This window comes from Mixophyes fleayi, chromosome 4 (assembly GCF_038048845.1).
Source record: "Mixophyes fleayi isolate aMixFle1 chromosome 4, aMixFle1.hap1, whole genome shotgun sequence".
In the NCBI taxonomy this organism is placed as follows: domain Eukaryota; kingdom Metazoa; phylum Chordata; class Amphibia; order Anura; family Limnodynastidae; genus Mixophyes; species Mixophyes fleayi.
In genome coordinates, this window is record NC_134405.1 from 20655552 (window position 1) to 20799730 (window position 144179).

The 144179-nt window shown below is 42.3% G+C and overlaps 5 protein-coding genes across 6 annotated transcripts in view; 2 read left to right on the plus strand and 3 right to left on the minus strand.

Annotated features, from left to right (window-relative positions):
- The window catches only part of LOC142151111 (protein mono-ADP-ribosyltransferase TIPARP-like), a 17580-nt gene extending 8580 nt beyond the window's left edge, over nt 1–9000 (plus strand). The window contains exons 3-5 of the mRNA XM_075206442.1: nt 383–552; nt 3119–3382; nt 8330–9000. Coding sequence (XP_075062543.1) covers nt 383–552; nt 3119–3382; nt 8330–8777 — 882 coding nt within the window. The 3' untranslated portion in view covers nt 8778–9000. The remainder of the gene's footprint in view (nt 1–382; nt 553–3118; nt 3383–8329) is intronic.
- A 9764-nt stretch (nt 9001–18764) lies between these two features.
- Nucleotides 18765–53296, plus strand: LOC142151109 (protein mono-ADP-ribosyltransferase TIPARP-like). 2 transcript variants are annotated; one of them, XM_075206440.1, is made up of 7 exons: nt 18765–18857; nt 39296–39363; nt 42197–42645; nt 42780–42945; nt 44874–45061; nt 49616–49861; nt 50961–53296. In XM_075206440.1, the coding sequence occupies exons 3-7, from the start codon at nt 42200–42202 to the stop codon at nt 51409–51411; spliced, it is 1497 nt and encodes a 498-aa protein (XP_075062541.1). In that variant the 5' UTR covers nt 18765–18857; nt 39296–39363; nt 42197–42199; the 3' UTR covers nt 51412–53296. The 2 variants fall into 2 exon arrangements, with proteins under 2 accessions (XP_075062541.1, XP_075062540.1); XM_075206439.1 differs by lacking the exon at nt 18765–18857 and adding an exon at nt 19659–19947.
- Nucleotides 53297–60256: 6960 nt separating this feature from the next.
- LOC142149704 (1-phosphatidylinositol phosphodiesterase-like) lies at nt 60257–61512 on the minus strand. Its single transcript, XM_075205010.1, has 2 exons — nt 61409–61512; nt 60257–61230 (listed from the first exon to the last, which is right to left on the minus strand). Exons 1-2 carry the CDS (start codon nt 61442–61444, stop codon nt 60373–60375), a joined length of 894 nt encoding a protein of 297 aa, XP_075061111.1. The 5' UTR covers nt 61445–61512; the 3' UTR covers nt 60257–60372.
- A 7347-nt stretch (nt 61513–68859) lies between these two features.
- On the minus strand, nt 68860–75601 carry LOC142149705 (extracellular calcium-sensing receptor-like). Its single transcript, XM_075205011.1, has 4 exons — nt 75319–75601; nt 72449–73768; nt 72218–72341; nt 68860–70253 (listed from the first exon to the last, which is right to left on the minus strand). The coding sequence occupies exons 1-2, from the start codon at nt 75505–75507 to the stop codon at nt 72749–72751; spliced, it is 1209 nt and encodes a 402-aa protein (XP_075061112.1). The 5' UTR covers nt 75508–75601; the 3' UTR covers nt 68860–70253; nt 72218–72341; nt 72449–72748.
- Nucleotides 75602–122781: 47180 nt separating this feature from the next.
- Nucleotides 122782–132426, minus strand: LOC142150525 (extracellular calcium-sensing receptor-like). Its single transcript, XM_075205721.1, has 6 exons — nt 132175–132426; nt 131362–131637; nt 129204–130010; nt 127498–127725; nt 125036–125159; nt 122782–123698 (listed from the first exon to the last, which is right to left on the minus strand). Exons 1-6 carry the CDS (start codon nt 132424–132426, stop codon nt 122782–122784), a joined length of 2604 nt encoding a protein of 867 aa, XP_075061822.1.
- Nucleotides 132427–144179: the final 11753 nt, after the last annotated feature.

Genomic DNA, 144179 nt, shown 5'->3' on the forward strand with positions numbered 1-144179 from the left:
TCCTTTATTCCTCCTCTTACACCATTGGAAACGTGCGTCACTGGGACCCAGGAGAAAAAATACTAACCTCTCTACCTATTACTAAATACAGGAAAGACATAGGGGAAGAGGGGAAGCTGATGTATATACCATCCGGGGTGGCATTTTCTTTACCGGTTTCTACTTAAACTGGAAAAGGAATCTTCCATTGTAGTGCCTGCTATTGATGACTGAAGAAAGAAAACATTTTGCAGAGATTAGTGAAATTACATAAAGAGGCAGAGGTCACAAATTTATGAGCCCCTCTCCGCACAGACATTTCCACTCCCCTCTGAGCTGGTGTACATCAAGTCTTGTTCTATACTTTCAATGGGACTTATCTTTTCCTATCTGTCTCATGCAGCTATTTACGAAGTGTATAGAAGATGGCCTGAGGAACAATTGTGAAGAGGTGTTCTGTAAGAGGTTAGGTGTCACATATTCTCTACATCTGACGAACATGGAACAAATGAACCTTAAAGCTGGAACCAAGAGGAGGATGAGGAAACGACCGGTCTTCAGATCTCTGTCCTGGTGAGAGGGTGGTGGGGTGGTGGGGATTTTAGGTACAGATGTGTTTACAAATATTCAAGCAATGGAAATTCCAATAACGTAAGGCCATGTCATTAAAATCAAGTGCGTCATTACATGTAAGCGAAGATATTTTTGGAGGACACCACATTTATCTGGCTCTGTGACTTGTCCATTATTCAACATTAAAATACACAAGTGATATTTATATGTAACATTTCTGTAAATAATATCTGAGTGAGTTAAGAATACTTGTGTATTATAAGAAATAATGCACTCCATATGTTATGGATAAAAGTCCTCAGCATAGATCTACTGCTCCTGCAGCTCTGGGCTTTTATATGGCCACGGAACTCTGTGAATTCTTACTGTAAATTCTATGGATATTAGGAGTCATTAAGCCATATATAAACAGGAAACCGCTAAAAAGTAAAGTTTATTGTACTAATGCAACAGTTTAAACCACTGCACTGAATATTTATGCTTTGTATACAATAAGGGTCATTTACGAACCGCAAGTACGGACCTGCAGTGCTCCTCCTTTAAGAGTAAGTGTCACAAGTGACAAGTGATACTTACTGCCAAGTGGATTTCTAGGTGCCCACTTCCCAGACTTTGGAATCGTGCCATAAAGGCAATCTGCATCTAGATTTGCAGATAGGCGGATGCTCCAGAAAGTATACATCACATCAATGTCCAACCTGCTTCCAATTCACAACCACTCCTTCTATTAATTTAAATATTTTCAGTTGTTTCCTAAAATACTGTTTGATTTTCAGTTGTTTCCTAAAATACTGTTTGATTTAGTTTAATTTATGTCTTAAATGAATTATTGGGGCATACAATACTGTCTTTATGACATGTGACATTTTTGTGTATTTGAATGTTTTTATTACATTTGTTTAAAGTCTGCTTACTCCTATAAATTTACCTTTATCTTCAATAAATGATTTCTGCTGCAGAATAAAATCTCAATTTTCCTCTTCAGTGCAAAACTAAGTAAACTCATGCACCTACCATTGAATGCCCCAATTGGCCCAACTCCTCCCATTAGCTCGTGCAAACTTTTGCACATCCAAAAATGCAGCCATCTTTTCCTGCACATACACGTGCTTTCCGTAAGCCCAAGTGCGCTAAATGACTCCAGAAAAGAGCATTTCCACTGTGGTTTTACAGTTTAGTGGCTCGTAAATGGTCCTGAATCTGTTTTGTTGTTACATGAGGGTCCATTCACAGCAAGAGCCTAGTTCCCTTTTGTCTTAAGATCTTGGAAAAAGAAGAATAGCCTCACTCTAGGACTGAACATTACTTTATGTCCCTTCATTGGCCCCTATAACATGTTAAATCCTAGGAAACATAGGGGAAAATGATTTCAATGTCCATTACAGTTCAGTAGCATAGCTAAAGCCATTTCAGGGGCCCAGAGGTGAGGTGAGACCTATATCTAATGTAGTTCTCTTAGTTCCCAAAGCCTTCCCCCTCTGCTAGCCTGCACCAACCATCATCTCAGAGCAAGTGCAGTGACGCTGAAACAGAGCAGAGCCCGCGTGAGGACTATCACGAGTTGCCACTCCTCTCTCCTCTAGTGTAGCGCATCCCAGCTGGTGCCTGACAGCCGGTACTTCCTTCCATGCGTCCTGTCTGTCACAAGGGCAACAGCTGGGACGCTCCTGTCAATCACCGCCACGACCGGCTAATTTGACAGTCAGCCATGTGCGCGCATATTCCATTACTGTAATTAGCATCCTCCTAAGGCTGATTGCAACCCCTGTGGCTCCTTTCTCCTCATTGGCTTCCATGTGTTTATAAGGCAGGGCTATGCCTCCCTGCCATTTATAGCGCTCTGTGTGCTGAACATTACCTGCTCTGATCCTATGTATACTTTACTACTTGACCTGATTCTCTGTTGTTCTCTTTCTGTCTGTTCTCTGTGGCTTTTGTTTTCGGACCCTGCTTACACTCTGTTTGCCCTGACCCTTGGCTGTTTTATTTGAAATCCCTGTTCGCTGCTAGCCCTGACCCTTTAACCTGTTCCTGACTACTCTGCTTGCTACGCAGCCCTGACCCCGGCCTGCTTCTGACCACCCGCTCCAGTCTTGGCTACAGCCTCCTATTCCAGCTGTGCTACGGCCGCCATAGATAAACGTTTACTACGCTTAAGACCTGGGGGCATCCAAGTAGCTGCGTGCACATATAGCTCTACAGGAAAGGCGGCTGCTAAAGGTGTGGACCTCTATACAATCTCTTGTAAAAGTTTATCTTGGTAGCCGTTAGCCCTAACAAGTACAGATGGCATCGCTGTACCACCCCAAATTTTTACTACGAGTCTAGCGATGTAGTGTTCCTGCCGTGTTCCTGCCGTGCCAAAGTCTGTCTCAGCCGCTTTCTGTCTTTCCTGTAGATGGAGGAAGTTCTATATTGCCATTTATTTTTCAATGTGTATTTAGACCATACTATAGACATGTAGACATTTTGTTTAGCGGTAAAATGCCCCTGAAATTACTTACAAATGCTAGTGACTATACCTGACAGCAACTGTGATTTAGTGGCTTCTTTTTGGCTGTTTTAGGCATCTCTACAATTGCCTGGCCTCTGTCTGCTCGCCAAACTCAACTGCACGGTCTAACAGGCACAACACTGCTGGAAGTGTGTACCCCGAGACCTGGCTAATAACTGACACCTCACTCATTTATGAGGACAAACCATTGATATGTGTGGACAGTGAGTACTCTCAAGTATACATTCACTTTCACAAGACAATGCCAGAACTTCATTTTACCATTGAGAAGATTTCCAGAGTCCAGAACTATTTCCAGTGGGAGAAATACTACAGGTGAGAATATAAAGGTTAAATGAGATCATCTAGATCAGTGATGGGCAAACTACGGCCCGCGGGCCAGATCTGGCCCACTTAGAGGTTCCCCTCAGCCCGCCAATATTTTAAAAAATTTCATTAAAATATGCATAAAATTATTAGGGCCGACCCTGTGTGTCAGAACCTTCATTTTTATGCCTTCCCAGCTATTTCCTCCATTACACTTCATCCTCCTTCCTAAAAGGACACTTTGTATGTCAATCACTCAAACACCTGCCCGCCCCCTAATGGCTGAAAGTCATGTGAGAAGAGATGGGCTGGGCCATATACTAAGGCGGATTTCGATTGGCTGCTGTGTTGTCAGTTAGTGGCTCACCAGAAAGACGGACCTGCAACAACCTGCTGAAATAAGTGATGTGTCTGTACGATCACTGCACTTATAGAGGTAACACTGCTATATAACACCCTCCCATCCCATTCAAAAAATTTGTATTATATATTTCAATATTTGAGTTTTTTAATAAATTATACTGGCCCGCCTAAAGTTTTTCTTTTTTATTTGGCCCGCTCCTGAAAAATTTTGCCCATCACTGATCTAGATAATGACCCGTGAATGTGGTGGCCCGTTATCTTCCTGTGTGTGCTTTCATCATATGATTGCATTTCCTAACACGCTCCATAATGATCAGCCGTAATTGGCTGCAAAGCCAATGTGTGAGTGGCTAGTACAAAAAAGCCAATACACAGACTGGATATGTTGTTATAAGTTGAGGTAATACACAGACTGGATATGTTGTTATACAGGACCCCATATAAAACAGTTGAGTAGGGGGCCAGTAATACCACTAAAGATTCCTGGTCTGTCCCCACTCTGCTCTGCCAGTTAATGCTCCCAGACCTAAGGGTACCAGGTTTCAGTCCTTACATTCCACTGGTAAAGCAAGGAGTCAACTTTCCAGGGGACTGGAAAGTGAAAGTGAAATACAACAGAGATGGAAAAAGTCTTGGCCAGTTAAGTGACCAGCTTCCAAGCCCTTAGTAAAAGGGTGACATAACTGGCAATCTGCCTACCTGCGAACAACTGTGTTGAGAGCCTATCAACTTCTCTTCTGGAGACTTTCCATCTCAGATGCCTGGGCGAGAGGAATCGTAAATCAAGGATATTTCATAGAACTACTTAAGTTCCTACCCAGATGGATTTTCACCACCAGTCTTTCCAGAGACAAAACAAGACTGTTTGCCTTGCAGGATGCCATTCAGTCTTTAAATTCTTCAGGAGTAGTCATTATAGTCCGGAAAGAACAGGAGGGACTGGGATTCTAATGAAATCTCTTCTTGAACTTTTCAGCCCATTTGAACCTAAAGTCATTAAACACCAAACTTTGAATGGACAGGTTCAAGATGGAGACCATGAGGCCTGTCATAAATAGCATGGACCTGTTGACCAAGGCAGGATCCCCAATCTTGCTTCAGGCCCATGTGCAAGAGATGGCCCAGGCCTTACAATCCCATGAGTAGATCATACACAACCAAAAATTATTATTATCCTTTATTTGTTAGGCACCACAAGAGTTCTGCAGCGCCGTACAATGCACAGACAATAGACAGTACAGGGTAAAACATTACTGAGCAGTAATCAAAAATACCAACAGTTCAGAAGCTCCAAGCAGGCTAATGCAGAAAAGACGGAGCAGAAGAGTAGGTAAGGACACAGGAGAGAAGAGGGCCCTGCTCAAATGAGCTTACATCCTAAGGGAGGGTGAACAAAACCCAGGTACAAAAGGGGCCAGTTGATGTAAAGGAGAGACGAGAGGACGGGAGGAGGGAGGGGAGAGTGGGTTAGGTGGAAGGATGGTAGGCTTTGAGAAAAATACAACCTAATACCTGCCAAGTGGATTGTTTTCCTAGGGCTGATGATTGACGCTCAACAGCAGATAGTGTTATTGCCGGAAGACAAAATTCTTTTTTTTTTACAGGGACTAGTAAAGTCTCTGTTTGCTCACAGACAGATGTCCATTCTTTTTTGCATGAAGGTCTTAGGGAACATGGTCTCGACCATTGGACAGTTCCACTTGAGCAAGTTCCAGGTCAAGCCATTATCAAAATGGAACAAGTCACTCCATCAATTTTTCAGACTGTCTCCAAAGGTGTCAGTCCCTGTTCATCGCTGTTGAGGCTGAAGGTGGTCATTGCAGTGGCCCAGAGGTGAGGTGAGACCTGTAGCTACTGAAGGTCTCTTAGTATCCAAAGCCCCCCCGGGCACTGTTGCCCCCCTCCCGATTGCCCCTTCACCTTTTGGGATTGAACAATCGTGACAATAGACACCAGACTTTCGGGCTGGGGGCTGTAACTCTTTAGTGCCATTTTCAGGGTCTTTGGACTGTGGAGGCATCAAATCTCCAGATAAATGTGCTGAAACAGAGGACAGTGGTAAATGATGTAATCAGAGGACACCATCTGTTTGGAGGAAAGGCCATAAAAATTCAGTCAGAGAATGCCGCGGGAGTGGCATACCTCAACCATCCAACCATCAGGGAGGCACCAAGAGCTCCCTTGCCATGAGGGAAACCAGGAAAATAAAATGCCCTGGGTGGAACGAAATGTTGCAACTTTCTTGGCTGTGTTCATACTAGAGGTGAAAAACTGATATGCAGATTTTTTCAGCATGCATGCTCTACTTCCATCCTTCCAGAACTTTTTCAACAGATTGTGGAAAACGGGCTCAGCCAGATGTCGACATGAAGGTATCTCTGTTGAAACACAAGGTGGAGCGCTTCTGCAACAATAGACAATGACCAAAGATTTTTATGGTAGACATCATTTTGGTCCCTTGAATTTTCCTGTTCCCTCCTAGAGCAATTCTTCCTCGGGATCTAAAGAAGATAGTGAGGGTGTTCAAGTAATTGTAGTTGTACCAGACTGGCCAAGAAGATCATAGTCCAAAGACTTTCTCAACATGACAGCAGGCCATGCATGGTGTCTTCCTTTAAGACTACACCTGTCTCTGTCGTTTGTCTTTCAGAAAAGCTGGCACTTTTACCAGCAGTGCACATAGTCTGTCAAAGTAAAGTGAGAGGTAATACACAGAGTGAATATGTTGTGAACATAGAGAACTTGTAGTTATTTATAAGGGTTAACTCATCACATAATTGTAGGGAATAAGGCCTAAATCATAACTGCAATGTAAATATGGTATATCAAATGAATCCATTGATAAATTGAGCTACTAAAGTGTAAAATGTGAGGTCAGAATGTCTTTGTGTGTATTCGGTGACTCTGCATATCCCAGTGTTAGAAGATAGCATTATCACCTGTAGCAGCTTCAAAAGCCCCTGCGGTGAACTATATCCTGACACAAGTTATTTTTTTGCCCACCTGAATAGACTTGGTGGGGCCGTTCACAGCTTGACATCCTATCAGACAAAGGCAACATTTAAAGGCTGCCTATATAGGTATTTAGAAATATGAACTTCAAGGAAAATGTCTTCATATTTCATATTTTGGGAAATCTGTGTGTCACTCCATACTGAGGAGCAGAAATTACACCAGAGGTGTGAATAACAGGTACTAGCGGTATCAGGGAACAGCTATAATCACGTCTTTGGGAAAGGTATGTCACATTGTCATAATTCCATCATGTTCGGTATTTAAATGTGCATGAGATTATGAGCGGTTTATTGAAGGGGGAGTTATGTCTCTGGAATATATCTGTAAGAGCTGCCAAAGGTGAAAACTTTTGGAATATTTGTGAGCAAACTATAGTGACACCCAGTGGACTTCCTTGCCCCCTTATTAGCATTAACACTGCCCCTGTGAAGGCCGATTCATTTCAATTTGATTAAAAAACCTGTGTTGAGTAGGGGCCAATTGTCAGTATTTTGGGAAAATCAATCCACATTGATAAGCTGTCCATATTCCAAGCCAATTTCCCTTGGCATAGATTATACAACTCATGTAAGTTTTACTCTGAATTTGATCCCTTTTATTTTAAACTGTTTTGCTTGTGTATGTTAAGTCAATTTTTATTAATTCTTTTTTATATCAAAAGGCCCTGTACCTTTGTATATTAAATCTATAAATTTAACACGTGGCGTCCTTAATACCCTAATGAATCTAGTAGCCTGTGAAGAATAACATAGCTCAACCAAGTTAACACTTTGAATGCCGGTGTGGGCTTTGTTAACCTGTGGGTAGCCAGAAGCCTTGTGTGTCAGTGTGGGACAGTATATCGGAGTCCTATTGCCGTATTCAATAGGTTGTGGCAAACCTGAAGTGTGTGGGGGTGTGCGACGATTCAGCAGATCTACAACCTGTGTGATAGGTAGAGGGAGACTGAATACTGGAATCGTGTGTAACTTTATACAGTAAACACCCAAAGTCACGGAAGCTGGGAGCGTGTTCATGATAGGATATGTTGCTGTTATATGGAGAGGAAATACACAGACTAGATATGTTGTTATTATAGTGAGACATAACACAATGACTGGATATGCTATTATGGGGAGAGGTAATACAGAGATCGGAGTTGTTATGGACAGGTAATACACAGACTGCGTATGTTATTATAGGGAGAGGTAATAAGCAGGCTGGCTATGTTATTACATAGAGAGGTAATACACAGACTGTGCATTACTCCTCCCTTTAATAAAATATCCACGCTGGAGTTCTTATTATAGAGAGAGGTAATACAGACTGGAGATTATATTATAATAACTAACAAAGAAGGGTTGTTAACAATGAAGAATTATTAAGAGCATGTAATACGGAGTCTGGAGCTTCTATTAGAAGAGGCAAATTGAACAATTTGAAAGTTGAGAGAAAAATATTTTAACAATGATGTTATTGAATGAAATGTAACAGAATAGTAGAATCCAAATTAGGGTTTACATGTGTTTTTGAATTACGTTTCTACTGGAGGTCATATTGCTGTGTTTAATTAGTGCCATTTACGGTTATGTCTTACAGGAAGAGGGCTTACATGGCTGCAAGTAATAGTAACATAGATAAAGGATGCTTGGAACGATATCTTTTCCATGGCACAGATGCCACCTTAATAGAAGCCATTTGTAAACAGAACTTTGATCCACGTGTGTCCGGTAAACATGGGACGGTCTACGGTAAAGGTTGCTACTTCACTAAAGATGCCAGCTATGCTCATGGATACTCTCCTGCCACCTCCGATGGTTACCGCTTCATGTTTCTCGCCAAGGTGCTGGTAGGACGTCCATCATTGGGCAAATACTCTTATGTCCGTCCTCCAGCTATAAATCCCGAGGACCCTGCAAGCCTCCTCTATGACTCTTGTGTGAACGAATCCGAAAACCCCGACATATTTATTGTGTTTGATAATGACCAGTTCTACCCGTACTTTCTCATCAAATATCGGAAGATACCGGATGAGGTTATACTCTAATAGCAAACCAACACATTTCACCCATTACGGGAATTCTCTCCACATAAATGCCCATTGGCAGCATTTATACTATGCAACACAGGGCAGAGAAGATAATATATTTGAAATATTGCCCAGTTCAGTACCTGTATCCTTACCCGCAAACCCCTTCCACCCCTCCACTGTTTGAGAAAGCCAAAGAAGAAATATTTGTTGTTACTATATGTTTACTGTTAGTATGTTTACATAAATTTATTCAATAAACAAAGTTTATAAAAACCCACTTGTTTTTTGCAAGAAAATTAGATTTATCAATTTTTAGGACTTGGTGAGGATTATGTCTTGATATGTAAATACATTGATTTGAAAGAGTGTGTGCTTTCTTTTCACGTGGTTTTTACACAAATATATTTGGCAAAATATGGGGACCTTTGGTTGGAAACTCGATCACTGGAGCCCCCCAAGATCTGAGCATGTAATCCCGGAATGTGATTGGGGCTGTTCGGAAATTCTGGCATTATAATTTACTGACTGTGGCCTGCTAGGATTGGTGTGGGGTCAGTAGAGTTTTGTCTGTTATAATGTTACCATCAAGACAATGGGCTAAATTTACTAAGCTGCGGGTTTGAAAAAGTGGGGATGTTGCTATAGCAACCAATCAGATTCTAGCTTTCATTTTGTAGAAGGTACTAAATAAATGAAAGCTAGAATCTGATTGGTTGCTATAGGCAACATCCCCACTTTTTCAAACCCGCAGCTTAGTAAATCTAGCCCAATGTCTACACCTTTTTCCTCCCCCTGCCTATTCTACTGTCCTGACATTGTTAAATTTCCCCCCTCTATTTGACTTACTACAAAAATGCAATAAAAAAAAATGGCTTGACAAAATTAAGAGCAGGACATCATGAAAGAGAGTAATGGTTCTGCCGACAGATTTCCCATCTTTCAGAAACGACCCCCAATGACCATTATGTCCCCTGTGTTTGATATGGACACCTGGACTGGGGATAAACATGACGTGTGTAATTCGAAAGAAAAGTTATGGGGTAACAAGCTGTAAATAATTTCCACCTAGAGACATAAACATTCTATTCATATAATTACACAAAAGTTTCTTCATTAATATGTACATTTTATTTACATAAAACAATAAATGAATAATAATAATAATAATAAGTATATAATTGCAGGGTCTGGCATAGTTGTAGGAGGACCCGGAAGTAGCTTCAAACATACACCGTTGGATATTCGCCAATCAGGGAGGTGTAGTCACCCTTGTGTCTAAGACGGCCTTCTCTAAAATAGTAGGGGGCCCATATATTATCAAATTTAGCTTGTTTATCATGGAGGTAGTATGCATGCAATGTGCCAGATGAAATTTTTGTGGTCAGAGATAGAGGGTGTCCCTGTTGCTTCCAACTTTTAGATTGATTGTCCATATTTTGTTGGGGACGAGAGGGAAAAATATATGCAGGAGTCTTTGGTTTTTGGCTGTTCTGATAGTGATTTAAAAATGGAGTGAACTTATCCAGAAATGTATAATCATCATCAACATCAACACGATAAATTCCGTAGTGCTTTACAATTGGGGACAAACACAGTAATAAAACAATATTGGGCAACACAATCAAAGCGGTAAGAAGGCCCTGCTCGCAAGCTTACAATCTATGGGACAATGGGAGTTGGATATATGAGGTTAAGTCTACATAATACATTTCGGTCCAGCCAGAGTGTAAAGGTAAAAAGAGATTCATATACTATATGATCCAGTCACACAATGTTGGTCAGAGGTCAGGGGGTTGTTATCTTGTGTGATTTGTATAAAGGGAGGTAATAGGTTAACCTAGTGAGGTTAAGAGTGCAGTTGAGGATTATTATAAGCTTGCCTGAAGAGGTGGGTTTTCAGAGAATGCTTGAAGGTTTGTAAACCAGAGGAAAGTCTAATTGTGTGAGGGAGAGAATTACATAGAGTGGATTGAGCTCAAAAAAAGTTCTGTAAACGGGAATGGGAGCAGGTAATGTGAGTGGATGAGACACGCAGATCTTACGCAGAATGGAGTTGTAGAGTTGGAGATATTTTGAGAGTGAGGAGAAGTGTTTTATAATGGATTCAGTAAAAAACAGGCAACCAATGTAGAGACTGGCAGAGTGGTTCAGCAGAGGAAGAACGCTTTCAAGGAGTCTCAATCTAGCCGCTGTGTGCACAATAGATTGTTGGGGTAAGAGTCTGATTTGGGGAAGAACAGTAAGGAGGGAATTGCAATAGTCAGTGTGGGAGATGATGAGAATTGAGCTTGAATTAGAGTTTTTGCAGTGTCTTGTGTAAGATTTTTGCGTATTCTGGAAACGGTTATTAAATGTATGCAACATGATATAAATATAGAGTCGATGTGCGGAAGAAAGGATAGTTTTGAGCCAAGGATCACACGTAGGCAGCGAGCTTGCGGTGTGGGATTTATGGTAATATTGTCAACAGAAATAGAAATGTCAGGTATGTACAGGGCCGCCAAGAGGCCCTCTCTGCCGCCGTTTTTTTTACTTAATTTTTTTAATCTGTTTTCTTTTTTCTTTTTTTGCGCGAGGGGAAGGGGGGAGGGGCACCAGTGCCGCGATCATGTGAGTATACAAATACTCAAATTACATTATTAGTTTTCGTAGAGAAGCGGTATAGATAGAGAACAGCAGATGACCTAGTACTGAGCCTTGTGGTACTCCAACTGATAAAGGAAATGGAGCAGAGGTGGATCCAGAGAAATAAATAAAAAAGTGGTCAACAGTGTCAAATGCAGCAGAGAGATCCAGGAGAATTAGAAGGAAGTAATGGCCTTTAGTTTTAGCAATGTTTAAATCATTGACAACCTTAGTGAACGCAATCTCTGTGGACTGTTGAGAACGAAACCCTGACTGAAGAGGATCTAATAGCTTGTTTGCGGAAAGGAAGCGTGTGAGGCGAGTGTAGGCAAGTCGCTCTAGAAGCTTGGAGGGGCATGTGAGCTGAGAGATGGGACGCTAATTTGAGAGAGAGTTTGGGTCAGAGTTTTGTTTTTTCTGAATAGGAGTAAACGCTGCATGCTTGTATAATGTTGTGAAATTACTAGTAGAGAGAGAGATTTTAGTTAGAGGAGGAATGAGCACAGGAGACGGGATCTACCGAATTGTGAGGGTATAGGATCAAGAGGACAGGAGGTAGAGTAGGAATATAAGAAGAGATTAGATACTTCGAGCCTGAGTCAATAAAGAAAGCAAAACATAATGAAGGAGTAACTTTGCACCTGGGCAAAACCATGTTGAGGTTCATCAAGGCTCTGTTTTTCTGGGTGTCCGATTTGCTGATGGAGGGGGTCACATGTGACGATCTGTCTAATTTACTGCAAGTAGTCATGTTAAAATCCTCGGCCATAATAACCTCTCATTTCTGTACCTTCAAAAGGATGGAGTTTATTTTGTTAATAACTTGGGGCCTGATTCATTAAGGATCTCAAATGAAGAGGATACTCATTTCAGTCTCCTGGACAAAACCATGTTACAATGGAAGGGGTGCAAATAAGTGTTCTGTTTTGCACACAAGTTAAATACTGCCTATTTTTTCATGTAACACACAAATATTTGATAGCTTATTTGTACACTGAAATTTAAAGTTGATATTTGTGTGTTACATGAAAAAATAGGCAGTATTTAACTTATGTGTAAAACAGAACACTTATTTGCACCCCTTCCATTGTAACATGGTTTTGTCCAGGAGACTGAAATGAGAATCCTCTTCATTTAAGAACCTTAATGAATCAGGCCCCTGATGCTGATTTTGATTTGGACCATACGTGTTTACAAGTGTACATGAAAAATTGTTTAATTTGCCTACATGTGTCAGGAATCGCCCTTCCTTATCTGCATGGTATTCTAAAAATCCAACTGTGATGTGAGAGGCAGTCAGGATTGCCACTGTACTTTTCGTCTACCTGACATCACATGGATGAAATATGTTCGAATATGATCTAGATTTTTGTTTGGAATATAATTGCTGTGTGAAATGTGTTTCTTGTATGAAAACGAAATCCCCCTTGTGATGTTTAATTGCTGCAAAGAGAATAGTCCTTTTCTGGTGACTGCTCAGTTTCTTTACATTATGTGATAATATTCTGAAAGTCATACTTGAGTTTTAAGTTAGCTGTTTCGGGTCCCTCAACATAAGTCGCAAGACCTGCAAGTAAAGCTGAGCAAAAAAGAATATTGTTAGTAATATAAAACAGTTCATATATACATAGTATAACTGGTAAGTGGGGGGGAACAGGTGCATCGGGGACAAAGGGTTGGGAGTTAGGACAATACCAGAGTTTCTGACTATTTCTGGTCTAATGCGCTGGCCATGGGAAGGCAGGAATGTCAGTTATGGGTGAAACATGAATTGGGGGGCATGGACTTTCTAGAAGTTAAATATGAAGGAAGAGGAGTCATCTTTCCTACACGGATCCAAGTAAATTTTAACCAGATTAAAGTTGAAAAGAGAAGGTGCAATAATATGGGAGGGGGGGGGGGGGGGTAATTTCCTTCTATAGTTACTATACTTAAATTTAAAGTGAGGAGTCTTGGTAGACAAATCTTTGAAGATATTCGTACAGAAAGGAAAACTGTCCCCTAGAATATGTATTAATATACTACAAATATCAAAAGATAACTAAAAAGCCAGTTAAACAACAATAATAAAAACTGTGCAAATGGGTTTACTTATAAATAAGGATAAAACAACTGAGTCTTTAAAGGCTAAAAGTTAGGTATATGATCTCAAATTGTCGGATGACAAGAGATTCTTCCATTAGGCGAGTTAAGACTGCACTTGTTTCAAGTTGCAGGTGTAGCCGGGGTACCTTTTGTGTTTCTAGATATGGAAGTCAATTCTTTTGCAGGAGGTTGTTGGTGTATAGGAATTAGGGCTGTAGATTGACCCTTGAAGGTTGATGAGGTGGGGTCAGCAGGAAGATCTGGTAGTGAAAGGCCCGATTTAAGAAGGAGTAATAGGGCCTCCTCTTAATATTTGAAAGAGCACATCCTGTTTTGATGCCAACCTAGAACCCAGAAGGGGAAGCTCCTACTATATCTAATGCTGTTTTTCCAGAGTAGAATGGAAAGGCCCTAAATGTCCCACCTTTTAAGAAGAGTCTCTTGTACAAGGTCCTGGAAGAATTGTAGGAATGCAGCTTTACACTGGATGTGCTGCTGTTTCATAGTTCTGTGTAAGTATAGTAATGGTATTACAGGATTACATCTCGGGGCCGTAAGGTGTTCTGGGATCTTGGCCTAAGAGTTTGGTGTGCTCTATCTAAAAGGAGTTGATCTTCAGGGGGTTTTGGGAGATAAAGGGGAGATAAAAGCAAATAAGTTCTTCATATATTGCTCCAAGGATGAGGACTCTATCTCCTCTGGGATGCCCTTTATGCATAAATTATTCTACCCTGCCCTATTCTCTTGTTCTTCCTGCTGTTCTTGAAGATGGTACATGTCTTGCTTAGTTCTTGGATCATTTCCTCTGTGGCTTGCTGGGAGGTGATTACCTTATCCATTTTGGTTTCAAGATCTGTTCTATTGACTAGGTCATTATTCTCAGATTTGAGAGAATTGATAATTGTATGGACTTGTGCTTGGAGAGCCTGGACAGATACTCTCTTTAGTTTCCGTAAATAGGGGTTGGAGGCCTTTGTGTGACAGTGGAGTGTGGTTCTACTCCTCTGATTCATAGTCATCCTGTGTCTGAGGAGATTTGTTTCTGTCCAGTCCAGAATCAGAGTAAGCAAGTAAGACTCTTTGCACACTCAGCCACAATTCTCACTCTTTGCATTTTCTGTCTACTAGTCCATTGAGACAGCTCTAATTTGGGCTGAGTAGGGATACTTTAGTCAATTTTTTTACATTGTTTGTTTTTTTATTTTTTGAGTGAGTTGTATGACTCTCTTTAATATCGCACTTGCACTTTTTATACTTAAGACCTTATAGGACCTATGACATACGCCCCTTTTTGTAATTGATTGATTCCGGCGGTATATTGATATTAATATTACAATCCAACCTTAAGGGTTTTGTGCCTCAGACTATTACAGTTGGGGCTGTTTCATACATTATTGTTTTGATTTTCCTCTAACTTTACAACTATTCATTTTTAATATTTCTGGGCGATCGGCAGTTATACTCGGTTATAGTACGCTGGATTTAGTGCTTTGGGGAATGTAATTTTATAGGTATTTTGGAGTATATTCTCCCCGGAGTAGAACTTACCTTATTGCTGTCCAGTTGAAAACTTAGGGCTAGGTGCCTGACCGAATCCATTGATTTCAGGATCTTTGTATCTTTCGTGTATAAGAAATGGTTGCCCCCCAAACGTTGCTAAGTGTGACGTGGATAAGGGGGCGGTCTTATTATTATACATGACCAATAGGAGGACCGCATCGGTTTGCCTTGATAAAGACTTTAGAGAAACGTGTGGCGGCGATACACGCTCGCCACCTACTCCACTTTATATAATGAGATTATTAGACAAGGATTGACCATCTAATAGAATGAATACTATTATTGTTTCCTAACATATACTCTATGTGGCATAAGACACTGGTGATATATGTGATATAAGATGCTGAAGACTATCATAGTGGCGTATATACAAAACACTGTGGATGTCTGTGAGACAAATACTGTGGCACTAGTGTCTTTGCAAATTAGTTGGAGCACAATAATAACACATATCCACAGGGAATACTATTATAAGGTGATATGTGGGGATGGGAGTATCTTATATTGACTCAAACCCGAGACCTTACTAAATTCCCTCTTTGTTATGTACTTGCCCTTAGATTTGCCCTCATTCAAGATAGCTGTGATTGCTTCATGAAGTTTCCATCTTGGATCTCTGTTATGAACTTGCCCTTACAATAGCCCTTATCCAAGATGGCCGGGACTGTCTCATGAAGATTCCATCTTGGATTCCATTTCCTGTTTGGGCCTAGAAAAGTCACTTCCTGTTATGAAGCCTTTGCACGAGTATTGTGTTTGTATCTGAACCAAATGCTTCCACAGAACCTTGTTTCCTTGTGATTTGGACTACAAGTACTTGATACTTCCACCAGACCTTTATCCTCTTGTGACTTTGGACTTTATTTGTTGGACACTGGAGATTTATTTATATACCAAAATAAATCCTGTTGGATTCAGTAATACCTGGCTATTGGGTTCCATTTGTGATACCAGAAGTGTGACACTCTTACTGTCAATTGAAACAACCACCATATCATTAACGTATCATACTCCAACTCATAATTATATCATTAGGTAGGGATTGACAACTTAATAGGACTAAAACTGTTTTGTTTAATATATAATTTATGCGGTATAGAACGCTGGAAATCCATGTGATATAAGACGCTGAAAACCACTATAGTGGCGAGTATATGAAACACCCACTGCGGGTGCCCGCTAAACAAATATTGTAGTACCGGCGTCTTGGTACATTGGCAACACATGCTCACAGGAAATATCAATATAAGGTGCTTTGCGTGGATATAAGTCATACTTGCCAACTTTTCCTCATTGGCTTCAGGGAGTTAACGTGGGGAGGTGGGCATGCGGGGGCGGGGCTTCAGGAATCACATTATTTTGGTCCCGCCCCTAAACGATTGTCACAATTTTAACCAATTACAGCAGGAGGCGGGGATAAGATGATGCAATATTTGCGTCAATAAGCCCCACCCCCACCACTTATCTATTGCGGGGGTGAGAACCAGGAGGTTGCCCTGCTCTCCCGGGAGTCCAGGAGGTCTCCAAAAAATGCGGGATTCTCCCGGACATTCCGGGAGAGTAGGCAACTATGCGTTAATGAAAGCAGCTAAAGAACCTCTAGAGACTGAATTGTCTTTTACATTTCTGTCTCCATTACAGAAGTCATATTGTCTTACCTGTCAGTCTTTGATTAAATCTTGGTCTCCATGAAAATGGCCACTTCTATAGGCATCAATACATGGACATAGGACCCAATTTCTGAACTGTGTCATCATGCCACAGATGGCGAAGCCAACCACGTCTTGTACTGGCTCTGCATCAGGGAGAATGCCAGACTCTTCAGGGAGTGAGGGAGATCACCCCTATTTCAGGGAGTCTCCCTGACATTCAGGGAGAGTTGGCAAGTATGATATAAGTACCATCTATTTGGTCAACCTCTAAACTTTAAAAATCCCTCCTTACTACTAATTGAGACATCTAGCATTTTACTAGTGTTTTATATGATTAGGATTATAAGGAGTAATGGGGAGATTTCTAATTCAGTAGGAATCTAGGTGGTTTGCGTTAGCAGCTATTTGCTGCTATCTTAACAGTTAATTTGTACCAATCATTAATCTTTATTAATATTTATTTATTTTACCATTTCACTAAGTGTTTTAATATCATCATTTGTACAATGGACATGATTTTAATGTATATCAATAAAGCTAATAGCATTTTTTATGAAAAACATTAAATAAAACCTTTGAGTGCCCCGTTAGTTACATTTTCTCTCTCTCTCTCCTACAAGATTACGAAATAATTTTGTCAAAGCCATCTACCAACCTGGTGCAACATCCATTGCACCAGGAAGTATGCCACAGTATTAGGCCAGGACATCCTCCAAACCTTGTCCGCAGTGAACCTGTCTGGACCACTAACACAGGCCCGGTCACGGATCAATACAAAGTATAGTTCAGGAGCCAGGAATGAGGTGAAAACACACAATGTTTATTGCTGGAATTACAACCTGATGGTGTAATACTGAGCATACAGGAAAATGCAGGAATAAATACCAGGTAGATGGCTGATGCAGGTAAGTGGTGATATGGAGAGATCCCAGGTAGCAGGTAAGCAGTGATATGGAGAGATCCCAGGCAGCATGAAACCCACAGCAGAAGGCAGGAACAACAGAATGTGACAACAATAACCAGCAATGTATGCTGGGAGTGTCAGGTATAAATGAGAACACACCCAGGTGCAAGGAATAATTGGTGAGCAGGTTAACCCCTAATGCAAACAATAAGGCACAATACCAGCACCTCTGGTGAATGGAGGTACTGCCGATACAAATACAATAATAAGGACAAAAATGCAAGAGCTGTCAGGCAAAGCAGCATATAATGCATAAGCTTGCAGGCAGATCCTGACAAGCCCATGTTTGAACTAAATAAGGGGGCTTTATCCACTGACATCAGCCAACTGGGTGCAATATCCCTGCAAACCTGGTGTAATCAGGAATCCAGAAAGAAGGACCAATCAAAACAAAATGTAGAATATATAGTGTGTATTGCTTCCACAAAATTATCAAGATTAAAAATACAAATTATGCCCTCACCCTTTTAGGGTGATTAATGTATCACATACTTACCTACTTTCTTCAGCTCTCTTCCGGGAGCCTTGCAGTGGAGGTGGGCGTGAGGGGGCGGGGCGGCCAAAATCGTGTCGTTTTGGCCCCGCCCTCTGTGACGGAATGATGCAAATTGCGTCATTTGACAGCGGGGGGCGGGGTCAAATGCCGCGATTCACCGGGAATCGCGGCGTTTGGGATCTAATTCTGCCCACTTCACTAGGAAGTGGGGCACTTCCTAGTGAAGTGGGCAGAATTCGGGAGATTGCCACACTCACCCGGGAGTCCAGGATACTCTCGCAAAATGCGGGAGTCTCCCGGACATTCCGGGAGAGTTGACAAGTATGATGTATCATGTAGTGACACTTGATATATCTCAGTGTTCAATGTTTGTAATGATGTCCAAGTTCATGTCAAACACCATTATAATTGTCTATCTAAAGGTCTCTGGTACATTGTACAGTAATACAACATAATCAAATAATAATACTCTGTGTAATCACAGTGTGATTCCACCTACTCATTCACACACTCATTCTACTAATATGTCCATTCCAGTTCCCGGTGCCCTGTAAACGTGTTGCTCTGCAGTTTAGAAAAAGTCCCTATCAAAACATGAATCATATGTCAATTATGAATCATTTACATAATCTGCTGAAAGAGAAAGGAAAGAGAAAGGAAACCAAAATAAAGTACTCCTCAGCACAGCATCTCCATGCTCCTGTCCACGACAAGTGAGTTTTCACTTCTTAAGATTTCTTTTTTTATTGCGATTATTCAACAGTTTCTCTTGTGGTTGTTTAAAGCAACTTTCTTGTTCCTTAAATCTTTGTTTACTGGAAAACGACGCAATCTATGTGGCACTTTCCTTATAAAGCATGTGGATCATATTATACAGCTATGTTCACTGAACAAGACCCAGTCTATGGTATTTTTCAATGTACGTCGTCTATACCCACATTTTCCACTCATTGTTTTCCTGTTTTCTAAGACATGAAGTTCTGTTTGTAACGTTATTTTCTGCAGGTTGTCACATATCATTTATAGAAAAAATATCACTGTATTTAGATTCAGCAAGTAGTACAAACATGCAATTTTCAATGCTGCTTTTCGTATACGTTGTAACTGTGCTAGTAAGATTGTTTAACCTTATTAATGATCCTATCTTTGTACGGTTATCTTATACATCTCATTTTCTTACTAACACCAAAGGGAAAATCACTCTCAACAACATAATATCTGGAAACAAGTAAGAATGGTCCAGTCTGCCCATTGTATGCTAACTTCACTGAATTTTAATCTAAATCTCTGAAATTACCAAATATTCTGTGAGGGTCATTTATTGCCATCTATATATACACTATCACCAGTAAGTGAGTGAGAAAATATAGCACATACTGGGTGAGTCATAGTTATACTTGCAGACGCTTCTTTACTTCCTCATTGCGAAACATTTCTGGGAATCTTGGGTTGAAAGGTGAAGGGGAGGGCGAGTGTTAAACAGGAATTGAAGAAATGCTTTTCTTGTTTTAAAGAGTCTGAAACATCCTGTTATTTTCAGTCTTTGTTGTGTTGCACAGAACATTGTCTGATACTGTATACAGTGATTCGTTGTTTAGTGTTTGAAGCAGCGGGCAGTACATTATGCTGTTGCTCCTGAGGATGCTGTTTATTCAGTCATTTATAGAGCTTCAAAACTGTGGCCCCCACAGTGCCTTTAATACAGGTGTGCACACGGCTTATCGTGACAAGATGGCAGTAACTGCGTGGGTATAAAATGTTACTCCTTTTGAAGATTGTCTGCAATTTGACACATGAAATAAGGTCAGTCCCAATGTCCCTCAGTCTCATGATTAAGGCATAAATGGTAGTTCAAAGTGTTTGAATGGTTTTGTAATGTTTTTTATTATGTCGTCAAATGTCAATGAAATGCGTTGCGCTTCTGTATACCTCTACGGTTAGTAGTTGAGCCTTAATGCGATTTCAGAAGTTACCAGGGACAATACTAGAGCCTGGCAATATAGAAAAGTAGGGATTGGAGGACAGTTTTGGGGAAGTGGCGCAGATAAGGTTTATATCATTAGGCAGGGTAAGGGTATCAATTGGTGGGACACAGAAGGGAATAAGGGGGTGATCAGAAAGGGATCAGGCAAACGGTGGACAGGCAAATAAAAAAATAAAAAGATTGATAAAAAGAGGAAAATGGATAAAAACTAGAGCACGATAATTTAAGCAAACGGTGGGTGTAAGGGTTCAAAGACAGTGAAAAAGAAACTTGTAGCTGTTTCTTTGTTTTATTACATTTATGTACATAAGTAGAAAGAGGTATACAGTATCTTTTCTAAAAAACCCTACAAGTACGTTACCTCTCCGAGTTATCTCTCTCTGAGGTAGAAATAAGCAAAATTGGAGCCACATTTCGTGTGAATTGAATTATGCGGAGGAACAACCATTTCAGAGTTCCAGTGATACAATGTCTGCACTCTGTTTGTAAACACGCATTTCACAGAATTCATAGTCTATAAGTATAAAGAAGGGATGAGGGCGGCCAGTTAATTCTGCCGTGTGGTGTGGCTGGGGGTAGTTACTGGGAACACAAAGACACATCTTGCAGAAGGTTTATAAACTTTGCCTGTTGCAGAAACTGATTAATTTCCAAATAAAGAGGGTAAGCGAGAGAGAGAGAGAGAGAGAGAGAGAGAGAGAGAGAGAGAGAGAGAGAGAGAGAGACAAACATTTAAGTATTATTGGTGATGTTTCTAAGAGGAAATAAGTGAATTATATGTGTAAGTGCGAATTTTCTGTTATCTAAGTTATTTCTCTATTATGAAAAAGAAAGTGTGTTTAAAGAAAAGAAACAAACACAGCTTTAAATAGAGAATTAATGCGTTTTATATGAATAACTGAGATTTGGAAATGGATTCTAAGGAAATTAAAAATAATTTAAACTACCTTTACATCAAGATTAAAATTTTAAGACCTAGTATATTGCATACTTGCCAACATTTAATTTTTTTTTCCCGGGAGCTGCTAGTAGGAGGTAGGCGTGTAGGGGGTGGGGCCCCGAAAATCGTGTAATTTTAGCCCTGCCCCCGTTACCTAATGACGCAAATCGCGTCATTTTACAGTGGGGGCGGGGCCAAACACCGCGATTCCCGGTGAATCGCGGCGTTTGAACCGTATTCTGCCCACTTCTGGGCAGATCAGGGAGATTGCCTCACTCTCTCGGGAGTCCGGGAGACTCACGCAAAATGCGGGAGTCTCCTGGACGTTCCGGGAGAGTTGGCAAGCATGGTATATTGTGTGTGGGCACATAGCTGGTATATTATGTGTGGATAAACAGGCCTAGTATATTGTGTGTGGGCACATAGTTGGTATATTATGTGTGGATAAACAGGCCTAGTATATAGTGTGTGGGCACATAGCTGGTATATTATGTGTGGAGACACAGGCCTAGTATATTGTGTGTGGGCACATAGCTGGTATATTATATGTGGAAACACAGACCTAGTATATAGTGTGTGGGCATATAGCTGCTATATTATGTGTGGAGACACAGACCTAGTACATTGTGTATGGGCACATATCTGGTGTATTATGTGTGTAGACACAGACCTAGTATATTGTGTGTGGGCACATAGCTGGTATATTATGTGTGGATAAACAGGCCTAGTATATTGTGTGTGGGCACATAGCTGGTATATTATGTGTGGAGACACAGGCCTAGTATATAGTGTGTGGGTACATAGCTGGTATATTATGTGTGGAGACACAGTATTAGTATATTGTGTGTGGGCACATAGCTGGTATATTATGTGTGGAGACACAGGCCTAGTATATTGTGTGTGGGCACATAGCTGGTATATTATGTGTGGAGACACAGGCCTAGTATATAGTGTGTGGGTACATAGCTGGTATATTATGTGTGGAGACACAGGCCTAGTATATTGTGTGTGGGCACATAGCTGGTATATTATGTGTGTAGACACAGGCCTAGTATATAGTGTGTGGGCACATAGCTGGTATATTATGTGTGTAGACACAGATCTAGTATATAGTGTGTGGGCACATAGCTGGTATATTATGTGTGGAGACACAGGCCTAGTATATAGCATACTTGCCAACTCTCCCGGAATGTCCGGGAGACTCCCGCATTTTGTGAGAGTCTCCCGGACTCCCGGGCGAGTGTGGCAATCTCCCGAATTCTGCCCACTTCACTAGGAAGTGCCCCACTTCCTAGTGAAGTGGGCAGAATTAGATCCCAAACGCCGCGATTCCCGGTGAATCGCGGCGTTTGGCCCCGCCCCCGCTGTCAAATGACGCAATTTGCGTCATGACGTCACAGGGGGCGGGTCCGAAATGACGCGATTTCGGCCACCCCGCCCCTTCACGCCCCCCTCCACTGGCTGGCTCCCGGAAGGGAGCTGAAGAAAGTAGGTAAGTATGGTATATAGTGTGTGGGCACATAGCTGGTATATTATGTGTGGAGACACAGATCTAGTATATAGTGTGTGGGCACATAGCTGGTATATTATGTGTGGAGACACAGGCCTAGTATATTGTGTGTGGGCACATAGCTGGTATATTATGTGTGGAGACACAGATCTAGTATATAGTGTGTGGGCACATAGCTGGTATATTATGTGTGGAGACACAGGCCTAGTATATAGTGTGTGGACACATAGCTGGTATATTATGTGTGGAGACACAGGCCTAGTATATAGTGTGTGGGTACATAGCTGGTATATTATGTGTGGAGACACAGGCCTAGTATATTGTGTGTGGGCACATAGCTGGTATATTATGTGTGGAGACACAGGCCTAGTATATAGTGTGTGGGCACATAGCTGGTATATTATGTGTGGAGACACAGGCCTAGTATATAGTGTGTGGACACATAGCTGGTATATTATGTGTGGAGACACAGGCCTAGTATATTGTGTGTGGGTACATAGCTGGTATATTATGTGTGGAGACACAGGCCTAGTATATTGTGTGTGGGCACATATCTGGTGTATTATGTGTGTAGACACAGGCCTAGTATATTGTGTGTGGGCACATAGCTGGTATATTATGTGTGGAGACACAGATCTAGTATATAGTGTGTGGGCACATAACTGGTATATTATGTGTGGAGACACAGGCCTAGTATATAGTGTGTGGGCACATAGCTGGTATATTATGTGTGGAGACACAGGCCTAGTATATAGTGTGTGGGTACATAGCTGGTATATTATGTGTGGAGACACAGGCCTAGTATATTGTGTGTGGGCACATAGCTGGTATATTATGTGTGGAGACACAGATCTAGTATATAGTGTATGGGCACATAGCTGGTATATTATGTGTGGAGACACAGGCCTAGTATATTGTGTGTGGGCACATAGCTGGTATATTATGTGTGGAGACACAGATCTAGTATATAGTGTGTGGGCACATAGCTGGTATATTATGTGTGGAGACACAGGCCTAGTATATAGTGTGTGGACACATAGCTGGTATATTATGTGTGGAGACACAGGCCTAGTATATAGTGTGTGGGCACATAGCTGGTATATTATGTGTGTAGTAGAGATGGGCGGGTCCGGTTCTCCGAGAACCGAACCCACCCGAACTTTGGGTATCCGAGTACCGAGCTGAGCAGCTCGGTACTCTCCCGCCCATTCCGAATCCAAATCGAGGCCGAACGTCATTGTGACGTCGTCGGATCTCGGGGCTCGGTTCTCGCGATACTTCAACTTTATAAATACACGCCTCCACAGCAATCCATCGCCATTTGACAGAGGGAGAGAGCAGGGTGTAGTCATAGGCTAATTAGAGCAGGGACAGAGAATACAATATTGTTCTCGCAATTGCTCTAACCAAAATCGCTAGTGCAGAGAGGAGGATAGAGGTTTATTATTTTTTCTTCATATTTGGCACTCCCCAGCGCTTTTGGGGTGTCCCCCATAATTGTGCATAAATATTTCTGGCTGTCAAAAGTCATATCTGTCAGCAGTATCTACTAAATAATTTTTAGCACTCCTCAGTGCATTTGGGGTGTCCTCCCTAATTGTGCATTAATATTTCTGGCTGTCAAAAGTCATATCTGTCAGCAGTATCTACTAAATAATTTTTAGCACTCCTCAGTGCTTTTGGGGTGTCCTCCCTAATTGTGCATTAATATTTCTGGCTGTCGAAAGTCATATCTGTCAGCAGTGTCTACTAAATAATTTTTAGCACACCTCAGTGCTTTTGGGGTGTCCTCCCTAATTGTGCATTAATATTTCTGGCTGTCAAAAGTCATATCTGTCAGCAGTATCTACTAAATAATTTTTAGCACTCCTCAGTGCTTTTGGGGTGTCCTCCCTAATTGTGCATTAATATTTCTGGCTGTCAAAAGTCATATCTGTCAGCAGTATCTACTAAATAATTTTTAGCACTCCTCAGTGCATTTGGGGTGTCCTCCCTAATTGTGCATTAATATTTCTGGCTGTCAAAAGTCATATCTGTCAGCAGTATCTACTAAATAATTTTTAGCACTCCTCAGTGCTTTTGGGGTGTCCTCCCTAATTGTGCATTAATATTTCTGGCTGTCAAAAGTCATATCTGTCAGCAGTATCTACTAAATAATTTTTAGCACACCTCAGTGCTTTTGGGGTGTCCTCCCTAATTGTGCATTAATATTTCTGGCTGTCAAAAGTCATATCTGTCAGCAGTATCTACTAAATAATTTTTAGCACTCCTAAGTGCTTTTGGGGTGTCCTCCCTAATTGTGCATTAATATTTCTGGCTGTCAAAAGTCATATCTGTCAGCAGTATCTACTAAATAATTTTTAGCACTCCTCAGTGCTTTTGGGGTATCCTCCCTAATTGTGCATTAATATTTCTGGCTGTCAAAAGTCATTTCTGTCAGCAGTATCTACGAAATAATTTTTAGCACACCTCAGTGCTTTTGGGGTGTCCTCCCTAATTGTGCATTAATATTTCTGGCTGTCAAAAGTCATATCTGTCAGCAGTATCTACTAAATAATTTTTAGCACTCCTCTGTTTTTTTGGGGTGTCCTCCCTAATTGTGCATTAATATTTCTGGCTGTCAAAAGTCATATCTGTCAGCAGTATCTACTAAATAATTTTTAGCACTCCTCAGTGCTTTTGGGGTGTCCTCCCTAATTGTGCATTAATATTTCTGGCTGTCAAAAGTCATATCTGTCAGCAGTATCTGCTAAATAATTTTTAGCACTCCTCAGTGCTTTTGGGGTGTCCTCCCTAATTGTGCATTAATATTTCTGGTTGTCAAAAGTCATTTCTGTCAGCAGTATCTACTAAATAATTTTTAGCACTCCCCAGTGGTTTGCGCTCAGAATGGATTCAAAGCAGTCCACATATGATCTGAATGAGCAACCAGGTTCTGTCACCAGTCCTGATGTTAGTGTTCCCAGTACGTCATCTGGCCAAGGCGATGTCAAACAACAGAGTGTTTTCAAATTAGTGCAAAAAACAAAAACCAAAAAAAAATTTACTGTATTGAAGCGAAAAAGAAGTGTAACTGAGCAAAAGTTAAGTGACGATAAAAAAAAAATTGCAAGCTTGCCATTCTACACACGCAGTGGCAAAGAGAGAATGAGGCCTTCACCTTTGGCTATTAGTGGCAGATCCCAAAAAGTTACCCAGCCTACAATTGGTGCACAACTACTGTTACGCGTCAAAGCCGAGCTGCAAGATAACAGTGAGGCATTACAGGAGAATATTTGCTCTGATTCACAAATGACAACAATCCCTGTGGAGAGTCCATCCAACAGTGGGATGTCTAATCGTGAGCATTCTGCTGATGTGTGCCTTAATAGCCCGAGTGTAGCCGGTGATACCCAAATTGAGGATGCCACTTTGGAATTAGAAGAGGATGAGGGGGAGATTTGTGTAGGCGACGAGGGCGCTAATGAGGATGTTGATGAGGATGAGGTTGTTTGTGTAAGTCCTGCACCAGTGGCAGCAGTTCTGGCACGTGACAAGAAAAAGGCCATTGTCATGCCTGGGCATAAAACAAAAAAATCCACTTCTTATGTGTGGAATTATTTCTACCCAAATCCAGACAACAATTGTATAGCCATTTGTAGTGTACGTGAAGCCACAGTCAGTCGAGGGAGGGACCTTAACCACCTTGGAACCTCGTCTATGTTACGCCATTTAACGAGAGTTCATGGCAAAGTGTTGGGAAAAGCTGAAAGTTCTTCCCAAAAGAATACAAGCACTCCCTCATCAGCTAAGACCCTCCGCTCACCGACATACCGACGGCTACAAAATACACCCACCACACCATCCTCATCAATATCCTCAGTAGCGCTCGGAGTTAGCCCGGCATCCCACTTAAGGCTGGATGACTCCGGCACTATTATTGATTCCTCTGAAGAAAGCGTTAGTCCTGCTGCTGCTGTTGCTGCTGCTGGGGGTGAATCGTCATCCCAGAGGCAGGTTAATAAAATGAGCAGTCCTACATTTCAGCAATTAACTGTGAAACAATCATTTGCGAGGGGAAGCAAATATGACAGCAGTCACCCAGTCGCCAAGCGAATCACAGACGCCATGGCTGCAATGTTAGTGTTAGATCTGCGTCCAATCTCCACAATAAACGCAGCTGGTTTTTCACAGTTAATTGAGGTTTTGTGTCCGCGTTACAGAATTCCATCGCGACACCATTTCTCCCGTAAAGCTATTCCACAACTATACCAAAAAGTGTGTAAAAATGTAGAGATTGCGCTGAAAAATGCCAATCTGCCCACTGTTCACTTAACCACAGATATGTGGACAAGTGGAAGTGGCCAAACCAAAGACTATATGACTGTGGCAGCCCACTGGGTTGGTCATTCACCTTCACCAGCAGGAACAGCAGCAGCATGTACACCACTACGTAACATTTGTCACAGGCAGGCCACTCTTTGTATCACCGGCTTCACTAACAGGCATACGGCTGACAATTTGTTACGCAAACTGAGAGATGTGATTGATGCATGGCTTATACCACTCGGACTCTCCCCAGGGTATGTCATTTCAGATAACGCCAACAATATAGTGCGAGCACTACAGCTGGGTGATTTCCAACATATTCCCTGTTTTGCTCACACCATCAACTTGGTGGTGCAGAGCTTCCTACGAAATAACCGTGAGCTGCAGGAGATGCTTTCGGTGGCCCGTAAAATTTCAGGCCATTTCAGGCATTCAGCCACAGCATGTAGGAGATTACAGCAGCTCCAAGAGCAGTTTAACTTGCCCTGCCACCAACTTAAGCAAGAGGTGGTAACTCGGTGGAATTCCACCCTGTACATGCTTCAGAGGATGGAGGAACAGCGCAAAGCCATCCAAGCATATTGCACAAGTCATGACATTGGGAAAGGAGGGGGGATGTATTTCACTCTTGCACAGTGGGGAATCCTTTCAGTGCTGTGCAAGGTGCTGAAACCATTTGAAGTTGTGACATGTGAGGTCAGTGCAGACTCTGCTAGTTTGAGCCAAGTCATTCCTTTAATTAGACTATTGGAAAAGCAGCTTGAGAAAATGAAGGAGGAGCTGAAAGCAAGCAATTCAGCAAAGTATGTTGGCCTTGTCGATCAAGTACTTTATTCGCTTCACAATGATCCTCGAGTTATTAAGATCTTGAACTCGGATCAGTATGTTTTGGCCACTGTGCTTGATCCAAGGTTTAAAACCTACATTGAGTCTTTACTTGTAAATGAGCGAGATGTGAACTTTTGCAAGGAGCTATTGCTCAGCAAGTTGGCCGCTGAACTGGGCCTCGGCTTGACGACGTGTCCTCCTTCACTTTCTCAAGCTGTTGCTCGTAAAAAATTAAATTTCCAAAAAAGAAGCAGGGAAGACACAGGGGGCAGACCAGAACAATTTAACATCTGGGCTGGTTTGAAGGATTTTTCAAAAAAATGTGTCACTTTGCCCATAACTCCATCCAATATGAGTATAAACATGCAAAGGATGGTGGAGGATTACTTTCAAGAGGTAGTTGATATGGAAATGTCAGACAGTCCCTTTCCTTACTGGGAAGAAAAGCAGGCCATTTGGAAACCCATGTACAAACTTGCTTTGCAATACCTAAGCTGCCCACCCTCCAGTGTGTACTCTGAACGAGTGTTCACCACAGCAGGGAACTTAGTCAGTGATCGCCGTAGAAGGTTACTTCCCAAAAATGTGGAGAAAATGATGTTTATAAAAATGAACTACATCTTCCACGAGGAAGGCCTTCACCATCCAAGACATCCAAGCACTGATTGTTCTCTAATGGCGGATTCAAGCGGCGATGAATTGATAGTCTGTGATGATGACGTACACACTGATGAGGGTGAGGATTAAGCTGAAGATGATGCCGATAACATCTTTTTAAAACTTTCTATGTAAGTGTAGGGTGCAATCTACCCCCAAAGAGGAAAGGGACTTGTGGCATTTCCATATCACATACCATCTTGAAAGGCTGCTGTTAGGGCAATTTATCCTTAAGGGTAGGGTGTCATAGACAGAGTGACCCTAAACTGGCTTTGTCCATTTTTCATAATATTGTACAGTCTATAATGGCTGAATTTTTGGGTATTTTATACAAGTGGAGGGGGGCCTAGAGAGACAGAAACCAAACTGGCTTTTTCCATGTCAATTAATATTGTACAGTCTATAATGGCTGAATTTTTTGGTATTTTATACAAGTGGAGGGGGCCTAGAGAGACAGAGTGACCCCAAACTGTCTTTCTCCATGTCAATTAATATTGTACAGTCTATAATGGCTGAATTTTTTAGTGCATTTGACACCGTTGACCACTCTCTTCTCATACAAACGCTGCAATCCCTAGGTCTTCAAGACACAGTTCTATCCTGGTTCTCATCTTACCTCTCTAATCGCTCTTTCACTGTTAATTTCTCTGGAGCCACATCTGCTCCGCTTCCCCTATCAGTTGGAGTACCACAAGGCTCGGTGCTAGGTCCTCTGCTGTTCTCTATCTATACCGCTTCTCTTGGAAATCTAATAAGTTCCTTTGGCTTTCAGTATCATCTCTATGCGGATGATACCCAAATCTATCTATCCTCTCCTGATATCTCGACATCTGTGTTGTCCCGTGTAACTGACTGTCTTTCTGCCATTTCATCTTGGATGTCCTCTCGTCAACTCAAACTTAATCTTTCTAAAACAGAGTTAATAATATTCCCACCCGCCAACAAGAGCATACCTGACATTTCTATCTCTGTTGATAACATGACCATAAATCCCACCCCACAAGCTCGCTGCCTAGGTGTAATCCTTGATTCACGCCTATCCTTTGTTCCCCACATTGACTCTATATCTAAATCATGTTACATACATCTAAAGAACATTTCCAGAATCCGCACATATCTCACACAAGACACTGCTAAAACCTTAATTCATGCACTAATCATCTCCCGCATTGACTATTGCAATTCCCTCCTTACTGGTCTTCCCAAAAACAGACTCAAACCCCTAAAATCTATTTTGCATGCTTCGGCAAGACTGATTTTCCTTGCAAATAGCTATTCCTCTGTTGAATCACTCTGTATGTCTCTACACTGGCTGCCTGTCTTCTACCGAATCCAATATAAAATACTTTTACTAACCTACAAGGCCATCAACAAAGCTGCACCAACATACATCTCCTCTCTTGTCTCAAAATATCTCCCAACTCGGCAACTCCGTTCTGCAAAAGATCTGCGTCTCTCATCCACCCTCATTACATCCTCCCATTCCCGGTTACAGGACTTTTTTCGGGCTGCACCCACTCTATGGAACTCTCTCCCTCGCACAATAAGACTCTCCTCTGTTCTACAAACTTTCAAGCGTTCTCTGAAAACCTACCTATTCAGACAAGCTTATAATATTCCTCAACCACCATCTTAACCTCACTACCTTTAGCCTGTTACACAATTTCACACAAGACAACTACCCCCGGACCAACATTGTTGTGTGACAGGATCATTTAGCTTATGAGTCACCCTACCTTTGCAGTCTGGCTGGGCCAAGATGCAAAATGTATACTTAACCTCATGTGTCAATCTCCCATTGTCCCATAGATTGTAAGCTTGCGAGCAGGGCCTTCTCACCTCTTTGTCTGTTTTACCCAGTTTGTTTATTAGTTTATTACGTTTGTCCCCAATTGTAAAGCGCTACGTAATATGTTGGCGCTATATAAATAAATGATGATGATGATGATGATGAAGTGGAGGGGGGCCTAGAGAGACAGAAACCAAACTGGCTTTCTCCATGTCAATTAATATTGTACAGTCTATAATGGCTGAATTTTTTGGTATTTTATACAAGTGGAGGGGGGCCTTGAGAGACAGAAACCAAACTGGCTTTTTCCATTTCTTTACATATTTAACTATAAGTGTAGGGTGTAATATACATTCAAAGACGATGGCTGCATTGCCAATATGCATAGATGGAGAGGAAGACAATCTGTTTTGTGTGTAGAATAGGCCTACCAACGAAGAATTAAACTGTTTTTTTGGATGATTTATTACCTCAACAATTAGATTACTTGTCTCTAAAACAGTTGGAGCACTAAATTGGGTTAATTTAGGCCCAAAAACATGGATTTTCCAAAAAAATAGCAAAACAAAACCAAACAAAACCAAAACCAAAACCAAAACACGCAATGGCGGTTTTGCAAAACCAAAACCAAAACCAAAACACGACGGTAATCCAGATCCAAAACCGAATCCAAAACCAAAACACGGGGGTCAGTGACAATCTCTAGTGTGAAGACACAGGCCTAGTATATAGTGTGTGGGCACATAGCTGGTATATTATGTGTAGAGACACAGGCCTAGTATATAGTGTGTGGGCACATAGCTGGTATATTATGTGTGGAGACACAGGCCTAGTATATAGTGTGTGGGCACATAGCTGGTATATTATGTGTGTAGACACAGGCCTAGTATATTGTGTGTGGGCACATAGCTGGTATATTATGTGTGGAGACACAGACCTAGTATATTGTGTGTGGGCACATAGCTGGTATATTATGTGTGGAGACACAGGCCTAGTATATTGTGTGTGGGCACATAGCTGGTATATTATGTGTGGAGACACAGGCCTAGTATATTGTGTGTGGGCACATAGCTGGTATATTATGTGTGGAGATACAGGCCTAGTATATAGTGTGTGGGCACATAGCTGGTATATTATGTGTGGAGACACAGGCCTAGTATATAGTGTGTGGGCACATAGCTGGTATATTATGTGTGGAGACACAGGCCTAGTATATTGTGTGTGGGCACATAGCTGGTATATTATGTGTGGAGACACAGGCCTAGTATATAGTGTGTGGGCACATAGCTGGTATATTATGTGTGGAGACACAGGCCTAGTATATAGTGTGTGGACACATAGCTGGTATATTATGTGTGGAGACACAGGCCTAGTATATAGTGTGTGGGCACATAGCTGGTATATTATGTGTGGAGACACAGGCCTAGTATATTGTGTGTGGGCACATAGCTGGTATATTATGTGTGGAGACACAGGCCTAGTATATAGTGTGTGGGCACATAGCTGGTATATTATGTGTGTAGACACAGATCTAGTATATAGTGTGTGGGCACATAGCTGGTATATTATGTGTGGAGACACAGGCCTAGTATATAGTGTGTGGGCACATAGCTGGTATATTATGTGTGGAGACACAGGCCTAGTATATAGTGTGTGGGCACATAGCTGGTATATTATGTGTGGAGACACAGGCCTAGTATATAGTGTGTGGGCACATAGCTGGTATATTATGTGTTGAAACACAGGCCTAGTATATAGTGTGTGGGCACATAGCTGGTATATTATGTGTGGAGACACAGACCTAGTATATAGTGTGTGGGTACATAGCTGGTATATTATGTGTAGAGACACAGGCCTAGTATATAGTGTGTGGGCACATAGCTGGTATATTATGTGTGGAGACACAGATCTAGTATATAGTGTGTGGGCACATAGCTGGTATATTATGTGTGGAGACACAGACCTAGTATATAGTGTGTGGGTACATAGCTGGTATATTATGTGTAGAGACACAGGCCTAGTATATAGTGTGTGGGCACATAGCTGGTATATTATGTGTGTAGACACAGATCTAGTATATAGTGTGTGGGCACATAGCTGGTATATTATGTGTTGAAACACAGGCCTAGTATATAGTGTGTGGGCACATAGCTGGTATATTATGTGTGGAGACACAGGCCTAGTATATAGTGTGTGGGCACATAGCTGGTATATTATGTGTGGAGACACAGTCCTAATATATAGTGTGTTGGCACATAGCTGGTATATTATGTGTGGAGATACAGGCCTAGTATATAGTGTGTGGGTACATAGCTGGTATATTATGTGTAGAGACACAGGCCTAGTATATTGTGTGTGGGCACATAGCTGGTATATTATGTGTGGAGACACAGTCCTAATATATAGTGTGTTGGCACATAGCTGGTATATTATGTGTGGAGATACAGGCCTAGTATATAGTGTGTGGGTACATAGCTGGTATATTATGTGTAGAGACACAGGCCTAGTATATTGTGTGTGGGCACATAGCTGGTATATTATGTGTAGAGACACAGGCCTAGTATATTGTGTGTGGGCACATAGATGGTATATTATGTGTGGAGACACAGGCCTAGTATATAGTGTGTGGACACATAGCTGGTATATTATGTGTAGAGACACAGGCCTAGTATATTGTGTGTGGGCACATAGCTAGTAAATTTTGTGTGGAGACACAGGCCTAGTATATTGTGTGTGGGCACATAGCTGGTATATTATGTGTGGAGACACAGGCCTAGTATATAGTGTGTGGGTACATAGCTGGTATATTATGTGTGGAGACACAGACCTAATATATAGTGTGTGGGCACATAGCTGGTATATTATGTGTGGAGACACAGGCGTAGTATATAGTGTGTGGGTACATAGCTGGTATATTATGTGTGGAGACACAGACCTAATATATAGTATGTGGGTACATAGCTGGTATATTATGTGTGGAGACACAGACCTAATATATAGTGTGTGGGCACATAGCTGGTATATTATGTGTGGAGACACAGGCCTAGTATATAGTGTGTGGGCACATAGCTGGTATATTATGTGTGGAGACACAGGCCTAGTATATAGTGTGTGGGCACATAGCTGGTATATTATGTGTGGAGACACAGGCCTAGTATATTGTGTGTGGGCACATAGCTGGTATATTATGTGTGGAGACACAGGCCTAGTATATAGTGTGTGGGCACATAGCTGGTATATTATGTGTGGAGACACAGGCCTAGTATATAGTGTGTGGACACATAGCTGGTATATTATGTGTGGAGACACAGGCCTAGTATATAGTGTGTGGGCACATAGCTGGTATATTATGTGTGGAGACACAGGCCTAGTATATTGTGTGTGGGCACATAGCTGGTATATTATGTGTGGAGACACAGGCCTAGTATATAGTGTGTGGGCACATAGCTGGTATATTATGTGTGTAGACACAGATCTAGTATATAGTGTGTGGGCACATAGCTGGTATATTATGTGTGGAGACACAGGCCTAGTATATAGTGTGTGGGCACATAGCTGGTATATTATGTGTGGAGACACAGGCCTAGTATATAGTGTGTGGGCACATAGCTGGTATATTATGTGTGGAGACACAGGCCTAGTATATAGTGTGTGGGCACATAGCTGGTATATTATGTGTTGAAACACAGGCCTAGTATATAGTGTGTGGGCACATAGCTGGTATATTATGTGTGGAGACACAGACCTAGTATATAGTGTGTGGGTACATAGCTGGTATATTATGTGTAGAGACACAGGCCTAGTATATAGTGTGTGGGCACATAGCTGGTATATTATGTGTGGAGACACAGATCTAGTATATAGTGTGTGGGCACATAGCTGGTATATTATGTGTGGAGACACAGACCTAGTATATAGTGTGTGGGTACATAGCTGGTATATTATGTGTAGAGACACAGGCCTAGTATATAGTGTGTGGGCACATAGCTGGTATATTATGTGTGTAGACACAGATCTAGTATATAGTGTGTGGGCACATAGCTGGTATATTATGTGTTGAAACACAGGCCTAGTATATAGTGTGTGGGCACATAGCTGGTATATTATGTGTGGAGACACAGGCCTAGTATATAGTGTGTGGGCACATAGCTGGTATATTATGTGTGGAGACACAGTCCTAATATATAGTGTGTTGGCACATAGCTGGTATATTATGTGTGGAGATACAGGCCTAGTATATAGTGTGTGGGTACATAGCTGGTATATTATGTGTAGAGACACAGGCCTAGTATATTGTGTGTGGGCACATAGCTGGTATATTATGTGTGGAGATACAGGCCTAGTATATAGTGTGTGGACACATAGCTGGTATATTATGTGTAGAGACACAGGCCTAGTATATTGTGTGTGGGCACATAGCTAGTAAATTTTGTGTGGAGACACAGGCCTAGTATATTGTGTGTGGGCACATAGCTGGTATATTATGTGTGGAGACACAGGCCTAGTATATAGTGTGTGGGCACATAGCTGGTATATTATGTGTGGAGACACAGGCCTAGTATATAGTGTGTGGGTACATAGCTGGTATATTATGTGTGGAGACACAGACCTAATATATAGTGTGTGGGCACATAGCTGGTATATTATGGGTGGAGACACAGGCGTAGTATATAGTGTGTGGGTACATAGCTGGTATATTATGTGTGGAGACACAGACCTAATATATAGTATGTGGGTACATAGCTGGTATATTATGTGTGGAGACACAGACCTAATATATAGTGTGTGGGCACATAGCTGGTATATTATGTGTGGAGACACAGGCCTAGTATATAGTGTGTGGGTACATAGCTGGTATATTATGTGTGGAGACACAGACCTAATATATAGTATGTGGGCACATAGCTGGTATATTATGTGTGGAGACACAGGCCTAGTATATAGTGTGTGGGCACATAGCTGGTATATTATGTGTGGAGACACAGGCCTAGTATATTGTGTGTGGGCACATAGCTGGTATATTATGTGTGGAGACACAGGCCTAGTATATAGTGTGTGGGCACATAGCTGGTATATTATGTGTGTAGACACAGGCCTAGTATATAGTGTGTGGGCACATAGCTGGTATATTATGTGTAGAGACACAGACCAAGTATAGAGTGTGTGGGCACATAGCTGGTATATTATGTGTGGAGACACAGACCTAATATATAGTGTGTGGGCACATAGCTGGTATATTATGTGTGGAGACACAGACCTAATATATAGTGTGTGGGTACATAGCTGGTATATTATGTGTGGAGACACAGACCTAATATATAGTGTGTGGGCACATAGCTGGTATATTATGTGTGGAGACACAGGCCTAGTATATAGTGTGTGGGTACATAGCTGGTATATTATGTGTGGAGACACAGACCTAATATATAGTGTGTGGGCACATAGCTGGTATATTATGTGTGGAGACACAGGCCTAGTATATAGTGTGTGGGTACATAGCTGGTATATTATGTGTGGAGACACAGACCTAATATATAGTATGTGGGCACATAGCTGGTATATTATGTGTGGAGACACAGGCCTAGTATATAGTGTGTGGGCACATAGCTGGTATATTATGTGTGGAGACATAGGCCTAGTATATTGTGTGTGGGCACATAGCTGGTATATTATGTGTGGAGACACAGGCCTAGTATATAGTGTGTGGGCACATAGCTGGTATATTATGTGTGTAGACACAGGCCTAGTATATAGTGTGTGGGCACATAGCTGTTATATTATGTGTAGAGACACAGACCTAGTATAGAGTGTGTGGGCACATAGCTGGTATATTATGTGTGGAGACACAGACCTAATATATAGTGTGTGGGTACATAGCTGGTATATTATGTGTGGAGACACAGACCTAATATATAGTGTGTGGGCACATAGCTGGTATATTATGTGTGTAGACACAGGCCTAGTATATAGTGTGTGGGCACATAGCTGGTATATTATGTGTGTAGACACAGGCCTAGTATATAGTGTGTGGGCACATAGCTGGTATATTATGTGTGGAGACACAGACCTAATATATAGTGTGTGGGCACATAGCTGGTATATTATGTGTGGAGACACAGGCCTAGTATATTGTGTGTGGGCACATAGCTAGTAAATTTTGTGTGGAGATACAGGCCTAGTATATAGTGTGTGGGCACATAGCTGGTATATTATGTGTGGAGACACAGGCCTAGTATATAGTGTGTGGGCACATAGCTGGTATATTATGTGTGGAGACACAGGCCTAGTATATTGTGTGTGGGCACATAGCTGGTATATTATGTGTGGAGATACAGGCCTAGTATATAGTGTGTGGACACATAGCTGGTATATTATGTGTGTAGACACAGACCTAGTATATAGTGTGTAGGTACATAGCTGGTATATTATGTGTGGAGACACAGACCTAATATATAGTGTGTAGGTACATAGCTGGTATATTATGTGTGGAGACACAGACCTAATATATAGTGTGTGGGCACATAGCTGGTATATTATGTGTGGAGACACAGGCCTAGTATATAGTGTGTGGGCACATAGCTGGTATATTATGTGTGTAGACACAGGCCTAGTATATAGTGTGTGGGCACATAGCTGGTATATTATGTGTGTAGACACAGGCCTAGTATATAGTGTGTTGGCACATAGCTGGTATATTATGTGTAGAGACACAGACCTAGTATATAGTGTGTGGGCACATAGCTGGTATATTATGTGTGTAGACACAGGCCTAGTATATAGTGTGTGGGCACATAGCTGGTATATTATGTGTGGAGATAATATATCATATGGAGGACACAGAATGGCAAATGATGGTAAATAATGCAGAGGAGCTCATTGCTGGTTTATGACATAAAGGAATAGCTGGTCTAATATGATGTTCATCTTAATTATTGGCACATGCTGCTGTGCACATACCACAGTTTTTTTTCTTGTCAAATGTGTGTCACATTTTACTTTATAAAGTTGGTGTCTCCTTCTGTTTGGATTAATTTGTCCAGGCATGCTCTAGCCCATGTGGGACAAATATAATGTGTAGATTTTTGTGGTTATTGGAAGATGCATTATATAGAAAGAAGGGGGCGTAGTGTAAACCTTTTCTCCATCGCACTGATCCCATCACCAGCCACAAGAGGCATCCGTGAGGGGTGCGGCCAATTTTAGCAGCTGGGTGATAAGGGAGTAGGACTTGATGTGGATCCCATTACAGGAATGGCTTAGCTAGTCTTTTACTTGCTTTGGGTATTAGAGGGGGATACAGTAGGAGAAAGGATGCATATGAGCAGGAAAGTGTGCAAAGTGGAGAACCATGTATGTGTGTACATGTGTGGTGTGTATGTATGTGTGGCCATATGTGTATTTGTGACGAGATGGGCTCACAGCTAAAATGAGTCTAAGGACTTGTCACTCTTCCAAACAATCTATGAGGATGATGAATCTGGAGCTGTGACCCATCTCCCCTTTCTGGAAATCAAACGGGTTAATATGAACAGCCTTATTCATCTATGGAGCCAGGTGGATTTCTTGTACCTATAGGGGCTTTGATTGGATGCCATCCTCGTTTACTTGGATCACTGTTCCCTCCCATATTGGAAATAGGAAGCTGACAACAGATGGAATCTCTTTCACATCACAAATTAATGGAATGGTTTAACACTGGCAGGCTCTATTGATCAAGGAAGCCAAAACTCTTCATCATCATAATGAAATGATTAAACTAGACTAGCCGGCACCAACTCAGCAGGGGGGAGACCCAACCCCTCATACTGCAGGAGTTGGGTTAACCTTGCAGGGTCAAGCTCCACTTGTTGGAATTTTGAACTGGTCTCTGGAGTGTTCATGAATTGAAAAAGACTTGCTGTTGGAGTTCTTTCTCCTTCCAAATATAAATCATGCTTGATACTCTGTTCCAGTGATCCTGTACTCCATCCTGTACTCCATCGGGAGGTTTGAGGATCTGTCTGCCTTCTGTGTCTACTGGATTAGGGAGACTTGGTAAAAATTTGGTAAAAATGAACCTCCAGTCTGTGACGCTCCTCTCAAATACATTCTTCAAAAATTTGATTTGTATAAAGTAATCTTTACACTGCGTGCTACACTACATTTGCACTCTACATGAGATTTACTTAATCCTTTAAGATTGAAATGGGAAATTAATATAGGTTTGGTATCGGGAGAAGAGTGGGAATTCATGTTGAGATGTATAACTGTGGCAATTACTTGTGTCAAATTCCAACAAATTAAGTTTTGCATAATTCAAAGAGTATATTTTGCTCCTCTTTTTAATTTGAAAATGAGAAATAATTCATTGTTCCCAAAATGGAGATAAAGAAGGTTTGTTCTGGCATTCGAAGTGGGAATGACCCAAGCTGCAAAAGATCTGGGGCTAGATTTACTAAGCTGCGGGTTTGAAAAAGTGGGGATGTTGCCTATAGCAGCCAATCAGATTCTAGCTTTCATTTATTTAGTACCTTCTACAAAATGACAGCTAGAATCTGATTGGTTGCTATAGGCAACATCCCCACGTTTTCAGAACCCGCAGCTTAGGAAATCTAGCCCCTGGACTTCAGTTGTAGGCGCTATTCGAAGAACAGGGGTGAACATTCCTAAGTTAACCCCAATAATGGGTCTCTGTGTCATCTCGATTTTAAATCATTGCAGCAATAGTTAATTTCAATATGTCTTTAACATAATAACTCTTCCTAAAGTTATTATTGCTAGAACCTAGATGGAAAACTACTCTACTTGTATTTTTTAAGTGGGATAATCTGGATAATGAATTGGTAGGCCATGTGCAATTCACCTATACTAGCAGGAACTATTTTCAAACATTTGAAACAATTTGGGGGTATTTTTACTAAACTGCGGTTTCCGACGAACTGACGATTCTCATTGCTTTCCCGTCATTTCTTTAAATGGAAATTTAGTAAATATACCACTTGGTCTTTTCAAATCCAGTCATACTTTACATTGCATTCCCAAGGAGAAAGCATGAAGGGCATCTTCCAGAGTGCCTAGCTATTGTATATATTTCAGTATCTTGAGTACTTGTACTATTAGACTGCAGTTTGATGTGTATTTATTTTGCCTTTTCAGGTGATATTACTTACTTGCTGCTGGGCCCACTTACCTGACTGGAGACATTGTGCCGAGGGTCCAAGTTGGTGAGATTTGAGAGGTGTTTTTTCCCTTTATAGATAATGAAGATCAGTCTGTACACAAGTACAGAAAGAAATTTTGACGAGATTTGTGACTGTTGTAAACATGATCCTAAAATAACATGAACACAGGGTAAACATGTTTTGGTCAGTGCTAATTACAAGAGCATTTAACAAAAAAGCTAATCTAATGTGAAGACTGGCATAGTACGCCTATGTACACTAAATGGACAAAAGTATTTGGTCACACTTGTTAATTATTGAACTGAGGTGTATAAAATCAAGCACCCAGCCATGCAGTCTCCCTTTGTAAACATTTGTGATACAAAATGGGCCGTTCTGATGAGCTCAGTGACTTCAAGCGTAGTACTGTGAGAGGATGCACCTTTGCAATAAGACGATCCGTGAAATATCATCCCTACTGGATTTTCCAGTCAACTGTAAGTGATATTATTGGAAAGTGGAAGCGTTTAGGAACAACAGCAACTTAGCCACAAAGCGGAAGACCACGCAAAATAACAGAGCGGGGTCAACGACTTCTAAGGCGCATGGTGAGTAAAAGTCACCAACACTCTGCTGATTCCATAGCTGAAGACTTCCGAACTTCCACTGGCATTAATGTAAGCACAAAAACTGTGCAGCGGGAGCTTAATGAAATGGGTTTCCATGGCCGAGCAGCTGCATGCAAACCTCACATCACCAAATCCAATGCCAAGCATCGGATGGAGTGGTGTAAAGCACACTGACACTGGACTGTGGAGCAGTGGAAACGTGTTCTGCGGAGTGACGAATCACACTTCATTGGTTGGCAGTCAGCGGGCGGGTCTGGGTTTGGCGGATACTGGGAGAACGTTACCTGCCTGACTGCATTATGCCAACTGGGAAGTTTGGTGGAGGAGGGAAATTGGTATTGGGCTGTTTTTTCAGGGTTTGGGCTAGGCCCCTTATCTCCAGTGAAAAGCAATCTTAATGCTTCAGTATACCAAGTCATTTTGGACAATGTTATGCTTCCAGCTTTGTGGCAACAGTTTGGGGAAGGCCCTTTTCTATTTCAGCATGACTGTGCCCCAGTGCACAAAGCAAGGACTACAAAGACATGGTTTGATGAGTTTGGTGTGGAAGAACTTGACTGGCCCATACAGAGAGCTCTGACCTCAACCCCATTGAGCACCTTTGGGATGAAGTGGAACTGAGATTGCTAGCCAGGCCTTCTTTTCCAACATCAGTGTCTGACCTCATAAATGCTCTACAGAACAAATGGGCACAAATTCCCACAGAAACACTTCAACATCTTGTGGAAAGCCTTCCAAGAAGAGTGGAAGCTGTTATCGTTGCAAAAGGGGGACCAACTTTGCAATAAAATATATGTATTTATATACAATGTCATTACAGCCCCTGTTGGTGTAATGGTCAAGTGTCCAAATACTTTTGTCCATATAGTGTATACTGTATTAAAATGGAGAGCTGTGGTGCTGGAGGGTCCACCAAACATGGTAATCCAGGGGGGGAGCCACGACACTTCATCCCCAGTGGCAAGTCTCAGAGCTGCAGAGCTAGAAGGGTCTTCAAATGGCACCCGCTATGTTTCAGTGATTTCAGAAGATGCATTGCCTAGGATCCCACAGCGCTACATAGGATCCCTGAAGGATACATGTCATCATCATCATCCTCAACATTTATTTATATAGCGCCAGCAAATTCCGTAGCGCTTTACAATTGGGAACAAACATTAATAAGACAATACTGGGTAATACATACAGACAGAGAGGTAAGAGAACCCTGCTCGAAAGCTTACAATCTATAGGACAATGGGAGTTTGAAACACAAGGGCATTTGCTATATCATATTGCACAATGGACCAGCCAGACTGCAAAGGTAAAAGTACTGAGTGGGCTATGTGTGTTGCAATGTTGGTCAGAAGGTTGTTGTCTTGCGTTAGCAGTGTAGAGGATGGTAATAGGGTAATCTAGGGAAATTAAGATGATGGTTGAGGAATATCATAACCTTGTCTGAAGAGGTGGGTTTTCAGTGAACGCTTGAAGGTTTGAAGACTAGAGGAAAGTCTTACTGTGAGTGGGAGGGAATTCCACAAAGTGGGTGCAGCCCGGAAAAAATCTTGTAACCGAGAATGGGAGGATGTGATGAGAGTGGAGGAGAGACGTAGATCTTGTGCAGAACGGAGGTGTCGAGTAGGGAGATATTTCGAGACAAGTGAGGTAATGTATGTCGGTGCAATTTTGTTGATGGCCTTGTATGTTAGTAGAAGAATTTTATATTGGATTCGTTGAAATACAGGCAGCCAATGTAGAGACTGACAGAGTGGCTCAGCAGAGGAATAACGGTTTGTAAGGAAAATCAATCTAGCCGCTGCATGCAAAATAGATTGTAGGGGTTCAAGTCTGACTTTGGGAAGACCAGTAAGGAGGGAATTGCAATAGTCGATGCGGGAGATGATGAGTGCATGAATTAATGTTTTTGCGGTGTCTTGTGTCAGATATGTGCGTATTCTGGAAATGTTCTTTAGGTGTATGTAACATGATTTAGATATAGAGTTGATGTGGGGAATAAACGACAGTTGTGAATCAAGGATTACACCTAGGCAGTGAGCTTACGGGGTGTGATTTATGGTCATGTTATCAACAGAAATAGAAATGTCAGGCAGGAAGCTTCAGTTTTTGGGTGGGAATATTATTAATTCAGTTTTTGAAAGATTGAGTTTGAGTTGGCGAGAAGACATCCAAGATGAAATGGCAGAAAGACAGTCAGTAACGCGAGACAACACAGATGGTGCCTAGATGTATCAGCAATATTCAGATATATTGGTTTATTTGTTTTGCAGGTCATGCCTCATGGTAAAATGCGCTGTAAGAAGTCATCTCTGTCATCCCTCAGCCCAGTAGAGGTTATGGGCTTAGAACCTACAACAGAAGAAATTGCTCTAAATGACATGGAATCTGGGAATGAGACCAGACCCGTAGAATCCACCTTGGCGGCTGTGGTACAGGAGGAAAAAGGAACATCATTGGGAGAACAACTGGAGATTTATTTTAACATGAATCCAGAATATAATATACACCAGGGTGATGACATAGACATCTGCTCAAACTTCCTGATTGGTTATTGTCCTCAGTTTTTTCTTTGTCCACAACATCACACAGTGTTTACATATGTATGGCAGCTGAGGGATAAAGTTACAAATACATGGGGTAGCATGGATGATGGGGCTCAGCAAGTCCTGGAGAGACTGTTCAGTGACCCTGCTAAGGCACAAGTGACTGGAATACACCAGTAAGAGTGGTAAAAAGTTTAATTTGCATATGATATTATTTCTCCAACAATCCCTTCTTCCTGTAGGCATGTAGATAAGCTCCTTCACCTCTTTTCCCATAAATCACCTAAACGACCCTTCTCTCTCTACCCAGAGGTTCTGAAATACTTATTGACCTCACTTGTATGAAGGTCCACAACAGCCAAGTGTTTGATCATGTCCGACGTCTCTCCACCTCCAGCTCTCCCACCGTACAGTTCCATACCACCTACAAGTACTACTATGAAACCAGAGATGATGTGTGGGAGGAATTTAGTCCGGTAAGAAAGGAAGAAATCTAAAGCTTATGGTTTATTTTCACTTATTGTTTCTATACATATTCAGCTAAACGTGTGAGCGCAAGATATCTTGCAGATTGCGAGAACCCCACTGCTTGTCCCCAGGTGCATGTCCAGTGCTTCCAAAGCTCTGGACTGTCCCCTTCACTTCCCTTAATATTACCAATTTAATGTTGTGCACACCTGCTGCTGGTATGCAAGGGATTGAAGGGGCATCCATTAGTGGGACATATCTCCCAACTGTCCAGAAATTGGGACAAAATTCCTGATCCGCTGTGAGGACAGGTGGCTCTTGACCAGATTAAGATTGCTAGAACGAGACCAACAATTGTATTCACCTCTAGCAGCCCCCTATCCCTCGCCAATACTCTGCTCTGACCAGCACTTAAGAATGTTGCTGTAGAATCTTATTCTTAGTGGTAATTAGTAGTCAGCAGAATGTGATTATAGTCCATACCCAGGCACAGGATTAAACAGGCAAAATAGCAGGAGAACAGGAGTGAGTACACAGCATCTATAACGGAGTCTGCTAGCTGGGAGAGGCCGGGTCATAAAGCCTAAGCACAGGTAAAGTTATTACTGATTGAAGCTGATACTATCTATAGAATTGCTGAAAGGATAAAGTTAAACACACAACAGTACCTCTGTTAGGAGTATGGTACTGCAGCCATAAGTTCAGAATTCACAGAGGCCAGGATTGGCAACTTCAAACCTGGACAGTCACACCTTAATCGAGAAGGTTGAGAAGTATCTTTATATCTAGGTGTGTTTTACCTTTGCCTATATGTTCTTATGACTTACTTTGCATCTTACAGTTCCGATTTTTAACAGAGAAGGGCATTAAAGACAATAAAGACAGCCCAGATGTTCCCTTACTCTCATAATTCTTTTAAGCCATGAAGAAGGATCATAAAAATGTATTTAATGGAAGGGAAGGCTCTAAGGAGGTAGGAGGTTGGAGTGTAGTGAGACTGTTGCAAATTGACTTGAGATTTTGCCACATATCCATAAACCTAGGCACTAGATTGCAATGGCATCTTCCGAGAGCAGAGAAAGTAGTAATCCTACTTTAATATGTGCTGGACAGACCAGAGCCGTACCAAGGGTGGTGCGAACGGTGCGGTCGCCCAGGGCGCAAGGTCAAGGGTGCGCAGCAGCTGCCCGCTACCTGCCTCCATACCTCCAGCCCTTAAGTTCCGCTTAAGGACTGAAGAGAGAGAGAGATTAACATTAATTGCAAGAGCTTGGTGCTGCTGCCAACTAAGGGGCAGCAGCACCAAGCTCCAGCACCAAGCTCCTAGACTGCAGGAAATACCGGTATAGTCTTATTACCATAGTAAGAGCCACGTGAAGATGGATAATAATGCTGCTTCAATGAGTGATTATTGCAAAGCATTTACCATAACATCACAGTGGCCCTGGGAGAGCTGCAAGGTGGATGGGGCCAACCTATATATTTTAGTGTTACTGAATGGAATTAAAAAGCCAGAGAAGATTTGGAGCACCTGTCATGGACTCTTTAGCTAGAAATGGATTTAATGAACATAAAGCGCATTGCAGATGTCAGTGTCGGCATTTACGTCACAGCAGCGCATACTAATGCGGAGGAACAAAACACTGGTGGAAATTCTGTGGCTGTCATTTTATTACTTATTAAGGCGATCTTTCAGTAAAGTGCTAGCCACACCCACACATTAGGTTGGCCACACCAACTTGTTAAATGCCACTCCCACTTAGATGGGGGGGCACCGGTGCCCTGTCTCGCCCAGGCACTTAAATGTCTAGTTACGGCACTGGGACAGACCATCTTGGTGACCCAGCACAAAACAAAGCAATCCAGTGTTCTTCATAAATTAGGTCCTCATGGAGTACGTACATGATAACCCAATACTTTCATATGTCCCCTGCAGGACTTTGTGAAGTGTATAGAGGATGGCTTGAGAAACAATTGTGAAGAGGTGTTTTGTCTGCACTCCAGTTTCAAATATGCTCTTCATCTGACAAACATGGTACAAACGAACATTCATACTGGAACTAAGAGAAGGATGAGGAGACGACCGGTCTTCAGATCTTCAGTTTTAATGTCTTCAAAGCTCTGGTGAGAGGGTAGGGGGGTAAGAAACAGTAATAGAATAGTGAATTACCACGCTTCCCTAAAGGTATTTAAAGAAAAATGCAGCATAACTGGGAATGGAAATAGAGGCGGGACCCCTACCTCCAAATGATGAAAACCAAACAGATATATTAATATTCCCAGGCACAAATGAAATTAATAAATATATATGGTGTGCAAAAAGTATAGCATAATATTTATAAAAAACTGCCACAGATGGCTAGTCACATAAAAACAAATGTAATTAGGTCCGGACCTAAATAAACAATCTCTGGAATATATCCAAACCACATGTGAATGTATTAAAACATAAGAGAAATAGCCTTACATCTCTTAAATGCAAAGCAACTAATAGATTAAGCAACTAAGTAAAGCACACAATCCACAATAGGACAGAGTCTAGTATAACTGAGGCACTATTTGTATGCCACAAAAAGAACACAGTCTATCACAATAGGCACAGTACACTGTACCAGGCAATGTCCAGGCAACTTGTGAGTGGCTATGAGCCTAAGAAAGGTGCTAAGAGTCTGTAAGTACTTTACATGAGAATAGATGCTCACAACCGCGGGCTGTAGTTGATGTCCAGGTAACTCAGAGAATAAGATCCAGGGTGGACTTACGTTTAAGAAGAGTTGATTACAATTCAATTTCTTACCTCCCCTCGATGGACCGGGGGGCACTTGTGCTGGAAATCGCTCCTTCCTCTGCAGCAATGTGCACATGCGCAAAAGGAATTGCTGACATACCAGCTGTTCAGCTTGTATTCGCCTATAGCTTGGTCTTGTTCTGACGAAACAGTATTGGCGTTTTGGCAGTGGGAGCTATAAACTGATGTTTGTAGTACACTGGCAAAGTAGGACGACAAAATACAGCATGTAGCTGATGGTGATTAGAATACGGTGATGTGTGTATGAGACCAATCATTTCTGGAATTGGCTCCCATACCAGTAATCTCTCTGAATATATTGATTATTTTTTGCAGCCACTTGTTATTAGGCAGAAAAGTTATTTAAGAGACACTGGACACACTATCGACTTTCTCAACAATATTAAATGGGAGGAAGGCTGGTTGCATGTGATGTTACATCACTGTATACCATTATTGAGCACAAAGTGGGTTGTAACCATGTTGAAGCCATTCTAAATAATGAGTCAGATATCCCTAAGGAAAAAGTTCGGTTCCTTCTTGATAGTATTTTATTTGTACTGCAACACAATTTCTTTTGGTCTGGGGGGACTTACTATGAACAGGTTCGCGGAACTGCTATGGGCGCAAAATTTGCACCCAGTTACGCGAACCTGTTCATGGCATATTGGGAGGAATTGTTTATTTGGGACAATAACCCCTTTCTTGATAAAACCCACACCTGGTGACATTATATAGATGATGTCACCTGTATCTGAAAGGGTGATAGGAAGGAACTCTTTGAGTTCATCACCTATATTAACCAGAATTCATTCAACATGAACTTCCTTGAGGATGAAAAGTTGAAAAATATCCTACCGTCCAGACCATACTTTGTTTACAAAAGGGTGGATAATTTGAGGAGACGATTAGTTAACAGTACAATACCCCCACAAGAAACTGTAAAGAGAACTACTTGGTTAAAAAAGAACGATGATGGTTTCTAATATTGTAATAGATGTGTTGCTTGTAAGACTAGTAAATGCAAGGATACTAGAACTATCCAACACTTTAAATCCAATATAACGAATGCTACCTATGATATTAAAGGTAAAATCACTTACGACATCACGGGGTCATCTATCTTTTGGAGTGCCCCTGTGGTAAACAGTATATAGGCATAACAATCAGAAAATTAGGCATTAGAGTAGCTGAACACCAAAGGAACATTAAAAATCAATTAAAAACTCATAGGGCTAGATTTACTAAGCTGCGGGTTTGAAAAAGTGGGGAAGTTGCCTATAGCAATCAATCAGATTCTAGCTGTCATTTATTTAGTAGCTTCTACAAAATGACAGCTAGAATCTGATTGGTTGCTATAGGCAACATCCCCACTTTTTCAAACCCGCAGCTTAGTAAATCCTAGCCATAGTGTTCCAGATCATTTTCTTGAATTCCATGATCATGATCCATCCAAGTTGAAATTTGTGGGGATATGTAAAGTGAGTAAACCCTGGTGGGGTGGTGATTTTATAAAGAAAATATCACAAGAAGAGACAAAATAGTTTTTTATTTAAAGACCCTTTCGCAATGGCCTTAATATTGATTTTGATCTTTACACTTTTCTTTGATTCATGCCCTAATTTTCTTCTTTTTTTTTTTTTTGTGGCCCTCCCCTTTATCTTTATTTTTAGGCCTTCCATACGTCATGTTTATTTTTATTTTTATTTTCAATTTTAATTTTATTTTTATTTTCATTTTCATTTTCATTTTCATTTTTATTTTTCATTTTTATTTTTATTTTTATTTTTAATTTTCATTTATTTTTATTTGTATTATTATTTTTAATATTATTTTTATTTCTATGGATTTATTTTTCTATAAGGTTATTTATTTCTCTATGTGGCTGTAGGAATGGCTTGTTTTAGTATATTATTGTATTGTTGTGTTAGGCTACTATTTTATGATTTTCGAGTCTGAAGGACATTAAACCACCATGGACCTTTCCTTCTAGTTACTATATCTATTGAAGTGAGGGCAGTCCTTCAAAGGAACCAATTAAGAGACTTCATACCTTTTATAAAGAATGGTATCATTATCTTATGATTTATCTATACTTCATTCATTCACTATCCCTGAGGAAGCCCTGTCGGGTGAAACGCATAGGTTTTTCTGTTCATTTACACACCACCGTATTCTATTCACCATCAGCTACATGCTGTATTTTGCCGTCTTACTTTGCCAGTGTACTACAAACATCAGTTTATAGCTCCCACGGGCGAAACGCCAACACTGTTTCGTCAGAACGAGAGCAAGCGATAGGCGAATACAAGCTGAACAGCTGGTACGTCAGCAATTCCTTTTGCGCATGTGCACATTGCTGAAGAGGAAGGAGCGATTTCCAGCACAAGTGCCCCCGATCCAACGAGGGGAGGTAAGAAATTGAATTGTAATCAACTCTTCTTAAACGTAAGTTCACCCTGCATCATATTCTCTGAGTTACCTGGACATCAACTACAGCCCGCAGTTGTGAGCATCTATTCTCATGTAAAGTACTTACAGACTCTTAGCACCTTTCTTAGGCTCATAGCCACTCACAAGTTGCCTGGACATTGCCTGGTACAGTGTACTGTGCCTATTGTGATAGACTGTGTTCTTTTTGTGGCATACAAATAGTGCCTCAGTTATACTAGACTCTGTCCTATTGTGGATTGTGTGCTTTACTTAGTTGCTTAATCTATTAGTTGCTTTGCATTTAAGAGATATAAGGCTATTTCTCTTATGTTTTAATACATTCACATGTGGTTTGGATATATTCCAGAGATTGTTTATTTAGGTCCGGACCTAATTACATTTGTTTTTATGTGACTAGCCATCTGTGGCAGTTTTTAATAAATATTATGCTATACTTTTTGCACACCATATATATTTATTAATTTAATTTGCACCTGGGAATATTAATATATGTGTAAGAAACATTTATAGAGTTACAAATCACATTGAGGAAAATGTCCAAAATTGACTATCCACTTTCAAAACACTCACTTGAACAGGCGTGTGTGTGAAAAGGGTTAATAAAAAGCAAAATCAACTTCTCTGTCTGAAAATGATTACATTCCCCCTAAAAACATTATATCCACACTCATTTACTACCGATTTCTGTCAGCACCAAGAGTTGGTTGCAAAGCTGGTGCTTTGAGGAAGTCTTTGGTAATCCCCTGCCTAATCCCACAATACAATCAGAGTTTAAATTAATCAATTGATGCAAACCAAACAATTCCCTATATTTAATAATATAGCTTTCATAACAACCAAGCTGACCTGGCATATGAATTTGTTAAGAACACAAAGACAGAGTGTTTTTAAATAATGTTTATTGTGACAAGGAATATCTCAATTTTTAATGTATAAAAAAGGATAATAGAATGACATACAGTAGTACAAATTGCAACCAATTTCTAAAAAAAATGGAATAAAGACAGAAAGCGAAAACTCACATAGGTTTCCAAAAAAAAGCACAGTGGGAGGCTGAAAAATTGGACAAAACATCAATAGCAAATTGATCCTGGAAACTGGCAATTTTTGATCAATTACATTTACCATTTAAATATCCTTCCCTTTGTTGTTCATCTCAAATATTTATTATTATTGCTTTGATGTATACATATCCTTTATGCCTCTGGTACATCAGCTAATTCAAAGATGATTTTATGGAGATTGGGGATTGTCCTAGGGCTTCAGAACTGCCAGGCATGCCCCTGGGGTATGACCACACCCATTGTGACAAGGCCATCCACCTCTATCGGAGGAGGTGTGACCATGTCCTGCTTTTAGATATTTTAAATGTTGGGAGGTATGTAGCTTTGACTGACAGCAAATGTGATTAATGGCTGTTTTTTGGTTGTTTTTAGGACTCCCTCTGGTACCCTGGCCCCTGGCTTGCCAAATTCAACTGCACAGTCTAACTCTGTTGGAAGTGTGTATCCCAAGACCTGGCTAATAACTAAGAACCTTTATGATGACAAACCACTGACATGTGTGGACAGCGAGTACACGTATGTATACACTAACTTCCACAAGACAATGCCGGAATACAAGTATATCATCCACCAGATCTCCCGAATCCAGAACTACTTCCAGTGGGATAAATACTTCAGGTGAGAATGATAGAAAGGGTTAAATGAGATGACCTAGATAATGACCTGTGAATGTGTGGTCCCTGACCTGCCTGTGTGTGTGCTCATCTAATGTCTGCATTTTCCAACATGCCCCATAATGATCAGCCGTTATTGGCTGCAATACCACATAGTGAGAGGCCAGTGCCGGAGAGGTAATACACAGACTGGAAATATTATTATATAGGGAGAGGTAATACACAGACTGGAAATATTATTATTTAGGGAGAGGTAATACACAGACTGGAAATATTATTATTTAGGGACAGGTAATACACAGACTGGAAATATTATTATTTAGGGACAGGTAATACACAAAGTAGATATGTTTTTATACAGACAGAGGTAATACACGAACTGGATATGTTGTTATATAGAGAGAGGCAATACAGGGGCTGGTTATGTTATATACGGAGAGGCAATACACAGACAGTAATTGTTGTTATATAAGGAGATGTAATACACAGACTGGATATTTTATTATATAGCGAGAGGTAATACACAAACAAGATATGTTATTACATAGGGAGGGGCAATATACAGACTGGTTATGTTACTGTAAAGGGAGAGGTAATACACAGACTGAATATGTTATTATTTAGAGAGTAATACATAGACGGGATATTTAATTATATAGAGAGAGGTATTACACAGACAAGATATGTTAATTCATAGGGAGGGGTAATAAACAGACTGGTTATGTTATTGTATAAGGAGGGGTAATACACAGATGCTATATATGATTATATAGGGAGGGGTAATACACAGACTTGTCATATTATTATATGGGGAGGGGTAATATACAGGCTGATCATGCTATTATATCGTTAGGGGTAATACACAGGCTGGGTTGCTATTATAATAAGAAGTAATGCTCAGACGTAAGTTATTATTACAAGGAGATGTAACTTGAATAATTTGAAAGTTGAGAGCAATATGTATAAATAATGTTGTTATTGGATGAAATATTATAGCGTTAATAGAGTAATAATTAGCTGTGAAATGTGTTAGTATACTGAAGTTTCTATTAGAGGTGAGATTACTGTATTTTATTAGTATCATTTATGGTTATGTCTTACAGGAAGAGGGCTCACATGGCAGCAAGTAATAGTAACATAGATAAAGGATGTTTGGAACGATATCTTTTCCATGGCACAGACGCCACCGTAATAGAAGCCATTTGTAAACTGAACTTTGATCCACGTGTGTCCGGTAAACATGGGACGGTCTACGGTAAAGGTTGCTACTTCGCTAAAGATGCCAGCTATGCTCATGGATACTCTCCGACCAACTCCGATGGTTACCGCTTCATGTTTCTCGCCAAGGTGCTGGTAGGACGTCCATCATTGGGCAAATCCTCTTACGCCCGTCCTCCATCTATAAATCCCGAGGACCCTGCAAGCCTCCTCTATGACTCTTGTGTGAACAAATCCATAAACCCCGACATATTTATTGTGTTTGACAATGACCAGTTCTACCCGTACTTTCTCATCAAATATCATGAGTTGCAGAACCTGGTTCTACTGGATTAATGACCCCTTTGGTTATTCTAATAGCCGTTCTTTCATTATCTCACTCATGCTCATGGGAGTTTCAATTTTTTATGGTTGAAAATCACTATGTAAATCAAAGGATACTGCCCCTGCTCACTCTCCGGTAGACATATGATTATATGCGTATGAGTATATGCCATGTGCTACAGCTTAATGACAACTGTGTCCAACATTCTGGGCCTGATTCATTAAGGATCTTAACTTAAGAAACTTCTTATTACAGTCTCCTGGACAAAACCATGTTACAATGCAAGGGGTGCAAAATAGTTTTCTGTTTTGCACATAAGTTAAATACTGACTGTTTTTGCCATGTAGCACACAAATACTTGATAGCTTATTTGTACCCTGAAATTTAAAATTGATATTTGTGTGCTACATGAAAAAACAGTCAGAATTTAAGTTATGTGCAAAACAGAATACTAATTTGCACCCCTTGCATTGTAACATGGTTTTGTCCAGGAGACTGAAATAAGAAGTTTCTTAGGTTAAGATCCTTAATGAATCAGGCCCTCTGTCTTTATCTCTTTGGCTGTGATGGATGAAGATACAAGTGCACCTGATGACTAGCAAGATACGGTGCGGCAGGGGGAGTACAAGAGTGACATTATAGTAGCCAACTTTGTTGGTAAAAGAATATTTGGACGGTGTGTGTAGTTACTTGACTGTTACTAGCCAGGAGGTGCTTGGATTTTTCCTACATTAAGGGAAAATACAAGTCTAGGTGACCCTTCGGTACCTGGAGCTTCTAAGCAAATAATGGTCTGCACTCCCCATTTTTAAACTTGTTTAAAGTTACTTTTTTATATCTTCAGTATACTCGATAGGAGCTTGCATTTGGACTCTTTGTACCACTATTTCTGGCATTATCATTGTTATTCTTTAACTTATATAATGCTAATATATTCTGCAGTGCTGTAAAGAGAGTTTTATTCATGTCCATCCATCCCTGTCCCCATGTTATGTCCCTAACCAAGGCACACAAACACCAGGTTAGCCAGAAGTGGAGATGAGAGACATTTTTGAGCATTTAATGAATATTAAGCTCCTTCTGCCTTTGGCCTGTTCTGTTGCAAAACTCAATTTCTCTCATCTCTCTAGTTTAAGCCAATCGTCCCACTTGTATGTGCTTGGTCCATGAGAAGAGCCTGGAGCTCCCCAGACATAACCCCATAACCCACACAAAAATAGAGAGAGATGAGTGCGTGGTTGCAAATCAGGATCCATCTCATCTGACAAATGTAATTGCTAAATCTTAGCTTATTTATTACTATTATAATGCATGAGACCAACTCTTAAATTGTGCTCTATTATTTAGCTTTATAAATTATCCAATGGAACGGCAGCTCTTATAATGGGAGACATGCAACGCTTTCTATTTTAGCACATTGGGTTTATTTTTTTACTTTTCCTTTCCTTTAATCAACGTTTTCCCTTTCTAAGACTCGGTACACACTACAGAAAATCTCTCCCGATGTAATATTAACGATTTTACCAATGGCTGAATGTCCCCGATTAGCATGCCGATTCATGTGTACACACTATACATGTTTTCCATGATTTACCTTCAGATCTGTGCTCTTCATCTGTCATAACCATCGGCTGAAAAGATTGTGACTCTGTAAACTCTATGGAGATCTGCCTACACTGCTAGTCGTGCGTGCTTACACACTGCAGAATCGTCACCACATCGTTCCATCGTTGAACGAGAATTTTAGTACATTTATAAAATCAAGGCCAAACAATGCATTGTGCTTTGGAACCACAATCGTTCATCATTGGAGCATACACACTAATCAGGGCCGTCTTTCCCATTGGGCACGCTGGGCAGGTGCCCGGGGGCGCTGGCAGTGCATATCGGGCGTGACGTCATCACGCCCACCCGACATCCATTGCGGAGCGCGACGGAGGAGGAGACCAGGGAGGGAGCCGGATCGCCAGCTGACAGCACGCTAAGTATTTTCTTCTTTTTTTGCAGGTTTTTTTTTTTTTCTGCCTCCGGAGGGCCCCCCTGGGCTTCAGGGCCCATATATATATATAATATTTATTTATTTTTTCTTATATATAGGGGCCCCGGTGCACTGCTGTGCCCGGGGGCCCAAGAGCTTCTTAAGAGGGCCCTGACACTAATGCGATATCGGGCTAAACAGTCATTTATTGGGTTATTGGCCCGATAATTGGGTGAACAACCTATAGTGTGTACCCAGCCTAACACTACCCACTTTCCCACAACTATCTTTATTTTTTTTTTCATCAATGGACTAAAACATAAGTATAATTATTATTTGCTTCTAAATTTTTGGTGAATTGCTATGTCTGTTTTCTATTGTGAGTCTTCCCCTTTTTTCTTTCTTTCTGTATCTGTTCACCATCCTTCTCCATTCTATTTGGCTTTCCATAATTTTGAAACAAACATTATTGTGCACTTTATTTGTAAATTTGCATCTTGTAGAGATGGTAGTCTATGAATAGAGCTGATACGGATGGCGGTCAGCCCATCTGCATTGTGGTGCATTTGGGGTGCAATGGAGAACACACAAATCTGAATTCTGCTGGAGGACTGTGAGAAATATTGCATTTAAATGCTGAATAAGGTGGACATTTGGGTCCTGTTTCATCAAGTGAACGCACGTATCCCCTTCCCTTATTCGGCAACAAGAGGATCTCAAGAACTGTTTCTAGTTGAATATGGGTGTAAGAATGCTCTGGTTATTTGGCACTTGTCTTATGTAGACAGACAACACACTGCAGGATACGCACGATACATATGGATTTATAAAGCCAATCAGAACGCACAGAAAAATGATGTATAGATTAAATACATTAACCCCTGTTAATAATCATTAATGATAAAACATTAAAAAAAAATATTTTTATTCCGACAGCCTACGATTTCAAGGGCAGGATGGGGAAGGGAAGGGGGTATATGCATGTAAGGGTGTACATTGCCTACGCTCTGCCCCTGAAATTGTAGGCTGCCGTAAGGGTCCTTTGCGCCCGAAGATGAATTGGATATTCTCGCGTTCACTGGCGTATAGTCCTTTCCTGAGCATGCGCAAGAGAATTTTATGCAAAATGCGTCATGCATCGGCATTTACATTTCTTTTTTTTTTTTATAACATATTTCATTGAAACATTTTATAAGTTTTAACAGCATATAGGTTAGGACATAAATCGCTCAATCAGTATATGGAGTTATTAAGAACTTTGTTATAACAAAATAAGACATCACCACTAGAAATAGAGGGAGGGAGGAGGGGAAATGTACAAGAAAAGGGCATTTACATTTCTTAATGAATCAGGCACTTTTTCTTTAGTTGGGGGTCATGGGCTGGGGGGGGTCATACATACAATATCTTATATTACACTCTTTGCACTGGTGCCTGGTTTGCATTACTTGAAAAGAGCATTTTATCTGTTTGGTTAAATGCATGTATTTATGAACAAAGTTCTGTGTATTTTTATGAATAAATGTTGCTATGTGTGAATTCTTTATAGGATATCTTTGATCACATCATTACATTCTAATTACACTCATGTCATGGCTATTCCATATCTAGGTGCCCATATTGGTCACTGGGGGTCATTTATAAAAGCGTCAAAATATGGTTGCACAGTGTTTACGCCATTACTGTTATAAATTAATGGGTTAATAGGGCAGAAGGACAATGCACACAGGGAACACTTCACCTGCGTACCTGACTATATCATCTATTTTATTTCCATATTGTCTCTATGCCCTGGATCTTCATATGAATAAAGTATTTGATTGCACACAGCTCCGGCAGAACTAAAGCCATGTTTTCTACAGCAAATATTTTTCTTTTCATTTTTGCTAAGTGTATACTGGGACCATCTGAACATTTTTGCGATTTGTACTAAATCCTATTTGATCTTACGCAATAATAGGATTTATTTGTAAATATAACCATAGTGTGTTTCCAGGTAGCTGCATCTCTTCTAACTGTGTAACCACTGATATTTACCAATTGCCACACCTAGGCATTTGTGTACCACACCTATTACCTAGCTCACTATTGTCCCCGTTTAGGCAGGACAGCCTAGGTTTGAAGCTCTGTCCCACCAACTTGTCTGTGTACAGCTACCGCTGTTTGCAAAATTGGGAGAAATGACCCATTCACTCCTGAGCGGGTTGTGTGCCTAGTGCTTTTGAAATGCTAGGCTGCTTGCTAGGTGTTAGGATGCCCTGTACTCCCATCCCCTGGCACCCGTTGCCCCGCATCTCTGCTATGCACAGCTGCACTTAATGGTACAACCTTCTCAACATTCCGAGCCACAGGACACAGCTGTTCCAATCACAAATGATGCTGTGGTGCAAGGGTTGAGGAGGGGGGAAAGAAGAAGGGGGTGAGGAGAGTGTCAGAGATCTGCAGGGAAAGGAGGAGGTAGAGGGAAAGAGAAATGTAGTGGAGGATATGAGAGAGGGAGAGAAAGGGGTGTTGTAAAAAAGGGGGGACTGCAGGGAGAAGAAGTGGGGGAATATGTTTAATATGACATCTATGTGATATGCATACACGCACACACGCACACACACACACACACACACACACACACACACACACACACACACACACACACATAGCTCAGCTCTTGAGCACTGTCAAGTTATTTTTTGCAACTACTGTGCTGAAGGTGTTTAATAATAGTGTGGATGGTCTGGAGCCAGCTCACTACAACAACTGTAATATGAATAGTATTGATACAGTTGTGATATCCTCCTCTCAGTCTATTTTGTAGCATGTTCAGGACCCTCTCTCCACATTCTAACCCAGAGAGCCCAGGGCTGTAAGGAGGCTGAGCCAACCTAAAGGAACCCTAAACGAGAGGTAGGTGCACTGCCAAATAGTACCCACACACCTGCGGAAAAAGGGCTGCAGACATCTCTGTCCCTCAGACCTGGATATAGATCGGCTGGAAAGAAACATCAGGTCAGCAATAGATCAAGTGGGAGTGATTTATTGTAAATTAAAAAGACAAAATTTCATACACTTACAATTCCTGTAGCTAAGGCACACACAAGCCCTGAACTGAGTAGAAGGCAGGTAGTCCAGATACAGTATGCATCCTACAACGCGTTTCGAGGACTTCTTCCTCAAGCATATGGCTCACCATGCTGACAATACTCGTGGCTCCCTTAAGTATGTGTCTTTTGATTGCATTTAATTTATCCCTTATCTTGTGTCAACACCTCTACTGCATTTAGGTCAATGCAGTATAGGTGTTGACACAAGATAAGGGATGTAAACAATGTATTTATCTAGAAGCATGGTTAAAAACGAAATAACTTCATTTTAAAGTGTTTGAAGTAATCTCTGAGATGCTGCATTGCCTGATTATTTCTAGCAGGAATTACCATAGTAGTACTAATTGGACCACAAATTAAAACTGGCAGTTAGTTGGATAATATGTGTTTCACAGTAGCTATAATCATCTTAAAGAACCTCATTGGGGCACACGTGTGAATAGTCCACGTCTACAGAGCAAAATGCATCATTCAAATATGGGCAATGTAAACCCTACACCCCTCCTTGAATCCTCAACCAGACCAAGTGCTTAACAGTCTGGATTGGTTTTCATTGTAACAGGAAGAGGTGGGGTCCCCTGCCATAGTGAGAACAAGTCAATGGCCAATCAATGCAGGGATGTGTCTATATTGGAGAGGGGGAGGGGGCAAAGACCTGCATCTCCCCTCTCTGAGAGGCTACCAGCACTGAAAAGCCAGTGGTCCCAGATAATAGACAGGGGTCTCTAAGTCTACAGCTCATTATTTGAAATTTGAGTTGAAAAATAAAGCCACAAGCACAGTTTTCAAATAAACTTTAATAAAAGTCTACTGAAAAAACGAGTTTAACTTCTTTTCTTCTTTTTAACTTCTTTTCTTCTTTATTGATCTTAAGCAACAAAATAGATATACCTCATTCAGCTCTGAAAACAATGCAGCTCAATTATCCTATAAAAGTGCCAGTACACTTAGGGGTCTATTTATTAAGCCATAAACTATGTGGAAACGGCTTGATTATGAGTAAGTATATACTGGATGGCGTCCAAGAGGAATTTTTGCTGACCATGAGAAACATCTATATCGCTTTCTAATGCTTTTTTTTTATCCCGCTATACCGGCTAGATGAGGAATATGAGTAAATAGGGCCTGAACGTCATGGGTTAAGAACCCATAGGCCAGACGCCAAACAATATTGTTAATATTATTAATAATAACAATATTATTAACCAATTGTAAAATGTGCATCATATCTCTAACATGAGATTTTAGTGACATAACATATTTCTTCAAAAACCGATCAGCATAAAAGGATAAATTAGAGGTGAGTGAACCTATACCCGAAATAATGGGAAGCTCAGGTGGAAGTGGAAGTGACTTGTGAATCTTGTGAATTGTCAGCAAATAATAATTTGTTGCAAACATTATCCCCTGAAAGCTTGAATGAAACAATAGAATTTAATCAAGAAGATTGATTGGAAAAAAAAAAGATTCTCCTCATCTTACTAATTCTATTATGATTCTCATATAGATACTTATCTTCACTGTCTCTTAAGTTACATCCATGACCGCCTTCTTTTTATTCTTTTCTACTCTTTATCCCTATTACTGATCAAAGTCCGGTTATCTTTGTGACCAACATAGTTTTTTCCCCTTCTCTAGAAACAACAGTCATTTGTTAGACTTTAATTAGTTGTTTGGTAGACACTATGGGGTAAATTTATCAAGCTGTGGGTTTGAAAACATGGAGATGTTGCCTATAGCAACCAGATTATAGCTGTCATTTTGTAGAATATACTATACAAATGACAGCTAGAATCTGATTGGTTGCTATAGGCAACATCTCCACTTTTCAAACCCTCAGCTTGATAAATTTACCCCTAGGTTCCTTTTTGGAATCATCTTCCCTATATACCTATTTACTGACCTTGTGACTGGATAACTTATAAATAGCTTATTTGTAGCTGGATCATGTAGAAATGATTTATTGTAGAAATGTATTTCAGAGATGCATGCACCAATGTATAATTTGAAATGCACTTATTGTGTTACATTGGGATGTGGTTTGTATGCAAGTGTCATTGTTTGGGTTTGTAACTTTGCTAGAGGAACTCTGTTTGCTGATAGCAGGAAATGTTATGTAAGTCTTTATGTGAAGTGACAAACACCTGTTTAGCCTGTAAACCCAGCAGGGGGCCGCTGCCTGGCTTTCTGGTGTGACTGCTTCTCAGATAATGCAAGCATCAAGTTTTAGCACATAACAGAGAAGTTTGAATATTGTTAGCTTTGCATTGCATGTAAATCCATGTTTGGGTAAACAAATTGCATCCTAATTCTAAAAATAGCCTATTAGGCTGTGTTCAAATCTGTATAAAAAATGCTGTTTTCTATTGGAAATTGTTCTTCTGATTCCATCTCACCTGAGCACTGATACCTACAATCAGTGTGACTGCAAATAAGCATCACTTGCTTCAAAGACCTGCTTGAAAACATCTTCCATGCTGAAAATACTGTGACCTACAGATTAGACCCAAAATCTAATCCGTTCCTGGCTGTTTCTGAGGTTTGGACCCAGCATCCAGTACCACTGCCGCTACCCAGCAGCTCTGGCCAGTGTGATAGACCAGGGGGATCCATCCACAGCAACTCTGATCCATAGGAAGAGATCAGGAGTACCAGCCCAGGTACACCAGTAACGGGGTACACTCGCAGCATCAGTTACCCAGAAGGAACCTGGTGCCTTCTTTTAGATCAAAGTAATTACAATTTCAGAACGGTGAACTCAATGGAAATGTGTCGTTTTTCAACCATACTATGTATCTATTAAGAATATAGAGTATATCATAGGTCGAGAAGCGATAGGGCTATTTTCCGCTTCACCCTACACATTAAAGGGTTACCTCCAGTGATAGCACCCCTCCCACTGAACCGTAGCCCCCACCAGTAGTAGTTTCTTGGTTATGGATGGAAAAAACGACATATTATTTATTTTGTTATCACCATCTCAGGATGACAATAAAAGATGACAATTTGGTTGGTTAGACAAAATTTACCTGATTGTATTTGATTGAGCAGAATGTAAAAATCATGCCAATCAGTGACCTCTACCTGCACTTATATGTGACCTTCAAATGATCTAGAGATGGTAGTTGTACTTTCCTTTTGAGATTCAGTTGTTCGCGTGAAAAACTGAATCATTAGGTCTGTGTCCAATTGTGACCAAATTGCTTACAGATTGGGTTGTTCAGCAATTGAGCAGAAGTACAGGATTGCATAGTGTGTGGGCAGTTCAAAAGCCATAATCAGATAGGGCGATATAAAAGAAGAGGACCTATACTTTATATATAGTCAAAACATTATAAGTGTTTCTAATGAAATAAGACACAAAATGGTATTATATTTAACACATGTATATAATGTATTTAAATTTTAATAGGACTGTGAGGTCTTAATTCAGTGATTCGTGATCCGTGTCAGTTGGGAGAAGCTATTTTTGCTGGTGTTTGTTCCTTAAAATCATTTCTCCAGGCTTGGAAGCCTTGGAAAATGTAAAATTAATCTGTAATATGCAGTTGTGGGAAGCTAAGGTATTTGCTATTGAGAAGGAGTAGGGGTTAGAATTCAATGTCACTATCTGTTCCCCTTTAAGCGTGTTTTATAAACTATTTACTTTTGAAGTTGCACTTATATTAGAGAAATAACTAGGAGTCAATAAAATAATATTGGCCTCTACTGCTTATTGTATAACTAATGGATAGGTTTCAAATAGTGCTGTATTATAACAAATAAACAGAATATGTGAAGGCATTTACTGATAGGGACCTTTTTAATCACTGCAATACTGCTTAGAGAATTATATCACACATGTATTATTAGACTCTAAAGTATTCTTGCATGATTGATACATTTTATGTCATTTTGTTTCACATCCAATTATCCAAAATAATTTTTCTCACCAGTTCGGCCCCAGGAAAGTCCATAATTACTATTCCCACTGACCTTCTCCTTGCCACCGATGTTTTAATGTTAAGATACTCAAGCACTCTTGGGTTGATCTTACGAGCCAAACCTTCTGGTGTGTAGAGAATCCAGTGGACTCCAGAGCAGTATGTCAGGTAAGCTCTGTCAGGATCACCATTTTGGGCGACTGTGAGGTGTCTTTCGACTTCTGCCAATTTGACTGCATCATCACTTACTTGATAAGCATCTGATATACTCATAGGTCCGGGATATGGTGGACCAAATGCTTCACCCTCTCCTTTTGATGAGAAATCTTGTAGGATGACCACTTTCCCTCTGGCTTGTCCTAAAGTTGGAAGACTGTTGGTCCGTAGAAACCAGTGTTCTCCAACCTGGCTCAGAACCTCAGCTACGCTCTTGTAGAAGCTTCTGGTGTTCTGGTACGGCTCATACTCTTCCTTCAGCCTCATCAAAATTGTCTCACTTGGATACTCTGTTAGAAATTTCACTGTGTCTTGGAGAACTTGGAGAAAATAAGTACGCTGGTAGGACACCCCGTGGAAAATAGGCAGCTGGTCTTGGTAATGACGACAGCGGATATCCAAGAACCTGACTCCAGCACGGTATTGGTTTTCTAAATTCCAGATTTGACACTCAGCGAGTGGACCACCATAAAAAGCCATTGTGTCATGTGTTCCTGGCATGGCCAATGAGGAGAGTGGGATGTAATCTGGGAGAAAAGACATCCAGTCTGGCCAAGTAACGGAGGGTGCATCTGTACGGTCGAAGGCTGGAGTCTGTTCTCCTAACACACCGACAACCTGTAATTCAGATAGAGAGGTGATGTTGTATCTGCTTTATTCTTTGTTCTAGGAAATCTTTACATACTTCATTAAACCTACTTTGTGTTGTATAGCAGCTTCAACTAAAAATATTGCTGGGTATACTCTATCTATACAATGTAGATAGTCATTTAGAAATTGCATGTGAATTACTTACCAGAAAATATAACAGCACCTTAACTGCTGGATCCATGAAGGCAAACTATAGGGGAATCTGTAGGCAACAAGTTCAGAGTTACAGCACATGAACTGCTATTTTAATGTGTGAATTGAACATGGGCAATGTATATATATATATATGGCATGGAGTCGTAGTGTCTGAACAGGGCTGTGTGTGTGTATATTTGTCATGGTGTAGTAGTAGTAGTGTCTGTACTGCACTGTGTGTGTGTTTATATATGCATGTCCTGATGTGTGTGTGTAGCAGTATACTTGTATGTTGATGTGGAGATGTAGTAGTTATATTTAAGGGTGTAATTATATGTAGAGGTTCCTGTACTGTACCTGCTCCCTGATCTGCTTCTGTCACCCGTTAGCCTTTCACTGCTTTATATTGAAAGCTGCTGTTATCAGCAGAGTCTCCCCAGGGAGGGGGCAGAGTGAGCTGTGAGGGGAGATCAGGTGGAGAGAGTGATTGACAGGTGGAGGAAGGGAGGGAATAGATGGGGAAAGAAAATTCTGTGTAAGCCCAGTATTATTATTATTAATTATTACTATTATTAGCCTTTATTTATAGGGCATCACAAGATTTCCGCAGCGCCGTACAGAATACAGACAGTGAACAATACATGGTAAAACAGTACAGAACAATAAAGAAATAATACCAGGACTCTAAAAGCTCCAAGTATAGCTAGTACAGTGTAGATGGAGAAGAAGTAGTAATTAAAGAGACAGGAGAGAAGAGGGCCCTTCTCATGAGAGCTTACATACTAAAGGGAGGGCAAACAGACAGCAGGCACACAAGGGAGTCAGTGGAGGGGATCGGGCACAAGAGGAGCGCGTACAGAGACAGGGGAGGAGGGAGGAGAAGAACAAGCATGGAGAGATGGCTAGGGGAACTGTTGGTAGGCTTTGAGCAACAGATGAGGTTTAAGTACCTGTTTGAAGGTGCATAGAGTAGGAGACAGTCAGATAGAGTGTGGGAGGTTGTTCCAGTGGAGGTGGGAAGTCCATGAGAAATCTCAAATCAGAGTGGAGGAGAGGTGACAGTCATTGGCCAATCGCAGGGAGCGGGCAGTTGTGTGAATGGAGAGGAGGTTGGAGATATATGAGGCCGTGGAGTGGGAGATGGCCTAGTAGGTGAGAAGTTTGAAAAGGATTCTGTAGGGGAAGGGGAGAGAGAAGGGAGGCAGAAGAAGAGCGGTGTGAAAGGAAGATAAATCTTTCAGTTGCGTTGAGCATAGAACGAAGGTGGGAATGGTAGAGGCCGTGAGGAGAAGGTTACAGTAATCAAGACAGGAAATGATCAGTGCATGGATAATGGTTTAGGATGCAGGCGATGTTGCAAAATTGGAAGTGGCAGTATTGGGAAAATGTGGGTTGCAAAACAGAGGGAGGAGTTGAAGGTGATGCCCATGCAGCCAACTTGGGGAAAATAATTTATGGTGGTGTTGTTGACAGTGATAAAGAGATCAAGATGGGAAGAAGATCTAGAAGGAGGGAAGACAATGAGCTCAGTTTTGTCAATGATAATTTTGAGAAAATGTGAGGACATCTAGAAGATGGCAGAAAGGCAGTCAGATACATGAGAGAGGAGGGGTAAAAAAAACCTGATGGAAAAAGTGGGGGCCTCAAGAGCAGTAAGTAATTCTTACCCCTCTAAAGATATATCATGGCTCTCCCCTACTTAATATGTGTCCACCTTGTACTCAAGGGTGCCGAGAGCGGGCGGCAGCAGATAGCAGATACAAGTACCGGGGCTGGGTCTGCCTTGGGGCCATGGCCTGTCTGTGTAGTGGGAGGAGTCTCCAACTTGGTGTGTCCATGCTCCCTTTGGTGGCAATGGATAGGGCCCCAAGAATTTGCTGTACCGGGCCTGAAAGGCAGCCAAGAGGAGTTTCAGGCCCGGTACAGCAAATTCTTGGCCTAACTTGAGAATGGCTTCTTGGTCACCTGACATTTCTCCCTTTAGACCTTTGTTCACGTGCCCTCCACTGGCCCCCTTTGTAAAGCCACTGCCCAGTTAACCCAAAACTAAAGCATATAAGTCTTCCGTTGACTTATAAATGGAAACTATGGGCTTCATTTAGAGTTCAGAGTATCTCCACAGCCCTGTAATCAATAACAGAACAAGTCCTCTCAGTATCTGCGGCTGGGGGAGGGGTACGGCAGCTGTTACATGGATGAATAAAACCTAGGCTGTAATAGAGCGGAAATATGGGATTGTATATTGCAATATGGGATTATATGTTGGTATGATGGTGATGTGGTATATATTGTGCCTTGGGGATATTATATATACCTGCAATATAGCGGCATTGAATTAAAATATATAGTTGCCAGCATTGTAAATCAAATGTCAGGGATATTCAGCTGCTGAGCAAGGGAACTTAAAGATCAAGTTAGACCTATATGTACATCAATAAATAGCAAAATCTTTGTATCACTGAGCTGAATAATAGTCTTATAATAACTTGGGGGTTAAAACAACCTAAATAATTCTCCTGCGGTCTTTCCAGGCTGCTGTATCTCTAATTAAGCAGGGTTCAGCAACACTCACCACACGTCAGAATTATCTGACCACTGTCACCCCAGCTCTATTCATAGACTAGAAATTCTGAAAACTGTGCATATACAAACACAGTTCGGACTTCTGGTAGTAAATAAATAAGTAAAAGTGAAGCTTGAAGATTTTATGGCTAGTGTTCGCATTTCCGTAAATCAGCCTGTTCTGCCATGAAACTTGATTTGTTCCAAATTTCCCTGCATTTTAGTTCATCCCAGCCCTTAATGTATTTTTGAGGTCTATTTATCATTGGGGGCTAGTGGGCAGCAGAAAGTATAATTTTGAATCTCTACGTACAACAGCGATACAAATGTACTGCAACTTGTGTTTACTATGCTAGGGCTCGTTGCTGAGCCCTGGTGAACGCTTCTCCCAAACTAACTAAAAACTCCTTTACTGGACACCTAACCCTGCCGGCACGTGGAGGATCTGACCCCTGTGTGGCTATAGCTGTGGGACCTGGCGATAGACCCACGGCATCTCCTCCGGTAGCAGCGATGGAGTCCATAGAACTGTCATGATTCCATGGGGACAGCAATAACCAGTGCAAACATGCTTAAGGCAGGAGAAATCTCCTGCTATAACCCCTTGATATATTAAAAAAATAGCTGTGATGGTCATTCTCCAGAGAAAACAGCTGATTTCTACAGATATTTGGCTTGTTGAAGCTCAATAAATAGAACCCATGTTTCTATCATACTGGGCAGCACAATGGTTAGCATTGTTGCTCCATGGCGCTGGACTTACGGGCTTGTGTCCCACCACAGCCCTATGTGTATGAAGTTTGTATGTTCTCACCATGTTTGTTTGGGTTTCCTCTGGTTGCCCCACACTCCAAAAACATACACGATAGGTTAATTAGCTGCAAATAAAAATAACCCTTGTATTTCAATGTGGTAGGGATAATATATTGCAAGCACTTTAATTTCTGCTAATTTATGATAGACTATTGTCCAGCACATAGAGTATAGGTACGCTGGACAGGAGACTATGTAATATAGTTGGTCTGATGTGCAATATAAGTATAACAGTGTATAGTAAGCTAAAACTGCTACAAGATGAGACAACTTGAGATGAGCATTGTTTAATATATATTGCAGGAATTTTTTTCAGTTGTTTTTCCTGGCAATAAATATCATAAAACTGAAAATGTGCTGTGCACACAGCAGATAGAAAGGTAGCGGGAGAAAATTCACTGTAACTAAGATTAACTTGTTTTCTATCTTGCTGAATTTGGGAGGGACATGGAAAAACTAACATGTGTTATATGTGTAAAATTAGAACTCTAATCAGAGGTGTTACACCTGCCAGGAATCTCAGAAAGCCTAGGGATAGTCATTATAATTCTGTTATAGATCAGACATTAGGGGGCATATTCAATTAGGTTTCCGGTCCGTGATAACGCGCCGGAACAAAGTCAATCCACAGTGCCGCGATAAAGTGGATTTTCGTGCGCACCCCATAGGGTTGCGTAGGAAAATCCGCATTATTGAGGTACCGTATTAACGTCAATACTGCACACTTGTCACTGTAATGCGCGTTACCGCAGACCGGAAACCTAATTGAATATGCCCATAGGTGCTCTGTTTATCAAAGTTTGTTACAGTATCACAATCACGCAGTACAGCTGAATAAGGGCCTATATCAGGCCTGTCCAACCTGCGGCCCTCCAGGTGTTGTGAAACTACAAATCCCAGCATGCCCTTCCAGCTATCAACTGCTTGTCTACCGGCAAAGCATGCTGGGGCTTGTAGTTTCACAACATCTGGAGGGCCGCAGGTTGGACAGGCCTGGCCTATATAGAGGCCTTTATTGCTCTGTATGCTTTTCATTGTATTAGCTGAGTATGGTTTAGCTTGGACTTGTAAACATTCTCCTACAACTTTTACTAGTTGCATTGTATTATTTTATTATCCCTTTTTGTTTTGCTTTTTAAGCAACATAATTCATACTTACCAACTTTGTGAAGTTGGCTTCCGGGAGCCTATCAGGGGAGGCGGGTGCGATGGGGAGAGGGGCTCCAAAATTAGTGTCATTTTAGACCCGCCCCCCGTGACATAATGATACGTCATTTTACAGCAGGGAGCGGGGCCAAACGCCGCGATTCCTGGAGAATCGCGCCATTTTGGACCTAATTTTGCCAACTTTACTAGGAAGTGGGCAGAATTATGGAATGCGGGAGATTGTCACACTCTCCCGGGAGTCCGTGAGACTCTCGCGAAATGCGGGAGTCTCCCGGACATTCCGGGAGAGTTGGCAAGTATGACATAATTATATCATACGGCATAGTTGTTTATTGCCATTACCGCTGCCATAGCATAGCTCATGCAGTATTAATTCTTTGTGCATAATGTTACCATTGCACTTCAAACCACTGATTCGCTTTACTTGCAATACCAAGGCTAACTGTGTGGTTTCCTGTGGAATCATTGTAGAAATGATTGTGAGATAACTGCGAGAACTGCAGTTTATGATGAATGACGTACACCGGCTTTAAAAAACATAATTTTACTTTAAATGAATGAATTGGCAGCATCTTGTGAGGAGGTAACTGTCAGTCACTTACACAAAAAACACACACGCCTCTGAATTCCAATGAACTTCAAGTGATTGACAATTACCTCTAGTCCCACACAAAAGTGACACATTATAATAAACATAGCCCTGATGTGCCTTAACTCTCAGGATTTATTTAAACCATAAATAAGTCAAAACCAAGCAGTATTTTAAGAGAAAAACTGACATGTATATTTAATGGAAAGGACTGCTACTGCAGGGGCAGGAGGCTGGACTTTGCTGTGATGTTTGCACTTTTTGCATGACTCCTCCTAAAGATTTGCCCACCTCTCCGCCCATTAAGATTCACTTTTACTTTTTGGAGGATGCTCCCAAGAGGAGATGAGACAGGAACTCTGATTTGCGTTGGGAAGACGCCTGGGATACACCGATGCAAAAGTTATTTTGCTTTGCATGCAATAATAAAGTAGCATCAACCTCACTGAAACAATGAAAAAGGTTAGGGAGAGTTTTAAGTCAAACCCGAGAGACAATATTCAAATAAGGCGTCCTACTCAGAATAGCAGACTTCTGGGAAATGTTATTTACGTGGCTTACCTTTAAGTCAGTGCTGTATCTGATAATGATAAAGTCTTTATTCAGAGAATGACGGACAATTCCCACCTACAGACCAAGCATGATAGGACAGTAAGCAACATGTTATCAAGGTAAGAGGAAATGTCTTTGGGGCTTAGGCCGGGTACACACTACAGAATCCGACCAATGTGTTATCTACAACTATTTTACTAACTACTGAAATATAAGTCCCGATCAGCATGCCGATCCATGTGTACACACTATACATGTTTTAAAAGATTTACCCTCATATCTGTGCTCATAAACGTTGGCTGAAAAGGTTCTGACTCTGTAAACCCTATGGAGATCCTGATGGTGAGTGCATACACACTGAAGGATTGGAAGGATGTCGTTCCATAGCTGAACGATCTTTATAGTTCTGCTGAACAATCAAATCAAAAGATGGTCGGTGCTTTGGAACAATCCTTGTTCATCGCCTAAGTGTACATACATATGCTATATCGGGCTTACGGTCGTTTATAGGGTGATTGGCCCGATATTGGGTGAAAACACTGTACTGTGTTCCCAGCCTTAGGGAGCTTTCAACCTGAAATTCTCAGGATAGGGGTTGCGTTCATCAAAGAGTAAACAATCAAGTGAGAATTCCATTCATCCCTCCTAACTCATGTTTCTTTTGTACAAGCTAATGACATTTAGGGGAGATAGAAAGCCATATTAAGTAGTGAACTAGCTCTAGTGTACGTTGTGTGCTGGCCTGACTTGACTGATTCAAAATATACCAAGAAAAATGGTTTATCTTTGAGAAGGAGTAGTAAGTGATTGGGCAGGAAAAGCGATCACAACCATTCAAAATCAAACCAGTTCATTTAATTGGAAATATCTGCACAATCAAAGCCAGAAACCTGGTAGAGTCCTATAATGGGAGAATATTAGAGGTTGTCTCAGTGGCTACCGCCCACTTGTAGAACCATTAAGGACATGAATTTCCATATATGTTTGAAATGCTCTAAATACATTATGACTGCTGATTTAAGAAGATCATTTAAATGAATATAGAACTTATGCTTAGTGAGGAAATGAAATGATAGTAGGTTATGTTTGAGGTAAAGAGCAAATGTAGTCCATACATTAAACTCAACCTCACAATGATCTGTGAACTACTCCTGAATGTTATGTTTTTAGAATCATGGTACATTTGGGACTGGTGTGAGTATGTTCTGAACATAGGACCTCTGTGGTTCTACTATATATTCTACTAGTTGTCAACATTGTGAGGCTGTCAATTTGTTTAAGACATATTTACTAAACTTCGGGTTTGAAAAAGTGGAGATGTTGCCTATATCAACCAATCAGATTCTAGGTATCATTTCTTTATCTGATTGGTTGCTATAGGCAACATCTCCACATTTTCAAACCCGCAGTTTAGTAAATATATCCCATGAACTTGTTCTGAACTGACTTGAAGGCAGGAGTTTTATAGACTACTTCAGTAGTAGCCTTGGGGTTTTGCCTTAATGGAGAATTAGTAGACCTACTAGTAGACCTAGGTTGAGCAGATACTCACTTCTATGTCTCTCTCTCTCTTTCTCTCTCTTTCTCTCTCTCTCTCTCTATATATATATATATATAGAGAGAGAGAGAGAGAGAGAGAGAGGGAGAGAGAGAAAGAGAGAGAGAAGGGTTCTTTACAATAAGAGAAGTAACAGTGCAGATTTTATTAGAAAGAGCAAGAAATGGTTAAATAAATTATTTTATTTCAATGCATTGAAACAAAAAAGATTTCAGTTCAATTCAGAATAGTGATCATGGAGCATTCAGTGGTCAGTTTGTAGCCAAAAAATATTTTTCCCTCAATTGGTGTTTGACCACATGGCCATATTATAAAATGTATCAATTGGAGCAGAAAGTCTTCACCACCCAATAAGCCTGTACACATAATAGTGCAAAATTTATTGTGTTGCCATTTTTGAGTCCATTATGTCCCCCTTTCAACAACATGTTTGAACATATTTGGTAGGATGTTATCACTTTTCCAAACTGCCAGTTTCTGAAGATGTATTTTATGATTAGATATAGGTCTTGCGGTCTAAGAGTAGAAAGCCATCTAGACATTACTCAGTTGACAAATTTAGATATTTCAGAGTTTTGTTAATTAGAAATTTAGTTTATATTTTGTTAGACACCATTTTCAAAACTGTTTAATAAACATGTAATTTTCACAAAGTTCATCTGCGTGCTCTAGAATGTCTTCTGCCATTTGGTGAAATGTCTTGGTGGATAGTTGTCTGTCTTCCCTGCCTACCAGAAATCATTGCCCGGGTGTTGAGTTGGGGCTGCAGAAGTATGATGTAGACTTTGGATGAGAATATGCAGAGCAGGAGACAAGCACTGGAGGATAGAATAGCAAAAATTTCTGTTGCCACTGCCAGCTTTCCCTGGGTGCTGAGGTAGGCTGGGACAAAGGATATCCAGACACTGAGGAACACCAACATGCTGAAGGTTATATGAGTAGCCTCGTTAAAGACACCTGGTAGTTTCCTGGCCAAGAAGGCAATGACAAAGCAGATAGTAGACAGAAGTCCAAGGTATCCTAACATGAACCAGAAACCAAGGCCATTATTGCATTGGATAATTATTTTTCCTAATTGGCTTTTGGCATCATGTTCTGGAACTGGTGGGTCTATTGTGAGCCAGGAGAGACAAATAGTAATCTGGGTAGCAGTACAAGAGATGGCAAAAAAGATAGGCCACCGTGGTCCCATGGGAACTCTAAGACACCCACTGGGCTGGCTGGCCCGAAAGGCCAGAACAACAATAAGGGTCTTGGCTAGAAGGCAGGAAATACAGAGGGTGAAAAGCACCCCAAAAGCAGCTTGTCGAATAAAGCAGATTTGTTTTCCTGGTGGAGCAAGTAGGAGGAGGGGGCAAAGAAAAGAAAAAGTAAGAGCAACAAGCAGGATGAAACTGAGAGCACAATTATTAGCGCGGACTAAAGGGGTTTCTCTGTTCTTGATGAAAAGGAAGAGTACAGCAGCCGGAAAGATGGAGCCCAAGATGGAAGTAGTTCCTAGAGAAAGGCCAAGAGGTTCAGACATAGACAGCAACTCAACCACACTGGGGACACAGTGGTCATGAGCAGAATTTGGCCACTCCTCATCTGGGCAAAGGAAACAATCAATGGCATCTGCAAGGAGAAGATAAGGTCAACCAAAGCACTGGACTTGAATACACATACACAACTTGGTAAACTGCCTTGTAGCATTATATAATATAAAGATAAATAGCACCCTTTATAATAAATTTATAAAAATCAACAACACATTTTGGGATCATTCATAATATGGAAAAAATGTGGAGGGCCATACTAAGAGATTTTCTCTTACTATGTGAACAAAATGCAATTATGCTTTCCCCAAATTTTCCACACAATTGTACTTTAGGGTCTGACAATGAGATGTCCCACCTATGTTTACATCTAGTGCTATATTTTATTTTTTTTGTAAGCAAAATTTTGGAGAAGGCCTTCTGCAGGCCTCCTCTTTGCTTTTCTGAGCATTCACTGGCTAACTCCCCTGGGGATTTACTGGGCATGTTGGGGGCTTTGAGGGCATTGTCCCCTCACCTCCAGGCTCTGAATATATTTTTGTAAAACTGAGAATACATTTCTTCGTCATTAAATGACAATAGTAGAACAGATATTGTGATGGTTCGAGTAAACTCTGTGATACTTGATGTGTGGGATTATCACTGGCAGTAACTTCTGAAATATATGGAGTAAAGCGATCAGACTAACAAAATGATTGACCATCAATATTGTATAATATTGTAGAGATATTTTTGCTATAACATTTCCAGAGACTAGCTACTTTCTCTCTGTATTGGACATTGTAGATGATATAATCCCTTATGTAAAGTATATGGATATTTGAAGTTGTTAATTAGTTCTGTGACCTTATAAAGGCTGCAGGCTGCAGGCTGAATGTATTTAAACCCATGATGTTGTTAAGATGGCCCTGCCTCTCTCTCTACCTGCTATCTCTCCTCTTTTCCCTTTTTCTTCCTCCCTTTCTCTCCTCCTCTCATCTAGCTCCTCCTTCCTCTCTCTCTCCACTCTTTTATCCTCCTTCCCATCTCTCTAACCACTATATCTATTCACTCCCTTCTCTCTCCTCCACTCATCTCTTTCCCCCTCATCTCTCTTCTCCGTTCCCTCTACCTCCACCTTCTATCTTTCCGCTTTATCCCCACTCTCTCTCTCCTCTATTCCATCTCTCTCTCTCCACTCTAACTCTCCTCTCTACCGTTTTTTCATTTCTCTCTCCCCCTTCTTTCTCTCTATCCGATTTCTCTTCTGTCTCTCTCTACTCTCTTCCCTCTTTATCTCTCCCTTCTCATCTCTCTCCCCCTCTATATCTCCTCTCCCTCACCTCTATATTTCTCCTCTCTCCCCTCTCCATCTCTCTCTCTTTCCACACACTCTCTCTCTCTCTCTCTGCCCCTCGCTCTCTTCTCTCCCCTGTCCTTTGTCTCTCTCTCTACTTTCTATCTCTCCTCTCTCCCCCCCTTTCTTTTCCATCTTCTCTTTCTCTCTCCCATCTTTCTCCCCTCTCTACTCTCTTTTACCCCCTCTTTCTCCTCTTTTCCCTTTCTTTATATCCTCTCTCCCAATCTCTATCTCATCTCTTTCTCTCCCACCTCTCTCTCCTTTCACCCTCCTCTCTTTTCTTCTTCTCTCTCTCCTCTCTTAACCATCTGACCCGTAACTGGTCTGTAAGTGAGCCGGGGACAAGATAACAGTCATTAATAGTAACAGTAATTGTAGGGCTGTTTAGTGTGTAATTGTTGTAATCGGATATAATTTCTGATATGTTATTATTTATATTATTTACAGAAATGTTACTAGACAATTGACGTGTTATGAGGATATTAGTGACAGAGGAGCCTATGTAAAAATATAGAAAACTGAGTATTTTTCTAGATACCATGGAATTCTGACTTCAATTATCCTTATAATTTGCAGCAGAGATACTTAACTGTAAGTACAAGAAAATGCTAGAAGTCTACATTATATGTGATAATTCAACCCCATGGATGCCAGTTGACAAATATCTCAATGTCACGTATGTATTATGTCGGTCCTTAATTTACCAGTTTGGTTGGAGACTTCTCCTGTTGCACAAGGAATACAGTCAAAGCAGCAGTGGGGTTGACCAAGACGTGGGGCTTTCCAAAATCCAGGAAGGCAATACTCAGAACACACAGACCCAGGCATCTAAAGGTGCAAATGGTTGGATGGTGAAAACAGTGTCCTGAAGACTTATTTCTGTCCAGACAAAACTAAATATCAGCACTATTCAGTATTATTAGGTCATGTTTTACCTGGCCATAGTGTTTTCCCCATCTAATGGCACTTTGATTGATGAGCAAGTCTTGACCCAGTAGGGCACCACTTTCGTAACTTCCCACTCTCACCCATTTGTCTCCTCCCAATTCCTCTTGCCAGTTAATGATGTCATAAATGGCGGGTGCATTTCCAAGGGAGTCAAAATATAGATCATCATCAATATTTCCTTTTAGTTGTACTCTACGAAGGTACAACAAAAGCTGTGGGAAGGTTATGGAATGAATGAAGAGATAGAAAATGAAGTCAATGATATCATAGTTCTAGGTTTTCCTGCTCTAAAATGTGTCCAGTGCCAATTGTCTTCCCGTTCTCACCTGCCAGGGCTCAAATTGTTCCATGTTTACACATTGGTTTCCTCTCAAGACACTTCCTCCTTTTCTACAGGCATCCATGTCTTGAAGAGCTTTGGCCACCATCTTAACAGCCTTATAGACATTGTATGTCACTCGAAGGTCGTTAATATCTGAAAAAATCTGCAGAGAAGCAGGGTCTTCCAGTCCTGTACATAAAGAGGTTGAGGCAGACGAAGATGGTAAAGTAGCAGGTAGAAAAATTGAGGGAGATACAGTGTTAAGTGAAGAAGCAGAAGAGACAGAAGAAGAGACAGATATTGTGTTAAAAGTTGGTGATATGTGGAGAGGTAAAATATTGGTGGGGGAATTGGGGGAAACAGGAGGGGGAAGAAATAGAGAGGAATGATTTTCTTCTGTAGCCCATTGACAACTAAATGCTTTCTCCCAAAATTCCTTAAAAAAAGGATGGTTATTGTATTGATTGGGATGTAATCCAAAAACAAATTCTTTGAAACCAGGAGCTGCTCCATTACGAAGAACTAGACCCAAAGAACCTCTAAGAAAGTGAGATAGCCAGGGAGCAACTAGTGCTGGTGATGTAGACCATGCATCTGTGGATAACCAGACTCTGTCCCTAGTATCACCATTGCGTGCAAGGTCCACCAATACAGGGTTTAGATAGGCTTCAAGGGAGAAGACCACCACCACATTTGCTGTCGACTGTCTGATAACTGCTGCCACTTGGCTGACATCTTTTGACAAGGAAGGAACTTTCTCCCAGAAAGCTAGGCAGGCTCCTGAGGACACCAACTCCTCAAGAAAAGCTTGACTCAATGTGGAGGCACTTGTTTCTTGAGACAGGACACCCACCCATGACCAGCCAAACACTTGAAGCAATCGAGCAATGCCTTTTGCCTGTGAAGAGACCGTAGGGGCAACACTAAGGGTGGAGGGGAAAAGGAAGCGATTGCTGAGTTTGGCGGGAGGTGTGAAGTAGCTGACCTGTAAGAGAGGAAGAGAGCATATATTAAGGCTATTTTCTATTTAAGTCTATTTGTTTTGTCCCATGCGTTCTTTACTTTATTGTAGGGGTCCACAACTGCTGGAAGACTATTCAATGGATCTATTGGTCTGGTCCCCTTGTTCTATAAATCAGGAAAGATTTGAATAGCTGATTCTTCAAATCTTTCCTGATAAGTATTGATATGCAACTCATGCACCATTATAGCGTTCCTGTTCTAATGTTTTCATATTTTATCAATGACTTTAGGAGATAGGGCATCCAGGCCTGTAGACTGTACTCGGGGGGGAAGTCTTACCAGTGACCCATAATGCGGCAATATAATCTCACTCTTCCTACCACATGCTATACAAACAGCTGGTGACTACACTGCTTGCTGACCGTCATATCATCTGAAACTAGAACTCCAAAGAGGGGGTAATATAAGTCCAGTCCTATACACAGATTCTCTTTTTTGTCCCTAATTTTAACTTCCATCTAACTGGCTATTGATATCATTAAGTAAAATCAGAAAATATACAATCGTATACACTGTGTGATAAGTGGATATTTTCTTAATAATTAAAAGCACTAACTCTGTGTTGGTAATATAAATGCTTTCGCCAATTTTTCACCAATATCCACTAGTGGCTGCTGATCACAAAGAAACTGGATTCTATGTGTAGTTCATCAGTTGCCAATATCACAATGTCTTCTCAGATGCCACTTTTCATTAAATAATTTGTATCCAAGAAAAGGAAGAAAACATACCCATAGCGTACACTCTGTGATAATTAAGGACAAAATAATCCAAGTGCTATTGCACTCACCTGTGTCAAAGGAAAAACAACTTTTGACATTTCTTATATTTGGACATTTATTAGATGTCCGTCGTTGAGTATGATTCGACTTGTAAATGAAAAATATTTTTCAGCAAAAAAAATATAGCAAACCTATTTGATATAAAAACATATATTAAAAGATCTCAAAAATACAAGATCATACATTTAAAATACAACAGATTATTGATCAAAGTATTCAAAGTGCAAATTATAAAAGAATAACAAAATTGAATACTCCTCCACTACAACAGGTACAACGCGTTTTACAGATGTCTGTCTGTTTCCTCAGGTAACTGCAGACAGTGGGTTTCTCCTTTTTTGGGATACAAAATGATATAATGAATGAAGAGCGACAACCCAGAAGACATTGTGATATTAGCACCAGACAAACTTGACACAGAATCCAGCTTCATTGTGTTCAGCAACCACCAGTGGTCATCAGTGAAAGATTGTCCAAAAAATGTATATTGCCATCAATGGGTGAATGCTTTTTACTATTTAATAGAAAACTCTTTATCACACAGTGTACACTATTGTAAATAATTCTGATCTTACATTAGAGCTTCAAGAACTAACACCGGAATAAACCTGAAACCCTGAATTTGATGAACCACAGAAGCGAGGTTGTAGGCTTCTTTCTTCCTGTTACCTTTTTGTTCCTGTTCTTTTCATTAGTTTCCCTCATTTCCCACCGTTATCTAACCTCTCACCTGAGGGTAATTGTAGAGTCCCAATACATTTGCTAAACTGAGAGCTGATTCTTCCCCGGCATCTCCGAGCACCGCGGCTAGTCTTGGCGGTGGACCCCAACACTGATAACTCAGTGGCCCTCCAGGACCTCCAGAAAGGAGCCATGATGCTCCCCCTAGTGCTCCTTTGGCATCACTGCATGAGTCCATCACTGCTACTCCCAGTGTGAGATTTGGAAGGGCCCTGGGAGTCCTGTTAATTTCCTGTATGGCAAAAAGTAATGCGAGGACCCAGCGGAAAGAGCGAAAGCTGAACCTGTATGGGAGAAACACAAGCGACCTCAGTATCTTGCTTTAGGGAGCTGTAGGAGGTAGACTTAGTCATCAGCGAAATTATGCCATTGTTTATGAATTGTAGGCTGCCCATATAACTAGTCAAGAATAACATGTATAGGGTATCTAATGTATAGTAATGTATAGGTCTATCATGTTCCTGACTTAAATTGGTTTTCTACTTTCATATGACTTTGCTTTATTGCAACTTTCATTACATATATTGTTGTTTTCTCTAGATACAGCCAGTGCTCCTCAGCCATGAGTTTATACAATCATTCAGTCTCAATTACCTGTACATGAACACACATATAAACACACACGAGCAGTTACACACACAGAGAACATTGTCTGCCCCACTAGCGGATTATCTGGGGAAACTCACGCAAACCCGGGGAAAAAATACAAACTGCGCGTTGTGAATGGTGCAGCGCTGTGAATGGTCCATTTGTGTTACCCCTTTGGGGGGACAGGAGTTGAGGAGAAGCTGTTCCTGACACCTTGTCACAGGATGAACATTAACTCTTATGTTCTGGTGAGAGATTACAATGATTGACAGACAATTGTATAAAGGATAATACAAATTTTTATTATAAAGATACATATAAAAAAAAGATATTTAGCTGCAGAATACAATTTGATTGTTGAGAATTGTCTTAATCTGACGGTCTATTCAATGTGGCTCCAGACTGAGGGTCTGTGCAATGTGGCTCCAGCTGGGTCTGTGCAATGTGGCTCCTACTGGGTCTGTGCAATGTGGTTCCAGCTGGGTCTGTACAATGTGGCTCCAGCTGGGTCTGTACAATGTGGCTCCAGCTGGGTCTGTGCAGTGTGGCTCCAGCTGGGTCTGTGCAATGTGGTTCTAGCTGGGTCTGTGCAATGTGGTTCTAGCTGGGTCTGTGCAATGTGGTTCTAGCTGGGTCTGTGCAGTGTGGCTCCAGCTGGGTCTGTGCAATGTGGTTCTAGCTGGGTCTGTGCAATGTGGTTCTAGCTGGGTCTGTGCAGTGTGGCTCCAGCTGGGTCTGCGCAATGTGGCTCCAGCTGGGTCTGTGCAATGTGGTTCTAGCTGGGTCTGTGCAGTGTGGCTCCAGCTGGGTCTGTGCAGTGTGGCTCCAGCTGGGTCTGTGCAGTGTGGCTCCAGCTGGGTCTGTGCAATGTGGTTCTAGCTGGGTCTGTGCAGTGTGGCTCCAGCTGGGTCTGTGCAGTGTGGCTCCAGCTGGGTCTGTGCAGTGTGGTTCTAGCTGGGTCTGTGCAGTGTGGCTCCAGCTAGGTCTGTGCAGTGTGGCTCCAGCTGGGTCTGTGCAGTGTGGTTATGGCTGGGTCTGTGCAATGTGGCTCCAGCTGGGTCTGTGCAATGTGGCTCCAGCTGGGTCTGCGCAATGTGGCTCCAGCTGGGTCTGTGCAATGTGGCTCCAGCTGGGTCTGTGCAATGTGGCTCCAGCTGGGTCTGCGCAATGTGGCTCCAGCTGGGTCTGTGCAATGTGGCTCCAGCTGGGTCTGTGCAGTGTGGCTCCAGCTGGGTCTGTGCAGTGTGGCTCCAGCTGGGTCTGTGCAGTGTGGCTCCAGCTGGGTCTGTGCAATGTGGTTCTAGCTGGGTCTGTGCAGTGTGGCTCCAGCTGGGTCTGTGCAGTGTGGTTCTGGCTGGGTCTGTGCAATGTGGCTCCAGCTGGGTCTGTGCAATGTGGCTCCAGCTGGGTCTGTGCAGTGTGGCTCCAGCTGGGTCTGTGCAGTGTGGCTCCAGCTGGGTCTGTGCAGTGTGGTTCTAGCTGGGTCTGTGCAGTGTGGCTCCAGCTGGGTCTGTGCAGTGTGGCTCCAGCTGGGTCTGTGCAATGTGGTTCTAGCTGGGTCTGTGCAGTGTGGCTCCAGCTGGGTCTGTGCAGTGTGGCTCCAGCTGGGTCTGTGCAGTGTGGCTCCAGCTGGGTCTGTGCAATGTGGTTCTAGCTGGGTCTGTGCAGTGTGGCTCCAGCTGGGTCTGTGCAGTGTGGCTCCAGCTGGGTCTGTGCAGTGTGGTTCTAGCTGGGTCTGTGCAGTGTGGCTCCAGCTGGGTCTGTGCAGTGTGGCTCCAGCTGGGTCTGTGCAGTGTGGTTCTAGCTGGGTCTGTGCAGTGTGGCTCCAGCTGGGTCTGTGCAGTGTGGTTCTAGCTGGGTCTGTGCAGTGTGGTTCTAGCTGGGTCTGTGCAGTGTGGCTCCAGCTGGGTGTGTGCAGTGTGGTTATGGCTGGGTCTGTGCAATGTGGCTCCAGCTGGGTCTGTGCAATGTGGCTCCAGCTGGGTCTGTGCAGTGTGGTTCTAGCTGGGTCTGTGCAATGTGGCTCCAGCTGGGTCTGTGCAGTGTGGCTCCAGCTGGGTCTGTGCAGTGTGGTTCTAGCTGGGTCTGTGCAATGTGGCTCCAGCTGGGTCTGTGCAATGTGGCTCCAGCTGGGTCTGTGCAATGTGGCTCCAGCTGGGTCTGTGCAATGTGGCTCCAGCTGGGTCTGTGCAGTGTGGCTCCAGCTGGGTCTGTGCAGTGTGGCTCCAGCTGGGTGTTCTAGCTGGGTCTGCACAATCTGGTTCCAGCTGTGTCTGTGCAGTGTGGCTCTAGCTGGGTCTGTGCAGTGTGGCTCCAGCTGGGTCTGTGCAATGTGGCTCCAGCTGGGTCTGTGCAATGTGGCTCCAGCTGGGTCTGTGCAATGTGGCTCCAGCTGGGTCTGTGCAATGTGGCTCCAGCTGGGTCTGTGCAGTGTGGCTCCAGCTGGGTCTGTGCAGTGTGGCTCCAGCTGTGTCTGTGCAGTGTGGCTCCAGCTGGGTGTTCTAGCTGGGTCTGCGCAATCTGGTTCCAGCTGTGTCTGTGCAGTGTGGCTCTAGCTGGGTCTGTGCAGTGTGGCTCCAGCTGGGTCTGTGCAATGTGGCTCCAGCTGGGTCTGTGCAGTGTGGCTCCAGCTGGGTCTGTGCAGTGTGACTCCAGCTGGGTCTGTGCAGTGTGGCTCCAGCTGGGTCTGTGCAATGTGGCTCCAGCTGGGTCTGTGCAGTGTGGCTCCAGCTGGGTCTGTGCAATGTGGCTCCAGCTGGGTCTGTGCAGTGTGGCTCCAGCTGGGTCTGTGCAGTGTGGCTCCAGCTGGGTCTGTGCAATGTGGCTCCAGCTGGGTCTGTGCAGTGTGACTCCAGCTGGGTCTGTGCAATGTGGCTCCAGCTGGGTCTGTGCAATGTGGCCCCAGCTGAGGGGCTGTGCAGTTTGGTTGCTGGGATGGTGTGAAGGTAAAGACTATTAGAACAATGATGGGTATTGTCTAATACTTATACTGTGAATATTAGATGTTAGAGGCTTTTAATTTGCGTAATGTCAGGCTGTGTTAGTGCCCATTATGTTATTAGATTTTAACTGATAGTAAGTATCTGTTCTTATTCTGTGTATATGGACACATGTACAGTATCCCTTCCTGTGGTTTTTATTTCTGAATTTAAGTCTTAGGTCTAGATTTACAAAACTGTGGGTTTGAAAAAGTGGAGATGTTGCTGACAGCAACCAATCAGATTCTAGCTGTCATTTTGTAGAATGTACTAAATGAAAAGTAAGCAGAATCTGATTGGTTGCTATAGGCAACATCTCCACTTTTTCAAACCCGCTGTTTAGTAAATATACCCCTTAGCGTCAGACTGATCAAAGGGTAAAAATCCCAATTATCAGAGAAAATTAGGGATGTGCACCGGCCACTTTTGGTGTCTCGTGTTTTGTGTTTTGGATTCGGATTTGCTTGAGGTTTTGGGTTCGGATTTGTTTCGCAAAACACCTGACGAAAGGTGTTGGTTTCGGATTTAAGGTTTTGGATTCGGATTTATTTTGAAAAAAACATAAAAAGTGTTAAAATCAAGTTTTTTTGTTTATTTTCACTCCTACGCTATTATTAACCTCAATAACATTCAATAACAATCATTCTTTTTTTTATAATTAATTTTTTTTTTTTTATAACTTTTTTTAATTTTTTTTATAACTTGGGAATAATGGGGAAATAACAATGCCCTTAGAAGGACAGAGCGCAGGACACAGCACCACTGGACTGAACAGGACACAGCACAGCACAGCACAGCACAGCACAGCACAGCACAGCACGAGATATAGAAGGACAGAGGACCACCTAACACAACCTCTCTGTATCCTGATCAATGCCCGAGTGAAGATGGCGGCGACTAGCGGGGAATTTATAGAATCCGAGTATCGCGAGATCCGACAGCGGGATTATGACTCAGAGCCTCGGTTTCAGTTTTGCAATTGGCGGGAATACCCGGATCTGTCTCGGATCCGGCTCGGATCCGTAGCGTTCGGGTGGGCTCTCATTTCAGATATCCGAGCCCGCTCATCTCTAGAGAAAAAAGGAGTTTTCACTGGCTTTCACTTCTTTTGTTTCACTTCTTTTGTCTTGTATGCTTAGCATTTGTTCTCGTTCTTATGGATAACTGCACAGTACCACTTCTTTGTGTGAAATCTGCACAGTGAAATTTCTCTAGCTCTGTTCCACAGTTTTGCATCTACTCTTATTATGCACACTGTCAGTGTAAACATTAATTTAAAAAAAAAAAAAAAGAAAGAAAAAGAAAAGTGTCCCTGGGATTTGTTTTCAGATGCTGGTAAGTGTTCTATATCCAGACCAGACAATTAAACATTAACTGGCCACAATATGAGAGAAACGCTTGAAAACAAACAGCTAAATAAATATATGGAGGGATGTATTCAGTGTGGGCTGTAAAAGGAACACAGCAAGTTATATAACCCACTTTCCTTTTATATTGCCTTATTAGTTTATTTTTTTTTCTATAAGAAACACAGAGGGCCCAATTCATCACTAAACACAGAACGAGCCCATGTTTGTTTCAAAGACGCACATGCATCGGCTATACGCACATCCGTATTCGGAGCGGAGCGGATGTGAAGATACGGATCTAGGTCCGCTCTGCTCTAACAGACAGTACATTGCAGGATACTTCCAATACTTATGTGGAATATAAAGTCCCAAAAGGATGCACCAATAAAAAACAATGGCACTTGTTAATAATATAGTCATTAATGACAGAACATTAAAAAATAAAAAAGAGTGTTTTTTTTTCCCCCATTAAATACATTTATTAGGATGTTCTTAATGTCTACTGTATATAAAATACATTTATACAGTTGCTCCTGTTTGCAGACACATGTTCTAGCATGGACACAGACGCCATCACTAGTAATCGGCACTTAGACCAGACCTGTAGCTGGTGCAAGTGATACGACTGAAAATCACGTACCTTAGAGATGCAAAGAGCTTGAATCGGACGCTGCTGCTGTCTGGCATGCCCTTACTGTACATTGTAAATGGGCATATGCCCCTTGTCCACACTGGTCTCTCCCCGAAATAATAGGGGATGAACTGAATGTTGCTGCGTTCTATGGCGTACGGGCCGGTTCTGGGCGTGCACAGAGTAATTGTGCTCATTATATGCAACGTATCAGTGGCAGTTACGCTCCTTTATCTGCCCCAGAATGAGAAAATATAATAGATGTGTAACCCCCTGTCACTGTGTAGGGTTGAGGTGCACAGCTCCCCCTCATCTCTCTCTAACAGCAGTGTTCCCTCTTCCTTCCTCAGCAGAGGTATTATCTCTTCCGTCCTCTGCAGGGGTAATGTCTCTAACCCTTCCTCTGCTGGGGTAATATCTCTAACCCTTCCTCTGCTGGGGTAATATCTCTAACCCTTCCTCTGCTGGGGTAATATCTCTAACCCTTCCTCTGCTGGGGTAATATCTCTAACCCTTCCTCTGCTGGGGTAATATCTCTAACCCTTCCTCTGCATGGGTAATATCTCTAACCCTTCCTCTGCTGGGGTAATATCTCTAACCCTTCCTCTGCAGGGGTAATATATCTTCCGTCCTCTGCAGGGGTAATATCTCTAACCCTTCCTCTGCTGGGGTAATATCTCTAACCCTTCCTCTGCTGGGGTAATATCTCTAACCCTTCCTCTGCTGGGGTAATATCTCTAACCCTTCCTCTGCAGAGGTAATATCTCTCACCCTTCCTCTGCAGGGGTAATATCTCTCACCCTTCCTCTGCTGGGGTAATATCTCTAACCCTTCCTCTGCTGGGGTAATGTCTCTAACCCTTCCTCTGCAGGGGTAATATCTCTAACCCTTCCTCTGCTGGGGTAATATCTCTAACCCTTCCTCTGCAGGGGTAATATCTCTAACCCTTCCTCTGCAGGGGTAATATCTCTAACCCTTCCTCTGCAGGGGTAATATCTCTAACCCTTCCTCTGCAGGGGTAATATCTCTAACCCTTCCTCTGCAGGGGTAATATCTCTAACCCTTCCTCTGCAGGGGTAATATCTCTAACCCTTCCTCTGCTGGGGTAATATCTCTAACCCTTCCTCTGCTGGGGTAATATCTCTAACCCTTCCTCTGCTGGGGTAATATCTCTAACCCTTCCTCTGCTGGGGTAGTATCTCTAACCCTTCCTCTGCTGGGGTAGTATCTCTAACCCTTCCTTTGCTGGGGTAATATCTCTAACCCTTCCTCTGCTGGGGTAATATCTCTAACCCTTCCTCTGCTGGGGTAATATCGCTCACCCTTCCTCTGTGGGGGTAATATCTCTCATCCCCTCCTATACGGGGGTAATATCTTTCTCCCATCGTCTGCTGGGTTAATATCTCTCTACTGGTCTTCTATGGGGGTAATATCTCTCTCCCCCTCCTCTGCGGGGTATTATCACTCACCCCTCCTCTGTATGCTTCCTCTCCCTTACATCATCCTGCCAGTTTCTTAGGTAAGTTATCCCTGAAATCTGCTCTATGTCACTAGTATTCTGTCTGTGTTGTTGTACTATGGCCGCTAGTGGCAGTAGGTGATGGACCAGCTCCCCAGAATACAAGGGGGGTCCCAGGATCTCCTCCCCTCTGTCCTGGGTCCCTGGCTGACTCGCTCTCTACACAGGTTATGTTCCCCTTATACCAGCCTGATGTTGCTAAGCTGTGTCTCCTCTGGGCCCTAGTGCCGGGCTACACATTCAGTCATGGGAGGTGTGAGCATAAACACCACAGGGGGTGTTACACATATTAGAAAAAGGTGCACCTCAGCTGGCTTCAGTTAGAGGTCCGGGTTACCCGCAGAATGGTTGAAACTATACAAAACACGATAATAACCTATAGACTTGTGCAGCAATAACTCACTTGTTGTTTTGTTTCTGAATGTGCCTGGCCTTAATTGTCAGCAATCAGTCTCACATGGGATACAACACTAGAAACACCACACCTAGCTGGCTTCTGTCCAATGCTTCAGGGAGATTCCAGGAGATCACCCATTATTCCGGGAGAGTTAGCAAATATGAAATAATCCATAAAATAAATATAACCACTGTTCTTCTTATACACATATTACTTATATGTATATAATACACTCATAAACTGTTTCCAAAATTTGGAAGAAGCTGTTTCACAGAGGTTTGATGTTCCAGCAACACAATATTGTCCTTCTGCTTCCTTATTGGGCAGATTGCCATTCCGCACTGTGTTTGTGAAACAACCGAATGCCTATGTAATTGGCTATATCTATGTAATTATAGTCATTCTGCTGTGTGGTGAGGTTGGAGTAGAGCTTGGACCATTTAAGGCTGAATTTTGCAGATGAAACGAGCAAAATATTGCAGCCAAGTGTGGAACGAGGCCCAAATTCCGCAGAACAGTTTTGAAAATGTTGCTTATCTCTACTTTTATGTGATAAGAAGTTTTTTAGCATGTGAAGATAAAAGTAGGCAAGAGAGAGGTAAGGCTGGAGATAGTACAGGAGCTTGACTAAATATTTTGGCAATCCAGACTCAAAGAACATGTCATATCATGTCGTATTTTGTAATATTACAGAGCAGAATTTGGAAAGATGTTATGCTTGCGTGAATGTGTTGGTAAAATGAGAGAGAAGAATTTATTATGATTCCTAAACACCGAACATGAGGAACAGGATGAATGACTCTATTGTATCCTGTGATCTGGAATTCTATTGATGGAGATTGTTTGGTGGAATGATGAACAGTTCGGTTTCAAACATATTTAATTTTTACCATCTCTCCATCATCTATGTTGGAATGGTTGCAAAATTAGACAGAGAATTGAGTATCATCTCCATAAAAGTTATATGTGAAGCCAAATGAACCGATAATTTGCTCAAGGTGAAGTGTGTAGATGCAGACGAACAAGAGGCCAAGAAAGAACCTTTAGGTAAACCTATATGTAGACTAACAGATAAAGATAAGGGGTTAAATACAGGTAAGAGAAGAGTGATATTTGCATTTCATGCTTATAGCTTGTAGTCATCAAAGCAGAAGAGAGTGAAGTTTTGTAAAACGTTCTGCTGTAAGATCAAGCCCATAGGCAAACCGAGGGGGGTTGTCTAGTGCCTGGAAACCCCGTCCAAGCCTGGGGCACTGTATAATTGAGGTGGCTGGACCCTGCCCCTGCTTCACATGGCTCAGCTCGAAAATAAAGAGCTGCATGCACCTAACAGTAGTGCACGCAGAAATGCCCATGTATATTATGGGGATAGGGAGAGTTGGAGAGCAGCCAAGCACTCTCTAAAATTATAGCCACGGCTCTATACATGCTGGTCACACCCAATGGTGGCGTGGTGTGGAAACCACATACTGCAAATCCTGCGTTTGCCCCTGAAGGAGTATACAAACTAAGTAGAGGTCTTGGAACTTAGCAATACGGTCATCAGGAATTTTAGTTAGAGTAATTTCAGTAGACTGATAAGGATCAAAGAGCAGTAGGAGGAAAGAGACTAGTCTGAAGCTTGCAGGGTCGGTAGGGTCCAAGGCGGGCTATTTAAGTTCTTGTCTTATAGCTGCATGTTGGAATCAAAGGAAAATGTACCAGCTGCGAGTGAGGAGCTCAGCAGACAAGTTAGGGGGAATTGTAGAGAAGGTAAAAAATGAGGAAAACATTTGGTGGAAACCAAATCAAGTTTAAGAAAGCACTGGAGAAACTTTTTCCTTAATGACTAGGGGAAACATATATGTTTCTGAGGAGACGGTACAATTATGGGCACAGAGGGAATGGAGTCCAATGTCCCTTTAAAGTGATTGGCAAAACTTGAGGACAGATAATGGCCTGAAGAAAGGTAGTAGAAAATACCAACAGAGAGTTAAAAACAAATGAGGCGACGTGCGTTACAGTGATGGGCATTAATTACATTTGTAAAGTAGGACTGTTTTGCTGGATGAAGCGCTGATATATAGCAGGAAAGAATACATTTACAATGAATTGATTTGAAATCTTCTAGGGAGAGTGATCTTCTCTGTTAGTGTCCTGAGCACAAGAAAGCATGTTGAGGAATCAACATATGTTTGGGGCTGAGCGACAAGTTTGTTGCATGGTGAGAAGAACAAATTGATTATTAATAGAGTTCGGAGAGAATTGTGTGATACCTATTGGCTAAGTGATTAAGGCCAGATACAGGAACAAAGCAGAGATCAGCATCTATGGGCTTTTCAAGGCCTTTTGGATCCAGAGATCTCACACCTTTATAGTAGGAGGAAGATGGAGAGCGTAAAATAGACTCTTTAAACAAGTAACAAAGTGAAATCCAGTAAACAATTTTTGTTGCATATGTGTTGGCTATGACATATTCAAGTTCTCCTCTAGATTGTCTCCAAAATATCTCCTTAGCTTAGGACACTTAAAAGTCATACTGATGCTTGACGTGCAGCTTTGCAGAATCCAGGTTTTTGGGCACCAAATAAACGTACAAGTGCGTTTAGCTTGAGTTTAATGACCTGTCTCTTTCTTTTTATCAGAACATGCAAAATAGAGGAACATCACAGATGCCACCATCCAAACGTTCAAACGCATTTGGCTTCCTCTAAATGTAGTCGCACTTGTGTAAAAAGAGGTGCACAATGTCACACAACTTAACTTGCGTCAGGACATTATGTGTCATGAGATTTACAGCCGAGTAGTTAAGGCATTGACCTTAAAGGGCCTGAGTCATTAAGGAGAGCAAAGCATAAAAAAGGAGTAACATTTGCACCTGGGCAAAACCATGTTGCATTGGAGGGGGAGGTAAATTTCAAATGTGGGGACAGATTTATAGTTGGGGTAGGGCATGTCCTAGATCGACATTAAATCTCAGTGTAATAATAAAGCTATTAAGTATTTGTGTGTTAGATGAAAAAACAGCCAGTATTTAACTTATGTGCAAAATAATAAACTAATTTGCACCCCTTGTAATGTAATATGGTTTGTCCCAGAGAACATTTTCTCCTTTTTTGCCTTAATGACTCAGGCCCAAAGACTGCAATGTAAATGACATTACACTGAATACACAGACCTAATTACCATATTCTTGCATAAGTCCTGGGGGTATATTTACTAAACTGCGGGTTTGAAAAAGTGGAGATGTTGCCTATAGCAACCAATCAGATTCTAGCAGTCATTTATTTAGTGCACTCTACAAAATGACAGCTCGAATCTGATTGGTTGCTATAGGCAACATCTCCACTTTTTCAAACACGCAGTTTAGTAAATATATACCACCTGGTCTAGGAGAAGCATTTGCTTATTTGAGTTTTTAATATACGATTAAAATAAATGATTTTGTTTTAATTTATAAAGGGATTAAGGGATAAGAAGGAGCTCCGTGGCTGAATAACAATAAAGACACTGATAGACTTGCTGAAATCCTTGTGACCATGGATAAGACACTTCGGGCTAGATTTACTAAGCTGCGGGTTTGAAAAAGTGGGGATGTTGCCTATAGCAACCAATCAGATTCTAGCTATCATTTATTTAGTACCTTCTACAAAATGACAGCTAGAATCTGATTGGTTGCTATAGGCAACATCCCCACTTTTTCAAACCCGCAGCTTAGTAAATCTAGCCCTTCGTCTACTTATGTCACAGCAAATGGTTGGCTATAATTCCTTTTTCTATGCAGTTCACAAATCTTTTTAAAAAAGAGGTTTTTTTTTAATGGTATACAAAAATAATTCAAAATGTACACATTCAATTTGTTACTTTTTAAAAAAAATTTAAATAAATTTGTTGCTCAATAATGAAATTGAAAGAACCCCCCGCAAAAAAACAGTTTTGCGTTTCCAAAACGTTTTCCTGCTCAATATTGAAAACTGTTATTTTGGCAAAAACTTGAAAGTTAACAAAACAATAACGATATTTGTAGAGATATCTCTCATATCCTTAAAACACTATGGGCCTGATTCATTAAGAAACAAACATAGATGCGATAAGTGCCATATTTTTCGTAGAATTGCTTTGCGGATAGCACAGAACTGTACTATATGCTAACGACATCCATTTGCGAGCGCAAAGGATGCTTACGACAGGCTACTAATTCATGGGCGGAACGGGGAGGGGAATGGGCGTATGCACGTACTCAATGTACTTCAGCTGCAGGGCAGGTCTAATTGCCGATTAATAGTGATGATGGCTGTGTAAGCATAGTAGAACCTGTGTTTGCAGTCAGGAGCGACTGTAAAAATCCATTTTATGTCAAAGCAGAGCACACCTAGACCCGTATTCAACAAGCGATATTTGTTCAGATCCGCTTGTAGTTGAATACAGATGTGTGAATGTTTGAATTACATGTGTTTTTCAAAAAACAAAACTCAATTTACATTAGTTTTGCGTGAATCACACCCTATGTGAACGCTTTGCACAAAATTACAATTACACACACACATATGCACTCAAGTGTTTTCTGGGGCACTGGAGGAAACAATCATTAAGATGTGAATTTCCTTGTCTAATAACCTCTCCAAAGCCCAATAAAGTTAGTAAAACCCCATGTGCGTCTTGGGTAGAGAATATTCTGCAATTAAAATGTTCAATAAAATAACAAAAAATTTGCTATATTTTTTTCTACAAAGCAGATACAGAGTTAAAGAGCAGGGTAAAGAGAGACAGAGAGTGTGAAAAAGGGGGAGAGAGAAAGGGAAATTGGGGTGGGGAGAAAAAGAGAGAGTGACGAAGACACAGAAGGAGAATGATAGAGAGAAAGTGAGAGAGAGACATAGTGGGAGAAGGAGAGACAGAGGTGAAGTTACAGAGGGAGAAGTAGAAAGATAGAGAGAGAAAGTGGGAGAAGGATAGTGGGAGAAGGAGAGAGATAGAGAGAGAGAGAGAGAGATGGATAGTGAAAGAAAGAGAGAGAGAGAGAGAGAGAGAGAGAGAGAGAGATGAAGACACAGAAGGAGAATGATAAAGAGAGAGAGATAGTGGGAGAAGGAGAGACAGAGGTGAGAAGTAGAGAGAGAGAGAGATAGACAGAGAGAGAGGGAGAAGGATATTGGGAGATGGAGAGACAGAGGTGAAGTCATAAAGGGAGAAAGAGAGAGAGATAGAAGCATAGTGGGAGAAGGAGAGAAAAAGGCAAAGTGACAGAGTGAGAAAGAGAGAGAAAGGGGGATGCTGGGAGATGTAGGGAGAGAGGCAAAGCCACAAAGGGAGACGGAGAGAAGAAGAGACAGAGAGAGAGAGAGGGATAGTTGGAGAAGAAGAGAGAGAGAGATGAAGTCACAGAGGGAGAACGAGAGAGCAAGTGAGAGAGGGATAGTGGGAGAAATAGAGAGAGCGAAAGTGAGATTTGGGAAAAGGAGTGAGAAAGATGGAGAGAAACTTGTAACATGCTAACATAATAAAGGAGCAGTAGGCGGTCAGAACTACTGGGCTGCAGTCACTGGTTTACACCTTTTCAGTTTCTAATGGTCTATGTTCCCTGTACTCTAGGTACCAGTATTCTTACCGTTGGCAGGCATGAGAGTTTGGTGGCTTGGTGAATGTATCTGGGGGTGTCCCAGGGTTGAGGTGCAGGGGAAATATTCCACCAAGGAGAACGTCACCCTCTTGTATGTACCCATTCACCTCCTGATGCTGCAGGACACACGCTGGTTTCAGGAGAACAGGTTGGAATAAAACAATGTACAGACATAAAGCGGCAGGCAACATTGTCTTCAGAGAGAAATGAGGGAGAGAGGTCAACCCTCTGGCTGCTTTGGGGGCAACAGATTCCGGTTATAGAGGGAACAGCAAAGGTTATCTTCCAAATACCAGGTCTGTAAAGATGTAGGCTGTACGTGAACATGCCAGCTGCAGCAGTGCCCAACTATGCCAATCAGTGTGCCAGCCTTTAAGAGTAGTGCTGATAGTAGTGGTAGATGCTGTATCTGTGATATTGCAATTTCCAGATTATCCCTTCTTTAAGCAGTATTTAAACCTCTCATCATCCCCAGAGGAGCCTGGTGGCTCCAGGGAATTCATTTTAATTAAGTAAAAATAGAGAAAGCTGAAAGGTAGAAACAAACAGCATTTAATTCCAGAGCTTGTTAATGTCTTGATGTCCTCCCATTATCATTTCCTGAAAAACTGTGCATACCTTTATGGATGAAATCCTCTGCAGATTCCAATGGTGTCTGGTTTCTAAATTCAATATAACATACTTAAAAAAAATATTTAATTTGTCACTATTAAAATAATTCAGAAGATGTGAAAAAATCAAAGTTAAATGTGCTGAAAGCGAAATAAAGTAATTTATGTGACATGTAATTGTACACACTGCAAAACAGAGATGTGCGCTGACCCCCGTGAAAATCATGAAAGGTTTTGGTTTTGTATCTGGATTTCATTAAAATTGTGAAAAATAGGTAAGAAAATGTTATTTTGAGCTGTTTTTGCTCCTATACTATTATTTATAGCATCAATATTCATTTCCAGTCTATTTTCTAATGATCCCTTCACAGCTTTCCCAATTGTAACCAATTTTTACCAAAATTCTTCAGCGAGCTGTCGTAATGAAATATTTTGTAATTTTGCCATTGTTACATTGCTTTGTTCATATCTCCCTGTCATTGCACTTAAACTTCCTCCACATGTTCAGACTTACTATTACTGTAACCAAATAATTAATTAACCACACGGACACCAATGTAAATTTGGCAAAAGGTCACAGTTTTTATTTAAACAAAAATAGTGGCAATGCGAGTCAGCTAACAACTAATAACAAAACCAATCAGTGGAAGGTCAAAGAGCCATTACCCCACTGGTCCTAGGATATAGACCTTTACAATTGGCCAGTACTAAATCTGGCATAAGTGTAACTACACCCCTCCTGGACTCAAAATGACATTCCCACACAAAGTAGGTCAAGGGATCCTCCACACAAAAGGACTTAGAGTCAGGCTTATTGGCTGGGAATGAGGGGACTGAACCCCGAATGGCTAAGTGAATGACACCCACACAAACACATGGGTTTAAGAGCGTTTAGCTTATGCCCTCTCTTGTCATAATCAGTCTATTCGATTCTCTAACTCCATCACATAGCGTAAATCATCAGCCACCATATCTTCATCTCAACACATATTCTTTGTCGTGGCCAAATTCTGTCCTCTTAATTTCTGTGTGGACTTTCAATTGCATTATCTAGACAGATATTTTGGGCAACCAAGTCTGCTTCAATGTGAGTATTATACATACTTACTTGTGTGGGAAGGGCAACTGTTGGCCTATGTGAACTGTCTGTTTTACATATTTTGTACACTTCATTAATAGAACATATACATATTATTTATATACATTTCATATTTAATGAATGGATCTTGGGGACCACCTTTGCTGCAAGTCACAGACTGTCCCCTTTACCCCGGGGTTGTGGAAGGTGAGGATTCCAGTCCCATCACCACTGTATTGTCAGGTAACCTTAGGGTCCTGTCACCCCAGAGGCACAGGCACCTCAGACTTCCAGGATCAGACCAAGGGAACCCGAACCAACTGTACAAGGTCAGAGCTTAGCCTAAAGGAGGAATCAAGATTGACATTTTAATTTCAAACTGGACATGGTAACTGGATGAAGATATGCATGGTAACTGGCAAATATATCAGAGTTCCCTTGTTTGATTCACAAAGGCAGCATTATGGCACAGATCTATCTTCCTTGTAGCATATAAGTAAAATAACGTATTTGAAAGATCTGCTCTTGGATAACGATGAATGCTCTGCCCACTTAGAAGTGTACTAGTCTTTGAAGTTTTTGGTATGAGTGCAGGCCACCTTTGTCTATCATCATCATCAACATTTATTTGTATAGCTGCAAGTCACAGGCTGTCCACTTTATGCTGGGGTTGTACAAGGTGAGAGTTCCAGTCCCACCACCACTGCATTTTCAGGTAACCTATGGGCCCTGTCCCCCCGGAGACACAGGCACCTCAGGCTTCTGGAATTAGACCAAGGGGACCCGCCCATTCAGGGTGTTCAGAACCAACTGTACAAGGTCAGATCTTAGCCTAAAAGATGAATCAAGATTGACATTTCAATCTCAAACTGGACATGGTAACTAGATGTTGATATGCATGGTTACTGGCAAATATATCAGAGTTCCCTAGTTTGATTCACAAGGGCAGCATTATGGCACAGATCTATCTTCCTTGTAGCATATAAGTAAAACAAGGTATTTGAAAGATCTGCTCTTGACTAATGATAAATGCTTTGCCCACTTAGAAGTGTACTAGTCTTTGAAGTTTTCGGTATGTATGCAGGCCACCTTTGTCTATCATCAACATCAACATTTATTTGTATTGCGGCAACGTATCTGAAAGCTCCTCTGCTCTTGGCTAACGATGAATGCTCTGCCCATCGAGATGAGCATAGTACTAGTCTTTGAAGTTTGGTATGAGTGTTGGCCACCATTGTCTATCATCATCAATATTTATTTTTATAGCGACAGTAAATGTAAAAATTACATAGCGCTTTAAAATTGGGTATCTACTCATCTAAATATCTACTGATGCCTCTGTCCATTTAATGACATCTGATTGTTACTGTCCCTTAGATTGTACGCTCTCTTGAGCAGGGCCATCTCTCCTCCTGTCTCCTACACTTTTAACTCTGCTCTCCAGCTACCTTTCCCCCCACCCCTCTGCGCCCTTCCTCTTGGGCTCCGGCGCTTGCTGGTCTTCCCTCCCCCCTCTCTCTAGCTGTGCTTTGAGCTTACTGAGTTAGTGTGCTTATTGTTTACTGTACCGTGCTGTCCCACCTTGTATTGTACTTGTTTGTCCCTGTACGGCTCTACGGACACCTAGTGGCGCTCTATAAATAAAAATTAATAATAATAATAAATTAAATACTGCCTCTTCACTCTCCATGATGCATGCTGTCTAATGTTCCAAATAGAGTGTGTGCATAGTGATTCAACATTTTTATCTCTTCGACCTTATACTAAAATTTGTTGTTGTTTAATTTATCTAATGGACTTGCTTCAGTTGGTGTCATGGCAGATAGCATTTTTTTTTTGCAGCTGCTGCAATGTTCTACATGCGGTCGCTGAATGTGGAAAGTATTTATATAGAAGATATCGATCCAAAACTCTTGCATGTTTTGCATCCATATTTTGCCGTAAATTACTTCTTTAGATCTGAAATTGTCATGACTCGGTTTCACTCGGAACCCCAAATCTCAGATTTGTCGACTTTCTCTGAATTCGAACTGCTCATGTCTACTACAAAACACTGCACGACCATAAAACGTAGAAACAATAATAAAACAGAGAAACAATGTTTTGTCTTAGATCCTATAAGGGTGTAAGGTAATGTAATATTTTTTTGGGGGGGGGGGGGTGGGGGAACAGAACGGCATTAAAGGGCCACCTCTGTCCTATAAGCATGAATAGAAATGGAATTCACCAAGTGTTCTGCATGTGGTCTATTTGCTGTTTTAGAAACTTTGGGATATATTTACTAAACTGCGGGTTTGAAAAAGTGCAGATGTTGCCTATAGCAACCAATCAGATTCTAGTTTTCATTTATTTAGTGCAGTCTACAAAATGACAGCTAGAATCTGATTGGTTGCTATAGGCAACATCTCCACTTTTTCAAAACCGCAGTTTAATAAATATACCCCATAACTCCAAGTGACAGCGATGTACAGAACAGGCAATATATGGGATAATGTATACAGTTCTGAAAATCTGAGGCAACTTCTGGTATTTAAAAAAGAATATTACAGTAGGGTGTACATTCATTTATATTGTCCTGATGAACAATTAAGTGATTACATCAGAACTCACCACTTACCGTATATACTCGAGTATAAGTCGACCCGAATATAAGCCGAGGCACCTAATTTTACCACATAAAACTGGGAAAACTTATTGACTCGAGTATAAGCCTAGGTTGGAAAACAGCGCTAATTTAACCACAAAAAACTAAATAAAAATGATAGGTTCCATCTATGAAATCATTTTAAGCTAAACCATAAATAACAGTACATGACAAAGAACATTCATAAATGATTATAAAATCATTGGGTACAACCTAACCTAAATAAATGAAAGGCTCTATATATTATGCCCAATGATAGGTCTGTATAGCTGGGCAGTATATGGTGGATCAATAAAATAACAGTGTGACAGTCAAACTGGAGGAAGATGACATATCTTCATAGGGATCGTAGTCCCGCATAAGGTACCTCCGTATTTGCGCTAACGGCGTGTCAGCAATAGATGATGGATCAATAGATGTACAACGTGACAGTCAAACTGGAGGAAAGAGACATCAAACTAAAAACGCAAGAAATGCAGGGCACACTTACAAATCTTCATAGGGATTGTGGTCCCGCATAAGTGCCTCCGTACTTGCGCTGACAACGTGTCAGCAATGGAATCCGATGTCCGGAAGATGAAACAGGTGCGCACCTGAAAAAAAGTCTGTAGAAACTCACTACCGCAGAAAGGGTTCCTAGTATGTCCGTGGATGATAACACATCAGCGATCTTAGCGGACTGGATCTCCCTTCATCAGGTGAGTGTGGAAGTTGGTCACAGGAGTATGCAGCAATATGCTGGTGACTTGGAACACAGCAACGCGTTTCGTCCACCCCTTGTGGACTTTCTCAATCAGGAAATAGATTGAGAGATGCTAGGCTTACCCCGCAGTGGAACGCACGTGCGTTCCACCAACAGGAAGTTCGGCATTTGGAACGCAAGTTTGTGTTCCAAATGCCGAACTTCCTGTTGTTGGAACGAATATGCGTTCCAATGCAGAAGTTAACAGCCGATGGACCGGACACCAGGTAAGTTCACCTGTGTATAAGCCGAGTGGCCTTTTTCAGCATACAAAAATGTGCTGAAAAACTCGGCTTATACACGAGTATATACGGTATATAGATATAATTTCCTGAAGTTTATCCATGTTAGCATCCCTTATGTATTAAAAAAAATGGTGATCAGGGCTCAAAATCTAAGACATGGGCAATGTGATACATTTCAAGAGCTGGATGTGATAAGTTAAAACAATTCATGTAATCAAATAATAATATCAGTCTTAATCTCTGCTTTGTGACTTACCAAGATTCACTGAGGCACGAGCTCTAATTCAATAAAGCAGAGAGTAAGAACTGGGGCCGACGTGACATAAAGTTGAGAAAAGAGCCAACAGGCAGAGGCGTGGGCAGTATATTTTATTAGGGCGTGCACCTTTCACTCATCAATCATTAACCCCTCGTGCTACTTCATTAACCACTTGTCCTCCATCATTAACCCTCGCATCCTCCACCACTAACCCTCTCATTCTCTATCATTAACCCTGCATCATCCATCAATCATTAAACTCTTATCCTTCATAATTAACTCCTCATACTCTATGGATCATTAACCCTTCATCCTCCAAGTCATCATTTCTCATGACCCGATTTTATCATCATTCTCGTGCATAAGTTTCCCTCTGAGTACTTCTCTGCTGAGCCCTGCCTCTGCTGTTGCTTGATCAGAGATAAACAGCGTCAGTTTACCTTTAAGAGAGAATAATCATCCCCCTTATTTCCAATACTGACATTCATTTACCTGTAATAACCTAAGGTTGCCACAAGATGGCACCAATGTTACAATAATGGATATGCAGGACAAAAGTTAGCGTAATTTTCAATGCCGAATATTGTATTTATGATATTGATATTCAATTGCCTGTAGTAAGCTTTGGCTGCCACAAGATGGCACCAGTGTTACGGTAATAGATACCTAGGGTAAAAATGAGGGAAATTTTCAATACTGTATACTGTATTATAATATTTGCCTCTTGCCAAGTTGACCGTCATTCAAGCTGTATTCATAAGTTATTCATTTGGAGGAACACAAATTTACAGATAAGAATAAGAATGGCATTCTAGGTAACGGCCATGCAGAAATGGAACTTGAAGACTCTATTTGCAGTTCAGCGCAAATTCGATTTGCGTGTAATCTGTAATTCTGACATCTCAGACGAAGAAAAAAGAACTGGCCACAACCAGGTTACTGAAGGCTTTCCAGCAGAGGAACTAAACAACAGCATTCCATGCCAATCTTTAGAGACTGAAAGCCTGTGCCAAAGAACAAAAGCAGAAACAGTAGATTTTCTTGTAGTTTTAGAATATTACAATAATAGTGGTTATGAAAATAATGTATTTTAAATATATATTAAGGGGGGTATTCAATTGTTGCTCCGGGCGCCACCGGAACGAGCGCGTTAAAACTATTACCGTGTATACGGTAATTACTCGCTCAATTTCAGCTCGCTGCTCAGGGAGCTGCGAGCTGAAATTGAGCGAGTAATTACCGTATAAAAGGTAATAGTTTTAACCCGCTCGTTCCGGCGGCGCCCGGAGGAACAATTGAATATCCCCCTAAGAGTACGACAAATCTTCTTCCCCCTTGCAACCAGCTATAGTATTATAGTATTGATATTCATTTGCTGTAGTGTCCGTAGTCTGCCACAAGATGGCACCAATGTTACAATAATGGATTCATGGTAAAGAGCAAATGCAGCTGGGTCCCCTGCAAAACACATTTTGCATAAAATCTCTGATTCTCGGGCAAGGATGCAGTTAACACAACATAATGCTAGATGACAAACACTGACTTCAACTAGGCAATCTAAATCTGTGGAACTAAACAACTCAGCATTTCATGCCAACCTCCGGCTGTTTGGGCATGCTGATACTTGTAGTGTGACTCGAAGCCTGGGATAATAAACACAAACGGAAATAGTAGTGAAAATAGACTTTCTTTTACTTTTAGGATATTACATTAATTGTGGTAAGGAAAATAATGTATTTGAAAGATTGTGAGAACTTGGGATTTTGTATCTACAGTAGAGATGAGCGGGCTCGGATTCCGCTAATCCGAGCCCACCCGAACAGTGCGGATCCGTTCGGGATCAGAGCACTGTTCGGATATTTCCGGCGGGCAAAAAATTGAAAACGAGGCTCTTACGTCCAAGTCTCGCGTCGAATCTCGCGAGGGGTGGGAGGGAGGGCCCAGAGCAATTCCATCTTGTACCACTTTTTTTGGCATTATGTGCTCAAGCTACTTCGGTGCAACCATTTGGCCTCAAAACAATATTGTGAGGTGTTCAGAATAGACTGGAAATTAGTGGAAATGATTGTTATTGAATGTTATTGAGGTTAATAATAGCGTAGGAGTGAAAAAAAACCCACAAAACTGGTTTTTAGCACTTTTTATGTTTTTTTCAAAATAAATCCGAATCCAAAACCTTAAATCCGAACCAAAACCTTTCGTCAGGTGTTTTGCGAAACAAATCCGAACCCAAAACCTCAAGCAAATCCGAATCCAAAACACAAAACACGAGACACCAAAAGTGGCCGATGCACATCCCTAATTTACAGTGGAACACATCGGAAGATGTATGGATGCAATCCAAAGATAGTTGTCCCACCGGAATACACTGAGGTGTTTGGAACTGTAGGCAAAATGCTGAAGGTATAGTTGAGTACTAGAAATGTGGGGGTTTTGGTAATGTGTAACGGAGTACACAGAGTTTGTAGGCACTGCCTGGGTAGCGCCAAGCGTGCAATGAGTTACACAAATGTGTTGGCACTGTTTGAATAGCTTGTAGCATTCAATAAGATACATGAAGGTGTTGGCACAGTTAAGGCAGTAAACAAGTGGATACAATGGAGTATATCACAGTGACCCTCTAGAAAAGAGATAGACAGCAAGTGTAGTGGAATACACACACAGATGACAATAACTATAAGTTTTGGACTGGCGCGGAGTCTAAGACCCCCACGGTCTTCACCAGAGTTCCCCGCAAGAGGATATGGACTTTGATCAGTGAGGACCCAGGATGCGGCCCAGTCTAGTTGGTTCTCTTGTGAGGGCGACACTCCAGAGGAACGCCTCGGAGAGTCCTCTAAAAAGAGAGGAAAGGTTCTCACCTGATCCCGAGGGCCGTTATGGACGGGGTCCGTCAGATGGTAGAGACTTCCGGGACAGTCACGGTTCTCCTGTGGGCAAGAGGAACAGAGGCACGTATACAACGGGGGAAAGGAAGGGGCTGTCCGGAGGGCCACCTATGAGCAGAGGGTTACTCAGCTCCGCTTGCCAACTCCCTGTTTTATTCTGGCCAAGTCACATGGGGCTACAAGAGCTCGGGGTAGAGAACGTTCTCGCCCGAACTCCCTACTCACCACTGGGGAGGGCCACCCGAATGTAGGTACAAGACTAAGTCTGCCGGCAGGGCGCCACTGGGTATCACAGTCCCCACCCGGAACCGTCAGTACACTGCCGGAGCACGGGTGGACTCCGTATTACCCCTCGAGACACCGTCTAGGCAACCTTGCCGGAACCCAGATCAGACACCCCAATGGATCCGCGGACGACCGTGGCAAACCCCGGTGCTTACATGGGCAGGGCTACACTGCCCCAGTGGAACCGTGGAATGCCCCGAACGCCCCCGATGCTCAATGGGGCTGTGTTACACTACTCTCAAGGCACCGAGGGAAACCCTGGCCTCCCCCAGTACGCGAAGGAGTCGTGCCACACTGCCGCCCAAGGGCCCTGTCCCACCTCGAGTCTACACGGAGGGGAGGTGAAAGGGAATAGACAGAACTTACCGCATAGGGGGACCCTATGCAGTCCGTCTCCCTGGGGTGGTACATAGCTCGTTCGAAGTGCCCCTTCCAGGCCGTACGCACGGCCGGCGAACAGGTCAAGCACCACCCAGCGGTTTCTCCCGACACACCACCTTCCGACCCCTATGGAGAGAACACAATACACCTCTACAAACCCCTGGGCCTGTACGCAGGACCCGGAGCACAGTACACTACCAAATGCAACAGTACACTACCAAATGCAACAGTACACTACCAAATCTAACAGTACACTGCCAAATACAACAGTACACTGCCAAATACAACAGTACACTACCAAATACAACAGTACACTACCAAATAGCACACACCGCACAATAGGCAGAATACGAGGTACACCAAGATGTATGCTCCTGCCCTGCTCTGCAGCCTACGGGGGATTACTGAGAGAGGGGGCTGCGCCTGTTCCTAACTGTGTTCTAGCTGACTAAGGCCTGATGCCCTGCCGACGACCAAAGGGCCTAGTGCCCTACGGGGGGAGGCAAGCTCCTACCTACTGAGGCCTAAAGCCGGGGACTACCTAAGGGCCTGGTGTCCTGAAGGATGACTAAGGGGGCCTACCTATCTAGGCCTAAAGCCTGGAGTGACCTAGGGCCTTGTGCCCTGATGGGGGTAGCGACGGGCTTAGTGCCTTACGTGGGGGCCAGTGCCTACCTAGCCGCGCCTACCTGAGGGCCTTATGCCCTGACCACGAAGTAAGGGCCTTGTGCCTTGATGGGGTACAGAGCCTGGCTCTGTTTACCTACTGTGTGCTACCTAACTGAAGCGCGGACCTAATGCCCGAAGGGAGTAGGGCCTTGTGCTCGGGTGAAGAGAGGCAGATAGAATGCGGGCGTGGGCCTGGGAGAGGAGGTCCCCATTGGGGTCTTACCTGGTCTAAGTCCCCCGCTCGCGACATCCGCATAGCTCCTCTTCCGTCCTTCTAGCGCTGGCCGCCGGGACTCACCGCTTTCCTCCTGCTCCACTGCGTCTTCTCCAGACAGGTTAGTTCGTAGCCCTGACAAGGGCTCTCTGTCTGGGCTTACTTCGGCGCTCTCCTCGATGATCACTGCTAATCCAGGTCTTCTTCCCTTCAGCTCCACTGACCACTGCACACGTGGGCGCTGTCCCGGGCGTCTTCTATAAAACCTCGGCGTGTCGCTCACCGATGACGTCATCGCGGCCGGGAGCACCATAGGGCTGGCGGGAGGGGGAGCGCTGGGTGTTGCTCCCACGCTTCCACACCCTCTGTGAAAGCAGCAGAGTACTTAGCTGGTATGAAAACACAGCAGATGGACATGCGGGTATGGGTGTGCTGCTGTCGGGGAGACTGGCCACAGGAGTTGAAGAAACACGAATATCTGCTATACTTCCTAGTACAGCCCTGGAGCGGGAGTATTGATGTTGGACACAATTGATACTCAGACATAAGTATCACCAAGCATGTTCTTATAATGGCTGGATGACTAGTGCTTCCCTGCATGTCTCATCAGTACTGGAGGTTAGTGGTAACACCTGAGGGAGGTGTTATGTCATCTCTAGCCTAAGGCTGAGCTCAACTGGGTTTTGTTAAGGGTTGTAATTGAGAAGGCAGCAATCAGTGGCTGCTAAGTGTTGGAGACAGACCAGTGAGGTCTAAGACCCCACCCTCTCTCCCATAACATGTGTGACAAGGGTGGAGAGAGTATGTAACAAATGTCCTGCCTACCCTCCCCTTGTCACATATGCTTCCCAACCATTCCACAACTGTCACATGGGCCACAGGCCCCCCACCCCAAGGGTTGGTCCTGTTGTGGAGATGGTTCCATGGGGCAGATCGGGTGAAAACTGTTGGGCGACCTATGTACTTGAACCATACCTGTCTCTATTATAATCTGTCAATGCTGAAAAATGCTGAAAAATCCACTGTGGATCACTCTTAAGGGAACACTATAGACCATTGTATTGTCTGGAATATACCAGCTGTTTAGTTTTGTAAAATATAGGTGTAGCAAATTTATCCCAATTACTGTATTTTGTAAAAACTCTGAGCACTTTTATTTGCAGAATTGGTATTTAATTTGTGGTCGTTGCTACCTCTCACAGAGTTCAGAGAGTGTAAATTGAGAAAAGGTGCCTGGGAGCAAATCCATGTTTGGACCCTCCACTGGACTACAAGCTTTCTCCAGGCCTCAACCAAATTTGCTATGTACTAAAGCTTTGTCTTCTAAGGTGGATCAACAGAATTCCAGAATTCTCTTCTGTCAAATCCTTTAAATGAATAGGGGTCTGTTTATTACAGTGCAATTAGCCATTAAATTGGAGAAAACAGCAGTTTTCTGTGTAAAATGGCCATCGCACAATTTATGAGGGGTTTATGGCAGGAGACATGAAACATTTTCACCATTTCTCCAGCCACATCAGTCCCCATTTTGTGTAGCCTCCTTTCTGACCCACCTCTATTTTCTGTTGCCTCCTCATATGGCCCATAATCTGGCCCTGCCTGGGACAAGGCTAGAGGCCAGGGCTCCCAGCATTAGGAGCTAATTGTTGAACAATGCAGGGTTAAAATTATCACTGATCACTTCTAATCAGCACTTTTCACAGCCACAAGTTGTATTGTAAACGACCTTCCTGGCAATCAGCAGTTATATGCAATAACATGTCTAACCTGTTGCATAAACAATGACACCTTCATTATTTACCACTAACCCTCATAAATGTTACTACTCCATCTAGTAGCAGAGTCATATTTAAGTATTGAGTCCCTCTCCTTCCAGCAAACTTATTAGAAATCATGCAGTCCCAAATCAGTACAAGTCACATAAACTACTACTAGGCTATTACCAACAACTGAACCACTTCTTTCATGTCCTTTATTCAAAATGTATTCAAATATCATTAAGCTCTCAACTTTTAACAAGTTAAATAACCTACAGGAGAATACAAACATTGTGTAGAATGCCTGTTGTGTGCATTATCATACTTGACATGTAACAATGGAAGCATACAAGCCAGAGTTTGCCCTCTCCCAGTTTGCATCATCTATCTGCATACTATAACAAGCTCATACCTGCTAACTTTTTAAATCTGTACTCCGGGAGATCGGAGTACAGATCATGTGACAGAGGGTAGGAGGGGGCGTGACAATGTCATTACGTCACTATAACCCCGCCCCTACCATAAAATACAAAAATTCACAGTATACATCCACCCAGAGTTCTGTAGCTTCTTCACCCCCTCAGTTTTCTGTAGCTTCTTCACCCCCTTTTCTTTTCTGTAGCTTCTTCACCCCTTTTTCTTTTCTGTAGCTTCTTCACCCACTTTTGTTTTATTTAGCTTCTTCACTCCTCCCTTTGTTTTCTGTAGCTTCATTAACCCCCAGGAGTTCAGAAGCTTCTTCACCCCCTTCCCCAGAGTTCAGTAGCTTCTACACATCCCCCGCCCGGAGTTATGTAGCTTCTTCAGCCCCCCCCACAGTTTTCTGTAGCTTCTTCACCTCCTCTCCCCAGATTCCAGTAGCTTCCAGTTTTCTGTAGTCTAATTTAGCCTAATTTTCTCTGTATTAATGTACTTACCTTTTCTTCTTTTTCTCTTCTTGTCTGCTTCTTTCTTTTGACTTCTTTGGCTGCTTGGCTCCTCTCATTTACAGCATTGTGACGTTACTGCCAGGAGCCGGGAGTTGATCACATGACACATATTAAAATGCGTTGTTGCACAGCAGCAGTACCGCAATGCAGACCAGTGGGTCTGCAGGATAGCTAGCTAGGTAGCGGGTGGGAGTTGCGACCTGCCGATCGCTCCGTCTGCATTAACTTTTCTTTTCTGGGAGGGACGGGCTGATCCACGTCGCCGCACATGTACAAGGTTGGCTGCTTCCTGGGAAGGATCCAGCCACCAGAAGGTGTCCATTCCGCACCACGACCCCCATTTTTTTTCATGGGCCCCGGTAGTTCCTGAGTCAGGCGAGTCCTGTGGATAAAACTCTCTGGGCCATCAGGGCTCTAAATACAAATAAAACGGGGTGTGGTCCTACCGGAGAGTGTCCCAGGTATCCTGGTGAGCCAGCCCAACCTGGTCTTGATGCCTCTTTCCATGTGCCTTCCACCATGTCCACCACCAGAATGGACAGGAGCCAGTCATCTTGAACTTCTTCTCCTCTACTGCATCCAGGCTCCTAGATTCTATAGGAGCCTCTGGACCCCTGCACTATGCAGACCTCCCCACTAATTAGTCCTCTTCACCATCTAGAGAGACATCGGCCACCAATTATGCCTATGTATCATAGACATCTGCTTTATCTAATGCATCTCCACAAACTAGGCCTCGCAAGATTTATTATCCCTGCTATCCAAGCAAGGCTCTAAGGCACCATCCACACCCGAACTAACTAGACACCATATACTTCTGGAGAGGTGCACTGTCTAAGCCTCTGTATTATTGATACTACCTTTACCGACTCTAAAATTTATCTTCACTTCTAGTCCTACAAGATCTTCATTTGCGAACTCCCCCCTTTAGATTGTAAGGTTGCAAATGTAGAGTGCCTCATTCCTGTTGCAAGTATTCCTGTACCCTATGCTCCAAATGCAAAACCTGAATGCCAGCCCCCCTCACATCCACCTCGTCCAAATCATAAGTAATTTGCCCCTTAAATGCGTAACATGAGTGTGACCAAAATGTCTGCCTCCTGTATATATGCCCTGGACCTAAATTACATTTTTACTTAATATATTTTTTTATAATATGTTCTTTATATGTTACTGGATCATGTATTCTTCATGTCCAATGTAAAGCAATTTGAGTCCTAATTGTCATCTTGCTCCTCACTCCCATCTCGCCCCTATTAGCTCTATTCTTAATGTGGCTACAAGACTTATATTTCTTTCACGCCGCTCTTCCTCTACCTCCCCTCTCTGTCTTGCCTTTCACTGTCTCCCGTTTCCCCTACAGAATCTTCTTTAAACTTCTCACTGTCACTTACAAGGCCCTCTCCTTTTCCACTGCCCCTTATATCTCTAACCTCCTCTCCACCCTGCATTCATCATCATCATCATCATCATTTATTTATAAAGCGCCAGCAAATTCCGTAGCACTTTACAATTGGGAACAAACATTAATAAAACAATACTGGGTAATACATACAGACAGAGAGGTAAGAGAACCCTGCTCGCAAGCTTACAATCTATGGGACAATGGGAGTTTGAAATACAGGGGCATGTGCTACGTCATATTGCACACTGGACCAGCTAGAATGCAAAGGTAAATGTATTGAGTGGGCTGTTAGTGTTGCAATGTTGGTCAGAGGGTTGTTGTCTTGTGTTAGCTGTGTAGAGGGTGGTAATAGGGTAACCTAGGGAGATTAAGATGCTGGTTGAGGAATATCATAAGCTTGTCTGAAGAGACGGGTTTTCAGAGAACGCTTGAAGATTTGAAGACTAGAGGAAAGTCTTACTCTGCGAGGGAGGGAATTCCACAAATTGGGTGCAGCCAGAAAAAAGTCCTCTAACCGAGAATGGGAAGATGTGATGAGAGTGGAAGAGAGACGCAGATCATGTGCAGAACGGAGATGTCGAGTAGGGAGATATTTTGAGACAAGTGAGGAAATGTATGTTGGTGCAATTTTGTTGACGGCCTTGTATGTTAGTAGAAGAATTTTATATTGGATTCGTTGAAATACAGGCAGCCAATGTAGAGACTGACAGAGTGGCTCAGCAGAGGACAAACGGTTAGTAAGGAAAATCAATCTAGCAGCAGCTATGTAGCTAATATATATGTTAATATATATACTTTCTGTGGAATGCCTTATATGTTAAAGCAGTATGGAGTGTCCCTGTTATGAATGGTGGCTGAAATGGACAGAATCCACAATCTATTAAGGGCAGTACAGGTTTGGTAATTAACAGCCTGTCATCTAAACAAAAAGGCTGGCCAGGACAATCCTGAGAGAGGATTCCTTACCTGTGGGTCTAAAAAGGTTGATCTTTGGCTAATTGATGTCAGCCCCATTGGTAGAGTGGTTGGACAAAGCCAGTGAGAACAGGCTTTAAGGTTTTATTCTTATGAGTTTCATTCGTTTCTGTAAAAACTGTAATATGTGCAAAATGTCAACTTTGAATACATCTGGCTGTGGTCAGGTAAACCCATCTGCTGGTGTGAAATGTAATTATTTGAACTGTTTCACAAAGTGAAGTTACAAGGACTGTTTATGGCGATCATGCTGCTATAGGACCCCTGTGTGCCACAACTTATCACTGTCTTGCTATCATGTCTTCCCTGATTCTGCCACCATAAACACATGTGGTAGCGTACTCAGGAGTGAGACAGATCCATAGTCAAGGTCAAAAGCCAAAAGGATAGAGCCACAGGAAGTAGCCAGACAAGAAATGTTTGTTACATGGAAGATCCAAAACAGGAGCAAATGACTGGATTACTAGTCACAAGTACGTCTTCTGTAAAGGAGTGTATTCGGCGTGCCTTCTCCACTGGACATATACTTATTTGTCAGTTGCAGGATTGTTTGCGTGGAACCTGAGACATGTGTGCATTACTGGACGCGGCATAGTCCTGCATTCAATAGTTAGTATGGCTGAAAACCTGGACGCAATAGTTCAGGGAAATGCAACCATATTGCCCACACTTTCAAGTTTCAGTTTGGCAAAGCTTTGGTATCTTAACAACTGCATCAGCACTTAGTATCATAGGGAGTGGAGCTAGGGGACAAGGGGAATCTGCAGTGTGGCCGGTCCCATACTGGGTTACCTTGGGCTGGGTCACTGGGCCACCTGCATGTTTTTCCTTTAAAATGTTCCTAATAGGCTGCTACGTCCAGTCTTGCCTAAAATTTGCCGTCCCTCCCCGGGAGTGCAGTGAGTACCAAGGGGAAAAGCTAGCAGAGAGGAATGTTAGTCCTACTGGATGAATGCTGTCATAGTATAAGGGCCCGGTTCAGAGCACTTAGAAAATGAATTGCCAGGTGCAGTCCCCGCACTTCCTCTCGGTGCTGGGGACAGGCGTCTGCCTCTTCTTGCTGCCGGCATCCCATGTCTTAGCAACGAGCTGCTCTTCCAGGTTTACGCCGTTCACGTGTGTGTAGTGACTTACGCATCCCATTGATGGCAACGGGATGCTCTCCCTCATTCTGCCAGAGTTCAATTGCCCTGGATGACTGAATCTGCTACCACCTATCAATCACCACTTCCCTCTATTTAAGCAACCTCCCTAGTGCACACCAGTGCCAGCGTATTGGTTCACACCAGCTCCAGCTTACCTGTTACCTGTAACCTGCGTCTGTGTTTTGCCTCCTGACATTTGGCTTGGCTCTTGTACTTCTCTCTTCACTTTATCCCTGGTACTGCTTTGCCCACTCTGGTCTGACCTATGGCATCCCCTGACCTTCCTCTGGAACATCCTTGTGTACTTCACTATTATTTACTTGACCTGGACCGCTCCTGTTCACCACGCTACCGAACTGGTTACTAACTCGGAGAACAGCAACCTGCGCACCTCACGCAGCCAAGTCCATACCTCCTTGTGGGGGTCCCGGGTGAATACCGGGGGTGTGTAAGACTCCGCGCCTCCCTGTTTAGTAGTGGCAAATACCAGGTGATAAACCGTGCAACATTATCATGACATGAACATAGACAACTGCAGCATTTCAGACCTGACACATTTTCGCACTTACGACTCCTTATACCTGAAGAGACATGAGCATGGAATGAAGGGCCGTTGTAATGTAGGCAAAATACAGTAAGAGTGTGTTTTAGCGTGTTGGCGTATAGATTCAGCACGGTGGCTTAGCGGCTAGCACTTCTGCCTCACAGCACTGGGGTCATGTCCCATGTCGGTCCCATAGATAGGTGCCGGCATTGTGACTTGCCTCTGGGAATTGCTATTGAGCTTATTCCTGTTTCTATGATACTTCCTTTGCACAGGTGTTCCTGATTGTTGTGTTTGGACCTCCCTTCGATTCTCATTGGTTTTGGAGTATTACTTAAACTACCCATGGTCCTTGGCTCATTGCCTGTTCTTCGTGTTACTCAGTCTGCCTTGGTCCTGGCTGTCTGCTGAACCTCTCGTTGCTGTTACCTGTCTGCTGGACTTCTGCATCTACAACCATTGTACCTGGTACTTGTAGTTCCACGCTGTCTGCTGAACCTCTCGTTGCTGTTACCTGTTTGCTGGACTTCTACATATACAACCATTGTACCTGGTACTTGTAGTTCCGCGCTGTCTGCTGAACCTCTCATTGCTGTTACCTGTTTGCTGGACTTCTACATATACAACCATTGTACCTGGTACTTGTAGTTCCGCGCTGTCTGCTGAACCTCTTGTTGCTGTTACCAGTTTGCTGGACTTCTACATATACAACCATCGTACCTGGTACTTGTAGTCTCGCGCTGTCTGCTGAACTCCTCGGTTGCTATGAAGCTTCATGTTGAACGTTCACTGTGAGTTGCTTGCTGCACCTGTGGTTAAACCTGCACACCTGCTGTTGTATATTCAATGCTGAGTTCTATTGAGACTTTCCTTGTGATTAATCTACCTGCTGAATTGCTATGGCCTGCAGCTAGTTTCATGGTTCAAGTTCCGGCTGATCTACAGTGCTGTTTTCTACATTCATATGTTTATTGGAAGACATCAGATATCTGCAGTCCTATACTCGGCTAGGATACTCCTTGTTCTTGGTACTTCTAGGTAATGAACTGTTTGAAGTTTCTTCTGTTCAACTATATCTCTGGGACTGTTATTAGTAGAACATCAGTTCAACGATTATTGCTGTTCTATTCTGAGAATTATCGTGATACCTGTAACCCACCTGCTCTGTAGAATCATCCTTATCTACGGATCAACAGTTCTACATTCTCATTCTCCTGGAACTGTTGTTGACCAGTGATTCACATCTACCTGCCGTGTGTTACATTATCGGATCCACGCATTCTCCATTTGTCATCCTATGTTTGAACTATTGTTTACTCATCCCATGCAGTTGTCAAGAGTTACCAATTCTGAAGTGGCCTAATGTGATCTGTAACCTGCTTCTGTCCTAATTGCCGTGTATTTAATATCTGCCGTTGGACAGGGACAGGTGTCTGATGATGATGATGATGATGATGATGAACACCTGAACTAGTCAACTGTTTGTAATTGGAGGCTTGTGGATGATTCACAGACTCTTATCAAGACCTTAGTAGTCGTTCGACCATAGATTACAATTTGCAGAGCGTGTTGTAGTAGAGATCATTTTTTATTTATTTTTTTGTTCAAAGTTGTTCCTGCTGTGTTAGTTGTATTAGATATTTGGATGTCAGTGCATTAGGGGTGTGTCTGTTGTCAAGCAGACTCATCTGCTACTCATTCAAACCCGGACGCATCATCAACTATGAATACGGTGTATACATTCGTACACTTGTGTGCTACTTTTTCAATAGGAAGTTAGGGATGAGTTGTCTTCTCACTGTTGTGTTGCAAGCCGTCCCTTCCCCATAAGGAGTCATAACTAATCCCGACAGAGACAGGCTCTCCCAGTCCCGGCTGGAAGTATTCAACTGTAAACATGTTAAGCAGCATCAAACATTAACGAATATATTGGGCACTGATCTGTGGGCTGTGGGCCTTTTCAGTGTGGAGGCCTGAAGTGCAGCTCCATCAGTCCCATTATTAATGTGGTTTGATGCTGTGTAGTGAGACAGAGCCGTGGTTAAGATCAGAAGCCAAAAGGTTAGAGGAGATAGACTACCAATAGCTGGCTAGATCGATTTTCCTTGCAAACCGTTCCTTCTCTGCTGAGCCACTCTGTCAGTTTCTACATTGGTTGCCTGTATTTCAACGAATCCAATAAAAAATTCTTCTACTAACATACAAGGCCGTCAACAAAATTGCACTAACATACATCTCCTCACCTCTGTTCTGCACAAGATCTGCTTCTCTCTTCCACTCTCATCACATCCTCCCATTCCCGGTTACAGGACTTTTTTCGGGCTGCACCCACTTTGTGGAATTCCCTCCCTGGCACAGTAAGACTTTCCTCTAGTCTCCAAACCTTCAAGCGTTCTCTGAAAACCCACCTCTTCAGACAAGCTTATGATATTCCTCAACCACCATCTTAATCTCCCATATTACCACCCTCTACACAGCTAACACAAGACAACAACCCTCTGACCAACATTGCTACACACACGGCCCACTCAGTACTTTTACCTTTGCATTCTAGCTGGTCAAGTATGCAATATGATGTAGCACATGCCCTTGTGTTTCAAACTCCCATTGTCCCATAGATTGTAAGCTTGCGAGCAGCGTTCTTTTACCTCTCTGTATGTATGTAATACCCAATAATTTTTATTAATGCTTGTTCCCAATTGTAAAGCACTACGGAATTTGGTGGCGCTATATAAATAAATGTTGATGATGATGATGATGATAGCTGCCAGAGGTATAGTGACCACAAGGGGAAAAATATTTAATGATGATATCATTTTTTTCAAATTATTATAATTAGTATGAGGTTTAATATTATCTTTCTTTTCTGTGAAGAAAAAAATAAAAATGTCCATTTATCTATCTATCTATCTATCTATCTATCTATCTATCTATCTATTTCTCATCTATCTATCTATCTATCTATCTATCATCTATCTATTTATCTTTCTATCTATCTATCTATTTCTCATCAATCTATTAATCTATCTATCTATCTAGCTATCTATTTCTCATCTATATATCTATCTATCTTTTTCTCTCCTATCTATCTATCTATCTATCTATCTATCTATCTATCTATCTATCTATCTATTTATTTCTCATCTATCTATCTATCTATCTATCTATCTATCTATCTATCTATCTATTTCTCATATATCTATCTATCTATCTATCATCTATCTATTTATCTTTCTATCTATCTATTTCTCATCAATCTATTAATCTATCTATCTATCTAGCTATCTATTTCTCATCTATATATCTATCTATCTTTTTCTCTCCTATCTATCTATCTATCTATCTATCTATCTATTTCTCATCTATCTATCTATCTTTTTCTCTCCTATCTATCTATCTATCTATCTACCTATTTCCCTTAAAATATATATATATACACGCATATATATATATATATATATATATATATATATATATATATATATATATATATTTCTGTATATTTATTTATATATGTATATATATATATATATATATATATTCATATATATATACACATACACACATATATATAGTATATATATTTGTTATATTTGGATGTATAAAAAAAAGAAAGTTGAATGACAGCAAATGATAACACATTTCCCGGATAATGAGTAGAAATGATAGTTTGCAGCTGGTAGAGGTCCCGGGAGAGGCAGATCTCAGTGAATATAATGACAGTGTATTTGCAGGGAATGAGCGCCGTGCTGAGAGATGTATGAGCTGAGTGCTAGCTCTGGGGACTAATACCTCCAGGACGGCTAAGTGTAAAAGTTTCCAGTCATTCCTGCCACACACACACAGGAAACCTCAGGCCTATTAGTGACAGGCCCTCCCAGAGAGGCTGTGGAGAGCAGGTGGGGAGGGAGGGGTAATTATCTGTCATTAGTGCCTATGGCAGACATCTGGCCCAGTCCCTTCACCTCCGGGGATGCCAGGAAGCCAAACACTGACTTCTGTGTATACACCAGCATTTCACACACAATTACCTCCCCTCTGTTACTATTATCAGTATGATTCTCTCTGCTGCTTGTAACTGTGTCATTTAATACCATCACCCGTACATGTGTAATGTCTTACTGGGACACTTTAATTGTACCTGTTATGGATCTATTGTATTGACAGGCAGTCTGAGACTCTAGGGCATGATGGGACTTGTAGTTCCTCCACATCTGGTCTCATATTCAGTACATCCCTGAGGTCAGGTTACCTGGTACATACACAATACAGTCACTACCAGCGGGGAAATACATCCTGTTTATGTTGTTACATTGAATGTTAGATTATTTCTAATAGAAATAAAGATAAAAAGAACAAACATATGTAATATAAATAAAGTCAGGGGGCCTGATTCATTAAGGATCTTAACTTAAGAATCTTCTTATTTCAGTCTCCTGGACAAAACCATGTTACAATGCAAGGGGTGCAAATTAGTTTTCTGTTTTGCACATAAGTTAAATACTGACTGTTTTTTCATGTAGCACACAAATATCAACTTTAAATTTCAGTGTACAAATAAGCTATCAAGTATTTGTGTGTTACATGAAAAAACAGTCAGTATTTAACTTATGTGCAAAACAGAATACTCATTTGCACCCCTTGCATTGTAACATGGTTTTGTCCAGGAGACTGAAATAAGAAGATTCTTAAGTTAAGATCCTTAATGAATCAGGTCCAAGATGAAAACATATTAATAATGGATTGTATTATGAAGAATAAAGTACAAGGTATAACAATGGAGGATAGATAAATGGTTTTAACAGTGATTTTATGTTTGTGAATGATTCAGAAAACCAATGGTGGTAGACTCAGCACTGCCAACACAATGGGGGACAATGCGGAGGCGCCCTGTATTTTTTAAAGAATCAGTTTGCATACTCTGGATGATTATTAATGTTGATTTGAAGAAATATCTGTGTTATGGCTGGAAAAATGTTTATGCGCCACAAAATTCTGTCTACGGTCACATTTGCCCACCTTCTGTATGCGATTTAGGGCATGAATAAGAGATCGCTCCTGATTGGCGGCCTTGGTATTAAGTATATTTAATAGAGAGTATGGGCCTGATTCATTAAGGAAAGTTAAGTAAAACAATTGAGTAAGTAGTCTCCTGGACCAAACCATGTTACAATACAAGGGTTGAAAATTAGTTTTCTATTTTGCACATAAGTTAAATACTGACTGTTTTTTCATGTAGCACACAAATATCAACTTTAAATTTCAGTGTACAAATAAGCTATCAAGTATTTGTGTGCTACATTACGGGACACTATAAGGCATTACGGGAGCACAATAATTACTTTAAATCACAGGGCTACTATTAATGGTTTATTTCATTATGGGGGACCTACATTAACACGTATTATCGGGGTAACAATTTGTAGCGCACACTTGTATTCATGTAGTTCCACAACTGCCAGCATGCAAGAACAGCCATGGGCTCTCAGTTCATGCCTGTATTAGTAGTGCAACAAGTGCATGCACTGCAAATTAACATCATTTCTCTTGTACCCACCCGTCAGGGGTTCCACTGGTGACCCAGTGTTAAACAGCATTCAAGGCCGTCTTTCCGACTGGGCACGACAGGCAGTTGCCCGGGGGTCCAGCGTACTAGGGGGCCCGAGGCAGGACTACTATAAAAAAAAACAAAAAAACGTAGCTTTTGTGGTCACCTGACCGTTGCGGCTCACTCCCTGGTCCCCTCTTCCGTGATGCACTCACAGCATGGAGGAGCGCAGAACAGCGACGAAGAACATAAGAGGATTCGGCTTGAAGAACAGGGCAATGTATATATTTATATATATATATATATATATATATATATATATATATATATATATATATAAAAAAATATATATATGTGTGTATGTATATATTTATATAGAGGCCCGGTCCACTGCTTTGCCCGGGGGCCCATAATGATGTAAAGATGGCCCTGACAGCATTGGGCAGATCAGCTCTAGACAGGCCTGGCGCTCCCATTAGGCAACGTTAGGCAGTTGCCTAGGGCGCCGGGCTCCGGTGGGCGCCACAGAAGTAAAATGCATTGTTGTACTTTAAAACTGTGCGGCGACCGCTGAGCATACCTTCCACGGCCGCTGCACAGCTTCAGATAGATCCACGGGAAGAGGGGAGGGGCTATGGATCACCACCGCCGCCCTCCCCTCCAACAGCTGATGGGGCGCTCCGTCTCCTCCCCTCCACTCACTGACTGTCGGGCGTGACATCATCATCATCATCATCACGGCCCGACAGTGTCAGTAAGGGATGGGACCCGGCAGAGAGGGGCAGCTTTATGGAGCCAACTTAAGGTCAGGAAAGACGGGGGGAGCGGATTTTGAAATCGTGCCTAGGGCACCGAGAACCCTAGCACCGGCCCTGGCTCTAGATGCAGGAGCCTGATCATTTGTTTAGGCCCACACTAGACCACGGCTCGATGCTGAGTAGCACAGGGTTTTAGAGAAGTAATGGAGATGTTTTTTTTTTTATTATATTATAACTTTATGGTTTTACTTTCCGACAGGTAAGATAGCTTGCACAGCATGTGGTTGGATTTATCTCGTCTATCAAAAACAGGTCTAAAAAACCTGCCTCTTTTCTGGTGGTTTATTGCGCGGATCTGCAAACAGCCCTTTCCTAAATCACACAGCTTGTATGTCTGCCGTTTGAAAAAAATTGGGATAGTATTTCAAAATATAGTATTTTATGTACTGTTTTGTCTGTAGGAAATCTCACGGTTTCCAAACTGTCCATAAAATCGTCAAAAAACGTGCAACTTTGCAAAACCTCAATTTAGGAAATTTACCCTCAAGTATGAGGTAGTGTAAAAAAAATGTCAGTTTTGGGTCTAAAAATATTTTGAGACACCTGCCAAAATACCCCTTCTTCTCTTTAAGAATATTACAATATCTTCTCTCGCTGGATGAAATGTCATATCTGTATTTGTCTTCAGAATTTGGCAATCTCCATAGAGCAACCCACTCTCTTCATGTCTAACTACCTCGTCCCAACATAAGGATCAACATATGTATACTTCTCATGTTCACACACTCATTCACATTCAGGGACTGAATAAAGAACGTAAAGGCCGACAAGTGCCTTATCTTGTGTAAAATCGCAGTGCGCAGAAACGAACCATACTCCTGAGAACACAGCAATGTCCAAATCACCAACACCTAGGGGTGCTGGGTTGAGCCCGAGAGATAGCAGTAGGGCATTAGTTTTATCCATGCTGGCCTGCATTTTTGGGGAGTGCCTGATTCAGGACCATGCTGATCATTGAGTGGCAGTGTCCCAGTATGACAGAGGACCCCCACCCTGAGGGTTTACCTGTTATACTGTGACCAGCTTAGCCCACCATACCCTGGTGCTGCTTGCAGCTTTGTGGGGCTCCATGCTCCCCCCACTTTTGTGGTAGAGGGCACAATTTTTATTTTTTCACACTGCAAAGATCCATGGTGATGGTCATCGACAACTTTAGGGATGTTTTAGGCCAGGGGTGAACAACCAGTAAGAGCCCAAAAATACCTATAGATACGGCAAAGAATAATAATAATTATAATAATAATATCAATAATCATCATCAACTCAGCTCTTAATTAGCTGCTGTGTCCAGTAGGGGAGGGTTCAAAGGGTACTTACAGTCTCTACACAGTAGCTCACGCTGCTTCTGTATTCACAATCGCTGTGGAAAGAACTGTTGAATTGGGGATAAAAAAGACATAAATAGACAACATGCCCCTCAGAACTGTTCACATTCCCACCAGACCTCACCATATGCCCCTTATAAACACATCAGCCTCTTCACATGCCATGAAATCTACTCACATTCCCCATACATGCCACTCAGCCTCCCCACATGCCCCATACATGCCACTCAGCCTCCCCACATGCCCCATACATGCAACTCAGCCTCCCCACATGCCCCATACATGCCACTTAGCCTCCCCACATGCTCCATACATGCCATTCAGCCTCCCCATATGCCCCATACATGCCAATCAGCCTCCCCTTGTCTCCTCCTCCCCTGGACACTCCTCCCATGGGCAGCCACAATCTTCGGCATTCCTTACCTTTGAGTTTCCTCTAGCATAGAGTCTCCCATGGAAGGAGAGCCCTGCAATGTTCCTGAGCTTCAGTGGTATCCTCTGAACAGTGATCAGAGCTCTGCCATCTGAGCAGACACTGCCCGGCAGTCCCTCAGTGACAGAGGCTTCCAGAAGTGAGACCACTAGACTCTCCTCTCCAACTCCCTTCTAGAGGAGCTGTTGACCTCTCCCACCTCCAGTTGCCATTTCCTTGTCACCTTCAAACCCAGTTTCACATAGGCCGGGAGGTAACCATGTGGAACTCGAAAGCTCTTTACTGCTCCTCCCTCTACCCAGGAATTGAGGAATGGATGCACCCAGGCACGAAAACCCTCTACCCATCGAGGGGGAGTCTCCAAGATGAGACTGTGCAGATGTAATTTAAGAAAGGTGAGCATAAAGAAGAGCACTGGGTTTACCATACCCAGGCCCCCCTCCCCCGTCGATCTGTGGGTCACGCTACACTTAACAAGGTTCAGCCTGTTCCCCCAAAGCATCTGGAAGAACACTGCATTCACCCTGGCCCATAAAGATTCTGGCAAAAGGCATACATAGCTGACATACAAAAAGACTGGAATCAGGTAAGTCCTGATCAAGTCCACACTTTCCCTAAGAGATAAATGCCATCCTTTCTAATGTGCCACTTTAGTGAAAGCTGCTCCCAGCCAAATCTCCCAATTTCACTTGGCATAATCACCAGGGCCAAATCGGATACCAAGAATTTTAATCTCCTTGCTCGCCTGGGGAAGGCTGTCCGGAAGGTCAAAATGCTGACCCTCGTCCCCCATACAGAAAGCTTCACACTTCAGAAATCACGATCATGACATCATCTGCATAAGCCACCACTTTCAACGGCTTCCCCGGGCTCAGTTGCACCCCTCTCACTGTGTCACCATCCACCCTCCTGATGAAGGGATCAATTGCAAAAACGTACAAGAGGGGGCTCAGGGGACATCCCTGTCTGACTCCCGAAGTCACTGAGAAAGTAGGACCTACCCAAGCATTCACAAGCGGGAAGCTTTCGGCTTGCCTGTAGATCACTCTAATCCAATTGACCACCTGCTCTGGGAGCCCATAGCTACCAAGTAGACACCAGAGGTACTCATGATTGACCCGATCAAAAGCCTTCGACTGGTCCAGTGTCAGCAAATACTTTCCCTACTTCTCAGCACGACACCGCTCATCGGCCTCCCAGACACCAAGGACAGTACTAAAGGTGCTACGACCCTTCATGGTGCAATGCTGAGAAGGAGAAAGTACCAGGTCTGTAATCTGAATCAACCTGTTAAACAGCACTTTTGCCAGAATCTTGTGATCCACATTAAGAAGGGCAATGGGGCGCCAGTTCTCAATCTTGGATTGGTCCGATCCCTTGGACAATACTATAAGGGCAGATGTCCTCATGGAAGGAGGGAGTAAACCCTCATCCAAGGCACTCATTAAACACTTCCATAAGGCGAGGGGCCAAGATGTAAACAAAGGTCTTATAAAACTCGGATGTCAGGCCACCCGGTCCTGGGGACTTCTTCATAGACAGACTATCTATGGCAGCCTTGACCTCGTCTACCGTTATATCACCATCCAGGGTGTCAAGCACAGCATGCAAGTTATTCACACCAGGAGTTTCCTTCAGAAATTGCTCCATCTTCCCTCTGTTAAGTGATTTCTCAGAGAGGAGGCCAGAGTAGAAAGAGCCAATGATGCCAAGAATGCCCTACCAAGACTTTTGAAAGACACCCAGCTCATCACACAGCCCTCTCCCCTCCTTAGCATTGATCGAGTTCCTACAGCTCTGGTAGGGGTCTGGCAAGTGGTATTGACCATAATCCCTCTCCAGAACTAAGGAAGCATACCGATCATACTGACACTCCTTTAACCGTGCCTTCACCCGGGAGATCTCCCCACCGTCTCCCTCTTCAGAGATCAAGAAAGCAAGTTTCCGCCTCAAAGCTGAGTAGGTAATAATTTTTACCAAGTTTCTGTGACTTACGAGGCGGCGGAAGAAGCTCCGAGTTCGCTTCTTGCAAACCTCCCACCACACTGACCTACTCCAACCTGCCTACAAAAGTGATTCCTGTGTTTCAAAGAAGTCCCTAAAGGACTGTCTAATCTCATCCTCCTTTAGGAGCTCAGGGCTCATGCGCCACAGGCCCCTGCCTTTCTGAGGGGTTTCTGAGGCGTTCAAGCTGACACACAGACAAACGTGATTGGAAAACGCCACAGGCCTCAGCACAGGTTCCGTAGTCACAGAGCCCTCCTTAACAAATAACCTGTCTATCCTAGACCTACCCCTACCTCTAAAAAAGGTGAAACCCGTGAGGTCTGGGGAATGGCGAACGTGCACATCCACCAAACCTGCCTGTCTAACCATGCTAACTAGTAAAAGGGAACCGTAGCCCAGCGTAGAATTAGATCCTCACCTGTCTTTGGGCCTAATAATGGTGTTGAAATCACCTCCAAAAACTACCTGCCGGGTTGTAAAAAGGTAAGGCTTTATCTCTCTGAAAAGGCACTTCCTGTCCCACTTAGATTGCGGACTGGCATGGATGTTAATTAACCTGAGGTCGCACCCCTTCAGAGTGACATCCAGAATCATATATCTACCTACTTCAAGTTCTATATCCCGCTGAATGGTTAACATGCCGGTAAAAAGTACTGCCACCCCACCGTATGGCTCGGCCGCAAAAAACCAATAGGAGGGACCACACCTCCACTCACGCTTGGCTTTGTGGAGGTCCGACGGTCGACCTACCCTAGTCTCTTGCAAAAATAAAAATCGACCTCAAGCATTTTGAAAAAACTATTGGCCATGTAGCGAGCTCGTTTGGACATTATAGATGCCACATTAATGGTGGCGAATCTAATAGGTTGGGGAGCCATCATTCTAGGTTATAGAAGTAGGCCCATTTAGTTCCACTTTACTTATTTTAGCTGTGTCCCACAGAGGAGACCAGCTCTTTCCTTGACTCCTTTGAAGGAGGCTTTGATACCTGAGTCCTCCCTCCAACACTCTTTTTGGAGATGTCAAACATACCTGACCCACCATCACACTGTTCCTTATCAGGGGGGATGGATTTAGTTATAACTACCTATTCAGCAGAGCCCTTAAGGGGCTTAGGAACAGCAATTGTACTCAAGGAAATGCCTGAATGAGTACTAACCTCTGGAGTCTCTACATGGATGGGTACTTCCCCTGGCATTATAGGGTTAAGGGTCAAGGGAACGGGAGCAACTCCAAGAACAGGATCCATCCTAGATGTCTAAGGGACCACTGAGTAATCTGGCTGCCTCTTCCCCCTACCCTTCCTCTTGCCTCCTCTTACCACTAACCCCACCCCTACACCAACAGGGAGTTCCTCCACCTGTAACTGAGGGGGGTTCCTAGGTTACTTCTTCACCTTCTTCCTCTGATGCTTAGGCCTAAGTTTCAAATCACCTTCTATGTCCCTAGCCACCTCTCCCTCTTCCTCCTCTTCACTGGAAAAAAACATAAACCGATTTACAACCACAATGTCCCCTGATTTGCTGGACACCTGCTTTCTCCTTTTATTTTTGCCCACTAGGGTCCATTCCTCATTCTCCATCTCCATTTTGGACTCTGAGACGTGATCAGGAGCGGCATGTGCCTTATTCTGAGATCTCCCTCGCACAGCCTCCTCCCTCACACACTCCAGAATACCCTCCATGCTTTGTTCCAAGACTATTCCCTCTTCAACCACAGGGCTCACTACTGAGGGGGTCACAGTGAGAACCACAATTGAAGAAACTTTATTATGCTCCGCCAGTGGGCATCTACTATATGGGTGGCCATCTTCACCACAAAGGTTGCACTTAATTGCAGTACAATCCCTTGCAGTGTGCCCTAGCCCCTGACACAGAGAACACTTCAATTCCGTACAATTATTGCTTATTTGATGAAAAGACCCACACACCGGTGGCATAAACGAGGCTGCCCAGGGTAGAAACACTGGATCCTATCCCAACCTATGTAGACTGCAGATGGAAGATGCAGAGTATGCCCCTCACTCTGCCGCAGCCGTACAGTCGTGGACCAGGCCCCACCCCAGACATGGTGTTCTGGATCCGGCACCTTACTTAAAGGTGAAAGTAGGTCTGCATAACGTTTAACCCAAAAGGACAGATCTGCCACTGACAAAGACTCGTTACGGACTAATATTGTAATCCTAACCTGTTCTTGTCTAGTAACTGCGTAATCTCTATATCTTAGCCGGGGACTCTGCCTTTTAACAGAACCCCATATATTCCAGAATGCCATTAGTTCTCCAAGAGACTCACTTATTGCAAGATCAATCTGAGCCTCCTCCTGCTGCACAACACAGCTAGCTGCTGACACAGATGCAACAGAGTCCATTACAGACTGCACCATACTTCCGGTCGCAGCACTTGAACCAAAGCCGCCATCTTGGGTTTCGAATTTTACCACTGGACCACCAGGGAGAGGAGTGACCCCTGACTGAGGTACAACAGGGCCAACTACAGACCCTTCAGTGCTCTCAGCTGTCGTTGAGAAACCACCATCTTGGACTTCAGGTGACTCTTTTGTTTAAGACACTGTAAGGCCCACTACAGACCCTACTGCACTCACGACCACACTCTGCGATGTCACGCCTTCTTCCAATGCCCTTATGGATGAATAAAGGGCATTTTCTCCTTCCATATTTTCCATCTCTGCCACAGGGATATTAACAGGCAGAGGGACTGATGCAGATTGTGAGGTTATATTTACAGAGACAGGATCCACACATTTTACAGGTTCACATGCAGGACCCACAGTCAGCTGTATCATACCTTGGGACGGATCAGTAGTAAAAGCATCAGCAGATGTTAATAGCTGACTACTCTCCCTCGGATTGCTAGCATGTTGCTGGTAATATGCCAATCTCTTATGCAACTCCTCCAGGTAAGATTCTTTATACTTTAGGTTATTCGCCAATTCATCAATAGCCCTCTGCATTTCCACTTTGTCACGGGTAAACAACTTATTTTTCTTTAGCTTCTTTTTAGCAATTCTCTGTTGCAATCTAGCAACTGAGGTCTCTGCCCTTTGCACTTCTTCCTGCAGATCCTCTATGCAGATCCTCTATGTCCCTGGTGGTCCCAGGATAGATACTCACTGGAGTCAGGCACTGACCAGGCATCCCCCAAGGCTTCAGCCTCCTAACCACCCTGACTGGATGAAACAGGTGCTTCCACCCCAGGATCCAGCCCACCCCCTGAACCACTTTCTCCCTCTAATGTGGTAATTTGAAAACAGGGGGTTACCTTTGCTGCAGGTTTCTTTTCTTCCACAGGCTGCACCGAACCAGGAGCTTTAACTTCAGCTTAATCCTGATCACGGTCTGTTGTTTTGTCACCCAGAGATGTTGTAGCCGGGGCCTTTCCTGCATTTTCATCAGCAGTAGCACTACTCATCCTGGGAAGCTGATTATCATGGATCCTGGATGAAAGTGGGCCTAGGCCTGGGCTAGGCCTGGTAGGCAGGAGACTCTTCTGGAATACTGCCCCAGGAGGCTCTATCAAGGCTGAGTTATGCAAAAAACTCTACCCTGCAGGCTTCTGGAAGTCAGAGCTGAAACAAACACCTCCTCTCTCCACAGCTGCTGGCACCAGTCATGATGATACCAGTCCTTCTACATCATCTACTAAAGCCTATTCTCAAGCATATAGTGGGTTTATGTCAGGGAAACTGAAATCCATAAAGTAAGCTTCTATATTTGTAAAGAAAAAAACACCTCTAATAAAGGGAAAGTTTATTGTAGAAAAACATAAAATTGCCAACATGCCATTCTACACACAGTGGCAAAGATTCAGGCCTTCGCCTTTATTTATGAGTGATAGTTCTGCAACTGTCAGTGAGGCATCTTCTTCTGTCTATCATGGCGATGCAAGACCTTGTGATTCAGAGCCTAGATGAGGTGGCAAAAAAAATGTGTAAAAGCCGTGCTGGAAAAAAATAGTAAGGCAGCTGAACAAACTCTATGTTCGGAAATGTCACAAATCACTGAGAGTCTATCCACGAGTGCTATGTCTGAGCCTGACTTTTCTGATACTGTACTTATAAAGAATCCTCCTCCTTTTCTGCAAAAGTGTGGAATAGCAGCCAAAGTATAGCTGGTGATATAGAAACTGAGGATACCACTTTGGATTTGCAACAGAATGAGGGAGATATTTGTGTAGCTGACAACGGGGCTAATGAAGATGTCAATGACGAGGATGTTGTTTGTGTAAGTCCTGCACCAGTGGAAGCACTCTTTGACAGTGATACGAATAAAGCCATCGTCATGCCTGGGTATAAGACCAAAAAATGTGTAGTATTATTTTTACCCAAATCCTGTCAACAGTTGTGTAGCCATTTGTAGCATTTATAAAGCCACAGTCAGTAGAGGTAAGGACCTTAACCATCTAGGAACCTCATCCATGTTACGCCATTTGAAGCTAGTTCAATGGGCAGCATGGTGGCTTAGTGGTAAGCACAGTGTGCTAACCACTAGTGTGCCTCACAGCACTGGGGTCATGAGTTTGAGTCCTGACCATGGTCTTATCTGTGTGGTCTTTGTATGTTCTCCCCATGTTTGCGTGGGTTTCCTCCGGTTTCCTCCCACACTCCAAAAACATACTGGTAGATTATTTGGCTGTTATCAAATTGTCCCTAGTCTCTTCCCTTGTGAGTATGTTAGGGAATTTAGACTGTAAGCTCCAATGAGGCAGGGACTGATGTGAATGAGTTCTCTGTACAGACCTGCGGAATTAGTGGCACTATATAAATAGCTTTTGTTAAAATCAGAAACTTATACTACAAAAATAACAACAAACAGTCCAGCATCAACTAGCTCCCTTATCTCCGTTAGATCCCAGTATCTGCAATTTACACCACCAACACCTTCATCATCAATATTTTCACTAGTGATCAGAGCTATTCCTGCATCCAATTTGCTAAGGCTTGATGATTCCTCCCCTATCCAGGATTCCTCAGAAGAATCCTTGAGCATTAGGCCCGCTGCTGCTGGAGGTGGATCTTCCTCCCAGAAGCAGACCTAGTGGACTAGTAGTTTACAGCAATTGATTGTTAAACAATCCTTTGCAAGAAGAAGCAAGTCTGACAGCTATCACTCAATCGTACAGCAAATCACAGACACAATGGCGACTATGCTAGTATTAGATCTGCGTTTAATAACCACAATTAATTCAGCCAGTTTAAGACAGTTAATTGAGGTCCTGTGTCCACAAGTTACATCTTTATACCTATTTACTAGACAAGCAGTTCCTTACCTGTACCAGGGGGTTAGAAAAAAAATAATTATTGGACTGAAACATGACATTCTCTCCACTGTACACTTAACCAAAGATATGTGGACAAGTGGAAGTGGGAAAACTAATGATTATGTGACTGTGACAGCTCACTGGGTTGGTGAATTGCCTTCAGCAGCAGGAACAGCAGCAGCATCTAACAAACAACGCCAGATCTTTCAGAGGCAGGCTACTCTGTGTATCACAGGCTTCACTAAGATTCATACCACTGGCAACCTGTTCGAAAAACTAAGGAATGTCATTGCAACATGGCTTTTGAAATTTGAAATTTCAGAATTTGAAGTGGCAAAGGCAGGACCCGGCACTTAACTCTAACGCCAACCCCATTAAATTCCGACATTTCAATGTCGCTTTCTTTAGTGACGTCATAGTTAAGTGCCAGCTTTCAGTCTCTTTACATTTGATAGAAGTCTGCATTACTGTATCGTTGAAAAAGTCCTCTGTGTCCTCTGTGTATGTTACTGTAAGTCTACTTTTAAATCATGTCTATATTATTGTAATTGCAATTCTTTTGCCTATTTCCTCCTTGTCTGGCTTCTCATAGTTGGAATAGTGAGCACCACCCTTCAAGAGAGGCTATAAGCTTCTGGTGAGCAAGATGGCAGCTCAAGTGGTGTATGACACGACAACGTCTCCTCCTTCAGAAAGCCAGGGATGATATAGATGAGTCAGTACCACATTTTGACATCTGGTCTAAAAGATTTGCCCAAAAATCGTGGCACTTCACCTGATCCTACTATCAACATCCAAAGAATGGTGGAGGATTATTTTAATGACAGTGTACAAATAGACACATCAGACAGTCTCTTTACAAAGTGGGAGGAAAAAAAAGCAATTTTTTTAGACCCATGTTCAGTCTCGCTTTGTAATAACTAAGCTGCCCACCCTCCAGTGTGTACTCAGAAAGAGTACACACTGGGCCCCATCCCTGTACCTAGACCTGTCCCTACCTCTATCCTCAGACAGGTCTAAGGCTAGAGATAGGGACAGGTCTAGGTACAGGGATTGGGCCAGAGATAGTGACAGGGTTATGGACAGAGATAGGGATAGGGACAGGGAGAGGGTTAGGAACAGGTTTTGAGATAGGGACTGAGTTAGAATTAGGGAAAATACTGTCTACAATTGAATTGTCAACCTAATAAATACTGTCTACATTTCAATTGTTGTCCTAATAATACTGTTGATGTCATTATTTTGTCGACTTTATAACCTTGTCTAGTTTACTGCCCATCAATCATATTATGGCAATCCAACATACGGGTGAGTGGGAGGGCTAAAAGACAGTACCATCATGCACTACTCTTCTTTTCTGCCACTGCAGTGTGGCAATGTTTCCTAGATGTGCTATAAACTGTCATGTATTTGTGTTGTTGCACTGTCGATTAGTAACCAGCCAGTTCGCTGCTGTCTTAGAGTTCATTGACAGCACTGTTAGCTTAGCTGCCTTAAGCCCATTGGTAGCTTGTTTTGTGTGGGCCCAGACAAACAAAGCACTTCAGTCACAAAAGGGCATTCCTTTCCTTTGCAGTGCTTGATTTGTTAAACTGTGCATGTCCTTTTTAATATCCTACATAACGGTGGGTGGGTTTTGAAACCTGTTTGTTACAGCAAGACATGACATTTACAGCAATTTTATTTATTTTTATTATTTTTACTGTATTGGGCAGGTAACATGTAAAACATTGCTACTATTATGCCTGTTAGGAAGCAAGAATTTTAAATGCAAATAAATCATAGTCTAGTAGAGAGGAATGAAATATTTGAAACAATTCTCCTTGTTTGGTAGCAAAAGTTTTGCACTTTTCTGCACTTTTTGGGGTGTTCCCAGTATGATCCCGACCAAACCACACGTCGGAATATGTGAATGGTTTTTTCCCCAGCTCTGTCTATAGACTATAAATACTGAGTAATGCAAATTCATAGTCACAGTAATGATTGACATGTTGCTGAATGGCCAATTAAGGGTGGAACTCAAAGATTTTATCAACAAAACAGCCTTTTCCATTGTGAAACTTGTAGGTATACATTTGCATATTTATTAATAATGAAGCTGTCTAACAAACTGTGGTACTTGCAACATGTGCATTGGTAAATTTAATAAAATATTAAGCATTTTGAACTTCTTTTTATTATTATTATTATTATTATTATTATTATTAGTTTTATTTGTATTTGTATTTTTTACCTCTGCCCATCAGGTTGTCTTTTGTGTTCATTTCTGGCCTGAAGAGGATAATAAAGCACTTGGGCATAAATATAGATATGAGCAGAGCCCAACTTGAAGATAGGATGGCAAAGATCTCCATGGCCGAGGTGTACTTGCCACGGGCACTAAGGTAGGCTGGGATGAAGGACACCCAGACACTGAGAAAGGCCAGCATGCTGAAGGTGATGAATTTGGCCTCATTGAAGCTGTCTGGAAGTCTTCGAGCTAGGAAAGCAAGTACAAAGCTGATGGTGGCCAGAAGACCGAGGTATCCAAGCATGCACCAGAAGGCGGTGGAGGATCCTTCATTACAGTGAGCAATGATTACTCCAGGTTGGTTCAGGATGTCATGTTCTGGGAATGGAGGGGAGAGGGACAACCATGTCATGCATACACATAGCTGTATAAAAATACATATCCCTATTACAAAGTAGGACATCTTTGGTCCACTCCATTTTTTCAAGTAGCTATCTGGCTTTGTGGCTTTAAAGGCTATTACAACAGTGATTGTTTTGGCCAGGACGCAGGAGACACATAGGGAAAAAACCATGCCAAATGCTACCTGGCGTAGAAGACATTTTTGTGGCTGTGGATAGCCTATAAGAGTTAAAGAACAGAGGAAGCAGAGAGACAGTGACAGGAGAAGAAGACAACTTAGTGAGTAGTTATTGGCTCTGACAATGGGAGTGGTCTTGTAGAGGATAAAAAGTCCCAACAGGGCAACTGGGATTGTGCAAGAGATGATACTGGTGGCTACCAAGGTGGCTCCTAATGGCTCTTCATAGGAAAGAAACTCGATCATCTTTAGGAGGCATTGATTCTGCTCGACACTTGGCCACTGGTCCCATGGACATCGGAAACAGTCGACTGAGTCTATAAGAGTAGAAACCGTATATCAGCATGGGGAAAAATGTACTTATTTTTAAACAATGCAATTTTTTTCTTGGTGGATAAATAAATAGGTCCAATTGAAAAGTCTTGTTAACAACAAGAATAAATTCATCATCATGCATCTGTTTTAATGCTAATACATCTGTGCGTCAAGATGGATGTCTGTGAGGGGTGCCAAAACTGCATCTTCTGATAGGAGGCGCAGGGTATTTTGGGGTGTTTCTTGATGAATGAGGGCTAGGTGCACTTGTCCCTTGTTGTAGCGCCCACAAAAATGATAATTTGATTTTCTGAAAAAGATAGCTAAATGACACCTAAAAGATAACTAAATTCTGCTCTTAAGGGGGTAATGTAATTATGCGGCCATGTACAATGTTTGTAAAGTACCTGCTACATGGCCGCATAGTTACATTACCCCCTTAAGAGCAGCGTTAACAGCGTCGCCTATATAAGTGACGTCATTCAGTCCCGCCGGTGCCTACTTTCTTCGAGATTGCTTCAAGTCGCTTCACAGAAGAGTCGTGAAGAATCCTCGTCGGGAAATGACCGTCTGGACTCAAGATGTCATGGTAAGTCTTGTCGGTGTAGTCAGCATGGATATGTTGACTACCACCGCATTAAATACACACCCAGGGATTAATTTGAAGTTTAGTCATTTAATGTTTAAAAATAATTCTTAATGTCTTCCTAGCATATATCATACTTTTGAGTTCCACTTCTTATTTAACCAAGTTCTACTTTGATTTTTTAAGCACTGGGCATATTTTTTTAGCACTTTATTAGACAAGATCCACATATGTACAAGATGAATTAAGAATTGCCATTACTAGTCCCTTCTCTATGTACCATGCGCAGGACGTGTGTGTGTGTGTGTGTGGGGGGGGTGTGCTACAACTTAAACCTCAAGTAAAACCAACATGTCACAATAATATGTATCAAAGGTTGTATATGATTGCACTTAATAATATATATGATATAGCTGGTGTATTTATTTTTAGATATATATAAGTCCTTCAAGCTCTCTTTCTGTTGGACTAAGGTAGTTCTGAGCAGAGAAAAAGTGACTGAGAGCATGACTAGCTTACTCTGAAATGCACTGTATAGATTGGTGGATTCAGACACATGGACAAGGCTAGTGATATCACAGCAGCTCAAATGACTGCAACCTCAGAGTTACTAAATGCATCATATCCCATCAGGACATGCAGGGGAGATTTCTGTAATGGGGTGGGGAGATTATATTTCACAATGTAGTTTACCTTCATAGTCCATAAGTGAATTCTAAAAATATTTTAGGGCTTAGTGGTCCCTGACAGTACCTGTCTGGTTGGAGATATCGCCTGGAGGACATGCCACACACTGGAAGCAGCACACCGGCTTCCCTGGTATAGAGACTTTTCTGAAGCCTGGAAGGCAACTGTGACTGCAGATAGAGACCGGGACCTGGGCCAAGTCGGAGGGTAAATATATGTAAAATTACACTTATACATATTTATAAAATACAGAGTGAAAGCATTGTAATCATACATTCAGTCATGTATGTCTAAGTTACATAAGGATTTGTACTCAGATTCTGAGAAAAAAGGTTAGTGAATATAAACACTTCTCTTGCTATATCTGACTATTTTATGAATGGAACCAACATTATATAATGCAGCCTATATAATCAATAGAAGCCTATATGATAAATAGAAAACAGTGACATCTCAGGGCTTACAGAAAAATCTGATATAGAAACATATAATATGAAACATAGAATTTTACGGGTGGGGGTAAGTTATTCCGACGAGTCTGTTACCAACACAGAGTACACAGACAAAAAAAAATCTGATGACTATAACAGCAACACAAATTAAAAGCATTAAAACATTAAATAAACATTAAATACATTGAAACAGACAGAGGACATTTCTGACGACACTGGCATCCAGACTGCTAGAAATGGCTAACAGAGTGAATGCCGACACTTCACTTTCTCGAAACATAATAGAGCGACATTGGGATTTCTGTATTTTAAGCAGCAATGACAGGAGCCAGAGCCTAACCCTAATCGTAATACTAACCCCAACCCCAACCCTAACCCTAATCGTAACCGTAACCCTAACATTAACCCTAACCATAACCCTAACCCTAACCGTAATACTAATCCTAACCCTAATCGTAACCGTAACCCTAACCCTAACCCTAACGCTAACCCTAACCCTAACCCTAACGCTAACGCTAACCCTAACCCTAACGCTAACCCTAACCCTAACCCTAACCCTAACCCTAACGCTAACCCTACCCTAACATATCCGAGCCAGAACCTAACCCTAACCGTAATACTAACCCCAACCCTAACCGTAATCGTAACCCTAACCCTAATCCTAACCCCATTTCTAACCATAATTGTAACCCTAACCTTAATCGTAACGCTAACCATAATCCTAACCCTAACCCTAATCCAAACCCTAACCCTAATCCTAACCCTAACCCTAATCCTAACCCTAACCCTAATCCTAACCCTAACCATAATTGTAACCCTAAACCTACCACTAATCCAAACCATAACCCTACTACTAATCCTAACCCTAACCCTTAGATTAAATTGTCCAGTTGCCGGGTCTTGCCATTGCTGCTTTAAATTCATAAATCTCAATGTCTCTCTGTTTCGAGACGTAAAAGTTAAGTGCCAGCATGCACTATGTTCACAATTTCTAGCAGTCTGGATGATCCTTAGTTCTTTGTAAGGGTATCTTTATGTCTATCCCAAGCATGTAGAAATTGCTGTAGTGTATTAGCCTCTACCACCTCTGATCGGAGGCTATTCCACTTATCCACTACCCTTTCTGTGAAATAGTTTTTCCTCACATTTCCTCTGGACCTACTTCCCCCCAGTGTCAGTGCATGTCCTCGTGGTCCAATACTTCTCTTCCTTTGAAGAATGTTTCCCTTATGTACCTTGTTAAAAACCTTGATATATTTGGAAATGTTAATGATGTCCCCCCTTTCCCTTCTCTGCTTCAAACTATACATATTACATATATACTGTATAAATGCCACAATGTTCACATGGAAATCTACATTATTTATTATATTGCATAATGTACTTCCTATGATACACTATAAGGATATTAGACGTTACAGAGGAGTTCCACAACCATATAAAGTCACGAGGCCACGAGATATTTTAAGGTGACTTATAATATTTATTATTATTGAGAATAGAGGCACAGTAGGGGCACATTATTGCTTATAATACACAATGTTTCTTAATGAGCACTGAAGTCATGACGTCTGAATCTAATAATTATACAAAATGACATCAGATATCACTGTCAATGCAAATATTATTTACATAAATTTGTACATATATAATCATTACTTTATAAAACACTAGTAGTTGTTTTTACACTAGTTACACTTTATTGGTGTTATTAACACAGTTTTCAACACAAAAAGTGGGGCAACCAGATAGATTTGTTGTTTTCACCTAAAAGCCCAGTGTTGACCCAAAACTGAATTTTCTATTTTGTTTAAGTTACAGATGGAGTAGACTGCAGGTTAGGGTTAATTTTTGGGGGTCAGGTTATGGATATTTTATAGTCGAATTCTTAAGTCTACTATTAGTGTGAGGGTTTGGATTTTTTTTGCGATTGAGCATTTGCCCATTTTCCACAAAATACAGATCGTTTTGGAGTGGCCTTAAGATAGCAGTGTAAATAAAATTAATTGGCCATATTTTCTTGAGTTTAATGGGGCTGACTGATGCATGGGGTCCAATGGTAGATTAACTATGTACCTGCTTTTCCCCTCTGATCCACTGGATGGCGCTGGTATTCACCTTGAACATGTCCCCTTGCTTGGCACTGCCATCGTAGTGGCCCACCGTTACCTGCTTCACACTGCCCTGGGGGCCAATCTGCCAGTTCACAATGTCGTATACAGGTGGAAGGTTCCCGCTGGAGTCAAAATAAATATCTCTTTCATCTTTTGTCTTGAAACTAACTGACCTCATAGAGTGTAGAATCTGCAAAAAAAAGTACAGTCAGTAGAGCTATTATAGACATATATTGGATGGCTGGTAGAAAACCTAAAATTGATACCAGCCACTGTTAATAACTGTACTGAAGCTTCCAAGCCAGACAAGAACTTGGTTATAGGTGGTTTTGAGATGTTTAGTAAATCATGATGTCAAATAGGAAAATCAGGTGGGCTGAACTGGGGCAATTAAAAGTGATTTGATTGAGAATTTATAAAGTTTGGAAGGAGATTTTGACAGGGTGTAGAAATACAGGCGACAACAATCCACCCAAGTTAAAAAAATATTTTTCAAAGATACTATAGATGAAAAAACACTGCAGTACTATTTTACACCACCGGGTGGCAGAGCCTTTTCATGCAAACTTTATATTTATAGTACAATGTAGTTTGTAGACTGTACTAAATCAGGACTGATATACTCAACTACGATAGGTGATGGGATAGGTGATGGGAGACATGGATTAGAGGCACAAATGAGCTGCATTAATAATACATTTGAGAGTAGGGTCAGTCTACATAGGGCTAGGCCATCAGAAGATTACTGTATTATAATTGGCAAAGATTATCTATCAGCCAGCAATCTTAAATGTGATCTAGGTACACCGGTGCCTCCCCCTAAAACCACAATAATAGATCTCACCTATTGGAATTTATTTTTGTTCATTGTGTTCTGTGGCCCTTCTTGCATGAAATTAAGTGTTAATATTATTAAATAGTCATATTTTCCAATGCATAGTGTCTGAATGTGCTGTTCTATGCCTCAAATACATTTAAAATGAAATAGAGCAAACTAACTTCTTTGTAACAAAAAACATCTTAATGATCTGACGCAAACACTTACTAAGCTCCTCCTCCTCCCATGACCTGTTGCTCAAACCCTCTTTAATTACCTCTACACGTCTACAAGACTTTGCTCCTCTGATATGATCTGTTCCTTACTACCTTAAATTGTACTCCAGCTTCCTGACCATTAAAGGTTGCTGAGGGCCAAGGGAGGGCTGGCAAGTTTTACTAGACTCAGCAGCATATTTTAAGCGAACAAAATTCAGGCGGGCCAGTGACCCAGCCCAAAGTAGCCCACTATGGGACCATCCCAGGGGACAGATGCCCCCCTGACCCCCAGGCCAGCCTGCCCCTGCAGGGGACTCATTTTTTCATAGAAAGACACCTTGACTCTTCTTAATCCACTATCCTCCTGTTCCTCTTATTACAGTTTCAACCTGCTCGCCCCATCTTGTGTCTCCCTTATAACTCTTCCCCTTTAAATAGTATGCTATTGGCAGCTTGGGCTGTTCCACCCTTTGTATCGGCTGGTTTTTAGTATACAATTCTTGTTGTATCTACATAAATTGTTGTTTGTTTATAAATTCTGGATGATGTCAATGGTAAAAATAATAAACATAACAACATAGAAACTGTTCAACAAAGTTAGTAGTAGAAGAATTAAAGAAAACATGTTGGCACCTCCCACGGATGAAACATCAAGGGCTCCTTGCATTTTTCAGACAATGCAGAACACGTTTTAAGTCTATGAGTTATGATGCCTTGCAGAGCCCAGGCCAGAGCATACACTGCAATGTAGACACTGTAAGTGACCCTGAGGACACTGATACTACTGTTTCCAGGAGATTCCTGACCTGTGCAAAATCTGGTGCTGTTGGAAAAAATTGTTCCTGGTGTTTCCCACTTACAGCCAAAGTTCTGCTCCCAAAATTCCTTCAGGAAAATGTCATCCGGGGTCTTCTTGGGGTTAGCGGCATTGAGAACATTTTCAAATCCAGGAATCTGACCACTATGTAAAGCAAACCCGATAGTCCCCTGCAGGATGCCCCAATACTTTTCTTTAGCGACTAAAGTTGATGTTGACCATGACTCACTAGCTATCCAAATCTTCCCGGTAATGTTACGCCTCAAAAGTTCCTCCACTACTGGTAGAAGGTTGGACCCACTGGAGAAGACAACAATAGCAGTAGCGTTTGATTCTGCAATGACTTTTGAAAGGTGTGGAGCATTTCGGTCAGGCCTACTTGTGAGGATGTACTCTGTGAAGGCAACACAAGCCCCGGATTTAACGATCACTGTCTTGGTGGCTCGAATACCTTCTTGTCCATAGTCACTGTCCTCAGCCACCAGCCCTACCCATGTCCAGCCAAAGAAGGACACAAGCTGAGCCAGTCCATGGGACTGATAGGTATCACTGGGGACAGTCCTGAAGAATGAAGGGAACTGTCTTCTGTCACTCAAGAGGGAACTTGTGGAAAAATAACTTATCTGCAAAGAAAAAAAGAGAGATTGATATTAAGGGGTGTTTTTGATGAAAGGAGATATAGCAAGTTGGATATATGAATTTAATTCCAGTAATAAATGTATAGGGTTGCTATTGCAGTTGGATTTGTTCCTTATAAATGTTGTAACCATTTTGCTGCTTTGATTGACTGCATACTGGTCTAGCGCTTTGAAAGTTCTAATGCTCTGACTACAGACTGGACAAGCTCTATGAACATTGTAACCCACTGATTGGCTGCAGACTAGCTCAATGATTGGCTGTGAGCATTCTTAAAAAAAATTAGATTACTAAAAAGTGTCACCTATTTTAGAATGTGCAACAAATCTCATATTACTATGCCACATTAATTCTCACATGCAGCTTTCATTTTTTTATGACTTGTTTAGTCCTTTTTTGGGCACTGACAATCATTCTATTCTACTTTTGGTCATATGAGAGGTTCAGTATTTACAGACATAATAAAATATTCTTTGCTACTTTCTGCTAGAATACAAGCTCATCATTTAGTGACATTTTCTTTCATATTCCTGCAAATCACCCTTTTAATCATTAAGAAAGCTGTGATACTTGATTAACTATTAATCTATTGATTTCTGTTTCCTACATTTAGGGTGTCACTATAAGATATTCAGAGTATTGCTAGGATTATCCTATCGACTTATGTTAATTTCTATCTCCTTCAGTTATGGTTGATTATTCTTCTGGAATGTCCGGGAGACTCTGGAATTTCTGTGAGTCCTCCCGGACTCCGGGGAGAGCAAGACAACCTTCCTGATCCCAGCCAGTACGCTAAGTTAAATTGAGAGGACGGGGCTTAGTGACGAGGACTGTTATAGGTCAAAAATGGGTATGACAGTTTAGGGGGCGGGGCCAATGATGTGATTCTCCACCAAGACTAATATCCCACATTTGTCCTTGGAAACTATTTTCAAATATTGCAGCTGCGACACCATTGTTGAGAAAAATAAGCTATAAAACTGCTCCCTTCCTCCCCCTGTCTTAAATGCCTGAGTCCTCATTTAAATGAGCTGTTGGTGTGAAGAGGCTCCCTGTGATACTGGTCACATGTGATCATTCAGAGCCAATGTATTGACAGCTGGCAGCTTGATGATGTCACAGGATGTTTCTCAAGAGCACAGTGAGCATGCTCCCGCTGCCAGTACATGGGCTTTTCACACACTCAGGTATATGGTAGCTGCGTGCAACCATGTAGAAAGGTGAATATAGAAGAAACTATACCGATACAGCACATAGTACATATAATATATGTTTAGTTATGTATTGTCTTTTCAGATATCAATATTTAGGTTTTAAAGCTTTACCTGCAGCACGTACCTGTGGATAGTTGTACAGTCCTAGAAGCCTGGCCAGGGCCAGTGAACTGGCAGAGCTGGAGTCCCCTATGACTCCCCCTAGTGGTGTAAGTTTGGTTTGACACCGGTAGTTGGGTATAGAACTGTTGCCTCCCCCGGTAAGGAGCCAGGTAGTAGCTTCCAGAGCTCGTCCAGGCGATGCACAGGAGTCAGACAGGTGGACTCCCAGGGTAAGGTTGGGGAGAAGGGAGGCAGAGGCACTGATCTCCTCCACCGCTAAGAGGAAGAACTGAAGCCACTGGAATGTGAGTGGTACAAACCTGTGAAAGACATGCAGAGTATAGATTATAAGTTCTCTGGGCCAGAGACCTCAATCCTCATTGCTCCTAATATGCTTTTTTTATATCATAAGGCACTGCATATACCATGTGATTCCCTAGAAATAAACATACACCTAGTATTAGTCAGCAAACTCTGGTACCATCTAAAAGCCATAGACCCATCTCACTTCCTACTTAGGGAGAATGTATAAAATGTTTTTGGTAGAAAAGCTCATTTATTTTGGATGATCCAACAACTACTATGATGCCTTATGTCTGTATTTGATGTTGTTCCATGGTCCCGTCATTTATGAGCTTCCCGGTACTCAGCTAGATGAATAGAATCTTCAACATTGTGATAGCACAATATCCTATAAATTCCTGTCGGGTGATGCCGCCTTCCACTAATTTCGTCTGCCCCATCCATCCACATGTTTAACACGTGGCTCACCACTGACTCTGCTCCCGGCCGCCTCCGCCACGTCCACCTACTACAGGCCGCGTCTTGGGCCTACCTCCAGTCCAGCCGTCGACCTCTGACCTCCGACCACCCGTCCTGCTGGCTTCTCACCTCCAGTCTGCTGCCTTCTGCCATCCCTGGCTCCAGATGTCTCGGCGCCGCCGGCTGTGTCCCGCTTGGAGGCTCCCCTGCTCGGATCCCCGGCTCCATTAACGGCTACTTGTTCTCTGGCATTTCTCATTTCCTCACACATCCTTCTGCTGCCTGCCACATCCTCGTTTCTTCCACCGCCTGGTCTGCCGGCCATTTCCTCTGGACTCCAGCTGCCTAGTCTGCCGCCATCTCATCTTCCTGCTGCCTGGTCTTCTTCCTGTCCCCCGCTACTGGCCTACCTGCCTGCCACGTCTCCCGCTGCCTGTTCCTGTTCTCCGGTCCCTCTGGATGGCTACAGCGACCTATCTCTGGACTCTCCTCTTCCCTGGTCTCTGGACGCTCCTACCTGGACTCTCCTACCTGGACTCTCCTGTTTCCCACAACTGGTATTGCATTGTATTGTATTCTATTTTATCCTATTGTTCTGTATTTCATTTTAATGTTATTTGCACTGTAATTTTATTTTATCCTATTTATTACTATTTAGTATTATTTTAATTTATTACCTTATTTTATTTTAATTTTATTCACTTTTAGTTCATTTCATCTCATCTTCATTTATTTATTTCATCCATCTGCATTTTATCTTAATTTTACTGCACCGTATTTTACTGCATTCTTATTTCATATTGCAATTCATATTTCATATTGTCTTTGCCATTGCCTTTGATATTGCACTGTGCAATGCCGCCCCGCTCCTTTCCTATACCTATCCTCTCCTCCAGCCCCACTCTCTCGCCCTACTCTCACTACCCCTCCTCTCACCCTCCCCCCCCGCTCCATTAACCCCGACAATCTCATCCGAATCTCCACCGCTCCCACCCTCCCTTTCTCATGTGCCCTCTGGAATTCCAGGTCCATCCGTAACAAACTATCCTCTGTCCATGACCTCTTCATCTCCAACTCTCTAAATCTTCTTGCCATCACTGAAACCTGGCTTATATCTTCTGACACTGCCTCTCCTGCTGCTCTCTCCTACGGGGGCCTTTCCTTCACTCACTCCACCAGACTGGATGAGCGCCCAGGTGGTGGAGTGGGCCTCCTCCTGTCCCCTAACTGTACTTTTCGGGTAATTCCCACTTTACCTTCCCTCTCCTTCTCCTCCTTCGAAGTTCACTCCATCCGTCTCTTCTCTCCTATCCACCTCCGTGTCTCTGTCATCTACCGTCCCCCGGGCCCCACGTCCCTCTTCCTCGACAACTTCGCTGCCTGGCTCCCCCACTACCTCGCCTCTGACCTCCCCTCCATCATACTTGGCGACTTTAATATCCTCATTGATAACCGTTCCGACCCTGCCACCATCAAACTTCTCGCCCTTTCCACCTCTCTTGGCCTCACTCAGTGGACCTCCTCCCCCACCTACTGTCTTGGTCACTCCCTCAACCTTGTCTTCTCTCATCTCTGTGATCTCTCTGACTTCTCCAACTCTCCCTTCCCACTCTCTGACCACCATCTCCTCTCCTTCACTCTGTCCTCCCCTACTCCCGCCCTGCCTAAAGTCACCCTCACTAGGCGCAACCTTGATGCTATCGACCCCACCTCTTTCTCCTCCTCTCTTGAAACTCTGCTATCAACTCTTCCCTCCCTGGTCTGCCCTGACCAGGCGTCCTCTCTCTACAACCTCTCCCTCACTACTGCCCTCGATGCTCTTGCCCCGGCCTCTGCTATCCACAGGCGCAGCCTTATTCCTCAACCCTGGCACTCCAAACTCACCCGCTTCCTCCAAAGGTGCTCTCGCACCGCTGAACGCCTCTGGAGGAAATCTCGTTCCCTGGCTGACTTCCTTCACTTTAAATTCATTCTCTCCTCTTTCTGCTCCGCCCTCTCCCTCGCTAAACAATCCTTCTTTAAGTCCCTCATTTCTTCTCAATCCTCCAACCCCCGCCGCCTCTTTGCCACCTTCAACTCCCTCCTTTCTCCCCCTCCCCCTCCTGTCCCGCCCTCCCTCTCCGCTACTGACTTTGCCACCTTTTTCTCATTCAAAATTGAGGCCATCAGACTGAACACCTCCTCCTCCCCTTCTCCCGCCACCCTCATCGCATCACCTCCCTCCAGCAACCAACTCTGGTGCTCCTTCTGCCCCACAACAGGGGAAGAAGTTCGCTCCCTTATTCTTTCCTCTCCTCCCTCCACCTGCCCGCTCGATCCCATCCCCTCCCACCTCCTTCGCTCTCTTTCTCCCACCGTCTGCTCTTACCTTGCACACCTCTTCAACTTATCACTCTCCTCTGGTGTAGTCCCCTCCTCCTTTAAACACGCTCTTATCTCTCCTATCCTTAAAAAAACAAATCTTGACCCCACCTCTCTCGCTAATTATCGCCCTATCTCACTGCTCCCCTATGCCTCCAAATTACTGGAGCGGATTGTCTGCCGCCTCGCCAGACACCTCTCGGACTTTTCTCTCCTCGACCCCTTCCAATCTGGCTACCGTCCTCTTCACTCCACCGAAACTGCCCTGGCCAAGGTTACTAACGACCTCCTATCGGCTAAATCCAAGGGTCACTTCTCCCTACTAATCCTCCTTGACCTCTCCGCGGCCTTTGACACCGTGGACCACCCCCTCCTGCTGCAAACTCTTCTCTCCTTCGTCCTCTCTGGATCTGTCCATGCCTGGTTCACCTCATACCTCGCTAACCACTCCTTCTCTGTATCCACGTCCGGCTCCTCCTCCTCCCCCTACCCTCTCCCTGTAGGAGTCCCGCAGAGCTCTGTTCTCGGCCCTCTACTTTTTTCGCTCTACACTTCCTCCCTTGGTGCTCTCATCTCCTCCTTCGGTCTTCAGTATCACCTTTATGCTGACGACATTCAACTCTACATCTCCTCCCCTGATCTTTCTTCCACCCTCCTCTCTCGTGTATCTGACTGCCTCTCCGCCATCTCCTCCTGGATGTCTGCGCGTTTTCTCAAAATCAATATCTCTAAAACGGAACTCATTGTCTTTCCTCCGTCCAGACTCCCATCCCACCATAACCTCTCTTTTGTCGTCAACAGCACCACCATCTCCTCTGTCACCCAACTCCGCTGTCTGGGTGTCACCCTCGACTCTTCTCTTTCTTTTGCCCCCCATATTCACTCCCTTGCCCAAGCCTGTCGCTTCCAACTTCGCAACATCGCCCGCATCCGTCCCTTTCTCTCTCAGGATGCTGCCAAGACTATCATCCATGCACTCATCATCTCCCGCCTGGATTACTGCAACCTCCTCCTCACTGGCCTCCCCCACTCACATCTCTCCCCCCTCCGCTCTGTACTCAATGCAGCCGCAAGACTCATCTTCCTCTCACGCCGCTCCTCCTCTGCCTCCCCTCTCTGCCTCGCCTTACACTGGCTTCCCTTCCCCTACAGAATTCTTTTCAAACTCCTCACCACCACTTACAAGGATCTCTCCCACTCTACAGCCCCCTACATCTCTAACCTCCTCTCCATTCACACTCCTGCCCGCTCCCTGCGCTCAGCCAATGATCGACGCCACCCCTTCACTCTTATCACCTCTTCCCACTCCAGAATTCAAGATTTTTCCCGTGCTGCCCCCCTTCACTGGAATGACCTCCCTCGTTCCATCCGCCTCTCTCCTTCTCTGTGCTCCTTCAAACGTGCACTGAAAACCCACCTCTTCCTCAAAGCCTACCAACCATCCACATAACCCCTTCATCTCCTCCACTCGCTTTCTCCCTTGCCTCATCTGGCTCCCCTTGTGCCTGTTCTGTTCTCCCTCCCTTAAGATGTAAGCTCACTTGAGCAGGGCCCTCTTTCCTCCTGTCTCCTCACCTGTTCTTCTGCTCCGTGTTTATTGCTTTAACCTGCCTGGAGCTCCTGAAGTACTGGCATCTCTGTTTATTGTTTTGTGCTGTTTCACTCTGTATAGTGTACTGTTTGTATGGTGTACGGCGCTGCAGAAATCTTGTGGCGCCTAACAAATAAAGGATAATAATAATAATATAATAATAATAATAATAATAATAAATTCTAACATATTATAGGCCATTATTACCAGTCCTGAATGTTAGTTAGCTATGACATATTCAGCAAAATCATGAAACATGGCACAGGTAGCTTCATTTATAATATGCAATGTTATCTATTTTATTGGTGTTCCTAGTCTATGAAAAAATACGCGTGTAGCATTATATGCCCCCTCTCTGGATCAGCTGCCCCTCATTGGTTCTGCTTAATACAGGTTCTGACATCTGACCTTATGAAAGTGTTAGTGTTTTAAGTCATCCACAGTTTGATTTTACACCGGATATATTTGAACTACCCCTAAGCTATGAATTATATCAGACATTATGGAAAAAAATGCCAGAGCAGGTCGGAGGGGGAGGTCTTGAAAAGGTAACCCGAGTCAGCTCATTATAATAATTTAACAATTTGATTTGTATTGCATTTATTAAGCATCTACATATCAGTATTTATAGGACAGTAAACCACATAGGTCAGTGTCTCCCAAATCCATTCTTCAGGGAGACTCAACAGTGCAGGTGTTCCAGGTGACAAGGGAAATAATTATACCACCTCTGGTCTGTTACATTGTGTCAGTCAGTAATGAATACACCTATGCTCCAGCAAGGAGATATGGAAAACCTGCACTGTTAGGGGTCCCTGAGGACTGGATTTGGGTAACACTGACCTATGTGGTCAATGGTTTTTGGATGACCTTTGAACCTTATTGCCAGAATTGCGCTGCAATGTGTTTATAGTATTGTCTCGTAATGCTATGTACTGTTTTGTTGTATGCTCTCTGTATGGAGCTGCATAGCCTTTGTGGCATCCTATAAATAAATAATAATAATAATAATAATAATAATAATAATTTTCTTAAGTTTTTTTAGGAATAAAGACAAAAAACATTTGTGTATCCTAAAATAAAAATAAATAAAAACGGTAGTTAATAGTATATGTGCAAAATAGTACATTCATTCTATCAATCACATTTTTAAGAACATATTTTGATTCTTTATTATACAATATACCCCAGCACTTCCGATCATTGCACGTCCTATTTGGGACTTTGTTAATCCCCCACCCCCAAATTTATAGCGCCTTGTGTATATTAAAAACTTATTCTGAGTGATCCCCATACTACTGAAATAACTCTACCTATCAAGAATTTATCGTAGATCAGAGTGTAGATGATTAAATCTATTGAAGAACAATAAGTATTCTGTATTGTAGGAAAGAAAACAGTTACAGACTATTTTTAAAAATACTTTTTGAATTGCCACTGCCCCAATGAAACATCACAGTAGCTCCTTATCAGGATTAGTTAGGTAAAATACTTTAATATGTAAGATCAAAACCATTTCTTCTACTCCTACACCCCTGGACTTGTTATGCCTGGAGATAATGAAGTCGTGGTTATACTCGTTTTACTCTCTACTGTTGTACCCTTGTGTACTGTCTGTATTGTATTTTTGCATTTTGCAGATACCTTGTAGCACCATATAAATAAATAATAATAATAATAATAATAATACCATATAAACGTCTTGCTAACATCTAAGTATGCTAAATACACCGATCCACCCTGGTCTGTCAGTTTAGCTGCCAAGACAAAGAAATACACTAGAATTGTTTGCATGCTTTTGAATCTTAATTTTATTGACTCTAAATAGTCAATTATTTTATTGAAAAAGTGATTCCATTGTTTTTGCTACTATTGATGTGATCATCACAGGTCTATAGTTATCATGCTCTTCCTGACTGTCTTTTGTATTGTGGAACTACATTTGCCATTCTCCAATCACCGGGAATTATACCTGTCAGCACTAATTGGTTTAAAGAGTTTGGTTATTGGCGCTTTGAGCCCCGATCTTTGTTCATTTAATACTTTTAGATGTCAACCATCTGGACCCATCGACTTGTCTACTTTTGTTTTTAAGAGTCCATGTAACACCACTACAGTAGTAGATATATTTGTGTCTACAAGACAATAGGGTATGTCGTTCCTTTATTTAGTTGAATCCTTTGAAATGTCAACAGTAAATGCAGAGCAAGATGAGTTGTTTAGACAGTCTGCAATTTCTTTGTCTCCTTCTCCATATCCACCCATTCAGGTATTAGTCGTATTACTCCCCTTTGTTTTTTTTTCCTTTCACTAACATAAGATTATCTTGTTCTCCTGAGTGTGCAATCTTACATTCTGTTTGGCACAATTAATTCTGTGTTCGGTCTCTTTTTAGACTAGCTGTATGTGCTCATCTGATTGGGTCTGTCTATGTTTTCAATATAATGCTTACTTAACACTTATAAAACCGGCCACTTCCTTGGACAGTCCTATTTATGTTGGCTAAGTGGTTAGCACTTCTGCCTTACAGCACTGGGGTCATGAGTTCAATTTCCAACCATGGCCTTATCTGTGAGGAGTTTGTATGTTCTCCCCGTGTTTGCGTGGGTTTCCTCCGGGTGCTCCGGTTTCCTCCCACACTCCAAAAACATACTGGTAGGTTCATTGGCTGCTAACAAATTGACCCTAGTCTGTCTGTCTGTCTCTGTGGGTGTGTGTGTGTGTGTCAGGGAATTTAGACTGTAAGCCCCAATGGGGCAGGGACTGATGTGAGTGAGTTCTCTGTACAGCGCTGCGGAATTAGTGGCGCTATATAAATCAATGGTAACAATAATAATAATTTATGTTCTCTCCCTTTTACTATTTACTTTTACTATCATATCTGGCACAAAGGACTTAATAATGCATATTTTAGTTTATTCCACTCATCCAGCTCTCCCCCTCTCAATTCCCTCCTTGTCATAGATGATTCCTTTACTAATATCAGCAATTCTAAAATATTACACTTTTGTTTTAGCTGACTATTAAACCATGCTGACTGATGGTCACTAGACCCCAAGTTGTCTTCTACAGACACATTTCATACTGCGTCTCCATTTCAGTCAGGTAAATCTAGGATCGCTTCCGTACGTTTTAGTTCTTTGACAAACTGCTTGAGAGATGCCCTGTTTAATGAATGCAGAATGTCACTAGTCCTGGCTGATTTATCAATTGGTGACTTCCAGCCAACAGTAAGAGATATAGAAATCTCTGAGAATTATCACCTCACCTTACATTAACACGAGTGATTTATTCTATTAATAGTCTACCCAATTCCTCATCTTATCCTGGTGGTATATAAATAGTACAAATCTTCTCTCTCACCACTTTCTACCCAAATACTGCCTTCAGTGACCTGTCTTGAAGTTGCCTTCACCTCATTATTACATAGAAAGTAACTCTACCTCCTTTATTCCTAATTTGTATTTTCTAAACAACAATGTCCTCGTCACAGTACATGGGCAGCACGGTGGGACAGTGGCATTGTTGCCTCACAATGCTGGGTCATGAATTTGATTCCGACCATGTTACTATCGGTTTGGAGTTTGTATGTTCTCCATGTGTTTCCATGGGTTTCCTCCAGTTGCTGTGATTTCCTCCCACACTTCAAGAACATACTGGTAGGTTAATTGGCTTGTGACAAAATTGACCCTAAAGTGAGTGTGTAGTAGAGAATTAGACTGTAAGCTCCTATGGGACAGGGACTAATGCAAATTATTTCATATTCTCTGTACAGGGTGCGTAATATGATTGGCTCTGTAAAAATAAATCATAATAATAATTGGTCCATGACTCAGCAACAGGTACAAAGTCTAAACCATCCCTTTACATAGTAGAGATCCATTAAGGAGCTTATTTCTTAAATTACGAGCAGCTGTACATATAAAATTTAAAACCATTACTCGTACTAGCTACTGTTCATCATTTTTTGGGAGAATAGTAAACTCCCTTATCTTGTTTAAATCACCACTAGTGTAAGGTGTGAGCTCCACAATAAGAAACGCTGGGCCTGATTCATTAAGGATCTTAAATGAAGAGGTATCTTATTTCAGTCTCCTGGACAAAACCATGTTACAATGCAAGGGGTGCAAACTAGTTTTCTGTTTTGCGCATAAGTTAAATACTGACTATTTTTTCATGTAACACACAAATATCAACTTTAAATGTCAGTGTACAAATAAATTATCGAGTATTTGTGTGTTAGATGAGAAAGCAGTCAGTATTTAACTTATGTGCAAAACAGAAAACTAGTTTGCACCCCTTGCATTGTAACATGGTTTTGTCCAGGAGACTGAAATAAGATTTCTCTTCATTTAAGATCCTTAATGAATCAGGCCCGCTGTTCCTCTACTACCAGCATGCATGAGGTATGATTTTACTCACTATTTCATACTATATTTAGACAGGCAGAGAGTGACCGACAGCATTTATGTCAGTCACTGTCAGCCTGTATGAATTGGTGGATTCATACACCAGTCCAGAGCCATTCGGGAGCGGAACAGTGCAACTCCTAGCCACATAGTAAAATTTTGGTAGGTGCCCAGCGATGCCACTCTAGTCTCCCAGGCCTCTCCTTGCTGTGCTTTCAAAAGAACAGAGCCTCTTTTGAGCATGCATGGTCCAACACCTGCATCTAAAGGACCGTGCTGGATCAGAAGAGAACATGCGGGGGACCCGTTGGGGTGGGGGCAAGTGGGGGAATTTCTTGTTAATTCTTCTTTGTTTGTTAATAACTTTGGAATTGCAGTGTACTGTCAGTGTAACACTAAACAATGTATTTTACATATATTTCAGAATTGGATTTGAGTGGTCCATATTTACAGATTTTAGGAGTGACTATGGTTTTGGGGAACTATGAAATCTAAGACTCCTAGGCTAAAGCATAACACTCTGAAATGTAACGATTGCTATAATGTATGCTATAGGTATGAGATTTAAAGAATAACTCATGAAGGGTTGCAGATTACATTCAGGTCTTGTACTCACGTGTTGCAGGTCACAGGAGGCGGTGGGCTCCTGAAGGTCAGCTTGTAATATGTCCTATAGACATGGACTGGAAATATACCACCAATGATGATGTCACCATCTCGATAGACGCCAGATATATTACTTCCCTGAATTCTGCAACCCTGAGTTCTCTCCACAACCCCAGCGCATGGAGCCAGGTGACAAGCTAGGAGCAGGCCACAAAGCAGTCTGGGGTAGACGAAAGCACAGAACAATGATACAAGGGGCTTTATAAGAAGGGAGGGGAGCAGCATAGTTTTCCAAGGGGAAATATTAGAAGGAATGTAGTAGATGCAGATACTGTATATAGTGAAAGGAAGGAATGGGTAAATGTTAATACATTGTGACATTAATAATGAGATAGAGAGAGAGGGAGAGAGAGGGAAAGAGAGAGAGAGAGGGTGAGAGAGAAAGAGAGAAAGAGAGAGAGAGAGAGAGAGAGAGAGGAGGGAGAGAGGGAGAGAGAGGGAGAGAGGGGGAGAGAGGGGGAGAGAGGGGGAGAGAGAAAGAGGGAGAGAGGGAAAGAGAGAGAGAGGGAGAGAGAGGGGGAGAGAGAAAGAGGGAGAGAGGAAAAGAGAGAGAGAGGGAGAGAGAGGGAGAGAGAGGGAATGAGGGAGAGAGAGAGAGAGAGAGAGAGAGAGAGAGGGGGAGAGAGAGTGAGAGAGAGTGTGAGAGAGAGAGAGAGAGAGAGGTATTTAGCTGTTTAGCTTGCTGATGGGATGGTAAGGAGAGACATACAGTGTCCCTTCTCTCTCTCTATTCCTGTCCCTCTCTGTACAGTGCTGGGCCGTGCTAGCTCCCTTTATAAGGTGAGCTGCCTATAGGGACAGAATATTACATTAATTGCACATACCATTTTCTTACAACTCCTTAATGAATGAACACCATGAGGACAGGAGATCCTCTCCAGGGGAACGATAACAGAGCACACTGACTATCAGAGACATGAGGGGGACAAGGGAGAGGTCACTAATACAAAGATGAGGATTCCAGTGCACTGTGACACTGGACAGGAGGAATTAATACTTACACATTTTTCAGAAGTTGTTTTGCCTACCTGATTTTCTTCAATATTTCATGAGGTCAGTAAGCACAGATCTACTGTAAATTCTGTATCGTCATTAGATTAAACATTTTTAAAAACATTTTCTCTATCCCTCCCCCATGTTCCCTGAAACTTATTTTTCTACAAGACAGTGTAAGTGTAGTCCTGCCTGACTGCTTCCAATGGTCAATCTGTATAGTAACTGCTTCCCGGATGCAATATGTGATACTAACACCACTGAATGCTCAAGTAAGGTATTATGACTTCAACAACTGACTGTAAAGTATTCTAAAACATTGTAAATTATACATTATACATTATAACTGTACCTAATAAATATATTCTATATATATTACTATAACACTATACATTCTACTTCTAGGATACTATAACCCCGAAATATAACCTGACCACTGGACTTATCATAATACAATTTTATTAAACTCTATACAGACACAGGACACTACACCCCCAACATGACCTGACCACTGGACATGATCATAATACAATTCTATTACACTCTATACAGACATAGGACACTACACCCCCAACATGACCTGACCACTGGACATGATCATAATTCTATTACACTCTATACAGACATAGGACACTACACCTCCAACATGACCTGACCACTGGAAATAAACATAACACAATTCTATTACACTCTATACAGACATAGGACACTACACCCCCAACATGACCTGACCACTGGACATGATCATAATACGATTCTATTACACTGTATACAGACATAGGACAATACACCCACAACATTATCTTAAAAGCCTTCCAGTCTCATGCCTAACGTCCCTCCGGTCGGCTACCTCTCTCTCTCTCATCACTTCTTCCCTTCTCCCCCCCGTCTCAGTTTCTTCCGTCTCTCCGTCTCATCCATGTGTCTGTCTGTCTTCCCGTCCCCTTTAGATTGTACGCTCCTTTGAGCAGAGCTCTCCTACCTCCTTCATCACTTTTAACTGCGCTCTCCAGCTACTCAGATCACCTCCTCTCGGCCCCTCTGCTCTCTGTCTCCTCTTGCTTCTCTCCGCTCCCCTCAGTGGCTCTTAACCTGTCTTCCGTGCCCACCCTCTTGGGCCATAGTTACCTGCCTGTACTGACTTTTCCCCTCCCTCTCTTTCTAGCTGTGCCTGAACCTCCAGAGTTATACTGCTTACTGTTACTTGTACTGTGCTGTTTCACCTTATACTGTGCCTTTGTTTCTCCTTTTACGGTGCTACGGATACTTTGTGGCGCCCTATAAATAAAAATTAATAATAATAATAATAATAATAACAATAATAATAATAACATGACCTGACCACTGGACTTATCATAATATTATTCTATTGCACTCTATATAGACATAGGACACTACACCCCCAAAATGACCAGACCACTGGACTTATCATAATACAATTCTATTACACTGTATACAGACATAAGACACTACACCACTAACATGATCATAATACAATTTTATTACACAATCTACAGACATAGAAGACTACACCCCCAACATGACCTGACCACTGGACATGATCATAATGCAATTCTATTACACTGTTTACAGACATAGGACACTACACCCACAACATGACCTGACCACTGGACATAATCATAATGCAAATCTATTACACCCTATACAGACATAGGAGACTACACCCCCAACATGACCTGACCAATGGACATGACCATAATACAATTCTATTACACTCTATACAGACATAGGACACTACACCCCCAACATGATCTGGCAATTGGACATGATCATAATACAATTCTATTACACTCTATACTAGAGATGGGCGGGTCCGGTTCTCCGAGAACCGAACCCACCCGAACTTTGGGTATCCGAGTACCGAGCTGAGCAGCTCGGTACTCTCCCGCCCATTCCGAATCCAAATCGAGGCCGAACGTCATTGTGACGTCGTCGGATCTCGGGACTCGGTTCTCGCGATACTTCAACTTTATAAATACACGCCTCCACAGCAATCCATCGCCATTTGACAGAGGGAGAGAGCAGGGTGTAGTCATA

Coding starts and splice junctions, on each gene's coding strand:
- LOC142151109 (XM_075206440.1), top strand. CDS start 42,200: ATGCCTCATGGTAAAATGCGCTGTAAGAAGTCATCTCTGTCATCCCTC. Junction 42,946..44,873: donor TGTGGGAGGAATTTAGTCCG/GTAAGAAAGGAA, acceptor TGTCCCCTGCAG/GACTTTGTGAAGTGTATAGA. Junction 45,062..49,615: donor TTAATGTCTTCAAAGCTCTG/GTGAGAGGGTAG, acceptor GGTTGTTTTTAG/GACTCCCTCTGGTACCCTGG.
- LOC142149704 (XM_075205010.1), bottom strand. CDS start 61,444: ATGGATCCAGCAGTTAAGGTGCTGTTATATTTTCTG. Junction 61,231..61,408: donor AGGTGCTGTTATATTTTCTG/GTAAGTAATTCA, acceptor TCTGAATTACAG/GTTGTCGGTGTGTTAGGAGA.
- LOC142149705 (XM_075205011.1), bottom strand. CDS start 75,507: ATGGACTCATGCAGTGATGCCAAAGGAGCACTAGGGGGAGCATCATGG. Junction 73,769..75,318: donor GACTCTACAATTACCCTCAG/GTGAGAGGTTAG, acceptor CCTCTCTTACAG/GTCAGCTACTTCACACCTCC.
- LOC142150525 (XM_075205721.1), bottom strand. CDS start 132,426: ATGGCCGGCAGACCAGGCGGTGGAAGAAACGAGGATGTGGCAGGCAGC. Junction 127,726..129,203: donor TGATGTTTCATCCGTGGGAG/GTGCCAACATGT, acceptor TTTTTTTTGCAG/ATTCTACACTCTATGAGGTC. Junction 123,699..125,035: donor CGATATCTCCAACCAGACAG/GTACTGTCAGGG, acceptor CTACTCTTATAG/ACTCAGTCGACTGTTTCCGA.